Genomic DNA, 128,427 nt, shown 5'->3' on the forward strand with positions numbered 1-128,427 from the left:
CTTTCCCTCCTAACATGTAATTTTATGATTTTTCATACCTACTTCCAGGAATGTCTATTGTAGGAGACTACCTGTGCAAATATAGAGTAGCATCATTAACCAAAGCAACTTTTCTTTGAGTTTCTTGGTTAACCCTAGATGAACACTGAGTATTTTTAGAGCAACCTCAAATAAGTTGATATTCTATGAACTAATCATAGAGAGTGTCTGATTATACCTCATCAGCTGGATATATATTCTGTCCAACTGCCTACTGCTATGGTTCTTGATATAACCAGACATGCTCCTTTTCCTGGCTAGGGCTTCTACTTCAGTTACTTTCTGTACCCTGGAGAGTTTGGACTGCTTTTACCTTTGTCTCATTAAACTTGAACCAGAACCAACCCCAAAGAAAATCTCTTCCTTGCTTCCTTTCTTCTGGGTCTTTCCTTTTTTTTCCTGTCGCCCAGGCTGAGTGCAGTGGCATGATCTCAGCTTACTTACTGCAAACCTCCACCTCCTGGGCTCAAGCATCCTCCTACCTCAGCCTCCCTAGTAGCTGGGACTACAGATGTGCACTACCATGCCTGGCTAATTTTTTGTATTTTCTGTAGAGATGGGGTTTCACTATGTCGCCTGGGCTGGTCTCAAACTCCTGCGCTCATTGAATCAGCCCTCAGCTTCCCACAGTGCTGGGGTTATAGGCATGAGCCACCATGCCCAGTCCTGGGTCTTTCCTTTTTCTTAGCTCCTACTAAATGCTAAGTGCTTGGGGATAAAAGCAAAGAGGGCATGTGCAGCCTCTCCCCTCATGGAACTTTTGCTCTAAGTGCAGGCCCTAGGCTCCTTATAGTAAAATCCTACAATATGAGAAATAAAGGGTGCTGAGTCAAGGAAAGTCTTCCCTGAGTCAGTGAAGGACATGGAGTGTATCTTTTAGGTGGAAGGACAAGAAGCAAAAGCAAGGGGTTTTTAGGGGCTGAGAGAAGTACAGAGTGCTGGAGAGAATATTGAGCATTCAGCCTGGAAAAGTAGGCAGGACTGGGTCATGAAGGGTGTTATAGACATGTTGCAGAGTTAGTCTAGGGGCAGGGGGAAACTATCAGAAGATATTAAGTGGAGATCTGACTGTTGATGTTTGTGTTTTTCTGGATAGGTTAGTCTGGCTGTAGTGAAGAGACTACATGGTTCTGGAAACAAGAATAAAGGCAGTAATCATGGCCAGCGATGATGGTGGCTAGGCTAGAGAAGTAGCAGCAGGGATGGCCAGAGTGGATAGATTCAAGAGGTAGTTAAGGAGGTAGAATCCATAGGTCTCGGCCAGGCGCGGTGGCTCAAGCCTGTAATCCCAGCACTTTGGGAGGCCGAGATGGGCAGATCACGAGGTCAGGAGATCGAGACCATCCTGGCTAACACGGTGAAACCCCTTCTCTACTAAAAAATACAAAAAACTAGCCGGGCGAGGTGACGGGCACCTGTAGTCCCAGCTACTTGGGAGGCTGAGGCAGGAGAATGGCGTGAACCCGGGAGGCGGAGCTTGCAGTGAGCTGAGATCCGGCCACTGCACTCCAGCCTATGTGACAGAGCGAGACTCCGTCTCAAAAAAAAAAAAAAAAAAAGAATTCACAGGTCTGTGGGACTGATATGCTGTGGGGAGTACAGGGGAGCTCAGATCATGTCCAGGTTTCTTTATATTAGGGGCACCTGAGTTGATGATGATGCATTTACTAAAATAGGAGCAGTTGGGGCAGACAAATTTAGTTCTCAACTGAAAAGTTTAAGGCACCTGAGGACATCAATGGAGCTGTTCAGTGGGTATATGAATGTGTGGATCTGGAGCCTGAAGGACAGGCCAAGTTGAGATTCTAGGTTTGGGGTTCATGAGCCATGGAAGTGGATGAACCACTGTTACCCTCTCTGTGGTATTAAGAGCCAAAAGGCAAGTTCTTAGCCATGAGAAACACCAACATTAGGGGATGAGTAGTAGAAGAGGGGCCTACAGGACAGTCTGATGAATGGTCAAAAAGAGAGAGATGGAAAAAGAGGTATGTGGGGCAGGCAACAAATGACACTAGAGCTGGTACACGGCTGTCCTCACAGCTACTTGGGAGACGGAGGTGAGAGGATCACTTGATGCCAGGAGTTCAAGACCAGCCTGGGCAACCCCCATCTCAAAAAAAAAAAAAAATTAGGCATGGTGGCACATGCCTGTGGTCCTGCCTACTCAGGAGGCTGAGGCTGGAGCATCCCTTGAACCCAGGAGTTTAAGTCTCCAGTAAGCTGCGACTGTGCCATTGTACTCCAGCCTGGGCAAAAGAGCCAGACCCCATCTCTTTAAAAAAAAAAAAAGACATTACATGGTGTCCTTTGAGCCTTCCTGGCCACACTGTTGTCTATGGTAGACCCCCGTCATTACATTCTAGACATTGCCCTATTATTTCTTTGGAAGCATTTACCAGATTGAAATAATATTTGTTAATGTACTCTTGCCTCTAGATTTCTAAACTCCTTGAGGGCAGGAATTTTATCTTACTCCTTGTAGTATTCTCAGGGCATTGAAGAGTGTTTGGCACATGGTAGCTCTTCAGTAAATACGTGTTTATGAAGAGTTATAAAGTGAGAAGTCCATATATGAAATGCTGCCGAGACATTAAACAAGATAAGGAAGAAAAATTGCCCATTGAGTATGCAGGCATGTGGGATATCAGTGACTTTATCTAGCATAAGTCGTGGGGGATGGTGGAGTCAGAAGTCAGTTTACAGTGATTGGGGAGTGAGTATGAGATGAGGGAGTACAGAAAGAATAGACAACTTCTTCACAACATTTGGCTGTGACTAAGATGGTGAGGACCACCACCAAAAGAAGGCTGTATTTGGAGGAGGAAGTAGGGTGAAACGGAGTTTTTGTTGTTTTTTAAAGACGTGATTCAAGCATGTTCAATTGCTGATTGAAAGGAGCCTGTAGAGAAGGGCATGCTGGAAAACCAAGATAGCAGATAGGGTATGATTCTTTGGAAGGCAGAGGAAGACAGGGAGTGCAGAGCTCAGAAAGGAATTAGTCTTTAAGAGTAGAAGGGTAGCCGGGCGTGGTGGCTCAAGCCTGTAATCCCAGCACTTTGGGAGGCTGAGACGGGCGGATCACAAGGTCAGGAGATCGAGACCATCCTGGCTAACACGGTGAAACCCCGTCTCTACTAAAAAATACAAAAAACTAGCCGGGCGAGGTGGCGGGCGCCTGTGGTCCCAGCTACTCCGGAGGCTGAGGCAGGAGAATGGCGTAAACCCGGGAGGCGGAGCTTGCAGTGAGCTGAGATCCGGCCACTGCACTCCAGCCTGGGCGACAGAGCCAGACTCAGTCTCAAAAAAAAAAAAGAAAAAAAAAAGAGTAGAAGGGTACATTCTTTGTTTTACAGAAGGAAGAGTTTCATGTGGGAGCTGGGGCAAGGAAGTTTGCTTGGGGGCGTCGAGATAATTTCTTTCTTGTGGCTTCTGTATTCTTCTGTGAGCTAATAGTTGAGACCATTAGCTAAGAGGGAGGGAACCCCTCTTGGTTCTCTCTCTCCAAGGCTGAAGGCATGCCCAGCCCCAAGGCCCACCACCTCAAAGGCTACCCAGAAGTGGGAGACAAATAACTTCTGTAGTCCTTTCTTTTTTTTTTTTTTTTTTGAGACGGAGTCTCGCTCTGTCACCCAGGCTAGAGTGCAGTGGCCGGATCTCAGCTCACTGCAAGCTCCGCCTCCCGGGTTTACGCCATTCTCCTGCCTCAGCCTCCCGAGTAGCTGGGACTACAGGCGCCCGCCACCTCGCCCGGCTAGTTTTTTTGTATTTTTTAGTAGAGACGGGGTTTCACTGCATTAGCCAGGATGGTCTCGATCTCCTGACCTCGTGATCCGCCCGTCTCGGCCTCCCAAAGTGCTGGGATTACAGGCTTGAGCCACCGCGCCCGGCCAGTCCTTTCAATCCCCTACCAAAGCATTCCAGAATTCAGTCCCAGAGAAAGGGGAAAATGTGCTCGGTGACTTTATTGTGCCTTTGGCATAGGCCAGGATCCCCACCTTTCTGGGATCAAGGAAGCAGAAGCTATTGGAAAAGCCTGGAGGCTAGTAAGTAAATAGCCTTTCTTGTCCCCTTCCTCTTTGGACACAGGAAGAACTCCCGCCTCTCCCTGTCTATTCCTGTATATAATTCATTCCCTCCTTTAACATCCTTTAGCAGATTTATTGAGGGCCAGGTTTGTGCTAGGCACTGTTCTAGATGCTGAGGATGTAAAAAGTGAAAATCTAAGTTAGATGTGATTCATGCTATGGAGAAAAATTAAGCAAGAAGGGGAGAAGAGGTGATGGTGAAAGCCTTGGCAATGCTTAATAGGGTAATCAAGGAAGGCACTTCTGAGCAGGAACTATGGAGGGAAGCTCTGAAGGAGGCGGCCATGCTGCCATGTAGGGAAAGAGGGAATGGTAAGGGGGAGCAAAGAGGCCAGTGCTGGGGAGTGGAGTGAGCGCTGGGGAGTGGGTAGGAGATGAGGAGAGGAAGCTTGGGCAAGATGCAGATTGTGTAGGGCCTTGTAGGCCTTTGAAAGGACTTTGACTTTAACTGTTACTATGAGAGGAATGAGGAACAGGCTTTGAGCGAGAGTAACATGATCTGACTTCTGTTTTCTCAGTTTGCTATGGCTGCTGTGTGAGGAAGAGACAGAGTGGCAAGGCTGGAAGCAGGGAGTCCAGGGAAGGGAAATGCCAGCTCCTCATTTATTTATTTCTCTTCTTTTTCTCCAAAGCAAAGAGATTGTTCTGAAGACCATGCTCTAAGGGCCTTTGAAAGACTGCCAGGCAATGGGAGCCTGAGATGGTCTGGAGCATTCTCTCTAGCCGTGACTCCGCTGCTCTGAAGGTCAACTGAGAAGTCTTGTGGGACAGAGACTGAGTTAGGAAGCCCTCAGTCACTTGCCTTCCACGGTGGCCAGCCCTGCTGCCATCATTGGCTGAAGCACCACCAGGATTCCCAGCACCCAACTGCTTTAGGGTACTTCATAGACTCTGCCTCACTACATGTCGAATGAGTTATTTGAGTTCTCTTTTGTTTTTTTAGTTTGTTGTTGTTGTTACTGTTTTGATACCTCAGAAACACCTCCGTTGACAATTGTTTTGGATAGGTTGGGTGTACCCCGTGGCTGCCTCTGAAGGCAGTGTCTATTTTGAGAGGATGGCTTACCTCTTCTTTGTGAAAATACTATCTCATTTCCTGGAAATAAAATGTAAAACCTGTCAGTTGCTCAGCTGGGCTTTGGTGTATTTACCTTCCTTCCCTTCCTGCTCCCAGACAGTCTCACAAGTAAACACTGGCAGCTCATAGATTACAACCAAGAAAGTGACTATATCAGATGATAGACTTCAAGTGAATGTCAGCCTAAGAGGCCAAGCCGCAGATCATGGCCACACCAGACGAGCTCTGTTAACCCCCTGATTGTCGTGTTTCCTTTTTATTACAGAGGTGGGTCACTGTTTACCTTGTTTCAGGGGTGGGAAGAACTCCTTTCCTTCAGCTGGCATTTGAATGTTTCCAAATCTATTTTATCCTGCGTCATAAACACACAGGCAATGATTTTATGACAACTTGATGTGCTTTTTTCTTTATTTTTCTTTTAAATTAAAAGTCTCTCTTTGCTCTACCTCTCCTTTATTTTTTATTTTTATTTTTGAGACAAGATGTGACTCTGTTGCCCAAGCTGGAGTACAGTGGTGTAATCTCAGCTCACTGCAACCTCCACCTCCCAGACTCAAACCATCCTCCCACCTCAACCTTCCGTGTAACTGGGACTACAGGCATATGCCATCACACCCAGCTAATTTTTGTATTTTTTGTAGAGAAGGGGTTTCACCATGTTGGCCAGGCTGGTCTCAAACTCCTGACATCAAATGATCTGTCTGCCTCAGCCTCTCAAAGTGCTGGGATTACAGGCGTGAGCCACTATGCCTGGCCAACCTCCCCTTTTTAAACAGAAAGGAAACTAGTTTTGATGTTTAGGAGATAGAAGGTTAGGGATAACCTATGGCTTCCTTGGTTTCCTGTGATGAGAATGAGAAAAAAATAATGAGAAATTAAAGAATGGTTATTTGAAACTAGGAGCCCTCTACTCGGGTTGTGAAACTGTGCATTACATAATTTAATGATTTGCTTCCCTCTGCCTTCTTACTGCCTATCTAGAGAACCATTCCTTTTTCCACTTCTTTTTTTTTTTTTTTTTTTTTTTTTGTAGAGATGGAATCTTGCTATGTTGACCATGCTGGTCTCGAACTCCTGACCTCAAGCAACCCTCCTGCCTCAGCCTCCCAAGATGCTGGGATTACGTGCAGGAGCTACCATGCTCAGCCAAGAACTGTTCTTTTGTAGTTCTTTATACTCCATGTATTTTCTCTTTTGTTTTTTTGAGATGAAGTCTCGCTTTGTTTCCCAGGCTGGAGTGCAGTGGTGTGATCTTGGCTCACTGCAACCTCTGCCTCCCAGGATCAAGTGATTACATTGAAATACTCAGCCTCCTGAGTAGCTGGGATTACAGGCAAGTGCCACCAAACACAGCTAATTTTTGTATTTTTAGTAGAGATGGGGTTTCACCATGTTGGCCAGACTGGTCTCAAACTCCTGACCTCAGGTGATCCACCTGCCTCGGCCTCTAAAATGCTGGGATTACAGCTGTGAGCCACCACTCCCAGCCTATACCCCATGTATTTTCATAAAAGGTTGGAAACTATTGACTTGCCAACTTTTTAAGGATGGCAGGGATTTTTTCTTTGTTGAATATACTGTTAATTTGAGGATTCTGGAGTCCTTAGTCTTCATTTCCATTCTTTTGCCCATGATTACTGATCGAAATACTGGTAGAATCATGGAGGAAGTCAAGTTAAACATGGAAAAATTGCTTTAAAAGTACTTACTATAACCACATCATAACAATTCTGGAAAAATAGAGAACAAAAGGAAAAGATGGTTACCACCTTGATTTAATAACTTCTTGTTTCCCATACATGTGTTTTGTTTATAGATTGCATGGGTATATGTCAATTTTTGTATGTTCTGTCTTTAGTTTACATGTTGTAATTCGTTTTTAGGAGAGTACAGACGTACACTTTTTGAGTAGACAATATGTTCACATAGTTTGAAATAAAAGGTACAAAATGGCGTAGAATGAAATGCCTCTCACCCTCTCCCCACAGTGACTACTTCCCACTCAGGCAACAAGTATTACAGTTCCTTGTGTATTCTTCCAGAGAGCTTCCCTGTCCACACAAGCAAATACACATGTGGTCTTTTTCCTTGTTTTGCACAAATGGTAAACTGTACACTATTCTGTACCTTGCTATTTTCAGATATATGTTGTCAACAGTTCCATGTCAGTAGTTTCCTTTCTTTGTTACAGCTGCCTGTTATTTCATTGTGTATTTGCACTATCATTTACTTTTCCGGCTTATTTTTGATAGAAATCTAGGTTGGTTCAAACCTTTTTACTCTTAAAACAATGCTGCAGTTAACACCCTTGTACATACATCTTTAGAGAAAAGATATTTTAAAAAGAAAATATCTTTTTAAAAATTATTTTATTATGTTTTAGTAGAGCCTGTGTTGCCTCGGCTGGTCTTGAAATTCTGGGCTAAAGCAATCCTACCACCTCGGCCTCCTAAAGTGCTGAGATTACAGGCATGAGCCACTGCACAAAGAATCATCTTGACTTGAGCCTGAAGACTGTGTACAGACTGACCTCACAGACTGACCGCCGTTCCATCCCACAGCTGTTGGACATAGAGTGATTTGCAGCCCCTCCTTTCAGAATACCACATCCCTCTCAAATGTTCCACAACATCTAGGAAAGTGAGCTCTTAAAGATAGACTAAAAAGAATAATAAATCAATACAACAACATTAAAAGCCAGACTAGCAGAATTTGAATCTTGGCCCTGCTGTTAGTAACTGTGTGGGCCTCGGGCAAGTTACACAACCTCCTTGTATCTTCGTTTTGGTTTCTTCATCTCTAAATAATTTTATCTGTCATTATTGCACTGATCACAAACAAAGGCCTGAATGTACTATGTTTAAAAGACAAACCAAAAATTAACACAAACTTGCATTATTTGTCTCAGCTACAGAATGTTCTTTCCTTGGAGAGATACCTGATATTAAACATCATCTGCATTTTGCTTGCCTAGAAAATACATGGTAACTTTTCTGCCTTGCAGCATCAAACTATAGTATAGCTGAGCCCCAGTGCTGTGCAGTCTGGCTCTAATTAAAGGCACATTCTTTACAGCAGTACTCTGGGGAACTGGAAAAGGGGGTTTGTTTCATTATCTGGTTTTATTAAGCAGATGAATGCGGCCAGCTATGTGAAGCACTTTGCAGTGAATGGCAGGTGTCCCATATCTGGTTGTGTTAACCTAGAAAGGGCTCACTGTACCTCTAGGCATGCTTCATCCCAACAATCAGACTGTGCCAAAGCAGGGGACTTTGTGCTTTGTGGATTGGATAGCTGGATACCCATCATCTTTTTCTCTGATTGGAAGCTGCTGTTGTATAGAAAGACCTGGATTTCCCCCTTATCTCCAGTTCTCTCACTACTTTTTCCTCCTCCGTGAGTGACCATCCAGGCAGTCACCATAACTGCTGGAGTGTCTGGGATTGGTAGCTCTCTCCAACTGCCTGCTTGCTCTTTACAGCCTTTCTCCGTGGCTGCAATCTCTCCACCTCATCGTATCTAAGGATAACCCAGAAACGTGGGGTACTCTAGGTATGTTTATCTCAACATTCAACCCCCTAGGCTTCTGATGAATCCAATGATTAGCTAAATTTGACATAGAAATTAAGAGAAGGAATGTCTACTTTGTATTGTGGTCCTAATCTAAGATGAGGAGAATCCTGGAATCTGTCTCTTGCTCTAAGATGCAGACTTGTTCATAAATGTGGGGTCTGATTGGAACAGGATCTGCCATTGGTCACAATAGGCCAAGGGCTTGTTCTGAACCCTACTTAGCCTCATTCAGAGAAAAAAACTTCCTGCCTGGTCAGCTTTTTCAGCTTCTCCCACAAATGGGAGTTGAGGCAGTGGGAGTGTGGGGTTCCTGGGAAGACGATGGGGCCTTGTATTAAGGAGAAATAATGAACTATTTTCTTGATTCTTCCATTTAGAGAAGTATATGAATCCTAGGAAAGGGCTGAGCCTGCGATAGGTATTCAATAAATACTCCAATGCCGTCATTCCTTTGTCTACAGCATCCCCAAACAATGTACCAGTGATGGGCTGCCTGAGCTCATTTAGTCGCCAAGCAGTATCTCCTGCCTGCTGCTGCTTTACTGCGTTCCAGATGCCCACCTCATTCAGTTTCCAGAGCCACTATCTCTGCCATCCACTTTCCTTCAGGCTCTGTGAATACTTCAACCTGCTGTGATTTGGGGCTATTTATACTCTGCATGTATCCAATAAATTCAATTCATTAATAGTTATCAAATGCCCATTTTCTTACTAGGTACTGCTGTAGGTGTTTGGTATGGCAATGAGCAAAACACAACCATTGTGAGCTGATGTTCTAGTAAGGTGTCAAAAGCGTTTCAAAGGTTTATCAGATGCTGTGAGAGGGGTTTACGCACTGCTACCTACTGAGCTAGCAATAGTGGATGTTTCCTCACATTCCTCAACCTCCACGCAGGAGAGCCAGCAGGCTACGCTGGCCCACCCTGAGACCCAGAGCTGGCATGTCACATCTCTAGGACCTGGGTAGCCCCAAACGTTTGCAGTCTGCTGCTTTTACCACCACCCACCGGCCCTCAGGATGTAGGGACCAGCTCCTTAGAGATCAAGCTCTCCTGGGCCTCTACCCAGGGGCCTTCAAGGGTATATCCGTGGCAGGTTTCAGGGCAAGTTTGGCCTCTTAGCATGGAGAATAGGCCCTGAAGCACCACACACCACTGTCCTGTATAGGCAGGCACCCAGAAGAGCTCTGTGGAAGCCTCAGATACTTCAGCCAAGGTAAGCACAGCTGAATGTTTCTGATGCGAATATTGACACCAAACTTAACCTAGTGGTGGATAGGGCTGGACAAGTTTTCAGGACCATGAGCCTTTGTGAGTTTCAGCCTGGCTGTGAGAATGCTCTCCTAATCTCAATTCCTCCCCGTCTTCCCTGGGCCTCTCCCAGTGCCGCCCTGGCTCTGCAGCTAATGGTGTGCATCTGTTCCCAACTCTACATTCAGTGACGTCATGTTGGTAGTTTGAAATCAGCCATGGTGGGAGGATTCACACCATGGAAATTGGCAAATGCTGTAAGTTGGAGCTTTCCCCACCCCTGGATAGGCGGTTAAACATTCACCAGAGCATCACTGGCGTCTCCCCACATGGTTGACTCCTGAAGCCTGCTCACCCCAGGTCTTCGTGTTCTTGTGAGAAAGCCACCATTCAGTCTAAGAATGCTTCTCCTTCCTGGTGCTCTGGAATTGCCCAGCATGGTAGCAGTGTCACTACAGAGGCAGGAGAACAGCTCTTCCCAAAACTTGAGGCCACATTTTGGCACCTTTGGTATCACCAACACCTTTAGAATTCTCAGTTTCTCTCGGCCGGGCGCGGTGGCTCAAGCCTGTAATCCCAGCACTTGGGGAGGCCGAGACGGGCGGATCACGAGGTCAGGAGATCGAGACCACCCTGGCTAACATGGTGAAACCCCGTCTCTACTAAAAAATACAAAAAACTAGCCGGGCGCGGTGGCGGGCGCCTGTAGTCCCAGCTACTCAGGAGGCTGAGGCAGGAGAATGGCGTGAACCCGGGAGGCGGAGCTTGCAGTGAGCAGAGATCCGGCCACTGCACTCCAGCCTGGGCGGCAGAGCGAGACTCCGTCTCGAAAAAAAAAAAAAAAAAAAAAAAAGAATTCTCAGTTTCTCAACCAAGTTGCCGCTGACCATCAGTACCATAACCACTGGAACCCAGAACTTATCCCAGAGGCCAGGGAGAAAGTAGATGTCATGGCGCCCCCTGTAAATAGCCCCCATTTCCTTCCTCATAGCTGTCAATGTAGATAAGATAGACACTTGGTGGAAGGAGTGGAGGCAAGGGATGTCATTGCCACCAGCGTAGCCTCAGTCCTCAGCACAGCCAGTCAATCAGTGTGCTCCATTGTACTTCCTCAAGCCTGCCTTCTACAAGCTTTTTTATTTTATTTATTTATTTTATTTATTTTTTTGAGACGGAGTCTCGCTCTGTCACCCAGGCTGGAGTGCAGTGGTGCGATCTCAGCTCACTGCAGCCTTTGCCTCCTGGGTTCAAGCAATTCTTCTGCCTCAGCCTCCTGAGTAGCTGGGACTACAGGCACATGCCACCACACCTGGCTGATTTTTGTATTTTTAGTAGAGATGAGGTCTCACAATATTGGCCAGGCTGGTCTTGAACTCCTGACCTCATGATCCGCCTGCCTTAGCCTCCCAAAGTGATGGGATTACAGGCGTGAGCCACCGTGCCCGGCCTCAAGCTTTTTTACTTTAAGAGACAAGAGTCTCACTCTGACCCAGGCTGGAGTATAGTGGCACTATCATGGCTTATTGCAGCCTCGAACTCCTGGGCTCACGCAATCCTCCCGTCTCAGCTTCCTGAACAGCTAGGACAAAAGGCATGTGCCACCACACCCAGCTAATTTTTAAAATTTTTTGTAGAGACAAGATCTCACTACGTTGCCCAAGCTGGTCTTGAACTCCGGGCCTCAAGTGAGCCTCCCACCTCAGCGTCCCAAGTCGCTAGGACTACATGCACATGCCAACATGTCCAGCTAATTTTAAAAATATTTTGTGGAGACAGAATCTTGCTATGCTGCCCAGGCTGGTCTTGAACTCCTGACCTCAAGCAGTCCTCCCACTTTGAGCTCCCATAGTGCTGGGATTACAGGCATGAACTACCACCTCCAACCTCCTACAAGAATTCTTTTAACAAAGAAAAAAGGCATTGTGGCTGGGGCACTGGGCATTTCTCCAGGGCTGCAGACAGTGCTGAATGATGTGAACTACATTTCACCCTGAGCCATGTGAGTCTGGATATTAGCCCTTCCTCCCCTGGGATACATGGTTTCTACCCAGGAGGTTCCCGCCACACAAGGCAGCTCTGACTTCTTCCAGCAAAGGCACAGGCTGTCATGGGTAGCGTCTTTCCTGATTTTTGGGAAAATCCCTCCCAAGCATGCTATGACCTGGGAGCTGGCAGCTGCCCTTGACTCAAAGATCATAGTATGGGGCTTGAGGGTTAACCTGGAGAGCAGGCCAGTTTCCCAGTGAATGCCTCTGGTCATGTAATTTGTTTCTAAGTGTGCAGTCCTCACAGAGCAGCTGTGGCTATCCTCCTCCCATTTGGAAAATCTCCTTACCCTTCTGCCACAGGTCAGGTCCTGAAATTCAAGGGACGAAAGGAGTCTCCCCTACCTTCTCTTCCCATACCTGAATATGAAGGGTAGGACTACTCACTCTCTTTTCTTCCTTTCTTTTTTTTTGAGATGGAGTCTCGCTCTGTTGCCCAGGCTGGAGTGCAGTGGCACGATCTCAGCTCACTACAAGCTCCGCCTCCCGGGTTCATGTCATTCTCCTGCCTCAGCCTCTCGAGTAGCTGGGACTGCAGGCGCCCGCCACCACGCCCGGCTAATTTTTTGTATTTTTAGTAGGGACGGGGTTTCACCGTGTTAGCCAGGATGGTCTCGTTCTCCTGACCTCGTGATCCGCCCGTCTAGACCTCCCAAAGTGCTGGGATGGCAGGCGTGAGCGACCGCGCCCGGCCAGACTACTCACTTTTCCCTGCTCTTCTGGAGTTGCCCAGTCCCTTCTAAGGAGAACTTAGCTCCTGAACCCCTGGGGAAGAAGTGTTCACATTCATTCGTTGCACAAATAGTTACCAAATACCTAACGTGCCAGACACTGTGTTAGCTACTAGGGTTACAACCCTGAAAAAAGACAGGCACAATATGTGACCTTCTGGAGCTTGTCCTGTGGAGAACACACAGAGTAACAAGTGTTTGTAGGCATAGTCTTGGAGCCAAGAAAGCACTGAGAGGGGACAACTAACCCAGACTGAGGCACATGGAAGGCTTCCGGGAGCATGTGGCATCTTAGTAAAGACTTGAAGGATGACTAGGAGTCAGCAGAGTAAGGGTGGGGAGAGGATAGGGCTGGGGAGCAGGCAAGGAAGTGGGAGGGTGTGGAGGTGAGAGACAGCCTGGCCCCTTGAAGTGAAAGGCATTCTGTGTGACTGGATTGCAGACTTTGAGGAGTTAAATAATCATGTTAGCTAGTAGCAGCACAATAACTTTGGTTGAGCATTGTTACCAGCACTTTAGATGAGGAACACTTTTTTTTTTTTTTTTTTTTAAGTACAGGGTCTCACATCTTATAGGTGAGAAATGAAGGCAATGAGAGATCAAGATTTATGATTGATTGAATGTGGGGGTGAGGGAGAGCCTGGAGGGAAAGATGACCATGGGTTTCTGCCTTGGACAACAATCTCAGTAATAGTGTTCACTGAAGTAACTCAGGGAGAGGAACACGTCTGGGGAAGACACTGGAGATGGTGAGCAAGCATGAGTTCTGTTTTGGGATGTCAAAAAGAAAATTTCACCCAGCACAGTGGCCCATGCCTGTAATCCCAGCACTTTGGGAGGTTGAGGCAGGCAGATCACTTACAGTCAGGAGTTCGAGACCAGCCTGGCCAACATGGTGAAGCCCCATCTCTACTAAAAATACAAAAAATTAGCCAGGCATGGTGGCACATGCCCGTAGTGCCAGCTACTTGGGAGGCTGAGGCAGGAGAATCGCTTGAACCCAGGAGGTGGAGGTTGCAGTGAGCCGAGATTGTGCTACTGCACTCCAGCCTGGGTGACAGAACGAGACTCCATCTCAAAAAAAGAGAAAATTTCGTGGAATGTCTACAGAGTCCCTATGTATGCTGACTTGTATGCTCCCCTCTGCTATTCGCACAAATTTAGATTTTTCCTCATAGTCTTCTGGACATCAACTTTCATAGCCATGGCTGGAAATGATTAAAACTGTCCTAGGTTGTGTAGATTTGAGAATTTACTCTTTCACAACGCCCAAAAGAAAATCGTCACATGTTGTTAAGTGTGCCATATGCTATTACACCCACACCCATTCCAGCATCCACGTAATTGGTTGTCAAGATAAGTATCCACTAACTGGGAGAGCATAAGTGCTGGGGCAGGAGAGCTGTTGCTTCAATACCTTCCTCTCACAGTTGTGGGAAAATTCACATGTGAAATGTACTCAAGTAACCCTTGTGGTTGACACTGACAAAAAGAAATGCCCCAATAAGTGAACATATGAAATCACTGCCCATATCAGGACATAAAGCAGCTGCTGCCCTTGGGCAGAGGAGAAGGTGTCAATCATAAGGATTCTGTGGCTTCTCAAAAGAGTTGAGAGTGCAGAGGTGAGAGCTGGCCTGGTCATACAAATGTATAGATGGTCATTGCGGTCCTGAGAGAGGGTGAAATCCCTAGGGAGACTGGGCAAGGGAAAAACTACCCAAGACAGAACATTGAGGATAACAGATATTCAAGGGAGCAGCTTGCAGAAACCGATAAAAGGTAGGAGGCAAGAGGTAGGAGATAAAAATGGTGATATAGCTGAGAGGGCAAATGTGATAATTAACTTTCTGTGTAGACATGATTGGGCCATGGAGTGTCCAGGCATTTGGTCAAACATTATTCTAGGTATGTGAGGGTATTTCTGGATAGGACTAATATTTGAATCTATACCGAATAAAGCAGATTGCCCTCCCTAATGTGGATGGGCCCCATCCACAGCTGAAGGCCTGAGCAGAACCAAATGGCTGGCCCTCTGGAAAGTGAGACAGAATTGCTTCCTGCCGGACTGCCTTGAGCTGGGACATCAGTTTTTTTCCTGCCTTTTGACTTGAACTGAAACATTAGTTCTGTCTGGGTCTCAAGCCTCAGGTCTTTGGACTAGATCTACATACACCATCAGTTCTCCTGGTCTCTAGTTTGCTGACTGAAGATCTTCGGATTTGTCAGCCTCCATAATTGTGTGAGCTCATTCCATATAATGGATCTTCCTTCCTCCCTCCCTCCCTCCCTCCTTCCCTCATTATCCCTTCCTTCCTTCCTTCTTTCCTTCCTCACCTTCTTTCTTTCCTCCCTTTCCTTCCTTCCTTCCCTTCCTTCCTTCCTCCCCTTCTTTCCTTCCTCCCTTTCCTTCCTTCCTCCCCTTCCTTCCTTCCTCCCCTTCCTTCCTCCCCCCCCTTCCTTCCTTCCTCTCCTTCCTTCCTTCCTTCCTTCCTTCCTTCCTTCCTTCCTTCCTTCCTCCCCTTCCTCCCCTTCCTCCCCTTCCTTCCTTCCTTCCTTCTTTCGTTCCTTCCTTCCTTCCTTCCTGCCTGCCTGCCTTCCTTCCTTGTTTCTCCTGTTGGTTCTGCTTTTCTGGAGAACCCTGACCAGTATAGCAAAGCAGTGTTTCCAGAAGTAGAGAATGGTCGAATGGGTCAAAGGTTGCTGTTTGGTCAAGTAAGATAAGATCTTAAAAACATAGCAACAGGTTTAGAAACCAGGAGGCTGTTGGAAGAGCAGTTTTAGTGGCATAGTAGAGGCAAAACAACCATTTTCCCTGCATTAGGGAATGAGTGAAAAATAAGCACTTACTATATTTCAGGAGGAGAAGAGAAAAAATAGAATAGAGATGGAGAGAAAAGTCTGAAAATATGGAAGAGGGAAGTTGAGGAATTTTCTTACTGATGGTTTCTATTTATGCTGTGCTGTTGAAAAGGGATCTTCTGACAAGTGTGAAGGGAGAGAGGTGTTTGGATGGAAGGTTGGAAGAAGGAGGAGACGGTCTAAAATAGCTACTGCAGAGAACAGGGGAGTGCTCACTAGGGAAACAGAAGGATTGCTGGGCTGTGTGGGGGCATGGTGATGAGGGGGCCATGGGTGTCTATGACACCAGTAGGCACTTTTGTGTGGTTTTTCCCCGGCAGACCCTACATCTGGAGAAAAGGCAGCTGGATGGACCCAGGGTTGGGATTTTGGTAATGGGGTACTATGGAGATGAATAGAGGTTAATGAAGTGATGGAACTTGGATTCAGGGCTGGTTAAGGTGGAAAATGAAAACAGGAGGGAGTTGATAAGTAGAAAGTACTTATCCAGGTCGAGGTTCAGGGTCTGGGGAAGCTTCCTGCAGGGTCAAAGAACAGTGTAAACACACACACACACACACACACACACACACACACACAGAGTCATATTTTGGTATCTGTGGGGGATTGCTGGTTTCAGGACTCCCCATGGGTTCCAGAATCCACAGATGCTCAAGTCCATGATATAAAGTGACATACTGTTTGTATATGACCTATGCACATCCTCCTATACACTTTAAATAATCTCTAGAGTACTTATAATACCTAAACAAGGCCTACACATCACTTCGTTTGTATGGATTCAACATCGTACTTGGCACATGGCATATTCAAGTTTTACTTTTTGGAACTTTGTAGAATTTTTTTCCTGAATATTTTTGTTCCTCACTCAGTTGCATCTGTGGATGCAGAACCCATGGATATGGAGGACCAATTGTGTGTGTGTGTGTGTGTGTGTGTGTGTGGACACATACATATATATGTATATACATCAATATACTGCTCTTGTGGCTATCTTTGTCTTATAGATATTAAAAATAAGAATAAGTATTAAACAAAATGTCCATAGGAACTCTTCATTTTCAATAATGTATTCTTCTTGTATCTCTTAATTTCCCACTCTCTTTTCTCTTTAATTTTCAGCTGCAACAGCAGGAACAAATTATGCATTTGTTGTGGAATTAGGAGGACCAGAGAGAGACCTTGGAGTGTATACAGGAGGATATCTTTATTATTGAGTGAGATCAGACCCAGCAGACTTAACGTCCAAAGACTGGGTGCAGAACAAAGACAGCACTTGACTTTTATACACACTTCACAAAAGGGAGTGGGCAAGCTTACAGTGGCGTAAAAGAAGGATACAGGGGCAGAACAAAGACAGTTAATTAAATTGTAACAGGTTCATAACTGAGGATTGCACGTGACCATTGCTATGCAACCCAGATGTCTGTTATCTAGGTTTTGTGCTAAAGAGCCTCGCACTGATTTATCTCATAACCTTCACTACGGTGCCCAGGCAGCTGTAGTTCAGGCCTGCTCCGGCTTCTCATGACCTTCATTGTACTTATTAGATAAAACAGGATACTTGAAGTTACTAGTTACAGAGAACAAGAATCTATAAACTCATACCACAAAACAAAAGAAAATTTGTTTTTCTTCTCCCTATGTTGAGGGAGTGTTGGGAGAGTTCCAGAGCACATCAGATAATATTATTAAGACTTCCTCGGTCTGGCCTGTGCTTGTTGCTGCCTCTGGGTCAGGTCAGCCTAATACAGGAAAGCTTATTTCTCTTTCTTTTTAATTTTATTTTTCTTTAACTTCCCGCCTCACATTGTCATGAAATGTTGCAAAAATCTTCTTTGATTTTTGCCCTTTTCCTGCAACTATCTCACCTATATTTGTCCCTTTTGGCCCCCAGCACAGCACCTAAACTAATTTCTCTTGTATAAATTTAAGGGGCACAAGTGCAATTTTGTTATACGATGCATTGCCTAGTGGTGAAGTCTTGACTTTTAGTATCCATCACCCAAATAATGTACCTTGTACTCATTAGGTAATTTCTCATCACCATCCCCCTTCTGCTCCCTACCCTTCCAAGTCTTAAATGCCTGTCCCTTCACACTCTATGTCCACGTACACATACTATTTAGCTTCCACTTATAAGTGAGAACATGCAATATTTTACTTTCTGCTTCTGAGTTGTTTCACTTAAGATAAGGGCCTCCAGTTCCATCCATGTTGCTACAAAAGACATGATTTGATATTTTTTATGACTAAGTAGTATTCCATTGTGTGTATATACCACATTTTCCTGATCCAATCATCCACTGTTGGACACTCAGATTGATTCTATAACTTTGCTGTTGTAAATAGTGCTGTGATAAACATATGAGTGCAGGATTGTTGTTGTTGTTGTTGTTGTTGTTGTTTTTGTTGTTGTTTTTGAGACGGAGTCTCGCTCTGTCGCCTAGGCTGGAGTGCAGTGGCCGGATCTCAGCTCACTGCAAGCTCCGCCTCCCGGGTTCACGCCATTCTCCTGCCTCAGCCTCCCTAGTAGCTGGGACTACAGGTGCCCGCCAACTCACCTGGCTAGTTTTTTTTTTTTTTTTGGATTTTTTAGTAGAGACGGGGTTTCACCGTGTTAGCCAGGATGGTCTCGATCTCCTGACCTCGTGATCCACCCGTCTCGGCCTCCCAAAGTGCTGGGATTACAGGCTTGAGCCACTGCGCCCGGCCTGTTGTTGTTGTTTTTTAAGATGGAGTCTTGTTCTGTCACCCAGGCTGGAGTGCAGTGGTGCGATCTCGGCTCACTGCATCCTCCGCCTCCCGGGTTCAAGCGATTCTCATGCCTCAGCCTCCCAAGTAGCTGGGATTACAGGTGCAAGCCACCATGCCTGGCTAATTGTTTTGTATTTTCAGTAGAGACGAGGTTTCACCGTGTCGGCCAAGCTGGTCTCGCACACCTGATCTCAGATGATCCGCCCACCTAGGCTTCCCAAAGTGCTGGGATTACAGGCGTGAGCCACTGCGCCTAGCCAAGGTGATCAAAGTTAACTTCACTAGTAATGGTGCAAACTGACATCATGTCCTTCCTGATGGAAGGGACACTATCATTTCAATGTATTATTGCCAAAAGTGCATGACTCCAACTTAATCATGAGGAAACTCAGACAAATACAATTGAGAGACTTTCCTTTTATTGTTGTTGTTGTTGTTGTGACAGGGTCTTGCTCTGTCACCCAGGGTGGAGTGTAGTGGCGCAATCAAGGCTCACTGCAGCCTCCGCCTCCCAGGCTCAAGCGACCCTTCTGCCTCATCCCAAGTACCTGGGATTACAGGCACATGCCACCATGCCTGGGTAATTTTTTATTTTCTTTTGTGGAGATGGAGTCTTGCCATGTTGCCTAGGCTGGTCTCAGACTCCTGGGCTCAAGCAATCTTCCCACCTCAGCCTCTCAGTGTTGGGATTACAGGCATGAACCACTGCACCTGGTGGAGACTTTTGACTAGATAACTTTTTTAAAATGTCAAAATTATGAAAGACAAAGATAAATTTAGGGACTGTTCCAGATTAAAGGGGACTAAAGAGGCATTACATATAATTTGATATATAATCCTGAAACGGTCCTTGGGAAAAAAAAAATCTTATTTACAGCTGGGCACAGTGGCTCACACCTGTAATCTCAGCTCTTTGGGAGGCTGAGGCGGGCGGATCACTTGAGGTCGGGAGTTCCAGACCAGCCTGGCCAACATGGTGAAACCCCATCTATACTAAAAATACAAGCTTAGCCAGGCGTGGTGGCTTGCTCCTGTAATCCCAGCTACTCGGGAGGCTGAAGCAGGAGAATCATTTGAACCTGGGAGGCAGAGGTTGCAGTGAGCTGAGTCATGCCACTGCACTCCAGCCTGGGCAACAAGAGCCAAACTCTGTCTCAAAAAAAAAAAAAAATTCTTGTTTACTACAAAGGACACTATGGGACGACTGGTGAAATATGAATATAGACTCAAGTGTCATATCAGTGTCAACCTCCTGATTTTTATAATTATACTGTAGTTAAGTAACAGACTATCCTTGTTTCTATGACATGAACGCTGAAGCATTTAGGGATAATGAGGCATTATGCCTGCAATTTACTTTCAATGGTTCACAAAAACAATATTTACTTATATAAAGAGATAAGTATGTGTGTATGTAAAATAATAATACAGAAAACCATGTATACATAAAGAGATGTATATGAGAGAACATGAGAGTAAATGTGGTAAAATGTTAGCAACTGGAGAATCTAAGTCAAGGGTATATGGAAATTCCTTGTATTATTCTTGCAAATTTTCTGTAAGTCTGGAATTATTTCAAAATAAAAAAGTTAAAACAAGTAAATTGGATCAAAATTTTTATTTTAGTTTGCCTGCCTGCCCACCCTCTCTTTTTCTCTTCTCTTCTCTTCTCGTCTTCTCTTCTGTTCTTTTCTCTTTCTCTCTTTCTCTTTTCTTTCTGTTTCTCTTTCTCTTTCTGTTCTCTTTCTCTTTCTGTTTCTCTTTCTCTCTTTCTCTTTCTCTTTCTCTTTTCTTTTCTTTCACAGAGTCTAACTCTGTTGCCCAGGCTGGAGTGCAGTGGTATGATCTTGGCTCACTGCAACCTCTGTCTCCTAGGTTCAAGTGATCCTTTGGCCTCAGCCTCCCTAGTAGTTGGGACCACAAGCACATGCCACCAAGCCTGGCTAATTTTTTTTTTTTTTTTTGAGACAGAGTCTCACTCTGTTGTCTAGTCTGGAGTGCAGTGGCACAATCTTGGCTTACTGCAACCACCACTTTCTGCGTTCAAGTGATTATCCTCCCTGAGCCTCTCAAGTAGCTGAGATGACAGGCATATGCCACCATGCCCAGCTAATTTTTGTATTTTTAGTAGAGATGGGGTTTCACTATGTTGACGAGGCTGGTCTTGAACTCCTGACCTCAGGTGATCCACCCGCCTTGGCCTCCCAAAGTGCTAGGATTACAGGCATGAGCCACCGCGCCTGGCCCCTGGCTAATTTTTTGAAATTTTGATAGAGACGGGGCTTCACCATGTTGCCCAGGCTGGTCTCAAACTCCTGAGTTCAAGCAATCCGCCCTCCTTGGCCTCCCAAAATGCCAGGATTACAGGCGTGAGCCAGCACGCCTGGCCTACTTTGCATATTTTTTACAAACCCAATTTAAAATGAAATGCCACAGAAAATGACAAATGATGAAAATCATATGTTATATTTTTTAACTTCTATTATTGAACGTTATGGGACACAAAGGGCAGAGTGGTATGTGTGTCTATAACAATTAATGTGAATTGAAGTATGACATCAGAAAAATGGAAAGAGTGTATCACATCTGCCCAGCTGGAAAGGGCATCTAAGTAAGACATGTGTCCTGGCAGACGTCTGTCAATGTAGCCAGCTCCCTCTTTTTGTTTCTGTATGCAGTATGCATGCTGATACCATCAAAGAGAATTCTTGTTTTGTGAGTCCTTTTGGAAACTACAAAACCTGTTCATTTTGGAAATGGTGAAAGGATCTTTTGCCAAATAAAACTTTGGAACGAAGACTTTCATGCTCTGCACAGATGGAGCTCCTGCAATGCCTGATATTGCATCTAGTTTTCCTACTTTAATGAGAAAGCAAACTCTTCACATAGACATCATCTTTTTTTTTTTTTTTTACAGAGACATGTACTGACAAGAAAGATTCCTTCAACAATCCTGAAAAATAAGGTGTGTCAACAGCCATAAACGTCATTGACTTTATCAGAGGCAGGTCTCTGAGTCAAACACGTTAAACATTTTCCATTAAGAGGTGAGAGCAAAATATGAATTGCTTCTCTCCACACAGAAGTTTGCTGCCCTTATGAGAATATGCCTTGAAGCACTTTTTCAAACTAAGGACTGAAGTTTTACTTTAACTGAAATAAAACAGGAGCAAAAGAAAAGAAAACCCACTCTTGGGACATTATGAGAAAAGGAATTTTATCAATGTGTTGGCTTACTTGGCAGATACTTTAAACCATATGAATGAGTTGAACCTTCAGTTCAATGTTATGAAATCAACGTTATAGATGCTACTGAAAAAATTAAAAATATTCTTGGCTAAGTGGCCAATAAGAAAGAAGCTGGAGGATATGCTGTTCTAAGATGGAGTCGTAACACACAATTCTCTGTCGTTTTCTTTGAAAAGAGAAATCTGTAAATTTCTTGAGCACTTCAGAAATCTTCCAAAGGCTATTTCTATCTTGATGGCTTCTAAGTTGACCCAGAGACATGCAATCTATTTATTTCTTACACAAACTGAATCAAAGATGTTAAGATGTTAACCTAACTGAAGATGAATTAATTTAATACCTTAGGATAAAAAATACAGTTGAAGTTTAACTTAAAAATCCTTGAAAAATTACTGAACTCCTTAATAAAGGATTATTTTTGCCTTGATTTTTAACAAGGTCCAGAAACTTTCATTCTGTTTGCAACAATAGTTTTTGAATCCACAAATGGGGATTTTGCAACACTTACGACCATTGAAGATTGATGTAATGTGTAACAAAACATTCATTGTCAAACATCATCTTACAATTTAAATTTTCTTATTTAAGCTAAGTAACAGCCTTCTCACATACATACTGATATGGTTTGGCTCTGTGTCTCTATTCAAATTTCACTTTGAATCATATAATGATCCCCATAATCCCCTTATGTCAAGGGCCAGACCAGGTGGAAGTGATTGAATCATGGGAGCAGTTTCCTCCATGCTGTTCTCGTGATAAATGAACGAGTCTCGTGAGATCTGATGGTTTTCTAAGCATCTGGTGTTTCCCTTGCTTGTACTCACTCTGTTTTGTGACCCTGTGAAGAAGGTGCCTGCTTCTCCTTTGCCTTCTGCCATGATTGTAAGTTCCCTGAGGCCTCCACAGCAACGTGGAACTGAGTTGATTAAAGCTCTTTCCTTTATAAATTTTACCATACATACATACATACACACATACATATGTTAAGTGTTTTTATTGAGTTAAATTTTACATACTGTGAAGTCACAGTTTTTGTTTGTTTGTTTGTTTGTTTTGAGATGGAGTCTCACTTTGTCGCCCAGGCTGGAGTACAGTGGCATGATCTTGGCTCACTGCAACCTCCGCCTCCCGGGTTCAAGCGATTCTTCTGCTTCAGCCTCCTGAGTAACTGGGACTACAGGCATGTGCCACCACACTGGGCTAATTTTTGTATTTTTAGTAGAGAGGAGGTTTCACCATATTGACCAGGCTGGTCTCGAACTTCTGACCTCGTGATCCACCTGCCTCGGCCTCCCAAAGTGCTGGGGTTACAGGTGTGAGCCACTGCACCCAAATTCACAGATCTTAAGTGAACAGTTCCATAAGTGTTGGCAATGTATGTACCTGTGTAACCACCACATCAATCAAAAGTATAAAATATTTCCAGCAGCCCACCAAGTTCCCTCATACTTCTTTTCAGTTAATTCCTCTGTCCCAGAGCCAACTACTGCTCAAATATCACCACAGATTTGTTCTGACTCTTCTTGAACTTCATATAAATAAAATCATAGCATATATACTCTTCTGTGCATGGTGTTTTTGCATAGTGTTTTATTTTTGAGGTGATTATGAATAAAACTGCTGTGAATATTCATGTGCAAGCCTTTTTGTGTGTTTTCATTCTATTGTAAATACCTAGAGGTGAAATTGCTGGGTCATAGAGTAGGTGTATATTTAACTTCAGGAGAAACTGCCACACTGATTTCCAAAATAGTTGTGCCATTTTACACTCCCACAGTAATGTGTGAGAATTATGGTTGCTCCATACCCTGTCAGCATTTGGTTTTGTCTGTATGTTTAATTTTAGCTATTCAAGTGAGTGGGAAGTGGTATTTCATTGTGGTGGTTTTAATTTGCATTTTCTTGATAACTAATAGAATACAATTAAATTGGCTTTTTGGTAAACTGTTCTATAAGTTTTAATACATATGTAGAACTGTGTAACCACCACCACAATCAAGATATAAAACAATTTCATCACCCTAAAAAATCCCTCATAGATTCCCCTTTGTTTTGTGGTCAAATTCCCCCCCTCCGCATCTCTAACCCCTAGCAACCACTGACGTATTCTTTGTCCTGTAGTTTTGCTTTCTCCAGAGGGTCATGTAGATAGGATCATACGGTATATAACAATTGGAGCCTGGCTTCTTTCAGTCAGCATTTTAAACTCTTTCACGTCATTGCTTATGTCAACAGTTTGTTCATTTTTATTGCTTGCATAGTATTCCATTGTATAGTTATATACAGTTTATTTATTGTCCTGTTGAACAACATTTGGTTTCCAGATTTTGACAACTATGAAAAGAGCTGCTAAAAACTTTTGTTTGTGGTTGTTCTGTGAGCATAAGCTTCATTTATCTATAAGCATAAGATTCTAGCTATTAAACAATTCAGTGGAACTGCTGAGTCATTTCGTAAGCCTGTGTTTAAGTTTTATTATAAAAAACTGCCAAACTGTTAGCCAGACTGCCAGCACCATTCTGTATTCCTATGTAATGTACAAGACTTCTATTTGTGACAGGGAGCAGTGGCTCACGCCTGTAATCCCAGAACTTTGGGAGGCCGAGGTTGCAGTGAGCTGAGATCGCGCCACTGCCCTCCAGACTCCAGCCTGGGCAACAGAGCAAGACTGCATCTCAAAAAAAAAAAAAAAAAAAAAAAAGAGTAACCTGGAACAGTGGCCTCCAGTTTCATCCATGTTACTGCAAATGAGAGGCTTTCATTCTTTTTACAGCTGAATAATATTCTATTCCTTTGCTCTTTTGTCAAAAAGCAATTAGTTTGATTAGAAATGTACCCATTTTTGGTAAAAAGTTTTTAAAAAAGCAATTGGTTTGTATTTTTGTGTCTCAGGGTGGGAAAAGCAACTGGCAGTATTTTTGTGGCCAATTTCTGAACTCTGTTCTCTGTCCTACTGATTGTGTTTCTATTACTCTATAGCACTACACTGCCTTGATTACTGTAGCTTTATAGCAAGTCTTAAAATTGGGTAGTATGAATCCTCCAACTTTATTCTTCTTTTTCAAAATTGTTGCTGGCTATCCACGTTCCTTTGCCCTTCCACATAAATTTTAAAATCCGTGTATCTATTTCGACAAAAATTCCAGCTGGAATTTTTACTAGAGTTGTACTAAATCAATAGATCACTTAGAGATAATTGACATCTTAACTATATTGAGTCTTTTAATCCATGAATGTTTTGTATCTCTTTCTATAGGTCTTCCTTGATTTAGTTCATTGGTATTTTATATTGTTTAGCAGACATATCCTGCACAAGTTCTGTTAGAATATTTCATTTTCTTTAAGCTATTATAAATCATTTAAAATTTTGTTTAATTTCCAATTGTTAATTGCAAGCATATAGAAACATATATATTATATAAGTATATTTAAAATACATAAATATATAAATATATAAAATAAATGTATATAATATATAATATACGTATACATTATTTTATTTTTTGAGATGTAGTCTTGCTATGTCACCCAGGCTGGAGTGCAGTGGGGCCATCTTGGCTCACTGTAATCTCTGACTCCTGGGTTCAAGCGATTCTCCTTTCTCACCCTTCTGAGTAGCTGGGGTTACAGGTGTGCGTCACCATGCCCGGCAAATTTTTGTATTTTTAGTAGAGATAGGCTTTCACCATGTTGGCCAGGCTGGTCTCAAGCTCCTGACCTCAGGTGAGCCGCCCGCCTCGGTCTCCCAAAGTGCTGGGATTACAGGCGTGAGCCACCACGCCCAGCCGCGTATAGAAATATTTATCTTTATCTATTGACTTTGGATTCTGCAAATTTTGAAAACTCACTCATTAATTCTAGGAGATTTTTTGGTAGATTCTTTGTCATTTTTCTGTGAATTCATCATGTAATGTGTTGAACAGGGCACTTCTCTTTTTTCCTTGCCAATTGTATATCCTTTTCCCCTGCCTTTGTTTCACTGTCTAGGACATCCATGAGGATTTGAATAGGATGTTAGCTCTATATACATATATGCACTCCAATATGAATATACACATACACCTTTCAGTATCAGGTTATAAAAGTTCCCTTTTATTACTAATTTTTAATAATTAGTGGATGTTGAATTTTGTTAAGTGCTTTTTCTGCAGCAATTAATATGAAGTTTTGATACTTAAGTATGTTAATATGATAGATTATATGGATTGATCTTTGAATATTTAACCAGTCTTGCAAGTGGGCCATGGTGTGTAATTATTTTTATATATTGCTGGGTTTGATTTGTTAGTATTTTGTTTAGGATATTTGTGTTTTATTCATGAAGGATATTGGTCTGTGATTTTCTTTCACTCTACTGTCTTTATCTGCTTTTTGTATCAAGGTGATGCTGAGCCTCATAAGAGATGTTGGAAAATGTTTCTTTCTTTCTTTCTTTTTATTTTTGAGGCGAAGTCTCACTCTGTTGCCCAGGCTAGAGTGCAGTGGTGCGCTCTCTTGGCTCAGTGCAACCTCCACCTCCCGGGTTCAAGGTTCAAGCAATTCTCCTGCCTCAGCCTCCCAAATAGCTGGGACTACAGGCACGTGCCACCATGCCTGGCTAATTTTTGTATTTTTAGCAGAGACGGGGTTACACTATGTTGGCCAGGCTGTCCTCGAACTCCTGACCTCGTGATTCGCCTACCTCAGCCTCCCAAAGTGCTGTAATTATAGGCATGAGCCACCATGCCTGGCCACAGTGTTCCTTCTTAATTTATTTTCTGGAAGAGATTGTGTAGAATTGGTATTATTTCTTCTTTATATGTTTGGTGGACTCCACCAGCAAAGCTATCTGGACCTCAGTTTTTGAAGATAGTATTAAAAATTATGAATTCAATTTCTTTAATAGATATAGGATTGTTCAAGTTATCTATTTCTTCTCGGATGAGTTTTAGTAGTTTGCAGTTTTTAAGAAGTTGGCCCTTATCAATGGGTCCACTTATGTGTGTAAAAACGTTCACAGTATTCCTCATTAATTTTATTTTTTTTTACTTTGAGTTTTGCTTTTGTTGCCCAGGCTGGAATGCAGTGGCACGATCTCAGCTCACCGCAACCTCCGCCTCCTGGGTTCAAGCGATTTTCCTGCCTCAGCCTCCCGAGTAGCTGGGATTACTGGCATGTACCACCACACCCAGCTAATTCTGTATTTTTAGTACAATGGGGTTTCTCCATGTTAGTCAGGCTGGTCTTGAACTCCCGACCTCAGGTGATCTGCCCGCCTTGGCCTCCCAAAGTTCTGGGATTACAGGCATGAGCCACCACACCCGGCCAAACTTGCTAATGACTGTAATGTCTGTAGAGATATTCCCCTCTTTCATTCCTGATACGGGCAATATGTATCCTCTTTTATTCTCCTCTGTCAGTCTGACAAGAAGTTTATTAATCTTATTAATCTTTTCAAATAACCAGATTTTTGGTTTATTTTTCCCTCATTTTACCGTTTTGAATTTTATTAATTTATCTTTATCTTTTTGTTATTTCCTTCCTCTCCTTGCTTTGGGCTTGTTGGCTCTTGTTTTTCTAATTTCTAAAGGTAGACACTTTGATTGTTGAATTGGGACCTTTCTTCTTTTCTTAATTAATTTTTTTTTTTTTTGAGATGGAATCTTGCTCTGTCGCCCAGGCTGGAGTGCAGTGGCACGATCTCGGCTCACTGCAACCTCCACCTCCCAGATTCAATCAGTTCTCCTGCCTCAGTCTCCCCATTAGCTGGGGAGCTGATGGGGAGATTACCCACCCAGCTAATTTTTGTATTTTTAATAGAGATGGAATTTCACCATGCTGGCCAGGCTGGTCTCAAACTCCTGATCTCAGGTGATCCACCTGCCTCAGCTTCCCAAAGTGCTGGAATTACAGGCATGAGCCACCATGCCTGGCTCTTCTTTTCTTTAATACAATTAAATACTATAAAATTTTCCTCTAAGCATTATTTAGCTGCATCCTGCAAATTTTGATATGTTGTTTTTTTATTTTCATTTTTTTCTTTTTGTTTTTCTTTTTTTTTTTTTTTTTGAGACGGAGTCTCGCTCTGTCGCCCAGGCTGGAGTGCAGTGGCCGGATCTCAGCTCACTGCAAGCTCCGCCTCCTGGGTCTACGCCATTCTCCTGCCTCAGCCTCCCGAGTAGCTGGGACTACAGGCGCCTGCCACCTCGCCTGGCTAGTTTTTTGCATTTTTTTAGTAGAGACGGGGTTTCACCATGTTAGCCGGGCTGGTCTCGATCTCCTGACCTCGTGATCCGCCCGTCTTGGCCTCCCAAAGTGCTGGGATTACAGGCGTGAGCCACCACGCCCGGCCTTCATTTTTTTCAAAACACTTTCTTCTTTTTTTAAGAAGGAGTCTCACTTTGTTGCCCAGGCGGGAATAATGACCTGATCGCAGCTCACTGCAACCTCCGCCTCCCAGGTTCAAGTGATTCTCATGCCTCAGCCTCCCGAGTAGCTGGGACTACAGGCATGTGCCACCATGCCCAGCTAATTTTTGTATTTTTATTAGAGACAGGGTTTCTTCATGTTGGCCAGGCTGGTCTCAAACTCCTGACCTCAGGTGATCCGCCCACCTCAGCCTCCCAAAGTGCTGGAATTACAGGTGTGAGCCACCGCACCCAGACCAAAACATTTTCTAATTTTCTGATTTTTCTTGAGATATCTTTTTTTTTTTTTTTTTTTTTTTGAGACGGAGTCTCGCTCTGTCACCCAGGCTGGAGTGCAGTGGCCGGATCTCAGCTCACTGCAAGCTCCGCCTCCCAGGTTCACGCCATTCTCCTGCCTCAGCCTCCCGAGTAGCTGGGACTACAGGCGCCCGCCACCTCGCCCGGCTAGTTTTTTGTATTTTTTTAGTAGAGACGGGGTTTCACCGTGTCAGCCAGGATGGTCTCGATCTCCTGCCCTCGTGATCTGCCCATCTCGGCCTCCCAAAGTGCTGGGATTACAGGCTTGAGCCACCGCGCCCGGCCTCTTGAGATATCTTTATGACCTATGAAGTATTTTGAATAACTATTTAAGTTAACTATGAAATTAAATCACTTAATTTCCAAGTATTTGAAGATTTTTTCATTATCTTTGTGTCATTAATTTCTCCTTTAATGCCATTATAGTCAGATAACTTACTTTGTATGATTTCAGTTCTTGTAAATCTATTCACATTTGTTTTATGAATCAGGATATGGTCTATCTCGGTACACACACATACTTGAAAAGAATGTGTATTCTGTGGCTGTTATTGGATGGATTGTTCTATAAATCTCAATTAGATCCAGCTGGTTGATGATTTTGTTCAGTTTTTATAAATCCTTGCTGATTTATCTCTAATATTCCACTGAGTACTGAGAGATGAATATTGAACTCTCCAACAATATTTGTGGAGTTGGTTGTTTGGGTGAGGGAGAAGGGACCAAAATGGAGGAAGGTGAACAAGATGGCACAGTCCCGATTGCTTCCAGGTTCTTCATCACCAACTTTCCCGCACCTGGGAAAGTGCAGGACAACTGAGCATGCGCCAGGTGACCTCAATCCAAAGAGATCAAAACTTACCTGGCCACGCCTATGGAGACGCCCCTATCACGCCCCTATCCCGCCCACTGCCCTCCCCCTTCCAGTACCAATGCATAAAAGTCCGCCGCTGGCAGGACACCTCAGCCTCCCAAAGTGCTGGGATTACAGGCTTGAGCCACCCCACCCGGCCGTCACAGAGATCTTTATTCATATGTCTTACTGCTGACTTTCTCCCTACAATGATCCTATTATCCTGCCACTTCCTTTTCTTTAAGATGGTAAAGATAATTATCAATAAATACTGAGGGAACTCAGAGACCCGTGCCGGCGTGGGTCCTTGGTATGCTGAGCGCCGGTCCCCTGGGCTCACTTTTTCTTTCTCTATATTTTGTCTCTGTGTCTCATTTCTTTTCTCAAGTCTCTCGTTCCACCTAACGAGAAACACCTACAGGTGTGGAGGGGCAGGCCACCCCTTCAGACAGGGTTTCACCATATTGCTCAGGCTGGTCTTGAACTCCTGAGCTCAAGCTATCCGCCTGCCTCGGCCTCACAAAGTTCTGGGATTATAGGTGTGAGCCACCACACCCAGACTGCTTCATTTATTTTGAAGCTCTATTGTTATGTGCATACATATTTAGGATTGTTATGCCTTCTTGATGATTTTACTTTTATCATTATACAATGCCTCTCTTTAATGTCTGGTAATTTTTCTCACTCTGAAGTCTACTTTGATTAATATTATTATAACCATGTCAGCTTTCTTTTTTTTTTTTTTTGAAGCCGAGTCTTGCTCTGTCACCCAGACTAGGGTGCAGTGGCACGATCTTGGCTCACTGCAACCTCTGCCTCCCAGGTTCAAGTGATTTTCCTGCCTCAGCCTCTCGAGTAGCTGGGATAACAGGCAGCTGCCACCACGCCTGGCTAATTTTTGTATTTTTAGTAGAGATGGGGGTTTCACCATGTTAGCCAGGCTGGTCTTGAACTCCTGACCTTAGGTGATCCGCCTGCCTCAACCTCCCAAAGTGCTGGGATTATAGGTTTCAGTCACCAAGACCAGCCTAGCTTTCTTTTGGTCAGTGTTTGCATGTTGTATTATTTGATATCCTTCTAACTTTTATCTACCTATACCCATATATATAATATATAATATAAATAAATATTATATATGTATGTGTATATGTGTGTGTGTGTGCACGCGTGTGTGTGTGTGTGTGTGTGTATATATATATATATATAGTTTGTTTGTTTGTTTTTTGAGATAGAGTCTCTCTCTGTCTCCTAGGCTGGAGTGCAGTGGCATGATCGTGGCTCACTGCAATCTCTGTCTTCAGGGTTCAAGTGATTCTCATGCCTCAGCCTCCCAGATAGCTGGGACTACAGGCACATATCACCATGCTTGGCTAATTTTTTGTATTTTTAGTAGAGATGGGTTTTTGCCATTTTGCCCAGGCTGTTCTCAAACTCAGCTCAATCTGCCTGCCTTGGCCTCCCAAAGTGGTAGGATTACAGGGGTGAGCCACCAGACCCAGCTTATACCCTTATATTTAAAGTGAGTTTCTTGTACACAGCATGAAATTGGCTCTTGATTTTTAAAAAGTCCTTCTATATCTTTTAATTGTTTTTTTAAAAAGATTATTGACGTTGAAAGGACACAAAGATAGATGTGTACCCGCCCCCCCGCTACACCTTTGTTCTGCTCTCTAATCTTTGCACATACCAGAGATTTCGTAAGTTCTGTGAGCACCTGTTTTTCTGCACGTACCAGAGATTTTGTTTTGCACATACCAGAGATTTTGTAAGTTCTGAGGCAAGGTCACAAGACGTGTTTAAGTAAGATAAACTCTTGCTGCCATAAACCTGCTCTCCCGCCTCAAAGGTTGAACCGAAATATCAGAAATGGCGGGAACCAATCATAGTTAGCCAAATCGCCTTGTTCAAACACTAGCCAATCATATATCTGATTTGTATAATAACTCTATGCCCACTTTTCTTAGACTATATAACACTGCTCGGAGCTCAGTGGGGGAGCTCTCCTGCCTGTCTCGTTTCGCGAGTGAAGGAGAGTTCCAGGTTCGAACCTGTAATAAAGATCCTTGCTGCTTAGCTTTGACTCTGGACTCTGGTGGTCTTCTTCGGGGAATAAACGGTCTGGGCATAACAACGTGTAATGCAGCTATTGATATATTTGGACTTAGGTCTACCATTTTACTGTTTGTTTTCTGTTTTTTTGTACGTCTGTTTTCCCTTTCTTGCCTTCTTTTGGATTATTTGAAAATTTTAAATACTCAATTTTAATTGGTGTAGTGAATTTTGACTATTTTTGTTATTCATTTTATTTATTTTTAAAAGAAGAAAAAAATCCAACTTCTCAAGTTGCTTCTCACTTGATTTTCTGCTTAGGAGGAAAGGGTGAAAATGGAAGAGAATATGAAACAGAGAACTCTGAGTATAATTTCTTTCCAGTTCCTATTCCCAAAATAGATTTGAGGCAGCCAGTTGACAACATACAATGGTTTGATGGACAATTTTTTGACTTTGCAATGGGTTTATTGGGGTATTAAATGCATTTTTGACTTATGATAATTAAACTTATGATGGGTTTATTGGGGTCTAACCCCATACTGAGTTGAGGAACATCTGTTTGTTTGTGTGTGTGTGTGTGTGTGTATGTATTCAATATACTGTCTGGTATTCTTTCATTTTAGCATGAAGGACTCTTTTCTATATTTTTTGTAAGGCAGGTCTGCTAACAGCAAATTCTCTTTTTTGTTTTTGTTTATCTGGAAATGTCTTCATTTATCTGTCACTTTCTTCTGGTTTTTGTTTTTGAGATGGAGTTTCACTCTTGTTGTCCAGGCTGGAGTGCAATGGCATGATCTCAGCTCATTGCAACCTCTGCCTTCCAGGTTCAAGCGATTCTCCTGCCTTAGCCTCCTAAGTAGCTGGGACTACAGGCATGAGCCATCACACCTGGCTAATTTTTGTATTTTTAGTAGAGATGGAGTTTCACCATGTTATCCAGGCTGGTCTTGAACTCCTGATCTCATGATCCGCCCACCTTGGCCTCCCAAGATGCTGGGATTACAGGCATGAGCCACAGCGCCTGGCCTCTCTGTCACATTTGCAAGATAGTTTTGCTGGGTATGGAATTCTTGGCTGAACCTGGGCATAGTGGCATATGCCTGTAATCCCAGCTACTTGGGAGGCTCAGGTGGGAGGATCACTTGAACCCAGGAGATGAAGGCCAGCCTGAGTAACACAGTGAGACACCATCTCTTTAAAAATAGGTAGCTGTGGCCAGGCGCAGTGGCTCACACCTGTAATCCCAGCACTTTGGGATGCTGAGGCAGGAGGATCATGAGGTCAAGAGATCTAGACCATCCTTGCCAACATGGTGAAACCTCATCTCTACTAAAAATACAAACATTAGCTGGGCATGGTGGCAGGCGCCTGTAGTCCCAGCTACTTGGGAGGCTGCGGAAGGAGAATCACTTGAACCCAAGAGGTGGAGGTTGCAGTGAGCCAAGATCACACTACTGCACTTCAGCCTGACAACAGTGAGATGTCATCTCAAAAAAAAAAAAAAAAAAAAGTAATTCTTTGAAAATATTAATAAGCTAGACAAATTTAGTGAGAGTGATTTTAAAAATTCCTGGTTGAGCGTCTTTTTCTTTCAACATTTTGAATATGCCTTCTGGCATCCACGGTTTCTAATGAGAAATCAGCTGTTAATCTTATTGAGGATCCCTTATATGTAATGAGTTGCTTCTTTTGCTGCTTTCAAGATTCTCTCATTGTTTTTTGCCACTTTGACAATGTAGTGTGCATCTCTGAGTTTATCCTACTTGGAGGTCATTGAACTTCTTGGTTGTGCAGATTAATGTTTCTCAGTAAATTTGGGAAGTTTTTGGCCATTATTTCTTCAAATATTATTTCTGCTCCTCTATCCTCTATGTCTGAGGCTCCCATTATGTGTTTGTTGGTACACTTGCTGGTATCCCATAGGTGTCTGAGACTTTGTTCATTTTTCTTCATTACTATTGTTTTTTTCTGTGCCTTAGCCTGGATAATCTCATTTGACTTCAAGTTTTATGATCCTTTCTTTTGACAATTCAACTCTGCTGTTGAGTGCTGTCTTAGTCAGTCAGGGCTGTCCTAACAAAATACCATAGACCGGGTGGCTTAAACAAAATAAATGTATTTTCTCACAGTTCTGCAGCCAGCATGATCAGGTTCTGGTGGGAGTTTTCTTCCTGGCTTACAGACGGTTACCTTCTCTCTGTGTGCTATGGTCTTTCTTCGTTGTGTACACATGGAGGAAGAAGGGGATGGAGGAATGGGAAGGGGAGTGAGAGATAGTGAGTGATCTTCCTCTTCTCATAAGTAGATCAATTCTATCAAATTAGGAGCCCATCCTTAGGACCTCATTTAACTTTAAATACTTCCTAAAACCCCATCTCCAAATATGGTCATGATATAGGTTAGGGCTTCAACATAAAAATTTTTGGAGAAGACAATTTAGTCTTATTTGGTTCTTTCTTAAAAAGTAATTTTTGGCCAGGCACGGTGGCTCACACCTATAATCCCAGCACTTTGGGAGGCCGAGGAGGGTGGATCACAAGGTCAGGAGATCGAGACCATCCTGGCTAACACGGTGAAACCCCGTCTCTACTAAAAAATACAAAAAATTAGCCAGGTGTGGTGGTGGGCACCTGTAGTCCCAGCTACTTGGGAGGCTGAGGCAGGAGAATGGCATGAACCCAGGAGGTGGAGCTTGCAGTGAGCCAAGATTGTGCCACTGCACTCTAGCCTGGGCAACAGAGCGACACTCCATCTCAAAAAAAAAAAAAGTAATTTTTATCTCTTTATTTTCTCTATTTAGTGGGACATTGTCCTCATTCTTTCTTTTAATTCTTTAGACATAGTTTCCTTTAATTCTTTTAACATATTATAATAGCTGACTTAAAGTCTTTGTCTAATATGTTCAATGTCTGTGCTTCTTCAGGTACACTTTCTATTAACTGCTTTTCCCCCCGTCTATGGGTCATACTTTACCATTTCTTTGTGTGTCTCTTAAGTTTTTGTTGAAAGCCCAACATTTAAAATAAAGTGGCACCTGTGGAAATCAGATCACCCAGGTTTGTTTAGTTGCTGGTTTTTGTTTTTGTTTTTTTTTAAATCACTTTCCTGGACTAATTCTGCAGTCTATGTACTTTTTCATGCTTGTCTACTGAATCTCTACTTGGTAAGCTTAGTGGTTGCCTAACGACTGGGCAGATTTCCATAAATTCCATGAACCAATAAATCTCCCAGCCTTTTTGAAGGTCTCTCTGTGTGTGTTGGTATATGGCTTCAATGCTCTGGCAGGCGGTATACAACTGTGTCTTAACCTTCACTTTATGCTTTTATTGTATAGAGCCTCAAAGTCAAAGGTGAGAGGTTAGGGCCTTCTCAGATCTCTCCTGGGCATTTGTGTAGCCCTGCACATGCATGCAGCCTTCTAGCTCTCTTGGAATATTCAGGGCTTTTCTGAGCCTTCTATGGGCATCTCATTCCCCAGGTTTTTCTTTTGAATATTTTTGTTAGCACCAATTGGTAATGCTGCCTCAGGCAACTGCACTGTTAAACAATTGCTGCTAATTATTTTTGACAATGCTCTGCAGACAGGACTGTTTGCACAGAGTGAGCCCTGAGTTAGGTAAAATAAGACAAGCTCTAAGAATAGAGCTTCTCAGAGAGTTTTCAGACAGGTGCAATACTGACAATTTCTCTGGGAGTGGGGCTTTTGGGAAGTTAAAACCCATTTTTGTCCTCTCTAGTGGTGGCTTCATTGCTGGTTTTCACAGTTATCAGAGTTGCAAGGCTGTTGTTTTTGAAGGTGAGCATGGAGCTGCCAAAAAGGGTTGGAACTCTAACAAGTTGAAATACCACAAAGCTCTGTATTACTGAGATTAAGCCATTATTGTTGAATAAACACTCTTCGAATTTTGCAAGCCTTTGATATTTTCCAGAGTTCTGAAAAAGTTGATTTTGGTCTGGGTGCAGTGGCTCGTGCCTGTAATCCCAGCACTATGGGAGGCCGAGGTGGGCGGATCACCTGAGGTCGGGAGTTCGAGACCAGCCTGACCAACATGGAGAAACCCCATCTCTACTAAAAATACAAAATTAACTGGGGTGTAGTGGTGCATACCTGTAATCCTGGCTACTCAGGAGGCTGAGGCAGGAGAATCGCTTGAACCCAGGAGGTGGAGGTTGTGGTGAGCCGAGATTTTGCCATTGCACTCTAGCCTGGGCAACAAGAGCAAAACTCCATCTCAAAAAAAAAAAATGTTGATTTTGACGGTTTTTTTTTTTCACAGATATTATTGCTTGAGGCTAGATTTTTTTTTCCATTTTTTTTTTTTATTGCTGTAAAATACACATAACATGGCCAGATATGGTGGCTCATGCCTGTGATCCCAGCACTTTGAGAGGCCAAGGCAGGAATATTTCTTGAGCCTATTAAGTTAAGGCTGCAGTGAGCCATGATTGTGTCACTGCACTCCAGCCTGGGCAACAGAGTGAGTTGCCAGTTTTCTTTTTGTGATTGGTCTATTTCACTTGGCATAATGTCCTCAAGGTTCCTCCATGTTATAGCATATTGCAGAATTTCCTTCCTTTTTATGGCTTAATGAATTCTATTGTATGTATTTTTATATCACATTTTGCTTATCCATTTATCTGCCAATAGATAAATGTGTCTTAAAAAAACAAAATAAAACAAAGCAAAACAAAAATCACATAACATGAAACTGTCCTCTTAACCATTTTTAAGTGTACAGTTCAATGTTATGAAATACATTCATAATGTTGGGTGGACATCACCACCACCCATCTCTGCAACTCTTTTCTTTTTTCTTTCTTTCTTTTATTTTTTTATTATTATTTTTTGAGACAGAGTCGCCCAGCCTGGAGTACAATGGTGGGATCTCGGCTCACTGCAACCTTGACCTCTCGAGTTCGAGCAATTCTCCTCCCTTAGCCTCCGGAGTAGCTGGGACTACAGGTACACACCACCATGCCCAGCTAATTTTTGTATTTTCAGTAGAGATGAGATTTCACCATGTTGGCCAGGCTGGTCTGGAACTCCTGACCTCAGGCAATCTGCCTGCTGCCTCAGCCTCCCAACGTGCTGGGATTAGAGGCATGAGCCACTGTGCCCGGCCTTTTTTTTTTTTTTTTTTTTTTTTGAGACAGGTTCTCACTCTGTTGCCCAAGCTGGAGGGTAGTGATGTAATCATAGCTCACTGCAGTCTTGGCCTCCTAGGTTCAAGTGATTCTCCCACTTCAGCCTCCTGCGTGACTAGGACTACAGGTGTGCATTACCAAATCTCTGATTTTTTATTTATTATTATTATTTTTTTTTTTGAGACGGAGTCTGGCTCTGTCGCCCAGGCTGGAGTGCAGTGGCTGGATCTCAGCTCACTGCAAGCTCCGCCTCCCGGGTTCACGCAGTTCTCCTGCCTCAGCCTCCCGAGTAGCTGGGACTACAGGCGCCCGCCACCACGCACGGCTAGTTTTTTGTATTTTTTAGTAGAGACGGGGTTTCACCGTGTTAGCCTGGATGGTCTCGATCTCCTGGCCTCGTGATCCGCCCGTCTCGGCCTCCCAAAGTGCTGGGATTACAGGCTTGAGCCACCGCGCCCGGCCTGATTTTTTATTTTTTGTAGAGATGAGGTCTCCTACGCTGTGTTTAACTCCTGGCCTCAAGCAATCCTCCCACCTTGACCTCCCAAAGTGCTGGGATTACAGGTGTGAGCCATCACGCCCAGCCATTCACAACTCTTTTCATCTTGTAAAACTGAAACTCTACACCCATTGAACACTAACTCCCCATTTCTCCTCCCTGCAGCCTCTGGCAATCACCATTATGCTTTCTGTCTCTATGATTTTGACTATTCCAAGTATCTTATGTAAGTGGAATCATATAGTACTTATCTTTTTGTGATTGGTCTATTTCACTTGGCATAATGTCCTCAAGGTTCCTCCATGTTATAGCATATTGCAGAATTTCCTTCCTTTTTATGGCTGAATGAATTCTATTGTATGTATTTTTATATCACATTTTGCTTATCCATTTATCTGCCAATAGATAATTTAGTTGCTTCCACATTTTAGCTATTGTGAATAATGCTGCTTTGAACATGGATGTACAAATATCTCTTCAAGACCCTACTTTCAATTCTTTTGGGTATATACCCTGAAGTGAAATTGCTGGATCATACGGCAATTCTATGTTTAAGTATTGAGAAATTGCCATACTGTTTTCCACAGCAGCTGTACCATTTTACATTACCACCAGCCATAAATGAGGGTTCCAATTTCTCCACATCTTTGCTAACACTTTTTCTTTTTTTCTAATAGTAGTCATCCTTTTGGGTGTGAGGTGGTATCTCATTGTAGTTTTGATTTGAATTTCTTTAACCATGCTGAACATCTTTTCATGTGCTTATTGGCTATCTGTATATCCACTTTGGAGAAATGTCTATTCAGGTCTTTTGCCCATTTGTTAATCAGGTATTCTGTCTTTCTGTTGTTGAGTTTTAAGAGTATCTATATGTTCTGGCTATTAAACCCATGTCAGATTTATAATTTGAAATTTTTTTCTATTCTATGGGTTTTCTTTTCTTTTCTTTCTTTCTTTTTTTTTTTTTTTTTTGAGACTGAGTCTCTCTCCGTCGCCCAGGCTGGAGTGCAGTGGCCTGGCAGGATCTCAGCTCACTGCAACCTCTGCCTCCTGGGTTCACACCCTTCTCCTGCCTCAGCCTCCCAAGTAGCTGGGACTACAATCGCCCGCCACCAAGCTCGGCTAATTTTTGTATTTTTAGTAGAGACGGGGTTTCACCATGTTAGCCAGGATGGTCTCGATCTCCTGACCTCGTGATTCGCCCGCCTCGGCCTTCCAAAGTGCTGGGATTACAGGCGTGAGCCATCGCGCCCGGCGTAAATTTATTCATTTCATCTGGGTTATCCAATTCCTTGGCACACAATTGTTCATAATATTCTCTTATAATCCTTATTTTTCTTTTTTCTTTCTTTCTTTTTTTTTTTTTTGAGACGGAGTCTCGCTCTGTAGCCCAGGCTGGAGTGCAGTGGCCGGATCTCAGCTCACTGCAAGCTCCGCCTCCTGGGTTCACGCCATTCTCTTGCCTCAGCCTCCCGAGTAGCTGGGACTATAGGCGCCCGCCACCTCGCCCAGCTAGTTTTTTATGTATTTTTAGTAGAGACGGGGTTTCACCGTGTTCGCCAGGATGGTCTCGATCTCCTGACCTTGTGATCCGCCCGTCTCGGCCTCCCAAAGTGCTGGGATTACAGGCTTGAGCCACCGCGCCCGGCCTAATCCTTATTTTTCTAGAATTGGTAGTAATGTCTGCATTTTCATTTCTGATTTTAATAATTTTAGTTTTTTTCTTCATTCATCTAGCTTAAGGTTTATAAATTTTGTCAATTTTTTTTTTTTTTTTTTTGGAGACGGATTCTTGCTCTGTCGTCCAGGCTAGAGTGCAGTGGTGCGATGTCGGCTCATTGCAATCTCCGCCTCCCAGATTCAAGTGATTCTTCTGCCTCAGCCTCCCAGATAGCTGAAACTACAGGCACATGCCACCAAGCCTGGCTAATTTTTTGTATTTTAGTAGAGATGGGGTTTCACCGTGTTGCCCAGGCTGGTCTCAAACTCCTGAGCTCAGGCAATCCACCCACCTCAGCCTCCCAAAGTGCTAGGATCTGTCAATCTTTTAAAAGAACTAACTTTTGACTTCATTGATTTTCTCTATAGTTTTTCTTTTTCTTTTCTCCTTCTTTCTTTCTTTTTTTTTTTTCTTTTGAGACAGAGTTTTGCTCTGTTACCCAGGTGAGAGTGCAGTGGCGCGATTCTGGCTCACTGCAACCTTTGTCTCCTGGGATCAAGTGATTCTCTTGCTTCAGCCTCCCAAGTAGCTGGGATTACAGGCTCGCACCAACTCGCTCGGCAATTTTTCTCTATTTTTCTGGTCTGTATTTTCCTTATCTCCCTTATCTCTGCTCTAATCTCATTGTTTACTCCCTTAGGCCAGCTTTGGGTTTAGTTTGTTCTTTTTCCCTTAGCTTCTTTCTCTCTCTCTCTTTTTTTTCTTTTTCTTTTCTTTTCTTTTTTTTTTTTTTTGAGACGGAGTCTCGCTGTGTCTCCCAGGCTGGAGTGCGGTGGCGTGATCTCGGCTCACTGCAAGCTCCGCCTCCCGGGTTCACGCCATTCTCCCGCCTCAGCCTCCCAAGTAGCTGAGACTACAGGCGCCCGCCACCTCGCCCGGCTAGTTTTTTTTTTGTATTTTTAGTAGAGATGGGGTTTCACCATGTTAGCCAGGATAGTCTCGATCTCCTGACCTCGTGATCCACCCGCCTCGGCCTCCCAAAGTGACTTTTTTTTTTTTTTTTTAAGAGACCGAATTTCACGTTCCCCCAAGCTGGAGTGCAGTGGCGGGACCTCGGCTCACTGCAACCTCCGCCTCCCAGTTTCAAACAATTCTTCTGCCTCAGCCTCCTGAGTAGCTGGAATTACAGGCACATGCCACCACACCCAGCTGATTTTTGTATTTTATTAAAGATGGGGTTTCACCATGTTGGCCAGGCTGGTCGCAAACTCCTGACCTCAAGTGATCCGCCTCCCTTGGCTTCCCAAAAGTTCTAGGATTACAGGTGTGAGCCACCATGCTCGGCCTGTAGTTTCTTGAACTGTAAAGTTAGGTTGCTGGTTTTAGATCTTTTTCATTGTTTTTTTTTTTTTTTTTGAGACGGAGTCTCGCGCTGTGTCACCCAGGCTGGAGTGCAGTGGCGCGATCTCGGCTCACTGCAAGCTCCGCCTCCCAGGTTCACGCCATTCTCCTGCCTCAGCCTCCGAGTAGCTGGGACTACAGGCGCCCGCCACCACGCCCGGCTAGTTTTTTGTATTTTTAGTAGAGACGGGGTTTCACCATGTTAACCAGGATGGTCTCGATCTCCTGACCTCATGATCCACCCGCCTCGGCCTCCCAAAGTGCTGGGATTACAGGCTTGAGCCACCGCGCCCGGCCTTTTTTCATTGTTTTAATATAAGCCTTTATAGCTATAAACTTCTCCCTTAGCGCTGCTTTTGCTGCATCTCATAAGTTTTGGTGTATTGTGTTTTTTATTTTCATTTACTTCTAAGTATTTTCTTTGTTTTGTTTTGTTTTGTTTTGAGACGGAGTGTGGCTCTGCCGCCCAGGCTGTAGTGCAGTGACCGGATCTCAGCTCACTGCAAGCTCCGCCTCCCGGGTTCACGCCATTCTCCTGGCTCAGCCTCCCGAGTAGCTGGGACTACAGGCGCCCGCCAACTCGCCCGGCTAATTTTTTGTATTTTTTAATAGAGACGGGGTTTCACCGTGTCAGCCAGGATGGTCTCGATCTGCTGACCTCGTGATCCGCCCGTCTTGGCCTCCCAAAGTGCTGGGATTACAGGCTTGAGCCACCGCGCCCGGCCTTACTTCTAAGTATTTTCTAATTTCATTTATGTTTTCTTCTTCGTCCATTAGTTGTTTAAGAGTCTGTTGTTTAATATCCACAAATTTGTGAAATTTCCAGTTTTACTTCTGTTATTGATTTCTGACTCCATCCCACTGTGACTGGAAAAGATACTTTGTGTGATCTCTATCTTTTAAAATCTATTGGTACTTAATTTGTGGCCTAACATATGGTCTATCCTGGAGAAAGTTTCATGTGCATTTGAGAAGAATGTGCATTATGTCATTGTTGAGTACAGTGTTCTGAACATGTCTATTTGACCTGATTGGTTTATTATACTGTTTAATTCCTGCATTTTCTTACCTTTCATCTGGTTGTTACATCCATCATTGCAAGTGGGGGTATTGAGACCTCCAACTATAGTTGTAGAACTGCCTATTTCTCCCTTCAATTCTGTCCGTTTTTGCATCATATATATGTATATACATATATATATTATATATGTATATATATTTTTTTGAGATGGAGTCTTGCTCTGTCACCCAGGCTGGAGTGCAGTGGTGCAATCTTGGTTCATTTGCAACCTCTGCCTTCTGGGTTCAATGCGTTCAAGTGATTCTCCTGCCTCAGCCTCCTGAGTAGCTGGGACTACAGGCGCATGCCACCACACCCAGCTATTGTATTTTTAGTGGAGATGGGGTTTCACCATGTTGGCCAGTCTGGTCTTGAACTCCTGACCTCAGGTGATCCGCCCACCTCCGCCTCCCAAAGTGCTGGGATTATAGGCGTGAGCCACTGTGCTTGGCCTGCATCATGTATTTTGATGACCTGTCATTAGGCATGTAAATGTTTACTATTCTTTTATCTTCTTGCTGTATTGAACCTTCAATATGTAATATCATTCTTTGTCTCTTATAACCCTTTTTGATTTAAAATCTATTTTGTCTGATATTAGTCTAGCCACTCTACTCTTTTTTGGTTATTATTTGCATGGAATATCTTTTTCCGTCTTTTCAGTTTCAATCTATTTGTGTTTTTGGATCTAAAATGGGTGGCTTGTAGACAGCATATAAAGGATCATGTGGTTTTTTTTTTTTTTCATTCTGCCAATCTTCACCTTTTTATTGAGAAATTTAATTTCTTTACACTTAAAGTAATTATTGATAAGGAGGGACTTACTTCTGTTGTTTTGTTATATGTTTTCATTTTTATTCAATTGAATTCAATTAATTAATTTTTTTTTTGAGACAGAGTCTTGCTCTGTCACGCAGGCTGGAATGCAGTGGCATGCTCTGGGCTCACTGCAACTTCCACCTCCTGGGTTCAAGCAATCCTCCCACCTCAGCCTCCTGAGTAGCTGGGACCACAGGCACATGCCACCATGCCTGGCTAATTTTTATGTTTTTAGTAGAGACAGAGTTTCACCATGTTGGCCAAGCTGGTCTCAAACTCCTGATCTTAAGTGACCCACTCACTTCAGCCTCCCAAAATGTCGGGATTACAGGCATGAGCCACCATGCCCAGCCCATTATATGTTTTTATATGCCTTATAGCTTTTCTGTCCCTCATTCTTGCATTACTGTCCTTTTTTATGCTTTATGGATTTTGGGGTGGTAAAATGTTTAAATTCCTTTCTCATTTCTTTCTGTGTATATTCTCTAGCTATTTTCTTTATGGTTACCATTAGGATTACATTTAACATGATAATCCTGTGTTAGTACTGTAATTTGAATTTACACCAGCGTAACTTCAATAACATACAAAAACTGCTTCATTACATACAACACTGAATTCACCTCTTTTCATTGTAGATGTCACCAAATTACGTATCTTTATACATTGTGTGTCCCTAAACATAGACTAACGAAACGGCCTCGTAGTCTGGGGTAAATACCTGGGTAGGGTTCGTCGTCTTATGCTGAGAAGATTAACAACACTGTCACACACTCATGGAGTGGGTTAAGGAGTGGAAAGTTTAATAGGCAGAAGAAAGGAGAAAGGAGAGCAGGTCTGTCTTTTGTGAGAGAGAGGTGTCCAAAAGGTAAAAGGTGGCCTGCGGCAGACTACAGCAGATTTTATAGGCACGCTTGAGGAGGCAGTGTCTGATTTACATAGGGCTCACAGATTGGTTCAACCAGTGTGACATTTACATAGCACATGGGGAAGGCTGGTTGCCCCACCCTAATCTTATTATGTAAATGAACTTTCCACTTGGACAGTGCCATCTTGTCTGTTCCTTACTGTACACTGTTCTTACATTGCTGGCAAAGAGAAAAGAAGATGGACCCACCATTTTGATCATGCCTAGTCACAGGTAGCCTTTTTTTAATTGGCACAACTGCCAGCATTCACCCGTGCAAGCTTCTAGCCTGGTTGTCTATGTCTGCAGCTCGATTTTACAGGCTACTCTTTGTTAGAAAAGAAAATGATTTGGGGGCTGCTTTTAATTAAAAGGAAAACCTTACTGAGGACTCCCTTACCCTCAGTATCTGCCTAAGTACCTTTTTCTTCCTGTATCACTAACATTTTAAAAATGCATTAGTCTCCTAAATTATACAGAAAACAAAATATAGAGTTGCAAACCAAAGTTAAAATAATACTCGGTTTTAGGCTAATAACTGTTTTTTAATGTATTCATCTCTCACATCATATAAAAAATAAAAAGTGGATTACAAACCTTTGTTGCAATAATGCTAGCTTTCATAATCACCCATGTATTTACCTGTATTGTTATCTTTATTTTTTTCATATGGCTTCAAGTTATTGTCTGGTGTCCTTTCATTTCACCCCGTAGGACTTCCTTGAGCATTTCTTGAAGGGCAGATTCAGTGGTAACAAAAACTCTCTCAGCTTTTGTTTATCTAGGAATGTCTTAATTTTTCCCTCACTTTTTTTTTTTTTTTTTTTTTTTTTTTGAGATGGAGTTTTGCTCTTGTCGCCCAGGCTGGAGTGCAGTGGTGCAATCTCAGCTCACTGCAACCTCTGCCTCCCAGGTTCAAGCAATTATCCTGCCTCAGCTTCCAGAGTAGCTGGGATTACAGGCACCAACTGCCCAGCTAATTTTTGTATTTTTAGTAGAGATGGGGTTTCACCATGTTGGCCAGGCTGGTCTTGAACTCCTGACTTCGTGATCTGCCCACCTTGGCCTCCCAAAGTGCTGGGAAATTTTTCCCTCACTTTTGAGGGACAGTTTTTCTGGATATAGAATTCTTGATTTTTTTTTTTTCTTTTAGCAAGTTTTGCTCTGTCACCCAGGCTGGAGTGCAGTGGTACGATCTCAGCCCACTGTAACCTCCACCTCCCAAGTTCAAGCAATTCTTGTGCCTCAGCCTCCTGAGTAGCTGGGATTATAGGCGTGTGCCACCACGCCTGGCTAATTTTTTTGTATTTTTAGTAGAGACGGGGTTGTACCATGTTGGCCAGACTGTTCTTGAACTCCTGACTTCATGATCCGCCTTGGGTTCCCAAAGTGCTGGGATTACAGGTGTGAGCCACCACGTTTTAGCAATATATTCTTGAATATATTGGCCCACTGCTTTCTGGCCTCCAGAGTTTTTGATGAAAACTCTGCTGTTAATTTATTGGTGATCATTTGTATGTGAAGAGTTGCTTCTTCCTTGCTGCTTTCAAGATTCTCTCTTTGTCTTTCTAAACTTGATTGTAATGTGTCTCAATATGCGTATCTTTGAGTTTATTTTATTTGGAGTTTGTTAAGCTTCTTGAATATATTCATCAAATTTGAATCTTTATATTCATCAATTTTGGGAAGTCTTCAGTCATTATTTCTTCAAATATTCTCTCTGCCCCTCTGACACTCCACAATGCATATATGTTGGTCTGCTCCATGGTGTCCCAGAGGCCCCTTAGACTCTGTTTGTTTTGTTGTCTTTTTTATTTTTGTTCCTTAGACTCAATAATTAACATTGTCCTATCTTCAGGTTCACTACTTCTTTTTTTTTTTCTTTTTTCTTTTTTTTTTCTGAGACGGAGTCTCGCTCCTTCGCCCAGGCTGGAGTGCAGTGTGGCACGATCTCAGCTCACCGCAACCTCCGCCTCCTGGGTTCAAGCAATTCTCCTGTCTCAGCCTCCCAACTAGCTGGGAATACAGGCACCTGCCACCATGCCCAGATAATTTTTTGTATTTTTAGTAGAACGGGAGTTTTACCTTGTTGGTCAGGTTGGTCTCGAACTCCTGACCTCAGGTGATCCACCTGCCTTGGCCTCCTAAAGTGCTGGGATTACAGGCATGAGCCACCACGCCCGGCCCACTACTTCTTTCTTCTACCTGCTCAAATCTGACTTTGAATCCTTCTAGTGAGTATATTTTATTTTGATTATTGTACTTTTCAGTTCCAGAAATTTTTCTTGTTTCTTTTTAGGGTTTTCATTTCTTTGTTGATATTTCCAATTTGCTTATACATTGTTTTCTTGACTTTCTCCACATCTTCCTTTAGTTCTTTGAGCATCTTAAAGACTTTTTTTTAAAGTCTTTGTCTAGTAGATCTGCCATCAGGTCTTTCACAGGGACATTTTCTGTTGATTTATTTTTTCTTTTGAATGTGACACACTTTTTTGTTTTCTTTGTATGCCTTGTGAATTTTTGTTGAAAATTGGACATATGCATCTAATAAGATGGTAACTCCGGAAAGCCAGTTCCTCACCTTCCCCAGGACTTGCTGTTTTTTTGTATTTGTTTTTATTTTTCAATTTTTATTTTTTGATTAGTGCAGGTTGTCTCTGTGCCAAGGATGAGCCTGAGGTATAGAGTTAAGGTCTTCTCAGGTCTTTTTTTTTTTTTTTCCTGAGATGCAGTCTCATTCTGTTACCCCGGCTGGAGTGCAGTAGCACAGTCTTGGCTCACTGCAACCTCTGTCTCCCAGGTTCAAGCAATCCTCCCACCTCAGCCTTCCAAGTAGCTGGGATTACAAGCGCGCACCACCACACCTGGCCAATTTTCCTCAGATCTTTTTGGAAACTTTCCCTGGGCAGGCTCAGTCACTTTCTAATTTGCTCCATATATGTAGTCATTTTTTAATGTCCTAGTCTTTAATGTCTGGCTCCCAAAAGGAGAAAAAGCAAAAATGAAAGGGGGAAATAGAAGTCACCAGCCCTTTAAATCTCCAGAAGTCACTTCAGCCAGAGGGCAAGAGGCTTGCAACAAATAGGGGAAGTTGCAACAACAATAGCTTTCCCTGCTTTGTTTATACCTCTGTGATAGGAAGCAGCAATGAGAGATCAGGGCATGGATCCCCCATAATCAGAGGACAAAGTCCTCTTTGCCTACCCTGGCTCCCACAAGCTGTTTGTAAGCTGTGCCAGGAACATGTGCACAGCTGTCTGCCATATGACTGAGTGGTCGTGGATGAGCGGCTGCTGCTGTGCTAAGAGCTGAAATGAACCAAAATTAAACACAATTTACCATCCTTGCCTTCCTCTGGATGTTGCAAGCCCTTATTAGACTCCGGAGTCCCATAATAGTTACATCAGACAGATTCCGCCAGCACAATTTTTGTCTAGGTGAGAAACCGTATTCCCGGTGCTTCCTACTCTGCCATCTTCCCAGAATCCTCTCCTCCCAATTTTGACAATTTTGCTGATATTCTCTTTGTTTTTATGGAAGATTATATTTCAGAGGTCCTTACTTCGCCTTTCCAAAAAGGGCAACTCCAGAATAACTTTCACAGTGTATTTAGAATTAGTATTTTACCACTTTCAGTGGAATGTAGAAACCTTACTGCTTTATAGATCCCTTCATCCTCCCCCGTTTATGTGGTAGTTATCATACCTGTTACATTTATACACATTGGCAACTTTATCAGACAACGTTATATGTTTTGCTTTTTTTTTTTTTTTTGAGACGGAGTCTTGCTCTGTCGCCCAGGCTGGATGGAATGTAGGGGCATGATCTCGGCTTACTGTCAGCTCCACCTTCTGGGTTCACCCCATTCTCCTGCCTCAGCCTCCCAAGTAGTTGGGACTACAGGCGCTCGCCACAACGCCCAGCTAATTTTTTGTATTTTCAGTAGAGACGGGTTTTCACCGTGTTAACCAGGATGGTCTTGATCTCCTGACCTTGTGATCCGCCCACCTTGGCCCCCCGCCCACCTAATCCCCCAAGTGCTGGGATTACAGGTGTGAGCCACCGTGCCCAGCCATGTTTTGCTTTTAATCATCAGGTATATTTGTGAGAACTTAAAAGGAGAAAAATAGCCTATTATAGATCTACCTAGCTATTTATCATTTTTATTGCTTTTCCTTCATTCCTGACATTTCTAGTTTTACTCTGTTATCATTTGTTTTCAGCCTGAATAACTTCCTTTAGGCTTTATTTTACGAAGTGTGGCTGGTGATGAATTCTCTTAGTTTTTCTTCCTCTGAGAATCACTTTAGTTTGCTTTCATTCTTGAAGGATATTTCTACTGGATATAGAATTCCAGGTTGACTGTTCTTTTCTTTCTGGACTTGAAATTTTTTGTGTCACTACTTTTTTGGCCTCCATGCTTTCTGACGTAAGATCCATAGTCATTCTAATTGTTTTTCCCCTAAGTGGGATACATAGTTTTGTCAACTTAAATAACAGAGAGAGAGAGAGAGAAAAACTCTCTAAAAAAGAAGCTGATGTTTATTCAGGAATAAGCATTGCAATGGGAATGCAGATGCCACAGTAAATAATGTGTGTATTCAGACAGGTAAGGGAAGATCAAAAATTTTTGAGGAAAAATGAGGAGGATCACATAAATGTTTCGAGACGATCCTTCACTACAAGGATCCTTAATAGCAAGGGTGGTGTCACTGCAAGTTTGGACAGGCACTTGCTAGGAGATGTCCTTGCAGAAGTATGTTGTTGTTGTTGTTGTTGTTAGGTTGTGATGACTTTTGTGGAAGATTGTGATTTTTGCAGAGTCTTTTGTGATAGTTCTTGTTTTCAGACATTTATGCATGAGAACCCTCCCTTCGTGGGCTTCCCTGGCTCTGTTTGTCAGAGTTTTGTTTTTCTGTTTTGTTTTGTTTTTTTTGAGATGGAGTCCCACTCCGTCACCCAGACTGGAGTGCAGTGGTGTGATCTCAGCTTACTCCAACCTCCACCTCTCGGATTCAAGTGATTCTCCTGCCTCAGCCTCCTGAGTAGCTGGGATTACAGATGTGTGCCACTGCACCTGGCTAATTTTTTGTATTTTTAGTAGAGATGGGGTTTCACCATATTGGCCAGGCATGTCTTGAGCTCCTAACCTCAGGTAATCCACCTGCCTCAGCCTCCCAAAGTGCTGGGATTACAGGCATGAGCCACCGCGACTGGCCTGTCAGAGTTTTAAACATTAGTGACTCCATTTTGATTCTGACAACTTTCTCTGACTGTTTTTAAGATATTTTATTTGGCTTTAGTTTCCAGCAGTTTGGTTATGATGCATTTGGGAGTGTATTTCTTTGGGCATTTACTGTTTGGGAAATTCTGAGCTTTTTGAGTCTGAAAATTTATGCCTTTTGCCATTGTTTGGAAGTGTTTAACCATTATTTCTTTTTTTTTTTTTTTTTTTTGAGACACAGTTTCACTTTTGTTGCCCAATCTGGAGTGCAATGGCGCGATCTCGGCTCACTGCAACCTCCGCCTCCTGGGTTCAAGTGATTCTCCTGCCTCAGCCTCCCGAGTAGCTGGGATTACAGGTGCACGCCCCCCATGCCTGGCTAATTTTTCATATTTTTAATAGAGACAGGGTTTCACCATGTTGGTCAGGCTGGTCTTGAACTCAGGTGATCCGCCCACCTTGGCCTCCCAAAGTGCTGGGATTACAGGCGTGAGTCACTGCGCCCAGCCCCATTATTTCTTCAAATATTTTTTAGTGCCAAATTTTTTTCCACCTCCTTTTCTTTGTAGCACTCTGATGACATAAGTATTGGATCATTTGGTATTGTTCCCTGGGTCCCTGAGGGTGTATTCACTTTTTTGTTTTCAATTTGTTTTTCACATTTGATACTTTTCATTGATCTGTCTTCAAGTTAGTGACTCCCCCCACCCCCAGCATCATCATTCTGCTATTGAACCCATCTAGTGAAATTTTTGTTTTTGTTACTGTACTTTTTAATTCTAAAATTTCCATTTGGTTCTTTCTGCAGAGACTCACTATCTTCTATTCATTTTTTAAGAGACTTCACTCCTGTGTTTTAGGTTATGGTTATAATAGCTATTCTTTAAATTATGGTGAAAAACACAACATAAAATTTACCATCTTAACCATTTTTAAGTGTTGTTGAAAGAAAAACTTTACATAAATAAAGTTTAGCAGAGATTATTTGAGAAAAGAAACAATTCATGAGTTGAGAAGCATCCCAAACCAGTAAAAGTTCCGACAGCTTTACCTACCAGTGGAGGCACACAGTATTCATAGACAGAAAAAGGAAGTGACATACAAAAATAACCTGATTGTTACAGTTTGGCATTTGCCTTATTTGGATATATTTTGGCAGTTTGCATCCCCATGACTGACTGAAAGTTTACCTGCTATGATTAGCCCAGACTCAGCTACTTGTTACAAGAATATACTCTCAGGAGGCCAAGGCAGGCGGATCACGAGGTCAGGAGTTCGAGACCAGCCTGGTCAATATGGTGAAACCCCCGTCTCTACTAAAAATACATAAATTAGCTGGGCGTGGTGGCATGTGCCTGTAGTCCCAGCTACTCAGGAGGCTGAGGCAGGAGAATCACTTGAACCCAGGAGGTGGAGGTTGCAGTGAGCTGAGATTGTGCCACTGCACTCTGTCCTGGACCACAGATCAAGACTCCGCCTCAAAAAAAAAAAAAAAAAAAGAATATACTCTCAAGTTAGGTTAGAGTTTGTTTACGTATTGTTAGATTACATTATGTACGGAGGCACATGTAAGCCAAATGTAATTTAAGAGTGTAGTTCAGCAGTGTTAACTATATTCACATTGTTGTGCAAAATATGTGCATGTTAGGTTGCCTTTTAGTACAAGCTGGGAGAAAACGAAGGGAAGAAAAATTGAGAAACTCGCTCTTGATTTGACAGTTCTTTGACTTCTGGTTTCCTTTCTCCATATTCTGGCCATTTACTTTATGCTTTACCATTTACTTTTCAGAATCCTCAGATGGTTGTTCCATGCATTCTAAGGTTTTAAATTACATTCAGTGGGAGAAACAGAATGAAATGTGCTGTTTCCATTTTGACAGGAATTGGAAATTTCTGTTTTTCTTTTTATTCTTGGGTATTTTATATATATACATATGCACATATATATGTACATATATATATATTAGAGATAAGTCGTTTGTCAGATTTATGTATTGTGAATGTTTTCCTCTCATTCCATGGTTTGATTATTCAATGTCTTAATGGTGTCTTTTGTTGAGTAGAAGCCTTTTATTTTGATGAACTCTATTTTATCATTATTCTTCTTTCTGATTAATGTTCCCTGGGTCCCATATAAAAAAAATCTTTGTCTATCCGAAGTCTGCAAAAATATTTTCCTATGTTTTCTGTTATAAGCTTTATCATTTTAGATTTTATGTTTAGGGCTATGATCTATCTTAACTTAATTTGCATTTAGCATAAAGTAAGAATCAAAGTGGGCCTGGAGCGGTGGCTCACGCCTGTAATCCCAGCACTTTGGGAGGCTGAGGCGGGCAGATCATGAGGCCAGGAGATCGAGACCATCTTGGCTAACACGGTGAAACCCCGTCTCTACTAAAAATACAAAAAATTAGCCGGGCGTGGTGGCGGGCGCCTGTAGTCCCAGCTACTCCAGAGGCTGAGGCAGGAGAATGGCGTGAACCTGGGAGGCAGAGATTGCAGTAAGCCGAGATTGCGCCACTGCACTCCAGCCTGGGCGACAGAGCAAGACTGTGTCTCAAAAAAAAAAAAAAAAAATCAAAGTTCATGTTTCTCTATATATTTATCTGGTTTTTCCAGCACTATTTATTTGGTATACTCATATATATTAAAAAATAAAATTTAAGTTTAACTTGACTATATTTTGAATGCATTCTCTCATTATTTAATGCTTTACATAAAAATTAAATCATTAAATTTGCTAAATATGTTAACTTTTTCAATATAACTCATTTCCTATACCTTATTTTATACCCTTCAAATTATTCTGAGAACAGGTCCATAAGCTCCACAAGATTACCAAAAGTGTTCATGTCACAGAGCATGTTAAGAAGCCTTGGTGAGGTGGAAAGAAGGACACTAAGCTTTAGAACATAGAGAACTAGGGAAATACCTGTTTGCTGCTTCCTAGCTCTGTAACCTTGAACATATCACTTAACCTTCATTCATATTCCACACTTCCACAGATTCAGTAAACATCTATTGAGCACTGACCACCAGCCTCTGTTAAGTCTTGTGAATTTAATACAGACAATCTTTCCTGCACAGAGTTTACAGCTGAGTTGGGGAGGCAGATGAGTCCGCAGGCCATTACACAACACTGTGGTAAGTGCTTTGATAGCGGAGGGACAGAATGCTTCAGGAGCTCACAGGTGGGGCTCCCAACCTAGACTTGTGACATCAGGAAATATTTCAAGATAAGGACACTAAAGTGAGTCCTGAGGGATAAATGGACATTAGCCCAGCAAAGAGGAGAAGCATGATCCAGGCAGCGGGCTGAACTCTTAAGAGACATGGCATGTTTTGTTTTGTTCTGTTCTGTTTTTGAGATGGAGTCTCGCCCTGCCGCCCAGGCTGGAGTGCAGTGGTGCAATCTCTGCTCACTGCAACCTCCGCTTCCCAGGTTCAAGCGAGTCTACCGACTCAGCCTACTGAGTAACTGAGACTATAGGCACGCACCACCACACCCAGCTACTTTTTTTGTATCTTCAGTAGAGACGGGGTTTCATCATGTTGGCCAGGCTGGTCTCGAACTACTGACCTCAGGTGATTCGTCCGCCTCAGCCTCCCAACGTGCTGGGATTACAGGCGTGAGCCACCGCGCCTGGCCGAGACATGGCATGTTTGATAAACTCAGGAGTCAGCATGGGGAGAACTAAGGGATAGCAGTACAAGGCATACCTGAAGAAGGCATCATGCTGGAGGGTCTCGGAGGCCATTTTAAAGACATTAGCTTTATTCTAAGAGAAATAGGACATCATTGATGGATTTTAATCATTGATGGGTTGTGACTGGATCAGGTTTAATTAATTAATTTTAAATTCCCTTCTTTTCCTAGGTGTTGAAAATTTAAAAAATCACTTTGGTTTTGTGAAGAACGCATTAGAGGGATCACAACTGGAGAGTCACGGGGGTTTGGAGATTACTGGAGAAATTCTGCTGAGTCGGGGTGAGTGCATGAATTGTGGCAATGGGGATGGGAGTGAATGGATGGATTTGAAAGACAATTAGGAGATAAACTCAATTAAGTGTATGAGAAGCTTTGGTGTATGAAGAAGAGGGAGACTCCTCAGATTTCTAGCTGGATCAACAGGATGGATGGCAGCGCCCTTCACCAGGAAAAAAGTGAGCTGATGGGAGAACGTAAGGTGAAATTTGAATTCATGGGGTTTGAGGTGACTGAGGGAGGATGTCCAACAGACGTTTGGCCATAATGGCCTGAAAATCAGAAGAGAGGTTTGGGATGGAGAGCCATCTGTGTCCATATGGTAAGATGCTATGGGCGGCATTCCTTCTTTCCTCCCGTCCTTCGTTCAAAATCTGTTGAGATGTCCCATAGGCTGGATGTTGGGGATACAGCAGGGAATAAGAACCCAGGGTTCTTGCCCTCAACCAGGTTACCATCTGCCTCTCGGAACTTGTTCTTAGTCTGTAAAATGAAGGTAATGATAAGATTAAGTAAGAAGAGGTCGTGTGAGGGCACCTAGCACTTACAATTTTTGTATTGGTTTCTCTTCCTCAGAGCCGGAGGAGGAGCTACTCACTTACCTTTGCTTTTGCAGCCTTTTCCCGGCGACTTTTCCGCGCAGGCGCCCCTGGACCTCCCAGGTTAAGGGGTGGAGCGGGCCAGAACCCCAGCGGCCTTTCCCGGGGCCAGGACCCGGCCGGGGGAGGAGCGGGGCGCGGCGCTGTCCGTGACGTCATCAGGCTGCGCTGCCCGCAGTACTGGACCCGAGCGCGACGGCGCGGCTGGCGGACCTGGGCTGGCTTGTGGGGAAACGAAACTGAGGGAGGAGGCGGCGGCTCTGGCAGCGGCGGCGACAGTGTCGGCCTGACCACCCCCCTCCGCTCCCCGGCAGCTCGCTCTTTCCCCTCAGCGTGAGTGCCGACGCGCGGCCCGGGGGGAGCGAGCGGGCGGGCGCGCGGGCTCAGCATCCTTCTCCCCTCCACCGCCGCCTGGGCCCCCCACCCGCGGTCGTGACTCTCCTCGCCTTCTGGCCCCTTATGTCTTCCCTCCTCCTCCCACCCCCAACGCCGGCTCCCTGGAGCCCGAGCTGCCGCTGACACACGTCTTTGCGCACACATTCACACGCTCACGTTATCTTCAAATGAAGGGACTGGCCGGGGGACATGGGAGCGTATCTCTCTCTGTGTGATTAGGGGTGGCAGTGCCAAACCGAGGCCCAGGGAGAGAAGACTGCAGAGGGGATTTGAACCCCTTCTGTGCGGAAGCAGCAGGTAGAACCAGGCCACTTGCCTTCCGCTTAGAAGTTCCCTGCCAGAGCATTCTTCTGGCTTGTGTGGGTCACTTGAGCTTGGCACTGGTTAGCTGTGTGGCCTTCCCCTCTGCGGCTGCAGTCTTTTCCAGTGGAAGATGATAGGGTTTGATGAGATGATTTGGAAGGCCCAAATCTAAGGTGATGTGGTTTGGGGAGGAGCATCCGCCTCTTCTGCCTTTCACACAACTATGCAACACAATCCGCTTTGAGTTTGCTGTACTTCCAGTCTCCCCCCCGAGTTACTTAAGAATTAAAAGCTTTTGGTGCTTGCAATGGCTAGAAGCAAGTTCTGTGATGAGCCTTCCTTTAGCTCACCCTGGGGGCCTTTTGGGCGTATTTAAGACTACCGGCTTAAAGTGAAATGTGGCTTAGCTTGGTCTCGCTTTCTGTTTGCTCAGTGTCTCCGGTTCTTCCCTGGGACAGCCCCTGCCTGTGTCTAGTAAGAGGCTGCTTTCTCAGGAAGGTGGCGATTGTGCATTGGATTGATTGGCTCTTCCTTGAGTTGGAGAGAACTGAAACATGTAATCCAGGGTTTTATGAGGTTGGGGGGATCAGTGACATTTTTGGGTTTCAATAGTTTCTTGCTGCACCTCGCCTTCCCTATGGATTGTTTCCCAGCTGGTTGCGCACCCTGTATTGAGTCCTCTTTTCTGAGTTCTCTACAGCCAATCAGTGGTGTGTAAGCCACACTGTATTCACTACTCTTGCTTGCTCTTTAACTTGATCATTCCTTAAGATTTCAGGGTTTCATAATCACTTCATTCCATCTCTTTTTTCTTGTGCTTATCTCTCATGTACCTAACCATGAGGATGGATGATTGATGGTGGCATGGTGCCTGTTTCCTTTCTTTTTTTTTTTGAGACAGAGTCTTGCTCTGTCGCCCAGGCTGGAGTGCAGTGGTGTGATCTCGGCTTGCTGCAACCTCCGCCTCAGCAATTCAAGCCATTCTCCTGAGTAGCTGGGACTACAGGCATGTGCCACCACCTGGCTAATTTTTGTGTTTTTTTGGTAGAGATGGGATTTCACCATGTTGGCCAGGCTGGTCTTGAACTCCTTACCTCAGGTGATCAGCCCACCTCTTTCTCCCAAAGTGCTGGGATTATAGGCGTGAGCCACCACTCCCAACCGGTTTCCATCCTTTTTTGTGGAGGCGGATTTCTGTCCTTAAAATTGTTGTTTTTGTAACTCAGTTCTATGAGATAACTACCTCCAGTCCCAATAACTTTCCCACTCTTGTGTTTCCTCAGTCTTAAGCCATTCACTGCTTCCATTCCTTACTCTGCTTAAAAACTTTCCCAATTCTTTCATGTTTTCAAACGTTATGAAGTAAACCAAAACGAGTATTTTTATGATATGTAATTTCTTAATTGTTCTGGTAAAATAATGCTGATGAAACAGTCATTCTGGGATGGTCCCTTCACCTTGGAAATATTGGTTAATATTTATTAGGTTTTATAGTTCATTTTCAGTGTACATTGTCATGCATGGCCAATATTGCATCAAAAGTATAGAATAACTACAAGTACCAAGCCTTTTCCCCCAGTGGCTTGTGGAGTTGATCCATGACTTTCTGTTATGTGACACCAGTGGCCCAGGGCTGTCTCAGTCTGTGAGCACCACATTTTCCAGTAAAACAGCTATTATTGAAAACCAGCACCTGGCTAGCATCCTTCCTAGACCTCATTCTGAGGAAGAGGCTATTCAAGTGCTGGCACTGGAAGATGTGTAGAGTTGCCAAATCTCATCCCATTGATGATTTACACTTTGGAATCCCTGCTCTGATCCCAGTGGCTTTGACCCAAGGGCAGCTGACTTTCTGGATTTATGGTTACAGTTAACGATGAAGAGAAGAACTGACCCAGAATGCACTGCCCCCATCAAGAAACAGAAAAAAAGAGTTGCAGAGCTTGCCCTGAGCCTCAGCTCCACTTCTGACGATGAACCTCCCTCCTCTGTCAGTCATGGAGCAAAAGGTACGTGTGCTTGTGTGGTCTGAGGCCACTGGCCATCTTGTTGTTTGAACACAACAACAAGATGTGTCTCGTTGGAGCAGACTATAGTCCTCTGCCCCTTGGTCCCTTGAGGAAAATTAGGAATACTCTACAGAGAGATGTTGGCTATGGACTCTTTTCCCTTCTGCCATTCTCCTACTAAGAGTGAGGAAACTTGTTTTAAATAAGAAATGGTAATTTTTCCAGAAGTTGCTTTCTGTTGGTTGTCCTTCAGTAGGTGGCACTCTTGGTGCCTTAAACCAGTGAGAAGTAGTGGTGAGCATTGAGTGCTCTGTCCCTGAAGAGCTGTTAATGATCCTGGGGCTCTTTTGTAAGGGAGGGCCTCTTGCTGCAGCCATCAAGCTAATTTTCACTTTTTTACATGCATGCTGTTTTCTCAATTCCTTCAGCAGTCCTGGTCAGAAACATCCAGCTGTACTGGAGCATTGCTGTGTTCACTGTTTGCATTAAGCGTGGAAGGATTTCACTAATCTGGTTGAAACTAACGTTTTGCTTTGCCTGTCTTTTAGGGTTATTTACAGTTTCCATAGATGCTTTCTGAAAAATGGTAAAATTTCTGGGAGCTTGCCTCAAATACCTCAAGATAAATTTGCGTGTACCTTGACTTGCCCCCTGTATTAGTTTCCTAGGGTTGCTGTAACAAATTACTACAAACTGGGTGACCTAAAACAACAGACATTTATTCTCTCACAGTTCTGGAGGCTAATAGTCCAAAATCAAAGTGTTGGTGGGGCCACGTTCCCTCAGAGGCTCTTGGGAAGACCCTCCTTACCACTTATAGCTTCTGCTGGCTGCTGGCATTCCTTGGTGTTCCTTGGCTTGTGGTAGCATAACTCCAATCTCTGCCTCTACCTTTCCTCTGTGTGTGTCTATATCCAAATTTCCCTCTTCTTATAAGGACATCAGTCATTGGATAGGGCCCACTGTAATCTAGTATTACATTTGATGTAATCTGGAAAGATCCTATTTCCAAATTAGATCACATTTACAGGCTTTGGGGAGGATACCATATTCAACCCAGCACACCAGCAGGCTTGCATATTGGATCCTCTGTTGGATCACTGGGAAACTGGAATGAAATTCCATAACAGATTGGTGACTGAAAGGGTGTGAAGCACCCTTCGAAGGTAGTGGGAAATACAGTTTATTCACAAGTGATAAGCTTATTGAAGGGCAGTTACTCATCAGCTGCTACTGAGAAGCTGGTCCAGAGAGAAGAAGCTTGACAGGTGGTACAGTGAATGGAGCATTGGTGTGGCTGTAGTCCAGGCTGGATAAGAGACTTACTTACAACTTTGTGTGTGGAGGTATTCACACCTTTAAAGCAAGCTTGTCCAACCTGCGGCCCATGGGCTGATGTGGCCCCAGATGGCTTTGAATGGGACCCAACACAAATTTGTAAACTTTCTTAAAACATTATGATATTTTGGGGGGATTTTATTTATTTATTTATTTATTTATTTATTTATTTATTTATTTATTTTTAAGCTCATCAGCTGCTGTTAGTGTGTTTTATGTGTGGCCCAAGACAATTCTTCTTCCAGTGTGGCCCAGGGAAGCCAAAAGATTGGACACCTCTGCTTTAAAGTCACAGTAGATTCCAGGGTAGGTAGGAATTGAAGTTTCTGAGTAGGAAGAAAAGGACTTATTGGACGCGATAGTTCTGGAGATTCTTGAGGAAAGGGAATTTTACCTCTCACCTGGAATTTGAGCAACTTGGTGAAGATAGAATCTCCTTGGATAGGGGTATTGGGAGAAATGACCTGTAAGGGAAAAAGAGAGAGCATGTCTGGGGAACAAATGATATCTGGTTCTAAGTGGATCTTGGGAGACATTTGCTCTCAAATAACATCTCTTTGAAGTAAGGAAAGGACAACTCCCAGGTAAAAGAAGGTAAGTGTGTAAGGGTAAGGATCCTTCAAGGAAACCATTCTGATTTAAATTTCAAACTTTTGTGACTGAATTGAGATTACTCTTCCTCCTTCTCTGGAAGTGGTACTATATGACTTAGTCAGGATTGACTATTGCTGTTGTGTGTGTAGAATGGAAATCCAGGCTGGGCATGATGGCTCACGCCTGTAATTCTGATACTTTCGGGGATTGAGGTGGGTGGATTGCTTGAGCCCAGGAGTTTGAGACCAGCCTGGGGAACATGGTGAAAACCCATCTCTACAAAAAATGCAGATATTAGCTGGGCATGGTGGCATGTGCCTGTAGAGCCAGCTACTCGGGAGGCTGAGGTGGAAGGGATCACTTGAACCCAAGAGGCAGAGGTTGCACTGAGCCAAGATTGTACCACTACACTCCAGCCTGGGCATCAGAGCAAGATCCTGTTTCAAAAAGAAAAGTGGAAATCCAGGGGTGTCCAGTTCCTTGTATGTGCCACTTGGTCCTTTCATTTGCAGAAAATAAGACGGGAGGCAGAGGCAAACCAACATTTATAGATTTCCCTAGGTTAATTTATTTTAGGAAGGGGCAGCTCTGCATTGACACAGAAACTGAGGGCAGTATCTTTATCAGCAGGACTGCTCCCTGTGCCTTTTTTCCCACCATGCCTAGCCTGGAGCAAAAGCTCAGTAAATAGTTACTGAATAGAACTGATAAAAGGCAACAATAGTATCTTTTCCAAGAAGCTTAACTTGCATCACAGTTTTCATTTTGCCAGTCTCCTCCAGTCTGCAGAAGATCATTTCATTAAGTACTTAGCATTTATATCATCTATATTCTGTATCAAATTCTCTTAGGTGTCCCCTGGACAGTATACCCTGGTGATTTGCTGTCTACATATCCCCTGAAATGTATATGCAGCTTTCATATTCAAATCATTTTATTAAAGCAGGGGTGTTTCCATTTACTGCAGCCACTTCTACCTGAACATAATGTTCAAGTAGATGATTGAAAAATGCTCTTTAGGGAGGACAATTAGAAAAACAAAATAGTAGTTACTATTTCTGTCTATGTCTGCTAAATCAATGTGATGACTCATTATTAGATCTATTTAGTTTAATCAGTGTGTTTATTTTACATTATTCACATGGCAGCTACATTGCCAGGTCAAAGACTGACATCTGGCCAGAGTAAAGAGGAAAAGGGATGTTGTTGTCAGGGCCACTGTTGCATCATGTGATCTTTTGAGTATTTTCAAAGGAGTTTGAAGGCATTTTCAAGTGTAAATACATTCTTGCAAATTTGCTGTCAAATAACTTTTTGAAGTAAGGAGAGGCAGATGAGGTCATTTTGTTCTTTTTGGTGGTTTTTCACAGGGAAACTATGGTCTAGACCCTAAGAAAATTCCTTCTCTCCTTAGCTGTGCATGTGGTGTGGGCTCCTGGCCCTGCTGCAGTGAGTTGCTTTGGAAGTTGCTGGGCTCCTTCACCAGTATCACATTAAAGGCGCTTTCCTCTCCACGAGGTTTAATTCTTTCCTAAATAGGCTATTTGCCCTGAAACACCATCGCTTTCCTGTCAGCCCAGATTCATGACCTTAATCAAAAGCTTCCTTTATCGGCATCTGTTTAAATTGCTTTAACAAGTTACCATTTGTCTGGCATGAAGGAGAAATTGAGTCTTTAAGCAGGAATGAGTTTATTTCACAACAGTTGTTAAGCAGCATGTGATGTTTATTAAAATTCATAATTTATTTTTCTATATCTGTGTGCTACTCACCTTGGCCGTTAGTGGTTGGAGCTGCCCCTCTTTGTTGTCACTGTCATTTTTTAAACATAGTATATGTATTCTTTTTCTGTTTTTAGAGACAGGGTTTCCCTATGTTGCCCACACTGGCCATGAACTCTTGAGCTCAGGTGGTCTTCCTACCTCAGCCTCCCAAGTAGCTGGGACTACAGGCACACACCACTGTGCCCAGCTTGTCACTGCCATTTTAAATTTTGACATGTTTGTCCCATTGCTGTATTGCCATGTGAAAAATTTTGCCAACAGCCAGGAGACCTCTGTTCCCTCTGTAAAGTTGAATCTTTCTTCCTTGTAATGACTTAATAGTGATTTCTATCAGGTGGAGAAGAAATCTTAAAACCCTAAATACTGTTTTGGGCTCTCTGGTAGGTTTTATGGGGGGAGTTCCCTGGGAGGTAAATGGGAATGCCGTCCAGCTTTGGCAAATTCTTAATGAAACTAATGAGTTTAATAGACTGACCTTATTACTCCTATTAATTTATGACCTCATTGCAAAATTATCTGCTCGTTGTTTGCTAAATTCTTTATCAGTCTTGAGAAGCTAAGTCTCCTCTTTAGTTCCTGCTGCAGCCGTGACAGTTGTCTCCCTTTCATGTGAAAAGAGTAGCCTCAAAGGCCCCTGAGTAAGAATGAGTAGTGGCTGTGGCAGTCTGTGGACATCAGGAATAATCTAGGGATCTTTGGCCTAAAACATGTCAAGATAAGAAGTGGCCTCCTATACCACGTGAATAAAATAAAAAAATAAGACTTATTTGCTTATCTAGCACACTTCTTGATCTTACAAGGAATTGCCTAGTAGGGTGATATTTTACTCACATTAACCTCACTCTTAGAACCTGGAAAGGACAGTGTACATTAGGTAACACCTTGGGAGGAAGAGTAGGAGGGAAAAATCTTTGTGCCAAAGTCTGGTACTGGAATTTTACACCAGAGTCACCACTGATTTGCTTCGTGAGCCTTCCACTCAAATTTGGTTCTCGCTGTCATTTTTGCCCAGAGATAGCTGAAGACAGAAGGAAACAAAAGATCTCCCTTTGAGATCTTAGGGTGGCAGGAACCCTGCATGCCCAGGAATGTTATTTGCACTATTTCTGTGCTCATAGTTGGGGCATCAGGCAAGTCTAACAGCCTGGCAACTCTCTAGAGCTGGAGCAAGGCCACACTCTCCTTTGAGGAGGATACCAGGTTTTCAGACTTTTTCATAGGTAGACCTATGAATGTCCAGATTGCTGGTGAAAGGAATAGCAACTGATTTAGCATTGTAGCTTGTGATTAGTCAGGGCCCTGGATCCCTGGGTTGCCCAAGAGGAACTTTAGGGCCATGCTTAGGGAGCTGCCCACATTCCTGGTACCACCTGTTTCTGTATTAAGCAGTACAGGTTGAAGGCATGAAAGCAATTGGTGAAGAGAATCTACACCTTTGGAAGTGCAGTTCTTTAGCATGTGGGCACTCTGTTGCAGAGTGCATCTCTCTCCTCTGCGTGGGAGAATAGACGAGAGGCCCTAGAACAGTCTTGAGCCATTTAGAAGGCCTTTCGCCTCAGATTTGCTGCTCTTGGAAGATTTCTCTGGAAAGGAACCAACCTCTTCCCAAGGCTTGGAATGGTAATGTATTTATTTATAGCTTTCTTTTACCCTAAATTTTTTTCTTTTTTTTTTTTTTGAGACAGAGTTTAGCTCTTGTTGCTCAGACTGGAGTGCAATGGCTCGGTCTCTGCTTACCACAATCTCCACCTCCTGTGTTCAAGTGAATCTCCTACCTCAGCCTCCCGAGTAGCTGGGATTACAGGCATGTGCCACCACGCCTGGCTAATTTTATATTTTAAGTAGAGATGGGGTTTCTCCGTTTTGGTCAGGCTGGTCTTGAACTCCTGACCTCAGATTACCCGCCCTCCTCGACCTCCCAAAGTGTTGGGATTACAGGCGTAAGCCGCCGTGCCTGGCCCCTAATTTTCAAACTAATACATTCTTGTGTCTCACAAATGCAGCAAATGCAGGAAAATGCAAAACAAAAGAAATATGAGTTCACCTCTCGGTTTCCATGGTTACTCATTCTTAATGGTCTGGGTTTTCTGAGTGGCACACTCTGGCACTCTGTGGCGTTTGCCAGATTGGTTCATGTAAGCAAGTCAACTCGATTAAGAGAATTAGACAGCCACCTTAAAGGGAAGGGCAGAATTTTGTGCCTCTCTTACAGGGACATTCTCAACCAAAATTTCTCCTTGCTAACTTATTAGGAGCCAGAATTTTGGTTTTAAATTTATTATTTCACACATGTTCACCTATCTTTTCTTTCTTTTGTAAAATGTTATATCCTTGAAAATGCATGTTTATCTTACCTATTAGATTTTTAAGCTCTCTGAGGATTGTTACTTTTGCACAGTACCCCATTATATGTAGCACGATCTTTTATAGAATAGGTGCTGAACCAGTATAGTAGTCTGATCTTTTAAACAGTATCAGTGTTCTGAACTATGACAGATGTCCTAATTCCCTACTGGTGGAGAAGCTAAATCATAACCCCAGGAGGGCTCCATTCTCTGTTAAGATATAGAGATCCCATTCTCATCCTTAAACTTTTGAGACCTGAACAGCTTGCACTATTTGTAAGAGAAAATGTCTTAAGGAGTCATATACTCTGTAGGTCCTTAGGAAAGTGACACTTGGCTGACGCATCTTTACATTTACTATGGTAATAATTTAATTAATTTCTATTAAATGGAAAACCTCAGTCCAGGTGTTGGGTACAGACTGTGACACAGTTCCTGCCCTCCAGGAGTGACCCTGTCCAGTGGGGACAGCAGGTGGCAAACAATAACTGGCTCTAACGCAATGTGATGAGTGCTGTGCCAATGGCACTGGTACTACTGGATGGAGCACAGTGGAGGGGATAATCATTAGGCCTAGAGTGCTGGGAAAAGCTTTGTTCTTCTTGAATGTCAACCCTTAACAGGTTTTGGTTCTGGTAGGGAAATGGATGGATCAGTGAAGATTGGCTTCAGAATTATAATGTATTCTTCAAGTTAGAAATACCTGAATAGTGACCATCTTGGGTCCATTAAAAAATGTTTTACACACTGCCTTCTGTGACTTTCCCTCACTACTTCTCACAAGTAGCCAAGTTTTGAATCAACACCCTTTCTGAGTGGTGTCCCTTTTTCAAAGGAATTATGCCACATTGCTAAGTTGGTATTTTCATGTTTATTTTAAATTTTAATAGATAATATGTTCACATGGTTTGTAAGTCAAAAAATATAAAAAGACAGCCAGTGTAAACTTTCGTGGTATAAAAATGTAAGTCAAGTTTCACTTTCGCTTTCACTAGTTCCAATTAATTGTTTGGTATTCTGAATAATCACTTTTATTGGTCTTCTTGTATATCGTTCCTTCCAAAAGTTCTTTTTGCAATTATAAGAAATAAAAATGTTAGCCTTATAATGGAATTGTTGAAAATGGAATCAGGCATCAATGTTTGGATACTGATGTTCAAATAATAACCACCAGCAGCAGAAATAACAATCATATCTTCAGTAAATACACTTTATATTTGACAATGTACTTCTTTTTTTTTTTTTTTTTTGAGATGGAGTCTCACTGTTTTTGCCCAGACTGGAGTACAGTGGCACAATTTCAGCTCACTGCAACCTCTGCCTCTTGGGTTCAAGCAATTCTCCTGCCTCAGCCTCCCAAGTAGCTTGGATTATAGGCACGCACTACCACACCCGGCTAATTTTTGTATTTTCAGTAGAGATAGGGTTTCACCATGTTAACCAGGCTGATCTTGAACTCTTGACCTCATGTGATCCACCCACCTCAGCCTCCTGGAGTGCTGGGATTATGCGTGAGCCACCATGCCTAGCCAACAACGTATTTTCAAATACATTATTTCATTTAATCTTTAAACAATCCTGTGAAGCAGGTATTACCATCCCAGTTTTGTAGTGGAGGAAATTGAAAGGGTAGGGAAGGAAAACTGTTATTTTGGAGCCCCCATTTTGTCAAGTCCATTAGGAACTTTCAGTAGTGACTTGCCCAAGATTACCTGGCTAGTAAGAGGTAGAGAATAGATTTGACCTTAGGTCATTTAATGAACTTTATATGTGCGTTGTGTATACTGAACAGTAGTTGAATAAATGAAACTTGGACTTCTGGAGGCTATTTTGTGCCATAAACCTACCTAAACATTTTCCTTTTTCTTTTTCAGCATCTACTACAAGCCTTAGTGGGTCTGATAGTGAGACCGAGGGGAAACAACACAGCTCTGACTCTTTCGATGATGCATTCAAAGCAGACTCCCTTGTGGAGGGAACTTCTTCTCGCTATTCCATGTATAATAGCGTCTCCCAGAAGCTTATGGTATGTCAGCACTTGGGTTGGGTTTCTCAAGCCCCACCAGCAGAGTGAAAGAAGGGCAGTTTGTATTGGTATGAAAAGAAGAAAAATTTGGCCATAGGTTTTTCCTTTGCTTATCAGCTACTGAAATTTGGCAGAAAGTGACCCACTTCTTGATAGAAGTATCTATCATGTTTGTATCATCTATGGGCAGTGACTGCTTAGGCCTGTTTCTGCTGTCCTGTCTGGACTGGATCACCTTTTCATATCCATAGTAATGAATTCTTATTATTAGCATGTGAATATACTTCCCTAAACATGGATATTTGTCAGTGGATAAAGAAGCTTCATGCTGTGAATTTTTGCTCTAGTGAGTGGTGTCAAAAGAAATGACTAAAATCCTGTTCACTCCCAGATGCCTAAAATAAATGGGAGTATTCCATTTATTCTTTTTCTGAAAGAAGGCCCAATTATTTTTCCCAACTTTCATACCTAATTGATATATCACAAGGAGAATGTGACTAGGAAGACCTGCTCATATTCCTTAGTGTATGTGCAAATGTTAGAGAAATCCAAGTTTACCTTCTGTCTAGCTTTAGAAATATTATAATTGGGCCAGGCGCAGTGGCTCACATCTATAATCCCAGCACTTTGGGAGGCTGAGGCAGACGGATCAACTTGAGGTCAGGAGTTCGAGACCAGCCTGGCCAACAGGTGAAACCCCGTCTCTACTAAAAATACAGAAAATTTAGCCGGGCATGGTGGCAGGTGCCTGTAATCCCAGCTCCTCAGGAGGCTGAGTCAGGAGAATCGCTTGAACCCGAGAGGTGGAGGTTGCAGTGAGCTGAGATCGCGCCACTGCAGTCCAGCCTGATTAACAAAGTGAGACTCCGTCTCAAAAAAAAAAAAAGAAAGAAATATTATAGTTGACCCCTCCATTTTCTCTTGGATTCATTTAAGAATGAGAATTGTCACTGCTAAAGCCATAGGTCAGGATTCTAGTTTGCAGGGCACAAGATTTGGGGAGGTTAAAGATGGAAAGGCTTGTGACTCAGTTAGCTTGTTTGACCTGAGAGAAATATTTGTGGCTACCATAGGAATTCCATTCAGCTCTTTAGCTGGTAATGCCGCTTTCAGAGGGAATACAGACCCTCCAGGGAAATTGAGATCTTCTTAGGATTGGAGTTTTTTTTATTAGGCAGGAGTCTGTGGGGTTTGGGATTCAAGTCTCTAATCTTTGGGTATATACCTGGGCCCAGTAACTCAAAAGTTTAGTAAGAACTTACAGATAGTTGTGGCATTTAAAAAACTGTTTCTGTCCCAGGGTATTTTAGCACTTCCCATACCTCACTTTTATATGAGGCAAGTTTTTAATCTCTTAAGTGGTCTCTTGCAAAGCCAGTTATCCTTGCCTAGTACGGTGGTTTGACTGGATAAGGGTAAGGTACAAGTTACTTGAAGCGGTTCCATTTTAAATTATGTTCTCTTTATCACCTCTACTCTAGATCTATTTCTCACTTAATCAGACAGATTAACAGATGTCCAGTAAGATTCATTAACTACTCTGGGTGCTTTTAATTACGGCTATGAGGTCCCATCTCATTTATCCAGTTTCTGGTTGCCATAGACTTTAACCTCCAGAACAGCCAGCCACTGGGCCCACAGTTATACTGTAGTTATTTATTTATGCTTCTTTTCTTCATTAGGCTAAGACAAACTTTAGACCTTACTCGTCTTTATTTCTTAGGATTTAGCACACTGTCTGGCATGTGATGGGGTTAAATAAATGTCTGTTGGGGCTGGGCACGGTGGCTCACTCTGGTAATCCCAGCACTGTGGGAGGCCGAGGGGGGCGGTTCACGAGGTCAGGAGATCGAGACCATCCTGGCTAACACAGTGAAACCCCGTCTCTACTGAAAATACAAAAAAACTAGTCGGGCGTGGTTGCGGGCGCCTGTAGTCCCAACTACTCAGGAGGTTGAGGCAGGAGGATGGCATGAACCCAGGAGGTGGAGCTTGCAGTGAGCCGAGATCGCGCCACTGCATTCTAGCCTGGGGGGCAGAGTGAGACTCCGTCTCAAAAAAAAAAAAAAATGTCTGTTGGACTTAATTAATTGTGCTCCATTACTTTTTCAGGCCAAGATGGGCTTCAGGGAAGGTGAAGGATTGGGTAAATACAGCCAGGGTCGGAAGGACATCGTTGAGGCTTCCAGTCAGAAAGGTCGAAGAGGCTTGGGTCTGACACTCCGGGGCTTTGACCAGGAGCTGAACGTGGACTGGCGAGATGAGCCAGAGGTAAGTGTTAAAGGGAGGAGGAGATGGAAAAGCCACTTGTGTTTTTGGATGCATGACTTTAAGAAGCCATATAAACAAGCTAGAAATCTCCAGAGGTAGTACGAGCAAAGTGGAATTAGTTTTTTACGTGGAAAGTACTGGGGATATCCAGAATGGAAAACAGAAGGCTGGGGGAGATATGGTGGGATGTGGATTTCCTGTTGCATTATAGGACTGTCTAAGACCAATGGGTAGAAGATGCTTGAAAAGCAGAGTTTGGCTCCATAAAAACTTTAATAAATAGTTACAGCTCTCCACTAGTGGACTAGGATACCTTGTGAGGCAGTGTGTTCTCTCTGCTGAAAGTGTTCAAGCAGGCCGAGGCAGCACCCACTCTCTCAATGTGTGAGTGACTGGAGTAGGTGCCTTCTAAGAAGATCCTTGTACCTCCACAGGTTTATGCCATCCAGGTTCCAAATGGGTGCTTTTTTTTATGCCACATTGCTTTTCTACTGTGGGTGTAGTCTGCTTACTTGGGTACCAGTTTGTTTTCACCCTGAAGATCCAAAGAAACTCTCATTATCCCTTTTCATGGCACAGATAATGTGAGATTTTATTTTATTCATTTATTTATCTCCTGTCTTACTCCACAAAGGATCTGTAGTGGGTACAGTAAAAACACCTAAAAATAACATTGAGATATTACCATTACAGAGTTGAAACTAGAGAAAATGGAACTCAAACATCTAGCTTTCTGCATAGTTGCTGTAGTTCAGCTTCAAATGTGGCTCTGAACTCTGGAAAATTGATATTTTATTTATCTCCCTAATGTTCCAGTTCAGGAAAGAAGTCACGTGAATCTGCACATGATAAAAGCCTAATAAGTCTTCTGAGTAAGATTCTAACGAGTGAGGAGCTCTTGGGTTCTGGGGCCAGTCTCGCTGTTGCCTTGTAGTTGTGGGCATTGAGACCAGTAGACTGGCAATGCGGAATAGGGTAGATACCTGCTGCTGGTTGCTGATTGTGGGCTTTCATCTCAGAAGTACCTGGTGGTTTCTATGTCTTCATTCGTGTTAAAACAAGAATCCACATCCTTTCAGTGGGGCAGATGTTGAACTAACATTGCTAAACTCAAAATCTGAAATCACCTTATAGGCTGGGCATGGTGGCTTATGCCTGTAATCCCAGCACTTAGGGAGGCCGAGGCGGGTGGATCACCTGAGGTCAGGAGTTCAAGACCAGCCTGACCAACATGACGAAACCCTGTCTCTGCTAAAAATACAAAAACTAGCTGGGTGTGGTGACTCACACCTGTAATCCCACCTACTCGGGAGGCTAAAGCAGGAGAACCATTTGAACCTGGGAAGCAGAGGTTGCAGTGAGCAGAGATTGCACCACTGCACTCTAGCCTTCCAGCCTGGGCAACAGAGCGAGACTTTGTCTCCAAAAAAAAAAAAGCCCCAAAGTAAGTAAAAGTTTGTAAGTAAAAGTAAAAGTTAGGTCAAGTGGGGCTGAGTACGGTGGCTCACGCCTGTAATCCCAGCACTTTGGGAGGCCGAGGCGGGCGGATCTCAAGGTCAGGAGATCGAGACCATCCTGGGTAACACGGTGAAACCCCGTCTCTACTAAAAATACAAAAAATTAGCTGGGCATGGTGGCGGGCACCTGTAGTCCCAGCTACTCTGGAGGCTGAGGCAGGAGAATGGCGTGAACCCAGGAGGCGGAGCTTGCAGTGAGCCAAGATTGCGCCACTGCACTCCAGCCTGGGCGACAGAGCAAGATTCCGTCTGAAAAAAAAAAAAAAGAGAGATAAGTGTCAGTTGGCAGCCACTTCTTTACAGCAGGTGAGTCTGGGTGTCCAGGGGTGGATATCCAATCCTGGAGTTACCACAGGATACGTGCTTAGTGGCTACTGCAGCCTAGGAATGTAGAGGACAGGGTATGACCCTCTGGACAAAGTCCACTCTGTAGGTAGTTATAATAGTCAGACTTCCATTGGGACATTGATTGAGTCTGCTTTTTCTTTCCAAGTTTATATGAGCTTCTTGTTCTCTAGAGTTTATAATTTATAACCAACTCTGTCACCTTTATGCTTAAATGTGATAGATTTGACCAGGAGAAGAAGCCATGATTCACTGCCAGATTCATGGACAAAAGGCTTCAGTAATTTTTCTTTTCAACTTTTTCTCTGTTGATGCTGGTTGGCTTGCCCTCAAGACCTTGCTTTGTGATACCATTTTATGCCTTTCAGAGCATGTAATATTACTTTTAATCACATTGCTTCAATTTGCAATGGTGAATCTCTTCTCCACACTTGCTTGGGAGCCAATATGTGAAGCTGCCATGCAGGTTAGCCATCCGTTTAGGTTTTATATTTCATGTTTCTCTATCCTGGTGGCACTTAGCGCTGCCTGCGCAGTAGAATCATCTGGGGACTTCTGAAAACTTATCCCCAGGCCTCACCTCAGACCAGCAGAATCTTATACTCTGGAGGTGGGTCTCAGGCATCAGTACTTTTTTTTAGTTTTTATTTTATTTGAGACAAGGTCTTGGACTGTTGCCCAGGCTGGAATGCAGTGGCATAAACACAGTTAACTGCAACTTCGAAATCCTGGGCCCAGGATATCCTCCCACCTCAGCCTTCTGAGTATCTGCAACTACAGGCCTGTGCCACCATGCCTGGCTAATTTTTTGGACTTTTTTTGGTAGAGACAGGGTCTTGCTGTGTTGCCCAGACTGGTCTTAAACTCCTGGCCTCAAGCAGTCCTTCTACCTTGGCCTCCCAAAGCATTGGAATTACAGGCATGAGCTACTGTGCCCAGCCCCAGGCATCAGTACTATTTATTTTATTTTATTTTATTTTATTTATTTTATTTTATTATTTTATTTTGTTTTATTATGTTATGTTATTTTCAAGATGGAGTCTCGTTCTGTCATCCAGGCTGGAGTGCAGTGGTGCGATCTCGGCTCACTGCAACCTCCACCTTCTGGATTCAAGGGATTCTCCCACCTCAGCCTCCCAAGTAGCTGGGATTACAGATGTGCACCAGCATGCCCGGCTGATTTTTGTATTTTTAGTAGAGATGGGGTTTCACTGTGTTGGCCAGGCTCGTCTTGAACTCCTGACCTCAAGTGATCTGCCCACCTCAGCCTCCCAAAGTGCTGGGATTACAGGCATGAGCCACCACACCCAGCTGCATCAGCACTCTTTAGAAGCACTGCAGATGATCCTAATGCACAGTTTTGGCCTGATAGGAAAGTAATTGAAAAATTAAGAGGAAGCAGCCATTAGAGATGTCAGTTTTTGTTCTGTCTTAGAATGAATGGGCTAGGAATCCTATTTACCAGTTTCTGGATTGTTTTGTGAATAACACTTTGAAAGGAATCAGGAGATGAGACTCATTGTCATTAAGTCTGATATACTTATCTTGTCATAGACCTACATCATACGTGATAACTGCCTGTTTACTTCTCTGTGTCTTCACTGCTCTGATTGCAAACCCCTTTTGCCAAGTACCATGTCCTATTTAACTCTGCATTCTGAGTGCTTAACACATAGTAGGTATTCATTAAATAATGATGGAACAAATGAAAGAAACCTTAGGTTTGAGAAGTTTCTAAGGATTCTAAGCAGAATTGGAGCTGGCCTTTAGAAGTTAAACTTTAGAATTGTGGCTCTCACTTCTCATGTCTGACCACTGCATTTGGCTTCAGCAACCTGCACCCTTTTCGGTCTGTCTCAGTCCCTTTTGATTGTTTTGGGTAAGTCTTGATGAGTTGGGGTTTAGCTTTGAGGGTCTGTCATACTTGTCTTACTAGCCTCTCTTTTGTTTGTAGCCCAGTGCCTGTGAGCAGGTGTCATGGTTTCCAGAATGTACCACTGAAATTCCTGACACTCAGGAAATGAGCGATTGGATGGTCGTGGGAAAGGTAGGCTTTCAGGAAAATGTACCCTGACTTCTTGGCACCCTCTTGACTTCAATTGCTCGAGTCTGGTATGTACATATACTTGCAGTTTAAGAAAAATGTGAATCTGACCACATTTGGTAGGAATAAAGCTGTGTCAGGAGGGAGTGTCATGAGCTTTACAAGTATGCCCCTTGGAGATATGGCAGGGCTTTTTCTTTTCTCTGAGTCATTTAAATTATAAGGCAGACAAAATGTATAACCTCTGTCTTATTCATGGATGCCTTTTGAAGTGGCTTATCATACATATCTGTGTATATTCTGATCACTGCTAGATGAAAGGACATTGTCCTCAGAAAGTAATGATGGAATTGTTACAGAGGGAATTTGTTTAATCTTCTTCTGGAAAATTGTGAGAATAAAGTAGATGGCCACCAAATCAATAGGTCTAGAGGGCAGTTCTCAAAGTATATGTGCTCCCAGGGATCTCTAAGACCCTTTCAGGGAGTTCACAAGGGCAAAACTGTTTTCATAATGATATTGAAAAGTTATTTGCACTTTTCATCCTCATTCTCTTGCAAGTGTCCAGTGGAATTTTCCAGAGGCTATGATGTGATATTATAACAGATTGAATGAAAAAGCAGAGAGGAAGCTCTGTCCTTCTATTAAGCCAGATGCTGAAGAAATTTGCAAAAATGGAAAACAGTACCACTGTCCTCACTAATTTTTTTCTTTTATGAAATATGATTATTTTTCTGAAAATATATTTCTGTAAAGTATTTATGTTAACATTAGTCTTTTAAACTGAATTTAAAAATATTTTTAAAATCTCAGTTTTAATTTCAAATATAATTATTTGAATTCTAGATAATAGATTATCTGTCTATTATCTATCCCGCATAAACAAAAATTCTTTAGGATCCTCAATAATTTTTAAGAGTGTAAAACCTGAGACCAAAGAGATTGAGTTTCACTGGTTTAGAAGTGGCTTCACTCATGTGGGGGTTGCACTTGATATCCCCGTGAGACCCCTTAATGTCCCTGTTTTCTGAAATGCTACCAGGTCAGTGCCTAGTATCATGCATTTGTACTCATCACAGAGTGAGAGGCTTCCTGGTGGAAGGGCAAGCTTTTGTCATTTGAGGCATTCCCCATCCTTCTGCCTCGGTGCTCCTGGGTTAGACAGCTTGAATATCTCCTTCCTGTTTGATGTTCCCAGCCTCAGCATTCATGAGTCTTGTGTCCATATAGTGCTCTACTCAGAGCTCCCGGGGTGGGGGTGAGGGGGTGCTTCATCTCACAGCCATCTGGAGAATAGCCAGAGGGGTTTAGGATTTTCTCTTTCCCACCCTTCAGGGATTGATGTTTCTTCACAGAGAACCAAGTCCCTTCTTGCTTTACTTACTTAGAACCCTAATTTCTTCCTTCATCCCTGACAATTGCAGTCATATGTGGTCATTACTTACTGCTTTTTTCTCCCTGTAGAGAAAGATGATTATTGAAGATGAAACAGAGTTTTGTGGGGAAGAGCTGCTTCATAGTGTGTTGCAGTGTAAGGTAAGGTCTTGTGGCTAGAACCAGATATGAAAACCTTGTGGGAGGTGATTTGCTGGACTTTCCCATTTATCCTTTGAGTTGGTTGTGGGAAGGCTAAAGTTAAGATTTTTACTGGAGATCAGATGCATAGCTTGGTTCATATCTGCAAATTGTCCTTTTCTCGGGTGACCGTTCTGCCCTGTGGGTGTTGTGCTGTCCCTGTGGTCAGCAGCCAAGAATGGATCCACCTAACCTCAGTGGGTCTGTTCATTGTAATCCTGAGAGGGCCTGGTATAGCAAAAGGTTTGGAGTCATTCTTCAGCATCAGATAGACCGGGATTCAAATCCAAGATCTGCAACTTTCTGCTATGTGAACTTGGCCCAGTTGCTTTACCTTCTCTGAGTTTGAGTTTCCTCATCTATAAAATGGGGAGAAAATACTCATTTCTTGGGGTTGTTGTGAGAACTAAATGAAATAGTGGGTGTGAAGTACCTGGGTAAATGTTAGCCTCCCCTTGATACTTTTTGGCCTAATTGAGAATCACATTGTCTGTGGGCAGAATGAGTCAGGGAAACTGAGGAGGAAATGGGTTGGTGAAGAAGGCAGGCCTCAGACTAGCCTCACAGATTTTACTTTTTGGCAGGCATAGGGTTGGGAATATCCATAAGGTGACTGGAACTCAGGTAATGTGAGGATTTTTTTATCTAGAGAGGAAATTGGTCAGGGGAGTTTGAGAGAAGGGATCGCTACTGTGTGGTAGATGCCATCAAAAAACGCTGGTCTTGTTTGTTTGTTTCTCCTCTCTCTAAGTGAGCTCTAGTCAGGTAAGCCTTCATACCAGAACTTTGATCCCTTGGAGAGTAGCTGCTGGTATGGGATGGAGAAACAGATTTACTATGAAGATTAGCAATTCCCAGAGGTGGCTCTGTGTGTAGCAGCGGGTGCTGTTTTTTAACCATTTGCCATGTGCCAGGCACCTGCTTACATTGTTTTTGTTTTTGTTTTTGTTTGTTGTTGTTTTTTTTACCAATTTACCGGCAAGGTAGTTGAGCAAGTGATTAAGCAACCTGTCTAGGGTCACACAGTGATACATTTCAGAGCTGAGATGCCACAGGAACCTTGTTCCTTGGAGGGCTGTGAGTTGGGCGCTGCAGGCTCTTAAGATCCCTTTCCTGTCCTGGAGCTCACCTTGAGGTTCTGATTCTCTGGGCAGAGTGTGTTTGATGTCCTGGATGGGGAAGAGATGCGGCGAGCTCGGACTCGGGCCAATCCCTACGAGATGATCCGAGGAGTCTTCTTTCTAAACAGGTTTGCTGACATTTCCCTCCCCTCCCCTGATGCTCCCTGCTCTACCTTTTCAGTTGAGCCTAGTACATCTAGTACTTTTCTGTCTTGCTTTATTGCAGGGCAGCAATGAAGATGGCTAACATGGATTTTGTGTTTGATCGCATGTTCACAAATCCGCGGGACTCTTATGGGGTGAGAACAAGATTCTGCTTTTGAATTCATGGTGCTAAGTGGGTTTAAGCTTCAGTGGCTCAGCCATTGCCATTTGTTCAATGCTAGGAGAGTATTCTGACTGTGTGATGGAGATATTTTGCTTTGAGCTCCTCAGATAGGGTCCCACAGTGCTTCTGTGGTCCCAGGAGTGAAGCAGTTGTCTCCAGGGCTTCAGTCCTGGAATCCAAGCCCCTAACCCTACAGAAGGTAGAGTGAAAGGGTGAATATCGTTTTTATATAGCAAGCTATTTTCCAGATTGAAACTTGGTGACATCGCCTGATTTGGGTGCTGTTTCTGGTATGAGAGGGGGGTACTGGGAAATATGGTTTGAGTGTTGGATGAAATGTGGGCATTTCAGTGGGCCTTTTCACTGATCTATTTAAAATCAGTGTTGTATCTGAAAATCTAGCCTGTGTTGTTGGAATGTGGTGAGGAGGGACATAGCATTTATGAAGCAGGAGGGATTACTTAAGTTTACACTTTCTTTGGGCCTCAGCTGCCTCATTCTGAAATGAGCTATACTAACCTGCCAGAGGGCTGGGGTAGAACCAAAAGGCTCTTAAGAGTTGTCCCAGCACTGAGACTGTAATTTTAGACTGAGCCACTTTCCTTCTCTGCCTCTCTGAACAAGCTTTGCGTGGGATCGTAATTATAAGGCTTTGGCCCTTTTCAAGAAGTGGTAAAGCAAAATGATTTTCTACTCTGCTGCATCTCATTTCTCTGAACGTAGACTCTCCATAGTGATAGAGAAAGAAAAAAAAGGAAATTTCATTCTAGAATACTCTTCAGGGTTTCAAAGCATTTTTACCTGGTCCTAGAAAGTTACTTTTCTTTGACCGTGACAGGGCCAGGAGCCAGCTATCCCCAAACCTGTTTCTCCTTCACTCACCTTCATTCCACTAGACCCCCTGGTTATCCACTGGCTAAAGAAACTTATTTTCCAAGTTCTTTAATGTTTCAGCTCCACCTACCTAACTGCTTCCTCCTTGCTGGCAAAACTGGCATGTAGCCCCTCCAGCCATTACTCATTTTTCGCTCCCAGGTCTCCCTCCTCTTTCCCCAGTACCAGCAGGCAGCACAAAAGGGCCCTTGGAATTAGCATCTTGAGAAAATTAGGTTGATATAATGTTGATTTAATTTTCTGAGCTCCAAATGATTTCCTTTAAACCCCTGCCTGGCAGAGGAGCTCTGTCAAGCTGATGGGAAGTCACAGTGTCTTTTTTGGCTTTTGAATATAAATGCCTCCAGCAGCTGGTATCTGGTTATTGCCTTTTGCTGTCATGAAAATGAAGTAGGCATCAGGATCGTACCATTCAGGTCGAGGGTAGAGACGTTAGTTACATAGGAAAAGGCAGCCGTGTTTGTAATGCTTCAGGCAGCTTCTTGACCTGAATTGATTGTTAGTGGCCACGGAGAATTGCCCTTTCAGAAATGTTTCTCTACGTTCCACTATAAAAAAAGTGATTTCTCATGAGCCCCTAGTGTTTTATTCTCTCTTTTCATTTCCGTTTTCCCCTGAAGACCAGAGATACAGCCAAGCCCAACAGGCTTGGTGTGGTTTTCAGGCAAGCAGAAACACTAGAACAGTCCCCAGCAGAAGAGGGAGTGGCTGAAGGCGCAGGCACACACCCACATTTGGTAGGGTCGTAGTGGCTCTTGGATCAGGCAAATTATAGACTAAGAGCAGGAGAATTTGAAGCTTGGAATGTGGAGAGGTTAGGAGGTGATAACAAGTGATAGAGCAGACTCTGAAATTGTTTTTTTTTTTTTTTGAGACGGAGTTTTGCTGTTGTTACCCAGGCTGGAGTGCAATGGCGCGATCTCGGCTCACTGCAACCTCTGCCTCCTGGGTTCAAGGGATTCTCCTGCCTCAGCCTCCCAAGTAGCTGGGATTACAGGCATGCGCCAGCACATCTGGCTAATTTTGTATTTTTAGTGGAGACGGGGTTTCTCCATGTTGGTCAGGCTGGCCTTAAACTCCCGACCTCACGTGATCCACCTGTCTTGGCCTCCCAAAGTGTTGGGATTACAGGCGTGAACTCCCACGCCCAGCCAACTGTGAAGTTTTTAAGTAGGTCTGTGGTGCTGCAGGTTATGGTAAAGGAGAAAGGGGGTGAGGGGCAGAAAATAAAGAAGCTGTAAGCAAGAACTGGAAGAGACAAAGGAAGGAGGGAAATTTAGATCCTTGGAGTATATGGAAGCATATTATAAACTGTTACATTATATCAGGGGTTCATGTGCCTGGGGATGTTGTTGAGACAAGAATACATTATGTGTGAAGCACTGCAGAAGACAACTGAATGTAGACATCATTTGTCTAATTTCCATTGAGTGTACTCGCAGTGCTGCTGTACTCACCACTGGAAAGAGAAAAACATGGAAAGGGACAAGAGTTTTGACTCTGAGGAAGTTGATCTAATTGAGTACAATATCATCTTGCATTGATTTGTTTAATACTTCACAGTTTGTAAAGCTTTTCTTTTTTTTTTTTTTTTTGAGACGGAGTCTCGCTCTGTTCCCCTGGCTGGAGTGCAGTGGCGCGATCTCGGCTCACTGCAAGCTCCGCCTCCCGGGTTCCTGCCATTCTCCTGCCTCATCCTCCCAAGTAGCTGGGACTACAGGCGCCCGCCACTGCGCCCGGCTAATTTTTTTGTATTTTTAGTAGAGACGGGGTTTCACCGTGGTCTCGAACTCCTGACCTTGTGATCCGCCCGCCTCGGCCTCCCAAAGTGCTGGGATTACAGGCGTGAGCCACCGTGCCCGGCCAAGCTTTTCAATATAGGATACTTTATTTAGTCCTACGACAGCCTGGAGAAATACCTGCATCAGTCCCAATTTATAACTGAGCAAGCTCAAGCTTAATGACTTATATTGTGTGCTTGTCCTTGACTGCACAGGCAGTAAGTAGCAGGGCTGAGAACCCCAGCTGTCCTTCCTGTGAAAAGACTTCCTGGCCATGACCTATAACGACCATATGTCTTGAAATCACAGAACGAGGTCATATTCATGCCCCCTTTTCAGGGGTGAGGTGCTCGCATCGATCATTCTGCATCCATCTCCCAGTCTTCCTTTGGACCAGTGGTTCACTCAGAGGGCACGGCCGGTGGCAAAGAACCTTGTTTTCCCTCTTTGCAGTATGTGTAGGGCTTAAACTTGTGACCCCTGCCTCCTTACCACCAGGCTGACTCGAAGATGCTACATAATGTTCTTGGTAAATACCATTAGGTCTTTTTTGTGTGCAAATGAATATAATCCAAAAAGATGAATAATTGATGGCTCAGGAACCAAGAATGCTGGGGTGGCTTAGTAGGGAAGTGGGGAAAGAATGATTAAGACCCAGCATGCCTGGAGTGGGCTTATAACAGGATGATGACATTTATTTTTAGCTAAAGTCACTTTCTCCAGAGACTTTTTCACTGTTTTGATAAAGCTAGATAGCTATCATCAGAAGAAAGGCCCCTCTCACCAAGAAGTGATTGGGTTGTAAACGTTAGTATGTCTGTTTCTTTCTTGGGACTGTTTCCCCTAAAGCTTTCTGATCGTTATCTAGCAGCTGCAGAACTTCAGACCAGTACTCAGCCATGCCGAACCTGTAGAGAGGGAAGACTAAGGTCCCTGAGCCTCTTCTGGCTGAGTGTTCATCATGGTCTGAGGCCAACTCTAGTCTTTTGCAGTTACCCACTTGTATAACTCAACCTTTTGTTGTCAGCAGTGCAAATGGTTCATCCTCTCTGCTGTGGAGGGTGGGTAGAATTTCACTGTCTAGGGCTCAGGTGTGGGTAAGAGCATACCTAGCATTTGCGTAAAAGAGAAGTATAAACATACAATATAGGCCAGTACTGGGTTCAGCATAAATGTGAGGTTAAGAGGTAAAGCTAGGCTGGGCATGGTGACTTACACTTGTAATTCCAACACTGTGGGAGGCTGAAGTGGGAGGATTGCTTGAGTCCAGGAGTTTGAGGCCAGCCTGGGCAATATACCAAGATCCTGTCTCTAAAAAAAAAAAAAAAAAAAAAAAAAAATGTGCTGAATGTGTGATGTGTGCCTGCGGTTCCAGCTACTCAGGAGGCTGAAGAAAGAGGATTGCCTGAGCTCAGGAGTTCAAGGTTTCAGTGAGCTATTATTGCACCACTGCACTCCAGCATGGGCTGAGTGAGACCGCATTGCCACAAAAATAAAAAACAAAAAAAACAAAAAAAAATGCTGGGGAGAGAGAGCGAAAGCTACTCAAGGGGCCACAAATGTAATTATGCCAAAATTCAAGTGATGATTAGTCAGTCTTGAGTTTGCTGGGTGCTCTGACGGTTGCCTGGAAGCTGCTGTTGCTGCACACCAGTATTTCCTTCCCTCTCTGTCTTGTCAGCTTCTGACTGTGCCCTGCCCCAACCCCACACCCAGCACTGGGCAGGAGAAGAAGAAAGGGAGTGCAAAAAAAGGAGAAAGACCAAATGCAATGTGGTGTCTTGGATTGGATCCCAAACAGAAAAAGAACATTAGTGAAATCTAAATGAAGTCTGGAGTTTAGTTAATAGTAAGGTACCAATGTTCTTAGTTTTGCCAAACATACCATGGTGTAAGGTGTTAACAAAACTGGAGACTGGCTGAGGGGTACAGGAACTCTGTACTATCTTGGCACCTTTTCTGTAAATCTAAAATAATTCCAAAATAAAAAGTTATTTGGGATTTTTTAAAAGGTGGTTGGGAGAGCCAAGGAGGAAGGGGAGAAGGGAAGACAGAGGCTGTGATGGGAAAAGGGAGGTTCCTGTGGCTGGGAGAGGGTGATGTTAGAGCCCCCAGGCTTTGGTTGGACAGGAAGACGTGAGTCTAGTGGTTAGGCCAACTGGACCCTAATTTAGTTTTGTTGCAGACTGGCTGTGAACAGATTACTTTGTGACTTTGTATCTTGATGCCTCTTTTTCCTTATCTGTAATGTGGGGCATATTCTGTTCAGTAGGACTCTTGAAAGGCAGTCTATGGTGAGGAAAACACTGTGAGAAATAAAAAATGTACAGTCAGATACCCATAAAGATGTTTTTTTGTTGTTGTTGTTGAGACAGGGTCTCGCTCTGTTGCCCAGGCTCAAGTGCAGTGGCACGATCTCAGCTCACTGCAACCTGTGCCTCCCGGGTTCAAGCAATTCTCGTGCCTCAACCTCCTGAGTAGCTGGGTTTACAGGTGTGCGCCACCATGCCTGGCTAATGTTTTGTATTTTTAGTAGAGACAGGGTTTTACCATGTTGGCCAGGCTGGTCTCAAACCCCTGACCTCAGACTATCCGCCTCTCTGGCCTCCCAAAGTGCTGGGATTACAGGCGTGAGCCACCATGCCCGGCTCCATGAAGATGTTTTTATGAGGAGTCTGAGCTAGGCCTGGTAATGTGATAGGTGTTGTGGGTATTTTGAGAGTGGGTGAGGCAACACTAAAGGGTGTTGATCACCAGAAGATACATTTCCTGGGTGCTGTGGCCCTGGTGGGAGCTCTGGATTGTACTTGTTGAAAGGCTTATTTTACTCTCCCTGCATTCTCCGTCCTGTTCCCCATTGAGCTGTCTTGTTTTCCTTCCTCTCCCGTCCTCCATTTCCCTTTGCAGAAGCCACTGGTGAAGGACCGGGAAGCTGAACTTCTGTACTTTGCCGACGTCTGTGCAGGCCCAGGTGGCTTCTCAGAGTATGTGCTGTGGAGGAAGAAGTGGCATGCAAAGGGCTTTGGAATGACTTTGAAGGGCCCTAATGACTTCAAGCTGGAGGACTTCTACTCTGCTTCCAGTGAACTCTTCGAACCCTACTATGGTAGGGACACTGAGGAGGGTACTAGGAGATATGAGGGACAGCCCCTGTAGGGGGACTTCAGGTCAGAAGCAGTTGTTGCCGGGCGCAGTGGCTCAAGCCTGTAATCCCAGCACTTTGGGAGGCCGAGACGGGCGGATCACGAGGTCAGGAGATCAAGACCATCCTGGCTAACACGGTGAAACCCCGTCTCTACTAAAAATACAAAAAACTAGCCGGGCGAGGTGGCGGGCGCCTGTAGTCCCAGCTACTCGGGAGGCTGAGGCAGGAGAATGGCGTAAACCCAGGAGGCGGAGCTTGCAGTGAGCTGAGATCTGGCCACTGCACTCCAGCCTGGGCGACAGAGCGAGACTCCGCCTCAAAAAAAAAAAAAAAGAAGCAGTTGTTATCCACATAACATGTTTTCTTTCCTGTCTCTTACCCTGGGCTTCACAGATCTTGTCAGAATCTTGGTTTCCTCTGGACTATACCTTTTTACCCTGGGCCTGTAGAATACAGGTCAAACACTCCCTCAGCAGATTCTCATCAAGGCTCTATTAATTCCTCCTTTCAGGAGCGCTCTGCTTTTGTGGTGGCAGGAGATAATGAAGCTGCCTGATCTCTGGCTGAGAACTGGCAGGGTTATTAACAACTACAAACCCATGCCCATCTCTAGTCCTCTGTGCCAGGTGTGGAATGCACTGGGTTGCAGACAGCTCGGCAACCCACAGCAGTCCCTCTGCTCTATGTTGATTGTAATTTGGCAGCAAATCCTAAGTCCTTTCTAAACAGTCCTTATTAAAAAATTGATGCCTAGATGTTGGTGCCCTAACCACAATTTGGGTCTTGAAGAGAAAGTTCCAAGAGTTGATGACTTTTGGTTGGTCAACCCGTTTGGGACTGTGTTTCATTATAGCAGGGTACTATTCTTCCTCCTGGTCCATCACTGTAAGGGGGCCTTGCAGGATGGGCCCTAGTTCTCGAGACACCTGATGCCTGTGTTATCTGTCCCAGAGCACTCGTGTCCCAGCTCCTGACATGTATAGGGCAGATGAACTCACTACGACTCTTGTATTCTGACAGGTGAGGGTGGGATTGATGGAGATGGAGATATCACCCGCCCAGAGAACATCTCTGCTTTTCGGAATTTTGTCCTGGATAACACAGATCGCAAGGGTGTCCACTTTCTGATGGCTGATGGGGTAGGTTACCTTTTTTCCATAGACTGATGCATTAAGGATTTGTTATTTTAGAGGTTTGAGAATTGTTTGTTTTGTCTGGTTCTTTAGCTGCCCCCAAAGGTGATATTTCACAATTCAGATTGTAGGGGATGCATTTTTATTCTTTCTGTACATTTTTTAAATGATAATTTTGTAGAGACTGATGTTGTGGATACCTTTGCCTGGAGTAGGGTGATCTTGGTGTTGCTCCTGGTGGAGGCTGTCTATACATGGTCACCTGTAAGCCTCTCATAGGCTGACAGATGGCCACCTCACCAAAGACGGCAGCACGGGAATCCATGGGAGGCTCTTATCAGGGCTGGGCTAAAGTGAAAGTTCAAGAGGCCTTGTCTACGGGCAGCTGCTTGAGGCACAGAGGGAAGCCCATTGCAGCTTTGTTCAGCAGAAGCTCTCACCCACTAATCTGACAATGCAGGCATTCCTTTCTGGAGTGAGCCACCACTTACTCTAGAGGAAGGACAGACAATGTGGCAGCTGCTCCAGGGTCATATAGCTAGAGTTGAGAAAAGCCTCTGGGGCTCTTTGGGTGGCCTCTCAAGCAGTAGCTGTGTGGCTACTGAAGGAAGGTGGGCAGGATGTCAGCGTGATATCCAAAGATGCCCAGGCTCACTGAAGCACTGTGCACAGCAGGGAACAACAGATGACAGGCTTGGGGCTGGCTGTGAGGGGGGTGCTGCTCTGGCTGAGCAGATGTGGGAGTCTGATAGCGCTTATGAGGCAGCTGTTGCAGTGCGGCAGCTATAGAGTTGTGAACTCAAGGGCTTTCTGCTTCAGCACTTCAGCAGTGTAGAGGGGTGACCCAGGCTTTTTTTTTTTTTTTTTAATTGACTCCATAATCAGACATGTATTTTGAGAAGCATCTTTAAGTCTGGAAGACGCTGCTAAACATTTTTTATCCTGAGTCCTTTAGCTATCACTTTTGTAGAACTGAGTCAGAGAGACCTGGCCTGGTTGGGGCCTGTTTAATAGAGGTCAGTGTCCTTTTTATTTTTTTATTTTATTGTGAAAAACACAAATTTGGTCATCTTAATCATTTTTAAGTGTTAACAGCAGTGTTAAGTCTATTCACACTGTTGTAAAACAGATTTTCAGAAGTTTTCATTTTGCAAAACAGAAACTATACCCATTTAACAACACTCTGCCACCCGATGTCCTCTGGCCTCCTTTACTTTTATGTAAGCCTTACCCTCTGTCTCCTGCTGGGATCTCACAAGGAGGGAGACCACTCTAGAAATAGCATCACACATTCTTTCGGTAAATACCCTGGCCAGAGAGTCTGCCAGCTGGAGAGAAGAGGCACTGTGGTCTTAGGACAGAAAAGGGGGTATTGTAAGTAAAACCTGAGTCAACAGAGAAAGATTACTGTGACTAGGAAGGTTAACTTTTCTCCTGTCACCAGAGTGGGAAGCCGAAGCAGAGTTTTCTCACTGCACTCACTCCCTGGTCTTGTTAGGACTCACCAGAGCATTCTGTTTCTTATGTTGTGGTTGACCTCTGACGAGCCAATATTTTGCCTCTGTTCTGCCTTACTCTTCCCTGGATTCCCATGAGTTAAAACACTTTCTAGACCATCTCCTTGGAAAAGTAGGCTTGGTTCCATCCCCTGGGAATGATAGAACAGGAAAGTGGAGCTGGTCCAGTGGTAGGTCTGAGTCCTGTGCTTACTCCATCTAACAAGCCCAGTGACCTTCTAAAATAACTCAACACTGAGCTGCTGCTTCATCAGTCAGATGGTGATCAATGAAAACACTTCAAGAACTCTTGATGAAGATGAGGTAGTGATGTTATTCTCAGTCCTTCTCCTTTCTCTTTCCAACCCCATTCCTTGTGCTCTCATTTCAGGGTTTCTCGGTGGAGGGGCAGGAGAACCTGCAGGAGATCCTCAGCAAGCAGCTGCTTCTGTGTCAGTTCCTCATGGCGCTGTCCATTGTCCGGACAGGTGACACTTCCTCAGCTGTCTCCTCACCCCAGGACCCACTAGAGGCCCTATTGGACAAGAGCATGTATAAGGGGTTGGAGGGGAAGTTAAAAAAATCTGCTTGTGTTAGCTTGACAGGTAGCTAAATGAGTAATTTAGGGAGAACGAACCCTCAAAGTCCCCTTCAAAACTGGTTCTCCCCCTTAAATTGTCTCTGACTTTTAACAGACCCAGGTGCTGGTTCCTTGACTTTGTCATATTTACTCCCAGGACTACTTCACCCATCTCTTGGAATAGACCCATTGGCTGCTTTTGGTGTTTTCTCTCTAATCTAGGAGGCCACTTCATCTGTAAAACCTTTGACCTGTTCACACCGTTTAGTGTGGGGCTTGTCTACCTGCTGTACTGCTGCTTTGAACGAGTTTGTCTCTTCAAGCCTATTACCAGCCGTCCTGCCAACTCAGAGAGGTGAAGCCTTTCTCTCTATATTAGCCAGATTAGTTGGCTAAATGTCAGAACAGCAAATCATGGTGCATCTCTCTGGCATGACCTCTTAAGCTACATTTAAAACCTTGACTTTAAAGAAGTGATGAGAGCCAACAGGATTCAGGATTCCTGGATCTTTTGGTCTTGTGATGTGCCAGTTCAGCTTCTGCCTCCTTCTCCCAAGCCTTATTCTCCATGCTTATGTGAGGGACTCTCAGCTTGGTCCAGGAGAAGGTGACCAATAGTAGGGACACTTCGGGGGGCATGGGCTGGGAAGGGGCAAGGAGCTGCTATCCAAAGGCACTACTGGGGTCCCAGTGTGACACTGCCCACACACAAGGTGAGAGAAAACGCAACTAATCAGAATTGCCGGGTGGCTTGTTACAAACACATATTTCTGGGCCTTCTCCTGGGAGAGTTTGATTCATTAGGTCTGTAATTTGACAGACTCCCCAGGTGATTGTGACACAGCCCGTCTGTCACAGGGAAGTTAGGAACTACTGCCATAGAGAGTAGAAATAGAGCTTAACAGGGAAGGATTTGAGGGGAACTTTAGTGCGCAAAGGGTCTGTGTTGTTCTTTGCGCATAGGCCTAAGGTTGAATAGGGAAGTTGTTAAGCTTTGTGATTCCACAAGGGGTTGGGGGAAAGGAATGTATGGGGAGGAAGCCCTTGCTCGGTGGAGTGACAGAGTATCTCCTGCCAGGTATGTGGTGTGCAAGGGCCTGAAGGTGGGCATAGATGACGTTCGGGATTACCTCTTCGCAGTGAATATTAAACTCAATCAGCTGCGGAACACTGATTCCGACGTCAACTTGGTGGTCCCCCTGGAGGTGATCAAGGGAGACCATGAATTTACTGACTACATGATACGGTCCAATGAGAGGTAAGCCAACGGGCTGGTTTTTGCTGGCACCACTGAGGTCCTAAGGAAGACCAGAGAGTGAAAGACTGAATGGTTGGCTCTTGGTATCACTTTGTCAGTCCCGACAAATTGGCAACTGAGTATGGTCTGCTGGTTCCAGGGCTGCCTGGGACTTTGGTTAGTTACCCTCAGGGACCCCCATCCTGCTGCCAGGCCCTATCCCAAGGGTGGCAGGTAGGTGCCTGGCTAGTATAGGCCTGCCCACAGGAGCCTGTGTATAGCTGACAGAGAGCAGCCTGTGTCCCTGGAGGCAGGAATAATTTCCCTTTAATTGCTGCTGTTTGTAGAAGGCCATCATGCTTGTTGCCTGGAGAAGTCCCTGTTTGGAGGCAGGAGATGGATGGAAAGCATGTGTATAACATGCTTTGGAAGTGCCCAAACTTTTGCCAGCTCATGAGTTTCCCACCTGGTGATCCAAATGCTGTTTTCTGTATCTTCTTTGTTTTCCCCACTCCGTTAGTGGTAATAATTTCAAGTTGTGACATTTGGCTTAGTTTTCTCAGTGGGCAGGCCTTAGAAAAAAGTGCTTGGAGATAGGTTGGGGGGTTGTATAGTAGCAGTGAATCAACAGAAAGTGCTCTCTTAGGGGGACAAACAGGTGTTGGAAAGGCCTTAGTTAAGGGTCCAACCTTAAGTCCCCCAGAGAAGTTTGAAGATATAGGTGGCCCTGGAGAATCACAGAAGGGGAAGAAGTCTTTGTCCTATTCTCTCCTATTTTTCCAGTATTGCCTTGTGTTTTAACTTTCCACAGTACTACCATATAAGCTCCCTCATTTTGATAGCAATGGTAGGCACCAAAGTGGAGCAGACAGTAAACTTCAGCATGTTATAGATGAGGAAACAAACAGGCCTAGGGATCCGCCTGGCTAGGGCTTTATAACACTTCTGGGTTATGAAACATGTCTTTTGGCTGAACAAGTGTGCATAGAAGCATGGCAGAACTGGACTTCTTTTCAGTGGTTCCAATAGCACAGAGTATTTAAGCAACACTATAACCAACCACTTTTCTTTTTCTAAAAAAGTGGAGGTATAATTCTGTAAGTGAAATGCAAATCTTAAGTGTATACTTTAATCAGTTTTGACAAATGCATATAGCCTTGTAGCCTACCATCCCTATTACGATAAAAAACGTGACTGGGCGTAGTGACTCACGCCTGTAATCCCAGCACTTTGGGAGGCCGAGGCAGGCAGATCACGAGGTCAGGAGATCGAGACCATCCTGGCTAACACAGTGAAATCCTGTCTCTACTACAAATACAAAAAATTAGCCGGGCGTGGTGGCAGGTGCCTGTAGTCCCAGCTACTTGGGAGGCTGAGGCAGGAGAATGGCGTGAACCCAGGAGGCGGAGCTTGCAGTGAGCTGAGATTGCGCCACTGCACTCCAGCCTGGGCAACAGAGCAAGACTCATCTCAAAAAAAAAAAAAAAGATAAAAACCGTTTCCATCACCTGAGGAAATTTCCTTGTGCCCCTCCTCAGGCAACCCCAAGGTAACCCCTCTTCTGATTTTTATCACCACAGGTTAGTTTTGCTTGTTTTAGAACTTTGTATTTTGTGTCTGGGATTTTTTCCTCATCATGTTTTTGAGATTCATTCATATTGTGTTAGTTGGTTTGGTTTTCTTGCTGACTAGTATTCCATTCCATTGTATGGGGATTCTTTTGTCAATGGCCACTTGACAGTTTGGGGCTGTTACGAATAAAGCTGATAAAAACATTCTTATACAAAGCTTGGGTGGACAAATGTTGTAATTTCCCTTGGGTAAATACCTGAGTGGGAAATTCTGGATCATAGAGGAGATGTATGTTTATTTTAAAATACCACATAGTTTTCTAAAACACTGTGCGTGTGTATCATATATATATATATACACACACACACAATAAAACAATGTATATGTATATAGTATACATATAATATGTATATTATGGCTGGGCGCCGTGGCTCATGCCTGTAATCCCAGCACTTTGGGAGGCCGAGGCGGGTGGATCACCTGAGGTCGGGAGTTCGAGACTAGCCTGGCCAACATGGTGAAACCCTATCTCTACTAAAAATATAAAATTAGCTGGGCGTGGTGGCACATGCCTGTAATCCCAGCTACTGGGGAGGCTGAGGCAGAAGAATCGCTTGAACCTGGGAGGTGGAGGTTGCAGTGAACTGAGATCACGCCATTGTACTCCAGCCTGGGCAATGAGTGAGACTCCGTCACAAAAAAAAAATGTATATTATATATAAAAACAATAAAACAATTTATATACATTGTTTTATTCTCCTTCCGACAAAGTATGAAGTTCTGATTACATCTTTGTCAGCACTTGGTATTATCAGTCTTTTATTTTAACCATTTGGTGGGGTGTAGTGTTATATCATTGTGGTTTCAATATGTATTTCTGTGACAACTGATTATATTGAACCCCTTTGTGTGTGCTTATTGGCTACTTGTATATCTTCTTTTATGAAGTGTTTCTTCAAGTCTTTTGAACATTTAAAAAAATTGATTTGCCTTTTTATTAAGTTGCAGGAATTATTTTACATTCTGGATACAAGTCCTGTGAGTAGCTGGGATTACAGGCACCTGCCACCATGCCCAGCTAATTTTTGTGTTTTTAGTAGAGACAGGTTACAACATGTTGGCCAGGCTGGTCTTGAACTGACCTCAGGTGATCCGCCCACCTAGGCCTCCCAGAGTGCTGGGATTTCAGGCATGAGCCACCATGTCTGGCTGACCTTTGGCTGTTTTTAATTGTTTTTGTTTGTTTGTTGTTGTTGTTGAATTGTAGGAGTTCTTTATATATTCTGGATATTAATCACTTGTCAGATATGTGATTTGAAAATATCTGGGATTCTGTAGGGTTTTTTTTTTCCACTGCATTGATTGTGTCCTCTGATGCACTTAAGTTTAAAATTTTGATGTAATCCAATTTACCTATTTTTTTCTTTTATTCCTTGTGCTTTTAGTGTTATATGCAGGAAATCATTGTTAAATTCAATGTCATTAATCTTTCCTCTATGTTTTTAAAGAGTTTTATAGTTTCTTTTTTTTTTTTGAGATGGAGTCTTGCTCAGTTGCCAGGCTGGAATACAGTGGTGCAATCTCAGCTCACTGCAACCTCTGCCTCCCAGGTTCAAGCAATTCTCCGGTCTCAACCTCCTAAGTAGCTGGGATTACAGGTGCGTGCCACCACGCTCAGCTAATTTTTGTATTTTTAGTAGAGACAGAGTTTCACCATGTTGGCCAGGATGATCTCCATCTCTTGACCTCGTGATCCTCCCGCCTCGGCCTCCCAAAGTGCTGGAATTACAGGCATGAGCCACTGCGCCCGGCCAAGTTTTACAGTTTTATCTGTTACATTTAGATCTTTGATTCATTTTAAGTTAATTTTTGTATATAGTATTAGGTGAGGGTCGTTTTGCATGTGAATATCTAGTTTTCCCAGTACCATTAGTTGAAAACACTGCCCTTTCCCCATTGATTGGTCTTGGCATCTATCATTTGATCGTATATATAAGAGTTTATTTCTGGGCTATCTCTTCCATTGGTTTATGTGTCTGTCTTTATGCCAATAGTAGACAGTTTTTATTACTGTAGCTTTGTAGGAAGTTTTAATATCAGGAAGTGTGAGTTCTCTAACTTTGCTCATCATTTTCAAGATTATTTTGGCTATTTGGTGTCCCTTGAGATTCCTTATAAATTTTAGGATGGGCTTTTCTATTTCTGCACATATATATGTGTATATATATAGTTTTTTTAATGTTATGAATTTCCCTTTAAGGATCCTTTAGGGCCAGGCACGGTGACTCACACCTGTAATCCCAGCACTTTGGGAGGCCAAGGCAGTTAATTACTTATGCTCAGGAGTTTGAAACTAGCCTGGGCAACATGGTGAAGCCCTATCTCTACAAAACGTATAAAAATTAGCTGGGCATGGTGGCTTATACCTGTGGTACCAGCTACTCAGGAGGCTGAGGCAAGAGGATTGCTTGAGCCCAGAAGGTGGAAGTTGCAGTGAGCCAAGATTGCACCACTGCCCTCCAGCCCGGATGACAGAATGAGACCCTGTCTCAAAAAAAAAAAAAAGGATGCTTTAGCGGAATCTCTTACATTTTGATATGTGTCTTTTAATTATCCTATGGCTCATATATTTTAAATTTTTTCCTTATGATTTGTTCTTTGATTCATAGATTATGTGTATGTTGTATTTAATATTCAGATAATTCAGGATTTTTAAGATATCTATTAGATTTAGTCACACCATTCTCAGAGAATGTATTCTGTATGATTTTGATCCTTTGAAACTTAATGAGGCTTATTTTATGGCCCATCATATGCTCTATCTTGGTGTTGCTTGGTATAATGTTCTATAAATGTTAATTTGGTCAAGTTAGTTCATAGTGTTTTTCAGATCTTCTAAATCTTCACTGATATTTTGAGTACTTATTCTGTCAGTTGCTAAGAGGGTTGTTAAAGTCTTTAACTATGATTATTGAGCTGTCTGTGTCTCCCGTTAGTTTTGTCAATTCTTCAGTTATTTGGGATCTTTGTTATTAGGCACATGCACGTTTAAGACAGTTTTGTTTTCTTGATGAATTGACCTTTTATCGTTATGAAATACCCTATTTATTTCCAGTAACACTCCTTGTCTTGAAAGTCTGCTTTATCTGACATTAATATAGCCACTTAAGCTTTCTTTAGCTTAGTGTTTGTATGGTCTTTTTTTGTCCTTCTACCTTTGTCTTTATGATTAAATGTGTTTCTTATAGACAACATGTGGGTAAGTCTTACCTTTTTGTCCAGTCTGACCTGGATAAAAGTCTCAGCATTTTAATTGGGGTGATTGGTACATTTACATTGAGTGTAATTATTGATGTTTGGCTCTAAATCCCCTGTCTTGGTTGATTTCTGTTTATCCTGTCTGTTCTTTGTTCTTCTCTTCCTTTCTTCTCTCCGTTTTTGGCGGGACTAATTCAGTATTTTTTAATAACTAATTCAGTATTTTTTAAATACTTCAGTATTTTTTAGTATTCCTTTTACCTCCTTGAGGTTTTTTAGATGACTTTATTTTGTTATGTTTTAGTTGTTGCTCTTGAGATTACAGTATGTACCTTTTATTAATCAGTCTGCCTTCCAAAACTATTTTGTTGCTTTATGAACAGTGTAAGAACCTTACAACACAATACATGCTATTCTTTTGTCTTTGTGTTTTTGTTTTTATATAAACTCTAGTTTATATAGTTACTATTTTTACTTTAAACTGCTTATAGTCTTTTAAAGATGCACACGCATGCACATATATATCTAATTTTTTTTACAAAAGGTCTTTAGTATTTACTGACATACTTACCCTTTCTGGTGTTCTTCATTCTTTCCTGTAGGACCAGATTTCCATTTGGAATCAGCCTAAAGAATTTTAGACTAAAGAATTTCTTTTAGCCTGTCTTTGTAGTACAAGTCTGCTGGAGACTAATTCCCTGCTTTTGTCTATTTAAAAATATATTTAGGCCAGGTGTGGTGGCTCATGCCTGTAATCCCAGGCCTTTGGGAGGCTTAGGCAGGTGGATCACCTGAGGTCAGGAGTTCGAGACCAGCCTGACCAACATGGTGAAACCTCGTCTCTACAAAAGTGCAAAAATTAGCCCGGCATAATGGCGGGTACCTGTAATCCCAACTACTCGGGAGGCTGAGGCAGAAGAAGCACTTGAACCTGGGAGGCAGAGGTTGCATTGAGCTGGGATTGTGCCATTGCACTCTAGCCTAGGTGAGAGAGCGAGACTTTATCATAAATAAATAAATAAATAAATAAATAAATAAAATGTATTTAGACCAGGCATGGTGGCTCACGCCTGTAATCCCAGCACTTTGGGAGGCCGAGGCAGGTGGATCACTTCGGGCCAGGAGCTTGAGACTGGCCTGGCCAACGTGGTGAAACTGTCTGACAAGAGAATTGCTTGAACCCAGGAGGTGGAAGTTGCAGTGAGCCAAGATCGTGCCACTGCACTCCAGCCTGGGTGATACAGTGAGACTCTGTCTCAAAAAAAAAAAAAAATTAAAATTAAAAAAAAAATATATATATATATGTATGTATGTATATTTCCCTTTCATTTTTGAAGGATATTTTCTTGGGTATGGAATTTGAGGTTGATGTTTTTTCTCTTAGCACTTTAAAGATATGATTCCATGGTTCTCTGCCTCCCTTGTTTCTGATTAAAAGTCAGCCATTATTCCTGTTGTTTTCCTGTATGTCATGTGTCTTTTTCCTCTCCGGCTGCTTTTAATATTTTATCTGTTATTTTTAGTATATCAACCTTGATACAATTATATGTGGTTTTCTTTGTATTTATTCTGCTTGGGGTTCACTGACCTTGGATCCCTGGATTGATTTCATTCAACACTTCAGGAAATTTCTTGGCCATTAGTTTGTCAATATGTTGTTTTATTCTTTTGTTTTTTTTTTCGAGATGGAGTCTCGCTCTGTTGTCCAGGCTGGAGTGCAGTGGTGCAGTCTCGGCTCACTGCAGCCTCCTCCTCTGGGGTTCAAGTGATTCACTGTTTCAGCCTCCCGAGTAGTTGGGATTACAGGCGCCCACCACCATGCCTGGCTAGTTTTTGTGTTTTTAGTAGAGACAGAATTTCGCCATGTTGGTCAGGCTGGTCTGAAACTCCTGACTTCAGATGATCCGCCAGCCTTAGCCTCCCAGAGTGCTGGGATTACAGGCGTGAGCCACCACACCCGGCCTAATGTATTGTTTTATTCTTTCCTCTGCTTCTGGAACTCCAATTATGTTTATGTTAAGCAGTTTGCTATTGTCCCCAATACCTAGATGATCCTTTTTTTTTTTTTTTTTTCACTTTTTTTCCTCTTTTATGTTTCAGTTTGGGTTTCTGTTGACATGTCTATCCTCAAGTTCACTGGTTCTTTCCTCTACTATGTTCAGTCTGCCAATCCCAGCAAAATAATTACTCATCTCGAACATATTTTCATTTCTAGAATTTCTATTTGCCTTTAAAAAATACAGTTCCTATATCTTTGCTGAAAATCTTCACCTTTTTATATATGTTATTCACCCTTTCCAATAGATCTTTTAACATGTTTATCACAGTTATCTTAAAGGCCCCATCTGAGAATTCCAACATTTGGACCATCTCTGGGTCTTATTCTGTTGGCCTATTTTCCCTCTTGTCAATGGGTAGCATTTTCTTGCTTCATCATATGCCTCATAATTTTTTATTAAATGCCAGACATTGTATGTAAAGAACAGTGAAGACTAAAGTAGAAAGGGTGGCTGTTACTATACATGGGTCAAGTAAGCTTAGTCTATAGTTGAACCGAGCCTGGGCTTTGAGTGAGCTCACCTCTACTCTCAGATGATTTAAGGGTGGGATTAGAAGCTTCCTTTTAGTAGGACTTGGGATCTAAGAACTGAGTGACTCGGTTTTCCTGTTCTACCCTCATCCTTCAGTAAGCCCCACATAACTGCACTGTGGGGTAGGGGTGTGGGTTTCTTTCTCAACTCTCCAGCTCCTTCACCAAACGTAGATGGCCACTGCTCCAGTTTAACCCCTCTGTCCTGATGTCAGTTACCTGTCTTTTTTGGTAATCCTGAGATCAAACAATTTTTTTTTTCTTCTAGCCACTGTGGTCTGCAGATCAAAGCTCTGGCAAAAATCCATGCCTTTGTTCAAGACACGTGAGTGTTGCCCACTTTTCAGAAACCACCTGTTTCAAGGGAAGATCTTGCTTTGCTCCTCCCCCCAAGCTGGTTGTTTTTCTCATTTCAACAAACATTTTAAAACACCTACTGTTATCTCATACTCTGCTATGGTCTCTGAAGGATGCCAGAGAAGCATATGACATGAACCTTGTCCCCAAATACTTTACACTGTCTTTGGGCAGATAAGAGTAACCCAGGAAAAGGATACAGGAAAGTTTATTAACAGTGCATCAGAGGGTGTACAGTGGCATAGCACAAATAGAATACATAATGTTCAGGGGACACAGAGTAAAGAGTGATCAAGAGAGGAGAAGTAGGACTGATCAGAGAAACCTCTGGTAGGGGGTGAACATAAGCTAATTCAGCCTTGTAGGGCATGGTGACATCCGCTGGGACGGGTTTAGTATGGCCTGTGTCAGCAGAAGAGGAGCTAGAACATGTTGACGGGTGACTGAAAAGGGGTGTCAGAGAGGACCCTGGCATCCAGGTGGTCTGGAGGGCACTTTCTCCTTTCCCACTGTGATGAGAAGGGCAGGTAATCCCATTTCATGTATGTTTGAGCTCCTGTCTTCAAAAGGAGAGCCTTGCATGTGTTGTAATCACGCTGGGCCAGTGGCAGCATAGTGTCTGTGTGTACACTCACATGTTCATTCATTCAGGCCTCCTCTCTGTGGGATGTGAGGGGTGCACAGGGGGCACTTCTGTGCGTCTTAGAGATTTTATTCACTAACTGGCTTCATATTCCCAGGACACTGAGTGAGCCTCGACAGGCAGAGATCCGGAAGGAGTGCCTCCGACTCTGGGGGGTGAGTGTCTCCCCCAGCCCATTGCTGCTTCGGGGCAGGGAAGCCGTAGAGAAGAATGGGGTTAACTCCCAATCCTGTCACCTTAGGGTCTCTCCGCATCCAAAAATACATGCTACCCTCACAGTATCCCAGAGGTTGACATCTCAGCATTGCTGGTAGTTACCTCCTTGGCCCTTTCACTGCAGGTTTGACCCTGCAGCTGGGTCAGAAAGGACTAAGGGGTGGGGTGTGGGGAGGTGGACTGGCATCAGTTTTGCAACTGGTGGCCCCATGTAGCAGCACTGACCACAGAGAGCCCCAGAGAAAGGGCAGTAGCCTTTGGGGTGCATTGCCACAGGGTCTGAAAGGGAGCAGTGAGTCCACCTCCATCCCTGTCAGCCTAGCCTCCTTTGTTGTGTGCCATTCCTCCTCCCCAGTCTGACCCTATCCTCCACCTGCGTACACTTATACACAGCCTCGGTCAAACAGGCATTTGAAAGTCAAGGCTCTTTGCTGTCTTATTTCAGATCCCAGACCAGGCTCGTGTGGCTCCTTCTTCCTCTGACCCCAAGTCAAAGTTCTTTGAGCTAATCCAGGTAAGACTGGTATCTGTGGTGGAAATAAAAAGTTAGAGATCTGTCTCTAGATGTGGATAGTATCACTGAGGCCCCAAATGCATGGCCTCCAGAGGGTTTGTGCAGATGCCCCTCATGGATTCTAAGGGGCAGAGCTAAGGCTGCCACAGTGGGGAACCTTTGGTATAGGGTGTTGAATTCCCCAAGAGCAGAGTCAGGCCAATGGAAGATTCTCATCTTCAGTGCCTGTGCTCAGCATTCCTGCTACCCAAAGGGTGGTTCTGGCTGTGTCACCCTGGCAAGTTCAGGGTCCTGTGGGATTTGCCTACAAAAGAGACATAGAGTGTAGGATGATCTTAGACAAGGGAGCTGGGCATAGGGTGAAGGGAGCTGCCAGGGAAGCCCACAGCAGGGTTGGCCTAACCCCAGCTTCTTAGTCTTATTTCTGGTGACCTGGTCCTCAGAGTTCTTTTGCCCTGTTTCTTCCTACCACTCAACCTCCAGCTTTTACCTGGGCCTCATTTAAATCTGGCCCAGATCATGGGCAATTGTGCTGGTTTTGTGGGGGTCAGGGAGTAGAGACCGAGGTTCAAGACGCCCTCAAAAGAATAGTATGTGTACAATTTTCTAAATGGGGTAAAGAGATCACTAAACTGTTCTCAAACCAACTGCTGGAGAATCCTTGCTTTTAGTTTTATTGAAGGGGCAGCTTTTATATTCTGGTGACATTTTCTTATAGGTCTGGTAAATTGATCTGTACCTGGGGACTCAGTGTTCTTTACTTTTCCAGCCTCTCCTAATAGGTCCTACAGGAACATTCCAAGCAGATGGAAATAGATCCCATTTAGTGCACAGTTAGGTAGAGAAGGGGGTGCAGGGGAGCATATTTCAGAGAGCCAATGCTTCCTGTCCCTTGCCTTGTCGAGCCTGCCCCCAGCCCATATAGGCACCCATACTGTCCCTTCCCCCAACCTGACAGTGTTTTCTCTGACTCGTGGCTGCAGGGCACTGAGATTGACATCTTCAGCTACAAGCCCACACTGCTCACCTCTAAAACCCTGGAGAAGATCCGCCCTGTGTTTGACTACCGCTGCATGGTGTCTGGCAGTGAGCAGAAGTTCCTCATTGGCTTGGGGGTAAGTCTGCAGCTGGCTTCCTGCCCAGCTTGGGATGGTGGATTTGCCCTTTGTGGGAATCTGGACTGCTGCCTGCCACACTTGGTACATGTTCTCTTGGCACTAAGTAGCTGTTGCTTTAACTCTAGTGAAGGTATTTCTTGAAACTTTATTTCCTTTCTTCCTCTGAGTTTGCCAAGTGTCATTCATTCATTCTTTCATTTGTTTCTTCAACTCTGTGCATTGCTAAAGGGAACACTGCCGCTTTTCTTGTGATACAGAGCTTCCTAGGCTAGCAGCGTGGTCAGCAGGCTAATCTGGCTTGAGTCCATGCAGCCATTCCTTTGCAACACCACCATCACCCCATGCCATCCCCCGTCTTGCAAAGATACTCCCTGTCCCTACCCTGGGCCCCCTGGAGTCTACAATGAGGTGAGGGAGAGCCTTGGCAAGCTCTTTATCTTACTTAACTGTTGGCAAGCTCTTTATCTTACTTAACTGGGTAAAGTCATTGCTTTTTCCTTCAACTCTTGACTTGTGTTTCTATATAATTTGATCCTGTCTTCCTCAGTTACTTCTTTTGTGTCCTCTCACACTTTGTCTTTTTCTCATTTTACTTACTCTCTCCTTCTCTGCTCTCTGGACTCTTCACCAGACCCACCTTAGACATACACGAAATTGGATCTTTTTTGAGGGCCACTAATTATGGACTTAGGTCTTTTGAGTGGTGCCCTGCGCCTGTTCCAAGGCTGAGCCAGATCTCTGCTTCTCTTCTGCAGAGGCACTGGAGAACACTACTATCATTATCACTAAAGTATAATGGATTTTATTTCTCATAGACATTTTCTTCTGACATTTCCCAGTCCCATCAGTTTATAGCTGCCAACTAAAAGCTCTTTTGAGAAGTAAGCCTTTTATCCTTCGATGTCCATGCCTTCCTTACCTGACTGTTTCTCTCTGCCTATAGAAATCCCAGATCTACACGTGGGATGGCCGCCAGTCAGACCGCTGGATCAAGCTAGACCTGAAGACAGAGCTGCCCCGGGACACTCTGCTATCTGTGGAAATTGTGCATGAGCTGAAAGGGGAGGTCAGAGATGGTTCTGCTCAAGTGTTGGCCCTGCAGCTAGGGGACTAGGGAGCTGCTGAACCTGGCCTTTTGCCCTGAGTTAACTTGGTTACATTGTGTGGTGGCTGACAGGGCCGAAGGCTGGGCTAAGGGTTTATAATGACTCTTCTCCCGGAGCAGTTGCTCTAAGCCACAGTGGTTCAGGTAAGGAGGAGCGCAGTCTCTGTGCATCAGAGGAGACCTCGATTGTCTCTGTGCATTGAGGGCCCTACTGAGTCTACGGGGTATTTTTTAGCAGCTGATTTAGTTTTTGACCAGAGATCCCTTGGGAAAGAAGAGACTTGTTATTTCTCAGGAGCCATGAGTATGAAATCTATATGGTAACATTCAGCACAGTCAGTAGGAACAGTTGGCAAGGGGTGTAAGCCAGATCCTGGCTGGAGTGCCATGGCAGCAACATCACTGGGTTTGAGGTTCAAGGGGCCTCATCACCCAATGCCTTGGATCTTACCCTGCTCAGAAGCCCAGGCCAGTTGTTCTGAGAAGCAGCTGGGAGGGAGACAAGAGAAATATCCCGCATTTAGAGCCCTACCTTTCCCCTGGCTATAGGCGGAATGGAGCCAGCATGCCATGGTGGGGGTTAGTGGGGCCTGAAGGCTGACGCCTGGCAGATTGGGCAGTGTACTTACTTATCCTTCTAGGGGAAGGCCCAGCGGAAGATCAGTGCCATCCACATCCTCGATGTCCTTGTGCTGAATGGCACCGATGTTCGGGAGCAGCACTTTAACCAGCGGTCTGACCTGGGCCCCAGGGTAGGGAGGGTGGGGGTAGGCCAGGGCAGCTTGGGAGGACAGCAGCCTCCTGTGGTGTGGCCCCTCACCCAGGCCTTCTCTGCTTGTCCACATCCTGAGTTTCCCTCTCCCACCCACTGGGTGGTCCCAAAGTCAGGGTGAGAATTGGTGTTGCCACTTCAGAGTTGGCTAGGGCTTGGGCCCTGGTTATCAGAGATACCAGCACACTCCATTTTGCCACAGCTGCTCAGGTTGAGGTATTTAAGGTTGAGCAAGAGGGTGACCTTGTGGGAAGATGGGTACTCCTTGGAAGAAATATCCTGTGCTTGAGTGGTCCCATTTAAGTTGCTTCATCTGAGTGGGTGCACTGTGGTGTCCATGCTTTGGGGTGACAGGGCAGACACATACAATAAAGATGATACTTGAAGTTCTAGTGGAGGTGACTGAGCACAGCTGAAGGCATACTTCAGGAAAACCAACCGACATAGTGAAATTAGAGGTCAGAATCCACAGGGGTGGGGCATGAATAAAGACGTCGGTGGAGAAGGGCAGGGCGGGCATCCTGGGGGACATGGGTGCTGCCTCTTGGAGCAGTCTTGCCACAGATACAGAAAGTTCTCTGACTGGAGCTGTGAAAATGCCCTGGGGGTAGGGGTGCTGGTGGAGGCATCCTTGGCTTGCCTCTGAGAGAGACTGTTTGGATTGTAGAATTCAGCTTGCCGAGAAATTTGTGAAAGCCGTTTCCAAGCCCAGTCGGCCTGACATGAATCCCATCAGGTGAGCGTGTGGTCCCTCCCCTCCATGCTTCTTTCTGGCTAGTACCTGCTGCTCCTGTCCAGTGAGGGATGGGAGGGCTGAGTGGAGGGCACTAGGCAAGTTGGTGTTAGAGACAAGACCATTCTTGCTGAGAAGTTTGTTTGAGGGCGCTAAGTAGGTGACTTGCCCCAGAGCATCTCCCCATCCTGCCTGGCAGTGGGTGAACTTCATTCCGAGAGGTTAAGGCATCCTTGTTGTTAAGATGCACATGCTTCTGAAAGTGCCAGCCCACCTCATGAATCACCCGTTCCCACTTGAGCATTGTTAGCACGTCACCTGGCCTTTTTATTTTTTTTTTCAGGTAAGAAATGGGTGCTGAGGGAATGGGAATTTTGAACATGAAAAAGAGAAGAATGGTTTGAGGGAATGGGACCCCCAGTGCTGAGGGAGAAGGCCAGGGTTGTTGTAATGTTAGATAGTGGGAAAGTTCCAGGACCCTGAGAGGGAAAGGAGGAAGAGAACAGTCAGGAGGAGACAGATGGGGGACACACTTTTCCAGGGTAGGCTGAGGTCTGAGGTTATTGCCAAAGGGTACTGCTTAGCCCTGCTCTTGCGGGCTTCATGTGGCTGGAGACTGAGGTATCTTGTTTACACTTTATCCACATTATTTTTGTTCTTTTTAACATAAATTTACTTAGTTAAAATTAAATTCAGTATTGAGAATGCACTTTATAGGTGGCATGTGAAAGTCTCAAAGGAATTTCTGTCTGCACTTTAAAATGTCCTGTCTGCTAGGTCCTGAAAGACAGCTCCCAGGGGGAACCTTGCCTTCATTGCTTGTGGTTTGATTGCTGGATTTCTGGGAACCTTCCCCACTAGCAGTTCCAAAGACATGTTCAGGGCCCCCAAGAGCTGAGCGTGGGCATCAAACAGGAGCCCTGCATCCTTGTTAGGGTTTCCCCACCCTCTGTGGATAATAGGACTATTAGGACTGTTTAGCAGTAACTTGTTACGGAAGGCCTAAAATCCATGTGGACAGACCTGGGCAAGAGCCTACTCCTTGGTTTTCTCCCCTCCGGTGATGGTGAAGATGACTTGGGGGTGAGAATGCTGAGAGAGACATCTTTGTCTGCCAGACTTTTCTTCCTCTTTCTCCCTCCTGTCTTCCAGTATCCGTAGTTTCACTCCCGAGTTGCCCTGACACAGGCCTGAGGAGCTGCTTGGCAGCTCTGAAACCCAGGGCTTGTCTGTGTAGAACAGCCACAGGGCAGGCTCAGTGTCCTTGCTGCCGGTGGGCTGGGTGGTTTCAGGGAGGGCCTGGGGCAGAAGCCAAGGTCAGGTGCAGTCTCCTGCCTCCCAGCTGCCTCCTGGATGAGAATGTCCCCCAGGAGGCCTTTGTCTCTGTCCCTCTACCCGCAGGGTGAAGGAGGTGTACAGACTGGAAGAGATGGAGAAGATTTTTGTCAGGTGAGTGACTTGACCGGTGAAGCTCAGATTCAAGAGGAGGTGGGGGTGTGGCCGTGTCCTGGAGTCATCCTCCGTTTCGTAGAGATGGGTCAGGGGTGGGGTGGTGAGCTGGCTCCAGTGGTCCCCTCACCTCACCTGCCTCTCTGCAGCACCGCTGCAGTCAAGAGCCCCCCGGCTGAGAGCTGCTTCAGCATCCTATCAGGAGGGAGCCGGGTGGGCTGTGTCAGGCAGAAATACGGGCTCATTGATGCTGTCACAGTTACGATGGGCCCTGCGAGGGGCAGAGCAGCAAGCTGCTGGAAATACCATAAATCCCAGCTCCCGGTGCTGAGAGAAATTGAGTCTGGAGGGGTAGAAGGGGCATAAATGCGTCCTCATATTCTTAGTGGTGTGCGGGTGCTCACCGATCTCAGTCTCCTGGGTGTGCTTATGTGGAGGTTACATTAACGCTTTAGTGGCCACAGTATTGCCATGGGCACCCATGGTATCAGATCTCACCCTTACTGGTGTTACCCTGAAATCCTCCAAGCAGCAGTGACACAGCAGGGTCATTTGTTACTCCCCTGCCTCCACTGCCTGAGTAGGAATTCAGGACCTGAATTCTAAACTCAGCATGGCCACCCACTCACTTGGCTCTGTGCCTCAGTTTCGTCTTAAGTCAAACCAGGATCAGATACTACAGTTGGGGTGATTTTATTAGAGACTAATTTTATCAGCCAGGGCCTTTTCTCTCTCTCATGTACATACCTTCTTGGGGAAGTCAGGTTGGAGATGAAGATCATCAAGGGCTCCAGTGGCACCCCAAAGCTCAGCTACACAGGGCGTGATGACCGGCACTTTGTACCCATGGGCCTCTACATCGTCAGGACAGTGAATGGTGGGTGAGGAGGGACTGTTCCCGCCATCCCCTCCCCTCTCCCCTCTCCCCACCAGGTGATGGGCCCAGACCCTACCTGAGCCAGAGCGAAGGGCTCCCAGCTAAGGTGGGTAGCAGCTAGGCTGGCATTTCTCTGAGGTGCATGTTAGGGGACAGTGTTCCCTGAGCCTCTTCTGTTCTTCCATGGGCCCTGGGAGTTGGTTAGGGAATAGGGAGAGGAGCTCAACTTGTACACAGCACGTGTTGTTCTCACGGCAGGAAAAGGGCCTTCTCAGTAGACAGCACAGATCCAGAAAGTCAAGCTTGGCTTCTTCCATTTTGCATCCCCCTTTCTTCACAGCCCTCTGGCTAACAGAGTCCTATATCTGTCAGAGTCCTAGAGATGTTACCCTGATGGCAGGTTGGCAAGACTGGGGTGGGGTCGTTGAGAAGTCATTGCTTAGTCATTCTCCTGGAGCCCCTTTGGGCTGGTGATGAAGGCTGCTGCCTCACGGGCTGTTCCCTGCTTGCTTTTGCGGGGAGGCAGGAATAAGACCACCAGGAGTGGAGGAAGGCACGCACCTGTCCTCCACAAGTGCTTTGTGTCCCCTTCTGGGCTTCATCCCCTCTTCCTCCCGTCAGAGCCCTGGACTATGGGATTCAGCAAAAGCTTCAAGAAGAAGTTCTTCTACAACAAGAAAACCAAGGACTCTACTTTTGACCTCCCTGCAGACTCCATTGCCCCATTTCAGTAAGTAGCTCTCCTCCAAGCCTGCCCTCCTTAGCAGCCTCAAGTACTCCTGCAGGATGTCAGCCAGCTGTCCTGGGGCACACCCTGGTTCCTGAGACTGCTGCCTATGTAGGGGTTCCCCTGAGCACAGGCCTGAGAACACCTTTGTGGGGATGGCAGCCCCCTGCAGGTGTGGCTGGGCCTGGGTAGAGCTGGTGAGGGAAGCATGATGCCTGGACCTGCTGTGATGGTTACGGGCCTGGCTGTGAAGGCCCATCTGGGCAGCGTATCCACCCCATGGAGCAGCCACGTTTCGGTGACATTCCAACACTGGCCTGATGGTGGGAACATGCTGAGGGCCCACAGCCCTGCCCCTTGGCACTCAGGGTCCCAGCTGTCCCTCTTTAGGACCCGGTATCCATTAGACTGTTGGTCATAGGCTTCCCCAGCAGCCCTAATGTGCCTGTAATTAGCCACTGACATTTTCTGTCACCACACTACTAATACTGTTCTGTTAGAGAAGCACAGACAGATAAGCCAGGAATATCAGTCATTGTAGGAATCCAGTTGGATGCAATTAGCAGCAACAGCTGTTTGTTGGGAAAAGTTGGTTCTGGGAGGCAGGGCAGAGCTAGGGCCTACTGGGTACCTTTTGCCTGCCAGGGGGAAGACCCTCAACTAAAGTCATTGACAGATCCCTGCGCCTGACACCCTTAAGAACACTTGACTCTGTGCCATCTGGGTGCAGTCCCCTAACCTCTTTCCCCTCCCTCTCCTCTCAGCATCTGCTACTATGGCCGGCTCTTCTGGGAGTGGGGGGATGGCATTCGTGTGCATGACTCCCAGAAGCCCCAGGACCAGGACAAGCTGTCCAAGGAGGATGTCCTCTCCTTCATCCAGATGCACAGGGCCTAAGAGCCTCAGGATGCGCCACCCCTGCAGAATGCCCTGTCATTCCTGAGACGGGGCCACCTGGGGCCCATAGTGCTGGCTTCTTCCCCCTCTTGAAAAGGGACTGGGGAGCACTGCACCTGGCATGAGGAGTGGGTGGCCTCCTCCCCATCCCCCTGAAGAGCTCAGGCAGGGCCCTGCAGAGAACACTCCCACGTTCCTTCTGGGACACCTGCCTGGGAACTTTCCCCTGCCAGGACTCAGCCTGAAGGAAGCTGCTCCTGAGGCAGGTATGAGGTCAGTGCCTAGGGCACGTGGGGCCGATGGAGGACATGTCAGAGTGGCAGAGCTGTGGGCTCTGCTGTTCTCTCCTGCATCCTGTAGACTCACTTTTCTGAGTTCCACGCACTGCCCTGAGGGTAGCCATGCCCTTGCTTTGCCCAACTTTTTATTGGGCCATCCCTGAGGGGGTGGAGACTTGCTGTCGTGAGCTGGCCAGGAGAACCTGCTATAAAAAATCACGGTTTTGTTTCTTTGAACTTACTGTTTGGATGCCAAGTTGGAGACGATTTTCTTGTCTCCTTCCCCCATTCATCCTGGCCTTCCCTGAAGTTCTTCCTAGCTCAGAGGTCTGACAGTCCAGCAGGGTGGGAAGGAGGGAGTGTGGGCCATCCGTCCCTGATACCACATTGAGATCCTGGGAGCCCTCTCTTTCGTACTGAGTATGGAGTTGTAGAGCCATCCTAGGTCCCATCCCCTCTTGGTCTAAACATTGGGCAGCGCTAGATGGCAGGAAGCAGCCTTGAAGACCCGTCTTTCTCTCCCCCACAGCAGCAGTGGCCCCACCAGTAACCAAGGGTACCTCCAGGGGTTTGGGTAGCGCTGCCCTCTGGCAGTCATGCACCACTGTCTGCCATAGCTGCTCTAGGGTCTTGACAGAATTCTGAGCTGGAAGTGCAGCTCCCTTGCTACCCTTTCCCTTCCTTTTTCTTCCCTAATAGGAGGTACAATCTGCTTTTGTTTGTCATTATGTGGTCACTCCCATTTCCTTTATCTTGTCCGACAACGCAGAGAGGAGGGGGAGCTGGGCCGTAGCTTGGGGTGGGGGAGGGCACCTGTGGTTGTTTTTAATGGGAAGTACCTCTCAGAGATGTTCATGCAGGCTCCCTAGGGCCCCATCCCAGTGCCAGGCTGGTTTCCATGGAGATAGGGCACTGAGGCTCCCGTGAGGTTGGAATCGACTTCACCATGGGGGTCCTTCAGCCAGCATCCAGCTCCCCACCCCCAGGCTGGCAGCAGCACAGCTGAGATGCTGTATTTCCACCCAATTCTGGGTATATCAGTGTGTCTTGCAGAATCTTGGATCATTAAAGATAAACATATTTTTAATGCCTGTGTGGCTCTGTGTTGGGGCTGCTGCTGTTTGTCCTCAGTGCTTTGTGGTCTGAGACTGGCTTGGATGAAACAGCTTGGGTCAGAAGTGAAGGGGACGCAGCGCTACTCAAAGCAGAGGAGAGAAAAGAGGGTTTGTTTAATCGGAGCCTGTCCAAGCTCTTGGGCCCCTGCAGGGCTCCCAGGGCTGCTGCTTGCTGCTCAAGAGGGGGCCCAAAGAAGAGTTGGGGGAAATTATGCAGCTCCTGTTAGAAGCAGGGACTGCAGATGAATGAACCCACAGCCCCGGGAGGGCAGAGAGGCACCTTCCCCCCTTACATAAATCACACATCTCACTCCGTGGTGGCACTGTGACAATCCAAGATCAGTCTGTGTGACTAAAATAACAGAGGTGTCAGACCAATTAGTGTCACTAGACTTGGGGGAAAGAGGGAGGGAGAGATGGTTTCACTGACCGTAGCCTGCCTTCCCTCCAAGGAGAGCTGGTTCTGCCTGCAGGGGGCTGTGCCTGGGGGCGGGGGATGCAGATGCTGCAGGCACCTCCCTCTCTGTTCCCAGCTGATTTATCTACCAGTTAGTCATCGCCCTGGTGCTGGTTCCTCCCAAAGTCCTCCTTCACTTTGCTGGACTTCCTCACTTTAGCCCCAAGAGTCCTTCGTGGATGACCTTAGCTCCCTGGGCAACTCCGTCCCTTGTTTTTCCTACTTAATTGGTTTCATCTCAGCCATCCATGCCCTTCCTCTGTTCTGCCTTGCTGCAGCCTCCTACCTGCTCCCCTCCTTATTCCTAAGCTAGGAGTTAGAGTTGGGGGGTGGAAGGGTAAGGGGGATGTCTGAGTTTGCTGCTCCTGCCACAGCTCCTCCTCTGATCAGCCCCACCCCTCCTTCTCACTACAAACCCTACCTGATTTACTAGCCACTGTCACCGTAAGTCTGTCTGGTCATTACCATGACTCTTGCTGCCCGCTCGCAGCCTCTCCAGCCTTGCCTGCCTGTCGAAGATGGATTAACTCCGCACTCCCCCAGGATTGCCACATGACCACTTCAAGTCCCCAAGCCGCCCTTCACTGCACAGACTGCACTTTTTCTGCCATAATTACAAGCAGTGGCACTGACTGGATGGCATGACAGTATGTGGTGGGGGGATGGACAGGTGGCACAATGTCTGCTGCTCAGCCCCAGCAGTGCCCGAGCCCTGGAAGTAACTCCCACTATTTGGCTTGGGAAGTGCTTCCCACTGTCTCCTTACTTCCCACTCGAGCTAGGGGCCTTCTCCTCTATTCTGAATTGTAAGCCAGAGCTTTCCCTTGAACATCTCTTCTTCCTTGATTCCTGAGTGCCGCCCCTGCTGCTGCCCCTTCCTGCCCCCGGCCCCCACCCTCCGCTAGTCAGACCATGACATGTACTCAGCAGATAGGAATAGCTTTGTGTTCTTTATTGCTTCTCCCTTGGGCTAAGGGAGGAGCCAGCACCATGTCCTTCTGGAGACCTGGAACCCCCCAGCAGGCCAGGGAGGCAAGGCCTGGGCCGCCAGGAAGCCATGCTTGAACACTAGGTTGGGAGGGGAACACCCCAGCACCTTGGTCCTATTGAGGCTTGAAGTGCCTGCTTGGTCCTGATCAAGGGGCCAAGTGGAAGCCTGTGCTGGTTGTGGGGAAGTGCCAGGCTCACATAGTCCAGTAGGCATAGACGAGGGTCAGGAGGATGAAGATGGCCACAGAGAGCAGCATGTTCTTCCGGTTCTCTTGCCGAAGAAACTTCAGTTCCTTCTCTGGGAGGAAAGAGGGTGATAGGGATGGGACAGGCAGTTTAGGCCCACCTGTTGTTCTGCTCTGCCTCTCCAATGAGTGGGTACACACTGCTGAGGGCAGAGACGCACCCAGCCACCTCCTTACCCATAAAAATGACCCTGCCCTTCTTAATCTGCCCAAATCCTGACACCCTTTTGGCTACAGACCCAGCCTAATAAAGTCCCAATGCCCAGTGCTGCTCAACTATTGCTCCTTAAATGTGGTTGAGGTCGAGGATGAGGTGGGTGAGGAGTCACCAAAAATGCCACACCTGAAAGCCCGGCTAGGAGGTGGTGTGACATCGCCAGGTGAGTCCGCTAGCCTGTCATGGGGTTGGCTGTGTGGTGCTCAGCCTTCCAGGTATCTCCTCCACCTCAGAAACTGAGGGTGCCTGGGGCCTCCTTGGGCCCGACAGTGGAGGAGGTGCCAGGTGGGCCACGTGTTTCCTGAGTCCCTGCCCTCTGCCGGGTGCCTGGTGCAGCAGAATCTAGGGATGCTAAGATGCAGTTTGTGTCCGTGAGGCAGCTGGTCTTGACTCTAGAGGAAATCAGTCCTGCTGCTCTATGGCCACACTTGTATCTAAGTATCCCCTCCAGGTGACACACAAGTAGAGGGTACTCTGTGAGGGCTAAATTGAGTGGTGGTGTGGTTTTGTGTGAAAACCGCTAAACTTGAAGGGAAACGGATGTCCCATCCCTGTCTGTGCTGGGCAGCGGAAGGAGACACCTGCAGAGCTATTCTGGGCAGGCCAGACTGAGTCCAGGGCCCAGGCTGCCCCGGCCCAGACATGCTGAACTCCAGGCAGGGCCAGTAGGTGTGTACTGTGCCTACGGCATTCTTCAGACCAGCGCTTCCGGGGGGCTCCCTGCCATTAGCGCCTTCCTGGGGCTGATTCTTGGCCAGGCCTGGTCCCCCAGGGGAGAACAGAACAGACAAGTCTGAGGAGCACCTGTAGACCGTGGTCCTCCCCAGCCTTCAGCAGGGAGCCCACCAGCCTGCCAGCCGCCCTCTAGTGCCCCGCCGGGCCTGGCCTCTACCTGCCTCTGCCCCCAGCGCCCAGAAGGTGGCGGCATCGCTCCACCCACAGGAGCCCTTGCCGTACCCAAGTGGGAAGTTCCGCATCCTTTACCCCTCACTTCCACTGCACGGTTTTCCTGGGAGGGTGTGGTGGGGTGGGCTGGGCTGGGGGGAGAGCAGACTTCCGATGTCTGGGTGAATGAGTGTCTTCTAGACCTGGCCACAGCCACATCCCTTCATCCCAAAGAGCAGACAGACCCACAGGCCGTCTCATCCTCCCTTAGAACAAAGCAACAAACCCGCTCTCCCACAGGCTGCTGGGCCTAGCAGGGGTGTCTGCAGCCTCTGGGGGCGGGCTCCCTCCCAAAGAACCCCCTTGCTCCCTGCTGCCTTGTCAGGCCCCTTGGGCTTCTGACCCTTCCTGGCTCTGGGGACTGGAGGCTGGGGCTGGTAACTGAAAGGAACTTTCTTACCGTAGTTGGAGGCTTTGCTCATTAGGCTGTTTTTCTCCTTCTCCAGGGACCTCCTGTGAGGGGGAAGGAGTTTCATGGCCCAAATCCTTTTCCTCTTCCCCACTTGAGGGGCAGCTGGCATGCCAGGTTGGCAGGGCTTGGGTCTTGTTCGGGGGAGGAGGGTACATTGAAGCTAAGATGTCGGATCTAAACCCTCTGCCTCAGGTCTACTTTGGGGGACCCAGGATAGATACAAGGGGTGGGGGCCTGATGGGGAAGGGTGGGGTAGCTGGGCAGGAGCATTACCTGGCCTCTGGGCTCAGCTCCTGGCTGTGGAGCCTGGAGTTCACGGCCTCCAGGTCTTTCCGACACTGGGACAGCTTCTCCTCTAGTCCATCGATCTGAAACAAAGGCCACAGAGAGGTGGGCTGCTGAGGCTTCTAGCTCTCAAAACACTGGGACCGGGAAGCAGGGCCTCCGGGAGTCTTCTTGGACAGGTGTTGCCTCCATTCGTTTTGGCAGGGCAGGGCACCCAGGCCTATCTTCCCTGGAGTATCTTTGTTTTGCTGTCCTCTGCCTCCACGTGGTTCAGCTCTGAGCTGCATAGGACAGTGGCCTGAGCCACGCTGGAAATAGCAGTGGGTGTTGCCCAGGGTCTCACAGCTGGCCCAGCCCTCTGGGCCAAGCACAGGTTTGGGGCGGAGAGAAGCAGCCCCTTGATCTGTTGTCTCCCCAGCATGATGCCCCAGTTGGGCCCACAACAGGAGCAACCAGAACCCTGAACACGGCACGCACCTTCCCCACAGGTGTATCCTAGAGTGGCGGAGACGCTGTGAAGAAACTCTGGCTTCCAGACACTCCACACATGTGGGGCCAGGTGATTAGACATCTAGGGGCAACGCAAAGGTGTTTTTCTCATTGACATATTTCATCTTAATAACTTAGTAGTTCAAGTTGTAAAAATAAACATTTTTCTGTGAGAATCAAGAAAAATCACTGAGAAAAATCCTCAAAAACACCTTTCTTCCTTTCTGACTTGGTTCCTAAGCAACAACTTTACCTACCATCAAGGTAGCAAAATAGTTAAGGTATCTGTTTTTTCCATTTGTTTGATTAGAGTTTCAGAGAAGTGTTCTTGGGGAAATATTTGAGTTGTGGAGAAATGTTTAATAACATACTGGACTGGGTTGTCCAAACCTGGGTCCTGGCACCATGCATTTGGCATTGAAAGTCCATCTTCCTGTGTCTGACTCAGTCTCCAGGTGTTTAGCTGGCCATCTCTCTGGCTGGCGCAAGCCTGGGTGTCAGTGGGTAGAAGGGTTCGGGGGGCTCTGTGACCCTCCCAGCAGCTGACTGAATAGTGCCTCGGAGCCCCATAATGCTCCATTTCCCATCTCTGACTTCACTCATTCTCGTCACCTCCCTAGGAGACATGGCAAATAAGACCTCTATTTCATGAATGGAAGAATGGGGGTCCCCCAAATGGAATGACTTTCTGAGGAGTCAGGGTGGGACACTCCTCTCCTTATCAGTCTCAGCCATTTCTCTGCCCCATTCGCTTCTGGAGTTAGCCCCTGCAGGGTTAGTAATAAATGACTGCAGGTAAGATCCCTGCCTCCCAGGATGGCTGGTCAGAGGGTGGCAGGCATTCTGGGGCTGGGTGTCAGGGGAGTCACATTCCAAGTCTCTGGACCTTCTGCCTCTCTCTCTGGAGAACACCCATCTCAGCCACTTCCATGTCAGCCACTTTTCCTTCTTCCTGAGGAAGGCCTGGCAATGACACACCATCCACCCCTGCCCTGCAGCCCCACCACTGCCACCCCCAGCCCCATAAGCAGGGCCCTGTGAGAGGGAGCAACCGCAGAGCCTTGAGTTAATTGCCTGGTTAATTGTGTCATTTATCTGCTAATGGGCACCCAAAAGGAGGGCAGTCCTGGGAAACAGACCCAGCCAGGAGATGGGGCTGTCCCTGGGGAGGCCAAAGGCCTACCTGGAACCTGCGCAGCAGGGAAATGAACACTGGGAAGCCAGGCTCAGGGAAGAGTGGCAGCCCCATGCCAGTGCCTCAGGCCACCATGCGGCCTCCCCTTTACAGCACACCCCCAGCACACAGCCCAGCCCCACAGTACCCTGAGACTCAGTTTCCTATGGTGTGGAAACCACAATCAGGGAACCAGATTCCACTCGAGCACAAATAAAGCTTAATTCTTGATGCCCTACCTCCTCCACCAGGCTTCCCTGCTGCCCTTGGCTGTGGCAGGGGAGGGGGTGCATTCCACCCTCCTCCTCCTGGCAAATTAACCAGTCCTTCCTTCATGAGGCTGAGTGTATTCTTTGTTGCCCTCCTGTTTGTGTCCAAACCCTATCTTCCCAAACTCTAGGGGTCTCTAGATGGTGCCAACTGGCAGCCCGTAGGTCAGGTCTAGCCCACAGATTGGCCCATTCCACTTATGTATGTGACCTGCCTGGTCCTGGCAGAGGCCTGAGTCTAAAGCTTCTGTCCTAGAAGGAACAGTGACCATCTGTCTCCTCTTTGTGCCCACCACAAGGCCTAGCCTGCTGCAGTCTTTGTATTTTTAGCCACAATGAGTGGAGTTGAGCTTGGGTGGAACTGAGGGGCTAGGACAGACGGTTTAGGTCTCATGTAGCAAGAGTCTGAAACCCTCCCTCCTCATGTCCACAGAAGCTAGAAAAAACTAGGAGAAGGAGAAACAACTAGACATGCACATAAATTATGCGCTTTGCAGATTGCCCAGTGCAAGTCTTAGTCCTAGGTGAGATTTCTCCTTAGAGCCTTTGAGCCAGGCCTTGGTTTGCATGTCATTCCGGGGAGGGAGCAGGTTGGGGACTTCCATCCCTCATCACCTCTGGAAGGCTACCAAGTGCCCAAACAAGTGGTAATTGCCCCCAGAGCAAGGCCAGGAACTCATGCTAAGCAAAATCTTAAAATTGAGGTTGGCAAACCACAAGTGGCCAAGCCAATCTGCTATCATGCTCTGGGCAGAGCCTGCAGAGCTGGCAGTCGGGGGCCTTTATCTGAACAAGCCCAATTTATCTGCAGTTCCACTGAATATTCCACTTTCATTTGCCACTTTTTAATGAGGCTTAAACGGTCGAACACAAATCAAGGTTTTAGGGACTCAAGTTCTAACCTCCCTCTATGAATATTTATGTCCTGCTGACAGCTCTCTCTGATTCCCTTCTAAATAGCAAGTTCCCCTTCTTTATAACCCAGCTGCTTGATGTGGGCTGAGTGAGGGGAGGCTAAAACTGTCAAGAGGCTCTTCAGAGGCCACAAACCCATCCTCAGAAGGTGACCCTGCTGGGTCCCCAGCACTGGGCCTGGTTCGGGAAGCTGACAAACACCCTGCAGCATTTGCGAAGCAGGAGCCAGCTGTCAACATGGGTGGAGAGACTCCGGGGGACCTGGCTACAGAGGCAGGGAGGGAAGGTAAGTCCAGATGCCTCTTTTAGTTGTGGCTAGGGTCAGGAGTGGTGGCTACAGAGCAGAGCTGACACAGCAGGATGGGCCTGAAAGGTGGGAGAGGACCCAGAAAGGGGGTCTTAAAGGAAGTCCTGACTTGGATTTTCAGCCAACTCTCAACTGCATGCACACGATTATGTACTTTGCAGACGACCTGAGGCAAATATGCAGTCTTTGGTTAGCTCTCTCCCTGCCACCACCAGGCTGAAGGCAACAGAGGACAAGACAGCCAGGACCAGGAGAGAAGACGTGGGGATTAGGACCAGATAAGGAGACAAATGTTGAGAAGATTCTAGAAGTGCCAGAACTGGGCAAGCAGTTGGGAGTTCAAGTACCCAGAAGCCTGGAATGGTAGTTCCGGGTGAGCGAGTGGTAAGGAGCATGGGCTATGATCAGTGCCCTTGGCTCTGTCACACTTGTGGTACGACCGGGCGAGTCCCTTAATTCCGTGCTCAGTTGACTCGTGTAAAACAAAGATAACCACGTTTCGTATTTCAAAGAGTTATGTGAGGATGACATGGAGCCATACAGGTAAGATGCCCAGAACATGCTTTACACGGTCAGAGTTCAGTAAGTGTTTGCCATCTTTATTACCAGAGAGTGGTTTGCACTGGATCTTTGGAGAAAAAAAGAAAACCTAATTAGTCCATGGCAAGAGTAAGAGAAGGTGATAGAAGCAGAGGTGTGGCTGGGCACAGTGGCTCATGCCTGTAATCCCAGCACTTTGGGAAGCCAAGGTGGGCGGATCATGAGGTCAGATCGAGACCATCCTGGCCAGCATGGTGAAACTCTGTCTCTACTAAAAATACAAAAATTAGCCAGGCATGGTGGTGCATGCCTGTAGTCCCAGCAACTTGGGAGGCTGAGGCAGAAGAATTGCTTGAACCCAGGAGGTGGAGGCTTGCAGTGAGCTAAGATCACACCACTGCACTCCAGCCTGGGTGACAGAGCAAGACTCTGTCTCAAAACAAAACAAAAACAACAGCAGGGGTATGAGGTGGAGAGGAATCTCCATGGGTTGCTGACTGGCAGCGCAGGGAGGAGGGCCCCTCTAGCTTGGATGTGGCCATTCCCAGTCCATGAAAGGGTTCAGCAGGGAGGGCCCCCAGGGTAGATGTCAGAACAGCAACAGGCCACAAGCCACCTCGCTTCACTTGCTCTAAACGTGGCATGGTGGGAACCTTGCGATCCTGCCCGGGGAAAAAGCTAGGGTGGGCCTCTGGAGCCAGGGCCAGGTTGCAGACATGGTGCCTGGTAGAATCCTAGCGTGAGAGGCCTGGAGCCATGTCCAAGGTGGAACAGCCTCGGGGCAGTCTGGGCATCAGTGGGCATCTGAGAAAATGTGGAACAGCAGGTGAGGCCCAGCAGCCACAGCCAGGGCTTACCCACACCATGGTTCTAGGCAGCCTGAAGAGGCCCCATGGAAGGGATCCAACCAAGCTCAATAGGAAGGGAAAGTTATATTCTGAAGGCCATGGGGGCTCCCAGGACTCCTGCCCGACAGGCTGCATAGTAGGGCCACCTGGCAGGAAGAGGCATGGCTGGCTCAGGTGCCAGGACTTGCTTGGAGCTATCAGGGGGCAGCATTTCTGGCTGTGACTGTGACCAGCAAAGTGGAGACAGCCAAGACAGAGACCTAGACGGCACTCAGGCACAGTGTGGGGGCAGAGAGCAGGTGCCCCCTGCTGTACAATAACATTAAGAAGCACCCATGCATTATATTTATACTCAGAAAACCAAGGTCAATTTTTACACAGGGGAAAAGAGCACTGTGTCCCAGTCACTGAGATGAGTCAGCAGGGGGCGCAGGGCTGTGATCTGCAGGGGCTCAGGGGACCCCAGGAGGTAAGAGAGGCGGTGGTATGAACCCACTGTAAGCCAGCACACTGTGCTTCCTGGCATCTGGCCCAGCCTGAGCCCTTGGAGGTGCTGTGTGAAGACCTGTGTGAAGCCCTGTGCAAGTGGTCCAGGGGGCCAAGGAACAGGTTGACGAATGTGAAGGGTGTCCTGGGAGAAAGTCTGTTCTTCACCCAGAGACCAGCAGTGGCTAAAAACTGCCTGGGGTGATGGCGGAGGGGGGCGGTCTGCCTAGGCAAGGGAGACACAAAGCACGAAGAGGGGAGGAGGAAGGAAAAAGAGGCATATGAGGCAGGGAATGGAGGAGGAGCCTCCCTCAGGTAGAAAGGTGGGAAGCTCCCCAGGGGAAGCCTTGGGGACTGGGACCCAGCAAGTGTCTTCTTTAAACAGAAAAGCCCCGTAGTGATGCTGCCTAAGTCAGTATGAGAACTGCTGCTTCTCAGTATCAGAGCCTGGGGCAGGGAATTGAGGCCTGCTGGGTGGAGGAGTGAGCTCAGCGAGGAGACCCATGAGACCAAAGGCCCTCCACAGAGGGGGTGCTCTGTGCAGAAGAATGAGAAGATCTAAAGTCAGCCCGGCAGTCAAGGCCGCAGAGGCTATGTTGTAGGCCTGAGGGGTGCTGGGGACAAGACCCTAGCCAAGTAGGGCCGTCAGTCCTGCTGGCAAGTGCCAAGAGCAGAAATGGCTTCTTCATGCCCAGTAGCAGGGGGAGGGACTCTTCCTGCAAGCACCTGGGCCTGGAGTTCAGCAGCCCCCAGGCAGAAAAGCAAACTCCCCTCTGCTGCCTGACTTGGGGAATATCACCTTATTCTGGGAGCTTTAAGGAAGTCTCCCTGGGGTCCTATATGCCGTAAAACTACTGTGTTAAGAGAAACTGTAAGATTCATCTGAAATCCCCGTGAGGCATCTTTTCAGGAGTGTAGGCCCTCTCAGAATCAGAGCCCCACAGAGGCCTCACTGGGGGCAGGGAACTTCCTGCCAGCTCATGCACAGGTAACCGCCCAGCATCTGGCCAGGTCAGCTAAGGGGTGCCAGCTCCAGGGCTGGCTGCTGTTGGGGGCCTCATATGCAGCTTTTCTTCTGCCAATAAGCATGAGACAGTTGGAGCCACAGGCTACCGTTCACTCCATTCTCCTACTGAATGGTGCTCCCACAGAGCATCTAGATGGCCGGGGAGGTGGCTCTCTGCCCACTCCCTAATGAGCCACTGTCTAGGGCCAGACCTTTTTCTGGGAAAGGGCAGAAGGCACCCCCAGGGCCTGGCGCTGGGCCACACAGGCCACTCTGCTTTCTGGTTTAGGAAGTTGTTTGCTGTCTCTCCGGCCTTACTCTTATGAGCTTCTGGCCAGCGAGTGACAGGTTTGCCATAGGGTCAGGCAGTGGCATGGGGCATACCTTGCACCTGGCTGGCCAGGTCCTTACTGGGCACTGAGACCTTCCAACAAAGAGCGTGGTGCCAGGGTAGCTGAGCCAAGCTCAAGTCACGGAGTCTCCAGTGTCTGCGTGACAGCATGAGTGTAAGCAGCCTCTGGAAACCAAAAGTCCAGACAAAATGGAACCACAACAGTGACAGCAGCAGCAACACTTCTGTAGTCTGTGCTGTGTGCCAGGCACTGACCTACACGCTTTACACTGATTAACTCACGTAATGCTTGCAAGAACCCTGTGAGGTGGGCGGTATTAGCATCCACATTTGACAGATGGAGGGAACTCAGACATGGGTAACTGTCCAGGGTCACACAGGTATTAAGTCTGGGAGCTGGGCAGCCAGGTCTGTGCCCTTAACCACCATGCCACATGGAGAAGGCAGCGCTCACCAGCTCTGAGGGACCCCTAGCTCCTGGACACAACCTCCACACCTTACCCCCCCGGAGCTGGGCAGATTGTGGGCAGCTTCCTGTGTCTGCAACCACTGTGCAAGGGCCCATCTGCATCTTACAGAGGTGCAAGCTCCCGTGCAGAGGTCTTCAGCACCTTGCCCAAGGTTGTGTAACTGGGAAGGGGCAGAATTGAAGCCTGAATCTGGGTTTTTCTGCTTCAGGGCTTATGCTCTTTCCACCACTTCAAGCTCTTTCTCCAAAATCCCTCATGAAACCATTCATGACAAAGAAGGGTTCTGCAGAACAGTCATTCCACATCCCAGCTGAAGCCCATCTAAGCTCACTGATCTGGCTTCAGCAGATTCTCTACTCGGAATAATCTTGTACGAGGCTGTGCTCAGTTTCTGTCTACATAACAGATACTCTCTGTGAGGGAAAGCCCTGACTGAAATGTGTTTGCTGAGACAGAGGAGACAGGAGCCCAGCGTCTGCCCTTACACTGAGCCAACTCAGTAAGCTTCACAAACATCCCAGGCATCCTGCCGCAGATCACCTAGACTGTCAGAGCACCCTCCAAGATTCACTCAAAACAGATCCAGTTTGGAGAAGGAAAAAGGTGGGCTACTTGGGCCTGAGAAACCCTTCTCTCCCCAGCAGTACTGAAGCCTTCCCTTTCACTTGCTAATTCACAGCCAGGAGAGTGGTGTCAGCTGTTTCATCTCCAGCCCCAGCAGCCTGGGAACTGGATTTTTGAAAATCCACTCATTTTCACACGTCAGGAGACCCCAGGACATTTATTATAATGGGTAAAGCAGCCAAGTGCCTGCCCAGATGGTCTCTGGCAAGAGTGCAGGGGCTTTCCATCTGGGGCCTTCAGGCTCCACAGCAAGTCACACGGGGGTCTTGGGCCTCAATTTTCCAGGTGACCAGCCTCAAACCCCAAAGGGCCCATTATCCCCACATCGTTTAAGGGATGTTTTTCTGTGGAGGCAGCTCACAGAGCTCTGTGGGGGCAGAAAACAAACCTCCGCCCATGGCTCCCCACATCAACAGGCCCTGTGAGGATTTCTCTCGCAGAGTGTGCAGCTGAAGACGGCTGACCTTCCCAGTTTTTAATCAATGAACAATTTTCAGGAAGAGCAGGGAGAGCCTAGGGGCTTGTCACTTGCCTGGACACGCACCCCCATGCCAGGTCGGAAAGAGGGAGCCGCTGCAGCCCACGCGAGTCCCGACGCCTTCCCGTGCGGAGACGGAGGCCGAGCCAGCCCTACAAGTAACGCCCGAGTCAGTCCGCGCCCGAAGACCCCTGCTGTCCCTGGGCTGGAGGGTGGTGTGGGGTTTGTTTTCTCTTCTTTCCCCCTGATATCTATTTTTTGATAAATTAGCAAAAGCTTCTTCATCGCTGAAAGGCTCAAAGCACTTTTCAAGAACTGGCATCCACCCCGAGCCTTATGAATTCATTAATTAAGATGCTGGCAGACAGCCACTCCACACACGCCGCCATCCAGCCGCGCTAGGTAATGAGGTTTTAGTCTCCTGACCCCCGTCAAGTGGCGCAGAGCCAGACGCAGGCTGCCGCGAGAAATCACCTGCCCAATGGCGACCTGTCGCTCCCGCCTGGCAGCAGGTGAGGCTCCTTTAATGGTCAGCAGCCCCTGAACAGTCCTCTGCGTGCTGCGAGCCTTTCTCCCAGCCCCTGGCTTGGGGCTCTGGGCTCCCAGCAAGGTGGCGTCTAACCACCTGCTCTACTGTGGCCTCCTCACCTCTGACCACCCAGTCACTCGGCTGGGCCCAGATGTCAGGGTGGAAGGTTCAATGCTTCCTCCTGCCACTCGAGCCACTTCAGCAAATATTTATTGATAGTCCACTCACCTGCTCCTAGCCCTTGTCTCAGGAAACTGGGAGGTTCCCCTGAGCCCTGTATACAGCCTGCTCCAGAGCACTGCTCCACACTTGGTGCTTCTGCCCGCCCTGCCCCACCGAGGCTACTGCAGTGGCTGGCACCATATAAATAACCACAAGTGTCAAGCCTTCCGGTGCTCTTCCTGGCCTAGGCCATTCTCTCCCCTCAGCCTACCACTTCTCCCACATGGTCAGTGATCCTGCCCTATTTTTTTTTTTTTTTTGAGACGGAGTTTCGCTCTTGTTGCCCAGGCTAGAGTGCAATGGCGTGATCTCGGCTCACTGCAACCTCCATCTCCCAGGTTCAAGCGATTCGCCTGCCTCAGCCTCCCGAGTAGCCGGGATTACAGGCATGTGCCCCCATGCCCGGCTAATTTTGTATTTTTAGTAGAGACAGGGTTTCTCTATGTTGGTCAGGTTGGTCTCAAACTCCCGACCTTAGGTGATCTGCCCGCCTCGGCCTCCCAAAGTGCTGGGATTACAGGCGTGAGCCACTGCGCCCGGCCGATCCTGCCCTCTTCTTCTGGTAAGGATTCCAGTGAATTTTCAATGACTCGCATTAGCTTTTATTCCTTACAGCAGATACTGTCAACTGGCCAACACAACACCAACTCCCCACCCCAGCTCCTTTGCCCACCTCTACTCCAGAAGGTGGAAAACCTCAGCAGATGCTCTCCCAGCCTCACTGCAGCTAGGCTTACTCATGACCCAGTTCTGGTCAATGAGACGTTCCAGAAGTCAGCTAGGAGATTCCTGGGGAAGCTTATGCTTTCTTGATAAAAGGGACAGTGTTGTTCCTTCCTCCTCCTTCCTGACTTAAAGTTGAATATTATGACTGGAGCTGTGGCTGCTATCTTATGACCACGAGGAAACAGCTAAGATAATGCAGAAATATCAACCCTGACATAGGTGAGCTTTTGAACCAATGCCAGTAGCCACCTTTCTACAAATTTCTTTTTTTTTTTTTTTTTTGAGATGGGGTCTCTGTCGCCCAGGCTGGAGTGCAGTGGCACGATCTCAGCTCACTGCAACCTCCACCTCCTGGGTTCAAGCTCCTTCCTCAGCCTCCTGAATAGCTGGGATTACAGGTGTGTACCACCACTCCCAGCTAATTTTTGTATTTTTAGTAGAGATGGTGTTTCACCATTTTGGTCAGGTTGGTCTCAGACTCCTGACCTCAAATGATCCACCCACCTCGGCCTCCCAAAGTGCTGGGATTACAGGCGTGAGCCAATGTGCCTGGCCCCTACAAATTTCTATAGGGGGAAAAGTCTACTCCCATTTGCTTAAATCATTGAGGTCAGTTTTCTTTAACTTGTAGCCAAAAGCTTTCCAAATTGATAGACTTTCTGTACTAGGGGTCAGATCCAACCAAGTTATCTGCTTTAAGATATTGGCTAAGACACCACACATCTGTTAACTCAAGACCAAACATCTAAAGACACCAGTTTGAACAGCCCAGCTACAAAAGAAAAGTGCTATGACCAAGGAACAGCTCATTACTATCAGAGACCTGAAAACACAAACAGGTTTCACATCAGTCAAAATTCTCCTATCAGTTTAGACTGGAATTCAACATATCCTTCCTCCCACACAACATTAAAATCAGTACTGGGTGGGTGATTTCTCATTTGAACTCTAATTTTCTTTTCTTATTAAGAATAAATTATCAGAAGCTAAAACACAGTTTTTTCCAACTCTGAGATCTCATATGGTGGCAAATGAATTGGATAAAAGGAACCACTCTGAGGGGGAGGCTAGAGGGTGCCCTGGTCATCCTAAGAGGTGACTGCTAATACAGCTGGCCTGAGCCAGCCCCACGGGTGAGTGCTGCCTGCTTGGTAATTGCTTCATTACAAGTGGAGACTGTTTGCAGGTGCTGAGATCACTCACTTGTGGGGGTTTTATTGCACTCGTCAGATTAACAAACATTTTTGATTAAATCACCACTTCATTGGCTCTGAGCACAAGACTTTTAATAAGAGGACAATATCTACTGCTACTGAGCATCAGTGCACATTCAATACTTAGACCCGCTGGGGGCAACTGAGAAGCAAGGTGGGGAGACAGCCAGCCAGATGTCAGGCTTTTGCCAAGGCACACGGTTACAGATGTCAAATCTTCTAATATCCAAGCAAAAAGTAAACTTAGGGACCAAGATAGCAAATGTAAATATCTACAGTGGTATGGAGAGGGTAAAACAATGGAATCTGCCCCAGTATAAGGCACTTGGAGAATACATGCTCCACCAAGTTTAAAAACTTAAAAATCCAGCTGGGTGTGGTGGCTCACGCCTGTAATCCCAGCACTTTGGGGGGCTAAGGCAGGCGGATCACTTGAGGTCATGAGTTCGAGACCAGCCTGGCCAATACGGTGAAACTCCATCTCTACTAAAAATACAAAACTTAGCTGGGCGTGGTGATGCACGCCTGTAGTCTCAGCTTCTCGGGAGGCTAAGGCACGAGAATTGCTTGAACCCGGGAGGCGGAGGCTGCAGTGAGCTGAGATCACGCCACTGCACTCCAGCCTGGGTGACAGAGCGAGACCCTGTCTCAAAAAAATAAATAAAAACTTAAAAATCTGTGTCAGCCAAACAGAAGACATCTGTGATCTGTATTTGGTCCATAGTCAAGGAGTTTGTAACCCCTGGTGAAATTCAAATCCTTCATGTTATAGACAAGGGAGCAAATCCCCAAGAATGAGTTTGACTTAGCCATGGTGGAAGGATGCAAAAGAAATACAAAGGCTGGAGCTACTGTGTATTGATTACCAATCCCGTGCCAGGCACGTGCTGGGCACTTAACACAATGTCTCATTTAATCTTCACAACCACACTGTGAGGTGAGGTGCCATCTGCAGTGAGATTACAGGCTGTCTGTGAAAACACACTGGTCTCTTCTTCCATAGTAAGCAAACAGTAGCTGGCTATGTGGCCTCCTGACTGGTGAACGCGTTTCCCTGGTCCCCATGCACTCAGGTGGGGTCTTAGTTCTTTCCAATGGAAAGTGGGCAGTTTGGGCCCATGACGGTGGGTGTGCTTCCTCCATTCTCCTCTTTCTCTGCCAGTGGACACATCAGTGGGGTACGCCCTGGTTCCACTGATAAGGTGACAAGATCCTGAGAGATGGTGGAGCCACAGAGGAAGGGAATCTGGCAGAACCACCACAGACCGGTACTCTAGACCAGGAGTTGGCAACTAAGCCCTGTGGCCAAATGGTCTAATGCCTGTTCTTGCAGATAAAGCTTTAGTGGAACACTGACACACCCACTTATTTACATATTGCTTCATTTACATACTCCTTAGCCTGAATACAGTTGGTTCTTGTTATTCCTGGTAGCTATGTCCTATAAAGTTGCCTCTAATATTGAATTAGCAAATACTGAACCAGGCTGGGTTCCTGCAAGCCTACGGACACGTTTTTGCCATCTTGTTTTATGTGTGATTCTGTTTAAAGTGATCTTATTCAATATATAGTTGATTCATTAACACTGGACTCACAACCAACATGAGTTATATCATGCCTGAACAGTTGATCTAAGAAACCTGTTTTCTTTTTTTTTTTTTTTTTTGATACGGAGTCTGGCTCGGTTGCCCAGGCTGGAGTGTAGTGGCCGGATCTCGGCTCACTGCAAGCTCCGCCTCCCGGGTTCACGCCATTCTCCTGCCTCAGCCTCCCGAGTAGCTGGGACTACAGGCGCCTGCCACCTCGCCCGGCTAGTTTTTTTGTATTTTTTTAGTAGAGACGGGGTTTCACCATGTTAGCCAGGTTGGTCTCGATCTTCTGACCTTATGATCCGCCCATCTCGGCCTCCCAAAGTGCTGGGATTACAGGCTTGAGCCAGCGCGCCCGGCCAAGAAACCTGTTTTCTTCTGCCACACATCACAGCCTTCTTGGACTTAGGAACACCACCAGACAGCACTTCAGCCCTATGCTTGGGGTGGGGGGTCGGGGGTCGGGGGTCGGGGGGTGGGCGGGGCACTTTAAACCACGAAATCGGGCAGTGGCTCACACCTGTAATCCCAGCACTTTGGGAGGCTGAGGTGGGCGCATCACCTAAGGTCAGGAGTTCGAGACCAGCATGGCCGACATGGCAAGACCTCGTCTTTACCAAAACTACAAAAATTAACCGGATGTGGTGGTGGGCTAATCCCAGCTACTAGGGAGGCTGCAGCAGGGGAAGGGGGGAACACCTGAACAGGAGGTGGAGGTTGCAGTGAGCCAAGAGTGCACCACTACACTCTAGCCTGGGCGAGAGCGAGATTCCGTCTCAAAAGCAAAACACAGCAAAATCACCAATAAAAAACACGAGAATGAAAAAAAACAAAAAACAAAAAACAGGGCACTAAATAGAACACAATAAGGACCCTTGTTTACAGCAGGACAGCTGAAACAAGGCAGGGCATCACCTGTTTGACTTTAGCTGAGAACATGGACCTCGAGCAACTCAAATTTTTTCCCACTGCTCTGCATTTGCCACAAAAGCACTGAGAGTACTGATTTTGGGGTTACAAATGCATTTTAGCTATTAGGGAAATTCACAAATGTGGAATCCGTGAATAATGAGGATCAACTGTAGTTGCAACTGAGACCATTTGGCTCTTTAGAAGACATGGTCTCTTCTAAAATAGTTACTGACCCTGTACAGATATCTGCTGCCCCTTGCTCTAGCCTGTTAGAAAAAAACTCACTTTCTTGTTCTTGAAACCTCTGAGTTTTGGAGTTTCTCTGTTACTGCAGCTTATTGTACCCTAATACAGGTTATAAAGTCTATGTTCTTCCCGCCACGCAGTGCCATCTCATTTCACCATTCATAAACCATCCTCTTCACATTTCCATCAACCTTTTTCCTACCAAGTATAGGCCAATATTTCTCAAGGGATGCTACTAAAACTACCTGCATCACCACGGGGTGTGCATGGCTTGTAAAAAAAAAAAAAAAAAAAAAATGCTGATTCTGGCCGGGTATGGTGGCTCATGCCTATAATCCCAGCACTTTGGGAGGCTAAGGCGGGCAGATCACTTGAGGTCAGGTGTTCAAGACCAGCCTGGCCAACATGGTGAAACCCCGTCTCTACAAAAATACAAAAATTAGCCAGGCATGGTGGCACGTGCCTGTAATCCCAGCTACTTGGGAGGCTGAGGCACAAGAATCGCTTGAACCCAGAAGGCAGAGGTTACAGTGAGCCAAGATCATGCCACTGCACTCCAGCTTGGGCAACAGAGTGAGACTCTGTCTTAAAAAAAAAAAAAAAAAAAAAAGCAGATTCCTTATTAAGAATGCACATCAAAGTCCTCCTGAATTACTCGGGGTGTGGGAAGAGTTCAACTCTCCATTTTTAACAAGCTCTGTGACTCTATGCATGCTAAAGTTTGAGAATCACTGAACTCACTAGTAAGCCTGAAGAAGACTATGACCCGGTACCTCTCCTGCAATCTCCAGGAGGATGCCCTAAGGGAAGGGAAACGGGAAGCAAGATGAATTTCCAGGAAGACCACCTGTGCTGATTCCCAGGCTCCAGTACTTCCACCATCTCAGCCTGGGTTCCACCTGAAACCTCAATTTCCTCATCTGTACAAACCTCACAGGCTTGCAGTGAGGATTAACTGATAATGCAATGAAAGTAGCACACGGTGGTTGCTCAATATGCATGTTTTCTTTCCCTTCAATATGCAGCAAATTATTTTTAAGCCATTCCGTCACATCACCAATTCCAGAATTTGTCAGACAGGCCTCTGAGCCCAAGCTAAGCCATCATATCCCCTGTGACAGGCATGTATAAATCCAGATGGCCTGAAACAACTGAAGATCCACAAAAGAAGTGAAAATAGCCTTAACTGATAACTTTCCACCATTGTGATTTATTTCTGCCCCAACCTAACTGATCAATGTACTTTGTAATCTTCCCCACCCTTAAGAAGGTTCTTTGTAATTCTCCCCGCCTTCGAGAATGTACTTTGTGAGATCCACCCCCTGCCCCCAAAACATTGCTCTTAACTCCACCGCCTATCCCAGAACCTATAGGAACTAATGATAATCCACCACACTTTGCTGACTCTTTTTTCGGACTCAGCCCGCCTGCACCCAGGTGAAATAAACAGCCATGTTGCTCACACAAAGCCTGTTTGGTGGTCTCTTCACACGGACGCATGAGACCGAAGTATCTTTTTTTTTTTTTTTTTTTGAGACGGAGTCTCGCTCTGTAGCCCAGGCTAGAGTGCAGTGGCCGGATCTCAGCTCACTGCAAGCTCCGCCTCCCGGGTTCACGCCATTCCCCGGCCTCAGCCTCCCGAGTAGCTGGGACTACAGACGCCCGCCACCTCGCCCGGCTAGTTTTTTGTATTTCTTAGTAGAGACAGGGTTTCACCGTGTTAGCCAGGATGGTCTCCATCTCCTGACCTCGTGATCCACCCGTCTCGGCCTCCCAAAGTGCTGGGATTACGGGCTTGAGCCACCGCGCCCGGCCAAGACCGAATTATCTTTACATATTCCCAAAGTAATTCTGAAGGTACAAGCTTCCACACTCTGGAGGAAAAATTTCCCCTTTTAGAGGATATTTAAACCATTAGTAATATACACCAGAATGGGCTCCCTCATCTTTGCGTCCTAGTCCTTTGGGAGTTCCCCTCATCTACAGGTCCCTATTTCTCTGGGGTCTCCCTCACCTTTGTACCCATCCCTTTTGTTCTCTGTCCCTCGCTTTGAGTTCCCTCACTTCTATGCCAGGCCGTCTTTGGGGCTCCCCTTCACTTCCATGTCTCTTCCTCTCTGGAGATGCCCTCTAGTCTGGTTCGCCCATCGGGTACCCTCTCCTGCTAACTTGCCTCCGGGAACCCCGTGGGCCTTCTCACCCCTCCCGTCCCTCTCCCCAAGCCTCGTCGCCCTCTCTTCCTCCGCTTGGCTCCTCCTCCCACCTACAGCCCAGCCCATCCCTTATCCCGCGGCCAGGAGAAGGCAACTAACGAGGTGGCCCAACCCCCACTTTTCCCCTCACCTCTAGAGCGACGCCCAGATTCTCCCGCTTCTTTTTAGTCATGTTAGTTGCCCGGATCCCCAAGTCATCACTGGACGCGCCCACCAAGTCGCTATGCGCATGCTCAAGTCTTCATGCTTCTCCCTCATTGGCCACCAAGGCAGCGGGAGGTGGGGCTGCTGGCGTCGCCATCTTGTTGAGGGGCGCGGCCGGCTTGGTGCGGACATGTTTATGAGGGGCAACCTCTAGCTTGAGGTCTCAGCCTACGTGGGTGGAGGAAGGAAAAGTCGGTACAGGGAGGCACAATGGACAGTCCGGGAGTGGACCTGCCCTTTTCTTCCCCAGTTTTAAGTCACTTTGCATCACTTAGATCCTTTTTTAACCCCATGTTCTCTTTCAGTGTGTTTTGTGTTTCAGCAAAAACCCTGTCCCTGTTTAGGCCACGCCCCTGATTCAAATTCTGTCCATCCTTCAAGGCCGGTGCAGGAGCCCTGAGCTCCTCCGCCAGTGGAATCTGATAATGACCTTCTGTTGTTATTTCTCCTTTGTGTCTTGACTTCTTTTCTTTTTGTTTTGTTTTATTGTAAGAACAGCCTACAAACATCACAGAATACATATAACTGAGAAGCAGCATCCTTTATTCTACCAACCTTATCAGTTACTCTTTGCTTCTGTTTATTCCTCCCAGGCTTGGCCTCACACACAGTATTTTATATTGTTGTAATCCTACTATACTGTACACCATAGACCTACGGCCTTTGAAATGTTTTGACTGTGATCCCATGATAAAAAGTATACTTTATACCATGGCCCAATTATCCATGAAACCAAAAGCAAAGTTTCACAGTAAGTACCTTTACCACCTGTGATGCATTCTGTTATTTTCTATTCTTGCCTATTTAATTAAAAAAACAAGGCCGGGCATGGTGGCTCAGGCCTGTAATCCTGTGTCCAGAGTTGGTTCCTTCTTGTGGGTTCTTGGTCTTGCTGACTTCACAGTGAGTGTTACAGGTCTTAAAGGTAGCACGGACCCAAAGAGTGAGCAGCAGCAAGATTTATTGTGAAGAGCCAAAGAACAAAGCTCCCACGATCATGGAAGGGGACCTGAGTGGGTTGCCACTGCTGAGTGGGAGGTGGCCAGCTTTTATTCCCTTATTTGTCCCCACTTACAGAGTGCTAATTGGTCCATTGTGCAGAGTGCTGATTGGTCCATTTTACAGAGTGTTGATTGGTGTGTTTACAATCCTTTAGACACAGAGTGCTGATTGATGTATTTTTACAGAGTGCTGATTGATGCATTTACAATCCTTTAGCTAGACACGGAGTGCTGATTGGAGTGTTTACAATCCTTCAGCTAGGCACAGAGCACTGATTGGTGCGTTTTTACAGAGTGCTGGTTGGTGCATTTACAATCCCTTAGCTAGACACAGAGTGCTGATTGGTGTATTATAATCCTTTAGCTAGACATAGCACTGATTGGTGCATTTTCACAGAGTGCTGATTGGTGCATTTACAAGTCTTTAGCTAGACATAGAGTGCTGATTGGTGCATTTTTACAGAGTGCTGATTCGTGCATTTACAATCCTTTAGCTAGACACAGAATGCTGATTGGTGCGTTTACAATCCTCTAGCTAGATAGAAAAGTTCTCTAAGTTCCCACTTGACCCAGGAAGTCCAGCTGGCTTCACCTCTCAATCCCAGCACTTTGGGTCAGGATTTTGAGAGCAGTGGCAATGTGGCAAAAGCCCGTCTCTACTAAAAATACAAAAATTAGCTGGGTGTGGTGGTGGGCACCTGCAATTCCAACTACTCGGGAGGCTGAGGCAGGAGAATCACTTGAAACTTGAAGGCGGAGGTTGCAGTAAGCCGAGATCATGCCACCACACTCCAGCCTGGGCAAAAGAGAGAAACTCCATCTCAAAAAATAAAAATAAAAACAAGTTGGTGGCAGGAAACCTCTTAGGTTTATTTCATGACCCCTTAATGGAAGGTGAATTGCAATTTGAAAACCACTGCCAAGGATGTTTTCCTGTGTCGTTGAAATTATCATTTGCGGTGGCCTCATGTGCCACCAAGTGAGTCTCTCCCATTGTTGCATTGGACATCATTTTATTAATGGTAACTCCAAATATTGTGAAAGCAAACATTTTTGTGCACACAGCTCTGTCCTCTGGATTCTTTCTTTAAGATAAATTCACAGAAGTAGAATTACTAGGTCAAAGAGTATGAGACCAGAATCAAAGCTCCTTATTTCCTGACCAGTTATCTCTGTTGGTGCCTGTGTTTGTGTGTGTGAATAATAACCCCAACTCCGTGTTTGGGGGAAAAAATATTTTCAGATCTGTGTTCTCTTCTTGATGGAGACATTGAGTGATGGAGCTGGAAGGGGCCTGAGATACCATCTCGCCTGGCTGCCTGACTGAGGCCCACAGAAAGAGAGTGTAGTAAATTCTATCTGAACAGGAAGCAGGCTGTTGAGCAGTTGCTTAGTGCAGTTCTCAGCTTAACACCCAGCACAGGAAAAACTGATTCAAGAACATTGTCCATCAACTGTCAATCAACATTTATTGTCAGAACTCTCTTCACAGCATTGGTTCCAATCCCAGAAAAACCAGACTCTGTGCTTCCCAATTATCACAGGCACCGGCCCAGGGGAGGTGAGAAGAGGAAGAAAAACACTGTGTTCTTTGAGAAGTGGCTCCTTCTGCATTTGTTTGGCACCAGGAAAAAGCCACAGAGATCTGGGTGCGCCTCATGTCGGTCCCTTGTCCATGAAATGATGGGCAATCTGTTGTCTGTCTTTCTGAAGAGCCTCATGTTTTCCCAACCAAACCTTGTCCCACAGGTCTGATAATGGGAAGAAATGCTTGAAGTGGGGTTGGAATGACAGTCTATGTGGGTTGTAGTGAAAGGGGAAGCTTTTAGAGGGAGATCAACCTGGATGTCAGTCCCAGCTCTGCCTCTTAGCAGCCTGTGATGTGAGGCAAGATACTTCAGCCCCCTAAGCCTCAGCTTCCACATCTATAAACAAGCACATCATACCAAACTCATAGGGTGTTTGCGAGAAGTACGAAGTGCTGGGTGCTGTGGCTTGTGAGTGCCCAGGAGAGTCTCAGCAGGACTGATGAGGCTGCTGCCAGCTTGTCATTATAGAGTTTTGCTTACCAATTGTTGCCATGGGTATTTTTTGTTATTATTTTGTTTTCAGTTTCTATCAACTTTGACACTATTGTATCTGTTATTATAAATTTGGGGCAAATACTTGGGTGGTTTCCTGCTATCAAGGGTGCATAGTTCACTGCAAAAGGCAGCCCCTAGCAAACACAAGCGTCTCTCTGTAAACAGGAGATGCCCTCTCCACCTGTCTACGTGTCCTTCCTGCTGAGACCATCAATTACGGGTTTCCTCTGTCCCAGACATCGCAAACAATAGTGACCTGTGTGGTGTCAGGGAGGATGCAAGTGCTCCAGGTACCCCACTGAGGTCCTTTCATCCCCCTGGCACATACAGAGACCCAGCTTAGATTCCCATGGAGGCTGTTTGCTGAGCCTTAGAGCAGCTTGACTTGCCTCCGTGTTGGAAATTCTGCCCATGAGCAGACGGATTACTGTGGGCCAGCTGTCTGTCTGTCTTTATTACCCCAGGGAGCTGTGGTTCTGAACCTCCTATTTGGGGGTTTTAGAACTAAGTGTTTCAGGGAAGTAGAACACTGCCTTGACAGACAGGAGAACTGGAGTCGTTCCTGGCTAGCCCAAGTTCTCACTGCATGACCTTGGGCAGGTCAAGCCTCCTCTTTGGCTCTCAATTTTGTCTGCTCAATGGGTACGGCGGGGAGAACGAGACAGTCACCCTAGGCTCCTGTTTTTCATGACCTTGTTATTTGTAAGGTATGCAGACATAAAGCTTCCTCGTTAGCTGTAAGGGAGACAAATAAAGTAAGAACTAACGATTACCTCAAGATCTCTTTAATCTAGTTAGAGCGACAGACTGACAACATGAAATAGTGCATGCCAGACATCATATAATTAAATGCCAGCTGTCTGATACTGGCTATTGTTGCATTTGGAGTGCAGAGAAAAGAGAATGGGATGGGTATTTGGGGGTGGCTTTGTGGAGGTTATGGGTCCAGGAGGACAGACGAGATTGCGTCAGGCAAAGATGCAGGAGAGGGCATCCCAGGGGGGAACCCACAGGGCTTCCTGTGCCAAGAAGGGGCGCCCTTTCCAACTTTGCACGAAAGCATTTTATACTCTAGCCACATCCCTGGCTTATTTGTCCTAGAGACCCTGGGAGATCATTTCCTCTATCCCATGCCTCCTGGGCTTGCCTGAGCTGTGGGGCCCAGTGTTGGGTCCCCATCACTGCCCGAAGGGAACCTTTTCAGAGCAAGAATGAGGGAGAGTGGCATTGCTCACTGTCAGAAGCATTTCAGGCAGGAAATGAAGAATTTTGTAGGTGGTTAAAATACTGTGAAAGCTGATTTATGTGTGCGTTTTGTTCCAGGACAGCACATTATAGCCCAAGTTCTGAGGCAAAGGCAGCAGCGCCTTTATGGCCTGCTTGGAACAGTTTTATGTCTTAGTGAGTTTTATACATTTCGGCTAAGCCAAGATGCTAGAACTTTTTTGTCCACATACTTCACTGGGGAAAACGCACGTACCACTCCTTGCACCCAACCTCATGTTACCCTGCAAAAAGAAAGAAAAGGAAGGAAGGAAGGAAGGAAGGAAGGAAGGAAGGAAGGAGGGAAGGGGAAAAGAATGTGCTTGCTATTTAGTTGGTATCCAGTTTTCAGTTAACATGAATCAAATGGTAGACAGTGAATCCACATGAAACAGAGTTAGGCATCCAGTGACATGAAAACCAAAGGATCTCTGTATATTGTTGAATATGCAGACCACTCCACCCTGCAGCATCTTTTTTTTTTTTTTTTTTTTTTTTTTTGTCTCACTCTGTCACCCAGGCTGGAGTGCATTGGTGCAATCTCGGCTCACTGCAACCTCCGCCTCCTGGGTTCAAGTGATTCTCCTGCTTCAGTCTCTCAAGTAGCTGGTATTACAGGCACCCGCCACCATGCCTGGCTAATTTTTGTATTTTTAGTAGAGACGGGGTTTCACCATTGTGGCCAGGCTGGTCTTGAACTCCAGACCTCAGGTGATCCGCCTGCCTCAGTCTCCCAAAGTGCTGGGATTACAGGCATGAGCCACCGCGCCCGGCCCTCCCTGCAGCATCCTCCTGATGAGAAGAAATTTCTACTAGACATTGGTGCTGAGCTAAGCTCTGTGGCCTTTCCTGGCATGCTGATATTCTCTTATCCTGTGACTAGGCTATTTTTTGTAGCTGATCATGTTTCCCACTTTGTTCATGAGGAAGCTCAGAACCAAACTTGTTCAGGGACTTTGAGCATAAGTTTCCAGGTACAAGAATTTTCCCTGGCTTTATTTGATTTTTCTACCCTTGTTTTCCCTCTGCTCTATCCCCTTACTATTTTTATCCCACTATATTTTGTGCATTTTGGTAAGCTATCTCAAATCCTTTTTTGAAACACAAAGGAGCATAAATAAATCAATAAATAGATCCTGTGTTTGTAAATATGGCACTTTGTTCGTTCTACAGCAGTGTTTGCATCCATTAACTCTGTAGGTCCTCACATACCTCTGCGAGGAAAGTAAGGCAGGCTCCATTGCCCCAAATTTCCAGACATGAAAGTTGAGGTACATCCGTGAATGAACTAGTTTGCGGAAGAGGATACTCACCCACTCTTTCTATATAAAAGACTATATAAGCCTCTCTGAAGAAAACAAGAATATGAAACTAACAGCCTATTAGGTGACTTCTTAGTAGATATAGATTGAGGAAGGAGAAAACCAAGGTTGCTGTTGCCAGTTGGAAAGGATACAAATTGGGGTGACCCAGGCTTCAGAGAATCCCCCAGATTTCACATCGGTGTGGCCATCTCCCCCCCACACTCCATCTTCTTATAACAGACCCACTCCCACTATTCACGTGGGTGGCATATGATCTAAGCTGGGCAGCCAATCATAGAACCACATGTCCCTAGCCATAGTGATTGGTTCAGAAGGGAGGACTCGTGATCTGAGCTGGGCCAATGAGAATCCTTCCCTGAGATTTGTTTCACCTGTAGCCGGGAAAGGAAATCCCACCTTAGGTTTGGTTGCAGAGCAGCTGACATGTGATGCTGGAACTGCTGGCAGCAGTGTTCTCTTCCGGAGAAGAAGCTCATGGAGTATGAAAGGGCAGGCAGCCAGCACAGGGCAGCTGCAGTGAGAGACAATGAGGAAGATTGCCCTGGGGGTGCTTGTTTGAAACTTGAATTCCAGGTGCCCTAGCTCACTTTTACCCCTCAGAGAGTGGAGGCCAACACATTCCCTTTTTTGAGTGAGCTAATTTGAGCTGAGTTACTTCATTTACAGCCCACAGATTTTTTGATGCATGTAGTTTTTAGACTGAAGGAATAAACCCAGAAGTTTGCTTCTCTGGTGTCCAAGTTTTGTTTTCCCAGCTCCGTGGGTCTCAACGTTCAGCTTATCTGAGAGGTCTTAGGCCCTGGGAAGTAATCATAATGTTGTGTCTGTCTACAACTGGACCACAAACAAAGGTACTAGAGCCTAGTGGTTCATAGCACGGCATCTGACCGTTGTTCATCAACTGTGTGACCTTGGGCAAGTTATTTAACCTCTGAGCCTCAGTTTCTTCATCTGTGAAACAGAGATCATAGTAGCAGCTACCTCATAAGGCTCTTGTGAGGATTATACATAATAATCCTTTTCAGCACATGATGCTATGCCTGGCATCTAGTTAGCACACCACAAATATAGTTCAATTATTATGGATAATTTTATACACAATATCCCTCAAACAGTTCTATGAATAAGGCAGAACAAAGATTCCCATATCTGTCTGGGCAGCGAAGACTGTGATGCTCAGAGGGCTGTGACCCACTAGGTCACATAATAAGTGGAAGAGTCTGGATTCTGGACACCGGAATCAAATCCGGAGTCCCCCCACTTTGGACTATGCTTCTCAAATGGCATTGTGTTGGCAACTGTCAGGTGGCCAATTTAATAGCTTATAAAGGGCACTGTCCCTCCAGGGACAGTGTTTATTAGAGAAGCCAAATTCTGGCCAGAATGCTGCTTGGTGGGGACAGAGGATTGGCCCTGGAAAGATGCCCAGAGAAAAGACTGCTTAAGCTGAAGCCCCCAGGCACCCCAGCCAGTTTCAGCACACCCTCCTTCTCCCCTGCTTCTCCCTCACTGCAAGCTCCGTGTACCCACACACTTTACTTATGAAAATTCTAAAAGACAGATGGTCAGAACCAGAAGCCAATACAGAGATCATTGTAGTCCATTCAACATTTATTAAACAGGCATAGTAGATGTAATGATGAACCAGACACAGATCAAATCTCTCATTTACAGATGAGAACCGTGAGTCTGGGAAGGAAGATATCTTCCCTAAGGTCTACTGATAGTAACTTCATTAGGCACCTTCTACAGAATATCTGCCTAGCTCACAATAGGCCCCCTTTCCTGAGGTTTGTGTGATCCCACCTACCCAGTCACAGCTGATTGGATCAGAGGAACACACCTGACCGAAGCCGGGCCAATCAGATTTTAAATCCCGGGAATCTGACCCTAGGACGAGATGCCGATCATAGTTAGCTCAGGGAGGAAGGGGCAGAATGACAGTATGGTTATATCAATGGTCCAGTTCTTGGTTCCAACCCTTGATTGTCCTGCGAGCACTACCCATTCCTTACAGCACATCTCTCCTCTTCATTTTGGGGGTTTTGAAGTTATTAAAGTTATTGATTTCTTTTCCTTACAACCAAAACAATCTAAATTAAGATTATGGCCAAGCTTGGATTAAAACCCGCCTCCTGGCTCCAAGACTCATGTTTTTCCATCGTGCTGACTGGCAGCAAAGGCGTCTACCCATGGATTTGTCAAAACTCTGCTCTTTAAATGTGACCTTGGACACACCAAACTCATGCCATCCAAAGGTTGGAGGTAGGTGGTGGTGGGGGTGGGGGTAAGTGGTGGTGGGGGTGGGGGTAGGTGGTGGTGGGGGTAGG

The 128,427-nt window shown here is 45.6% G+C and overlaps 3 protein-coding genes across 7 annotated transcripts in view; 2 read left to right on the forward strand and 1 right to left on the reverse strand.

Moving 5' to 3' along the window:
• RNF8 (ring finger protein 8) overlaps positions 1 to 5,254 on the forward strand; it is a 23,690-nt gene extending 18,436 nt beyond the window's left edge. Inside the window, exon 7 of the mRNA XM_025382332.1 lies at positions 4,757 to 5,254. Within this exon, the coding sequence (XP_025238117.1) occupies positions 4,757 to 4,773 (17 nt within the window). The 3' untranslated portion in view covers positions 4,774 to 5,254. The remainder of the gene's footprint in view (positions 1 to 4,756) is intronic.
• A 47,408-nt stretch (positions 5,255 to 52,662) lies between these two features.
• Positions 52,663 to 101,032, forward strand: CMTR1 (cap methyltransferase 1). Its single transcript, XM_025382283.1, has 24 exons — positions 52,663 to 52,910; positions 55,147 to 55,285; positions 63,221 to 63,372; positions 65,485 to 65,643; positions 69,460 to 69,552; positions 71,014 to 71,085; positions 72,279 to 72,373; positions 72,472 to 72,544; positions 78,156 to 78,354; positions 79,414 to 79,532; positions 81,414 to 81,510; positions 81,825 to 81,957; positions 82,681 to 82,860; positions 90,528 to 90,584; positions 91,357 to 91,414; positions 91,921 to 91,989; positions 92,973 to 93,104; positions 94,051 to 94,173; positions 94,854 to 94,945; positions 95,652 to 95,720; positions 97,119 to 97,166; positions 97,931 to 98,043; positions 98,665 to 98,773; positions 99,535 to 101,032. The coding sequence occupies exons 2-24, from the start codon at positions 55,153 to 55,155 to the stop codon at positions 99,665 to 99,667; spliced, it is 2,508 nt and encodes an 835-aa protein (XP_025238068.1). The 5' UTR covers positions 52,663 to 52,910; positions 55,147 to 55,152; the 3' UTR covers positions 99,668 to 101,032.
• CCDC167 (coiled-coil domain containing 167) lies at positions 98,517 to 120,445 on the reverse strand. Of its 5 annotated transcripts, XR_003118994.1 has the most exons (6): positions 120,351 to 120,416; positions 104,600 to 104,694; positions 104,315 to 104,367; positions 102,706 to 102,805; positions 100,785 to 101,001; positions 98,667 to 98,710 (listed from the first exon to the last, which is right to left on the reverse strand). XR_003118994.1 is itself a non-coding variant. In XM_025382286.1 (5 exons), the coding sequence occupies exons 1-5, from the start codon at positions 120,390 to 120,392 to the stop codon at positions 98,695 to 98,697; spliced, it is 306 nt and encodes a 101-aa protein (XP_025238071.1). In that variant the 5' UTR covers positions 120,393 to 120,445; the 3' UTR covers positions 98,564 to 98,694. The 5 variants fall into 5 exon arrangements, 3 of the variants coding, with proteins under 3 accessions (XP_025238071.1, XP_025238072.1, XP_025238069.1); XR_003118995.1 differs by lacking the exon at positions 100,785 to 101,001 and having other exon boundaries at positions 98,517 to 98,710; positions 102,614 to 102,805; positions 120,351 to 120,443; XM_025382286.1 differs by lacking the exon at positions 100,785 to 101,001 and having other exon boundaries at positions 98,564 to 98,710; positions 120,351 to 120,445.
• Between the last annotated feature and the right edge of the window lie 7,982 nt (positions 120,446 to 128,427).

This window comes from Theropithecus gelada, chromosome 4 (assembly GCF_003255815.1).
Source record: "Theropithecus gelada isolate Dixy chromosome 4, Tgel_1.0, whole genome shotgun sequence".
In the NCBI taxonomy this organism is placed as follows: Eukaryota; Metazoa; Chordata; class Mammalia; order Primates; family Cercopithecidae; genus Theropithecus; species Theropithecus gelada.

Excerpts from the sequence above, each read along its gene's own strand:
- CMTR1 (XM_025382283.1), top strand. The coding sequence starts at position 55,153 with ATGAAGAGAAGAACTGACCCAGAATGCACTGCCCCCATCAAGAAACAG. Across the intron at positions 69,553-71,013 it reads ATTGGATGGTCGTGGGAAAG|AGAAAGATGATTATTGAAGA; the intron begins GTAGGCTTTCAG and ends TTCTCCCTGTAG. Across the intron at positions 94,174-94,853 it reads TGCATGAGCTGAAAGGGGAG|GGGAAGGCCCAGCGGAAGAT; the intron begins GTCAGAGATGGT and ends TTATCCTTCTAG.
- CCDC167 (XM_025382284.1), bottom strand. The coding sequence starts at position 120,392 with ATGACTAAAAAGAAGCGGGAGAATCTGGGCGTCGCTCTAGAG. Across the intron at positions 104,695-120,350 it reads ATCTGGGCGTCGCTCTAGAG|ATCGATGGACTAGAGGAGAA; the intron begins GTGAGGGGAAAA and ends CCTTTGTTTCAG. Across the intron at positions 104,368-104,599 it reads GAGCTGAGCCCAGAGGCCAG|GAGGTCCCTGGAGAAGGAGA; the intron begins GTAATGCTCCTG and ends TCCCCCTCACAG.